Source organism: Lepidochelys olivacea (genome assembly GCF_965140295.1).
Source record: "Lepidochelys olivacea isolate rLepOli2 genome assembly, chromosome: 8".
Classification (NCBI taxonomy): Eukaryota; Metazoa; Chordata; order Testudines; family Cheloniidae; genus Lepidochelys; species Lepidochelys olivacea.
The window spans coordinates 60,904,592-61,048,770 of NC_140418.1; the positions used below are offsets into that span (position 1 = coordinate 60,904,592).

At 41.4% G+C, this 144,179-nt stretch overlaps 1 protein-coding gene and 1 long non-coding RNA gene across 2 annotated transcripts; one reads left to right on the forward strand and one right to left on the reverse strand.

Moving 5' to 3' along the window:
- Positions 1-10,370: 10,370 nt before the first annotated feature.
- LOC311525471 lies at positions 10,371-34,581 on the reverse strand. The gene is made up of 3 exons (XR_014712787.1): positions 34,489-34,581; positions 17,966-18,140; positions 10,371-10,494 (listed from the first exon to the last, which is right to left on the reverse strand). It is a non-coding gene; the product is annotated as an uncharacterized lncRNA (long non-coding RNA).
- A 669-nt stretch (positions 34,582-35,250) lies between these two features.
- Positions 35,251-79,498, forward strand: LOC311524945 (regulator of G-protein signaling 21-like; the record flags this gene model as incomplete). Its single annotated transcript, XM_084636620.1, has 4 exons — positions 35,251-35,439; positions 68,730-68,811; positions 70,990-71,156; positions 79,295-79,498. 4 exons carry the CDS (start codon positions 35,251-35,253, stop codon positions 79,496-79,498), a joined length of 642 nt encoding a protein of 213 aa, XP_084492746.1.
- Between the last annotated feature and the right edge of the window lie 64,681 nt (positions 79,499-144,179).

Genomic DNA, 144,179 nt, shown 5'->3' on the forward strand with positions numbered 1-144,179 from the left:
ATGACCTGGCAACAGCTGAGCTACATGTCACTGCCAGGTGAGATTCTCTGCGGTCCGAACTGTGTAGGAAATAGGTCCTGTTTGAGCAATGATCGTGGCAGGGACCCATTTAGCTCCAGAAGTATAATTCAGAGCCAAAACTGACTGTTGCAAGCTAAAGGTTTGGTCTTTTGCTCTGGGTGCACATCTGCTAACATTGCACAATTTGTCTGGGTTCAGAAGGTTTCAGCAGATCAAAGCAAGTGTGCAGCTGTCGTCCCGTCATTAGAAAGGCTGGGGATGCCTTGGTAGTAGCATGAGATGTGTTTCTGTAGGAAAGTAAAAAGGTGTCCAGATGCTTTTGAATGGAGTGTTGTCCCCTTGCTGATTTCAAAGCTTGTTTCATTGTCTGCACAAATCTTTTAGCTAATCCATTGGTGGATGGATGATATGGTGCTGAAGTGATGTGGTGTATCCCATTTGCCTTCATAAAATTTTGAAACTTCTGAGAGATGAACTGTGGTCTGTTGTTGCTCACAAATTGTTCTGGTAGACCAAAACAACTAAAGAATCCCTGTAGTTTTTGGATAGTACTCTCTGCAGTAGTGGACTGCATTATAGAGTCCACTACTGGCCATTTATAACAGGCATCTACCACCACCAAGAACATGCTTCCTTCAAGGGGGCCTGCAAAGTCAACATGACTATGTTGCCACGGGTTTTCAGGCCAGCCCACGGGTGTAGGGGCACCCACTGGGGTGCATTCCTGATACTCTGACATGACATACAAGCTCTTGCCTTCTCTTCAAGAGCACTGTTCAATCCCGGCCTCCAAAAATAGCTTTGTGCAATTTCCTTCATGCGCACTATTCCACAGTGACCAGAATGTAGCTATTCTAACATCTGTGATCTCAGTGGTGGTGGGATAATGACACGTCTCCCCCACAACAAAGAACCAGATTGGATCGATAACTCTGTCCTCCTAGACATGTAGGTAACCAGGTTGGGTGTGACCGGAGAGGTCTGTAGAGATTTTCCATGCATCACCAGGTCCATAACTTGGGACAATACTGGATCAACACGAGTTGCCTTCTTTATCTGAGTACCAGTGATGGGTGTATTCTCTACCTGTTCAAAGTAAAAGATTTCCTTTTGGACAGTATCTTGATGTTTGACTGGCAAAGGCAACCTTGAGAGACCATCTGCATTGCCGAGCAGAGTGGATTTCCAATATTTGATTTCATATGTGTGCGCTGAAAGTAACAATGCCCAACATTGCTGTCAAGGTTCCTTCCCCACTCTGAACTCTAGGGTACAGATGTGGGGACCTGCATGAAAACCTCCTAAGCTTACTTTTACCAGCTTAGCTTAAAACTTCCCCAAGGTACAAACTATTTTATCCTTTGCCCTTGGACTTCCACTGCCACCACCAAACTTTATCTGGGTTCCTGGGAAAACGTAGTTTGGACACGTCTTTCCCCCCAAAATCCTCCCAACCCTTGCACCCCACTTCCTGGGGAAGGTTTGGTAAAAATCCTCACCAATTTGCATAGGTGACCACAGACCCAAACCCTTGGATCTTAGAAAAATGAAAAAAACATTCAGTTTCCTTACAAGAAGACTTAATAGATGTAAAAAGGAATCACTTCTGTAAAATCAGGGTGGTAAATACCTTACAGGGTAATTAGATTCAAAACATAGAGAATCCCTCTAGGCAAAACCTTAAGTTACAAAAAAGACACACAGACAGGAATATTCATTCTATTCAGCACAGCTATTTTCTCAGCCATTTAAAGAAATCATAATCTAACACATCTCTAGCTAGATTACTTACTAAATTCTAAGACTCCTCATTGGTCATTTTGGTCAGGTGCCAGCGAGGTTACCTTTAGCTTCTTAACCCTTTACAGGTGAGAGGATTTTTCCTCTGGCCAGGAGGGATTTTAAAGGGGTTTACCCTTCTCTTTATATTTATGACAGTTGAATACGACTAGCAGCTAATGGGGGAATGCCTGTGTAGGGTCCAAAAATCGATGTCAGAGGTCGATGGTCTGTAAGAAGAGAAAACTTCTGCCCAAACAAGTACTGATGAAACTTCCAAATTCCAAAAACGATTCCCAATGCCTCATGTTCGATTTGGGCATAGTTAGTTTCTGCTTTGCTTAAAGTGCGTGAAGCAAAAGCAATAGGTCTCTCTTCTCCCAAAGGCATAATGTATGATGCGACTGCTCCTACTCCATAAGGGGAGGCATCGCAGGCCAATTGTAGGGGTAAGGATGGATCAAAGTGTGTTAGAACTTCAGAACTTAGCAATGCATCTTTAGCTTTGTTAAATGCAACATTACAGGCTTCAGTCCACTTCCAGGTCTTGTTCTGCTCAAGGAGTTTGTGAAGTCGTTTTAGCAGTGTTGCTAACTGTGAGATGAACTTTCCATAATAGTTCAATAGTCCTAGAAACGAGCGTAGCTGGCTAACATCTCAAGGCGGGGGAGCCTCCACAATAGCCTTAACTTTTGCCGGGGCCTTATGAAGACCCACAGCATCAATGACGTGTCCCAAATATTCAACAGAGGGCTGGAAGAATTCGCACTTGTCTTTGCGGACTCATAGGCCGTACTCTTCCAGTCTTTGTAGGGTTGCCTCTAAATTCTTTAGGTGATCCTCTTCATTCCTTCCAGTGACCAGAATGTAGTCCAGATAGCACTGAATTCCTGGCAAGCCACACAAGATCTGGTCTATAGCCCTCTGGAACAGGGCGGGAGCAGACGTTATTCCAAAGGGTAGGCGACAGTATCGATAAACCCCCTTATGAGTCACCATAGTCAACAACTCTTGGGACTTTTCATCAACATGCATCTGTAAATATGCTTGACTCAGATCAATCTTACTGAACTTTTGTCCCCCAGCCAGGCCTGCGAAAAGGTCATCAATGCGGGGAAGCGGGTATTGCTCTGCACACAACACCAGGTTGACAGTGACTTTAAAATCACCACAAATCCAGAGGGAGCCATCTTTCTTCACTATTGGAACGATAGGAGTGGCCTATGGGCTATGGGTAACTAGTATTAGGACTCCATTGGTGGCCAGGCGCTCCAGGTCCGCTTCAACTTTTGGCCTGTGTAGGGAGCCAGGGTGGCTTCCCTCCGAACCAGAGCATAAAGAGCCACCCTCTCAGCCTGAGTGGGCAGGGCCAGACCAAGATTACTCCAATCCCCAGAAGGGGAGGGGTGAAACAGGAAGTACAAAGGGCGGGGCCCTTTGCCCAGTGAGGGCAGCACTTGGGAGGGAGGGAGACACAGGCTGCTGGCTGTTGCCTCCAGACCCTGCTGCCGACCCAGGGGAGGCCCTGGGCCAGGAGAAACCTGACCTGGAGGAAGGACTGAGGCAACCAGGACTGCCAGCCACCGAGTACCCAGAGGATCTGGAGGGGCCAGGCTGTAGCCTGGGCCAGTGTGAGCCTGACACAGAGGGGGACCTGGAGCTGCCAGCAGCTGAATACCCGGACAAGCTGGAGGGACCGGAGAGGTCCGCTTGAGAGATCGGGTAGGAAGTAGCCCAGGGGCAGAACTGCACAGTGTGGTGGGTGTATTTGGTCAGCGTGGCGCGGATGGTTCCCCACTGACCCAGCAGTAGGACCCTCTTCTCCCACCACTGTCAGGGCCCTGGGCTGGAACACAGTGGAGTTGGGTGGGCCTGTGTTCCCCTACCCCAGCCAACCCTCCTTGGGTAGCAGAATCCTGAATGCTGCAGACCCGCCCCAGCGCTTCCCTGCCTGAGGGGCGCGCTGCAGACTCTGGCCAGCACAACTTCTCCGCTAATTCCCCAGTGACCGAAAGGTGTGACTAAGGCCTGCCAGTGGGACAGTAGCTCTCCATCACCCGCTAGAGGCTCGGTGGACTGACTGAAACCTGTCACAGCCAGATAGCATATGGCACAGTTTGAGCTTTCAGATATTTTGGTTGACTGTCAGGTTTAATGTTCAATGTCACAGTGATTCCCTTCATACTTCCCAGATCCTTTCCAAAAACAGCAGCATGTTTCCTTAGTATAGCGGTCAGACCGGTTTCTTCTTTAGTCATTCGGTGCACTTCTGCCCAGTTCTTCCCAAGCCAAGACCTACCCATTAAGGCTGGGTAACTACCTCTCATCACAAACAGTGGCAATTTAGCAACCTGTCCATTGAGCTCCACCTTAACATCAGTAGTGCCCAACATGGGCATAGCTTCTCCCGTATACGTCTTCAGAACCATTTTTGTTGCCTTAAGCGGAAGATGCTGTAGCTTTTCTTTATACACAGTGTTGGAGACCAGTGAGACGGCTGCACCAGTGTCCCGTTCTATGCGTATAGGTTTGCCGTCCAACAGTGGGGTTACCCAGTATTCACGTGAGCCCACTGCCAAAGACAAAACATGCACTGGTACTTCTTCTTGCGATGAGGTGTCACCTTGGTCATCCTGGGTCTGCTCTAGGGTATGCAGGTTCCCCTTTTCGGTTGGCTAGACCACAGGCCTCTTTTTCTTTTGTTTACAGGCACACTCGATGTGTCCCTTTTTGCCACAGTGTCGACACACCAGGTCCTTACACCAGCATTCTGATGCATGGTGACCTGGCTTACCACAGCACTAACATTCCTAACTCCCCACAGTTTTGTGGGTAGGTTCTTGTGACACTTTTTGCACCCTAGGGGATGCACTGATGTATTGTGCCTCCTTTGTAGCCAGTTCCATGGAGACCGCAATATCAACAGCCTTCTGTAAGGTAAGCTGAGCCTTTGTCAATAGGCGCTTCCATATAGTTTCACTGTACAGGCCACGCACTAACCTGTCACGCAGGGCATTATTTAGTATCTCCTTAAATTCACAGTGTTCTGCTAGCCTTTTTAAAGTTGCTACAAATTGTACAACTGTGTCATCTTCTTTTTGGTCTCTTTTGTGGAACCTGTATCTTTCAGCAACTACTAGTGGTTTGGGGGAAAAATGGGACCCCAGAATTTCCACAATGTCACTGTAAGATTTGGTCTTAGGCTTAACAGGGTGTAGTAAGCTGCATAACAGGGAGTAAGTTTTAGCCCCCACAACACTTAAGAATATTGGCACCTTCTTCTCTTCTGTAATGTCATTTGCAATAACAAAAAGCTCAAAATGCTCAGTGTACACATGCCATTGCACTATATTCTCCTCAAAAGGTTCCAGCAGCCCTGTAAGTGTAGCCATGGTTTTAGTTTCAGGTTTCACAGTCAGTGCCAACAAGCCAGTTCTCATCCCCTTCCAACAGCTAAAAGATTTTGGCAGTTTTTTTTTTCTTTTTCCTTGACTTCTACTTCCTTCGTCGCCACATTGTTGTATCCTTGGGGGCAGCAGTTTTAGGAAGAAATCACTTGAGACACAGAGAGCTGTGAGCCATGAAAGCAGCCATTTATTTTCACACACTGAACTAACCAAACCAGCCAAAACTGGCTGGGCTATTCCCTAATAATCTAACTCAGTTCCCATAGCAACAACAAGGTGCTATTACCTCAACAACGAAATACACAACACCTTCCAGGTTCCATGCAGGTTGGTTCCATGCAAGTTGCTGCATGCACAGTCCTTGCCGATGGTACCTCTGAGTCATAGATTCATAGATATTTAGGTCAGAAGGGACCATTATGATCATCTAGTCTGACCTCCTGCACAACGCAGGCCATAGAATTTCACCCACCACTCCTACAAAAAAAAAACACACCTATATCTGTGCTACTGAAGTCCTCAAATTGTAGTTTAAAGACTTCAAGGAACAGAGAATCCTCCAGCAAGTGACCCATGCCCCATGCTACAGAGAAAGGCGAAAAACCCCCAAGGCCTCTTCCAATCTGCCCTGGAGGAAAATTCCTTCCCGACCCCAAATATGGCGATCAGCTAAACACTGAGCCTATGGGCAAGATTCATCAGACAGATACTACAGAAAATTCTTTCCTGGGTAACTCGGATCTCACCCCATCTAATAGCCCATCACAGGCCATTGGGCCTATTTACCATGAATATTTACAAAAAGAAAAGGAGGACTTGCGGCACCTTAGAGACTAACCAATTTATTTGAGCATAAGCTTTCGTGAGCCACAGCTCAGTCTCTAAGGTGCCACAAGTACTCCTTTTCTTTTTGCGAATACAGACTAACACGGCTGTTACTCTGAAACATGAATATTTAATTACCAAAACCATGTTATCCCATCATACCATCTCCTCCATAAACTTATCGAGTTTAATCTTGAAGCCGGATAGATCTTTTGCCCCCACTGCTTCCCTTGGAAGGCTATTCCAAAACGTCACTCCTCTGATGGTTAAAAACCTTCGTCTAATTTCTAGTCTAAATTTCATAGTGGCCAGTTTATATCCATTTGTTCTTGTGTCCAATTTGGTACTGAGCTTAAATAATTCCTCTCCCTCTCTGGTATTTATCCCTCTGATATATTTATAGAGAGCAATCATATCTCCCCTCAACCTTCTTTTAGTTAGGCTAACAAGCCAAGCTCCTTGAGTCTCCTTTCATAAGACAAGTTTCCCATTCCTCGGATCATCCTAGTAGCCCTTCTCTGTACCTGTTCCAGTTTGAATTCATCCTTCTTAAACATGGGAGACCAGAACTGCACACAGTATTCCAGGTGAGGTCTCACCAGTGCCTTGTATAACGGTACTAAAACCTCCTTATCCCTACTGGAAATACCTCTCCTGATGCAACCCAAGATCACATTAGCTTTTTTCACAGCCATATCACATTGGAGACTCATAGTCATCCTATGATCAACCAATACTCCAAGGTCCTTTTCCTCCTCCGTTACTTCTAATTGATGCGTCCCCAGCTTATAACTAAAATTCTTGTTATTAATCCCTGAATGCATGACCTTACACTTCTCACTATTAAATTTCATCCTATTCTTATTACTCCAGTTTACAAGGTCATCCAAATCTTCCTGTATGATTTCCCAGTCTCTCTCTAAATTGGCAATACCTCCCAGCTTTGTACCATCCGCAAACTTTATTAGCACACTCCCACTTTTTGTGCCGAGGTCAGTAATAAAAAGATTAAATAAGATTGGTCCCAAAACCGATCCTTGAGGAACTCCACTGGTAACCTCCCTCCAGCCTGACAGTTCACCTTTCAGTAGGACCCGTTGTAATCTCCCCTTTAACCAATTCCTTATCCACCTTTCAATTTTCCTATTGATCCCCATCTTATCCAATTTAACTAATAATTACCCATGTGGCACGGTATCAAATGCCTTACTAAAATCTAGGTAAATTAGATCCACTGCATTTCCTTTGTCTAAAAAATCTGTTACTTTCTCAAAGAAGGAGATCAGGTTGGTTTGGCATGATTTACCTTTTGTAAAACCATGTTGTATTTTGTCCCATTTACCATTGACTTCAATGTCCTTAACTACCTTCTCCTTCAAAATTTTTTCCAAGACCTTGCATACTACAGATGTCAAACTAACAGGCCTATAATTACCCGGATCACTTTTTTTCCCTTTCTTAAAAATAGGAACTATGTTAGCAATTCTCCAATCATACGGTACAACCCCTGAGTTTACAGATTAATTAAAAATTCTTGCTAATGGGCTTGCAATTTCTTGTGCCAATTCCTTTAATTGTGTCCTTTGAGTCCTCTGAGTGCAACTTGTATAAACAGAGACATAAAACTTACACATTTTGGGTCAGCTGCTCAGCTGGGGCAAATATGTGCAGCTCCACTGTATTCAATGGAGTTACATTGACTTACACCAGCTGAAAATCAAGACCTTTATTATTGCTATTGTTATAAAAAATGAAAATAGTTTTTTTCGTTTTTTTCAAATATTGATGAAACAATATGACGTAATAAAAATAAACCAATCTCCCAACTGTGTCAACACATTGGAGAAATGCTTTTTCTTCCCAAGCAAAAGCCCAGCTTCCTCAAGTCAAAGTGCTCATAATCAGAAGTAGCAGTCATCAGACACCTTTTATTTCATTTCCAGTGTTAACAGTGGAGAGTTTGGCTTTTCCCCAGGAAGGCCTTCAGAACTCTCATGTTGTACCCTGGCAGCACTAGCCCCTGTTAGAAGTTTTATAATCTAAACAAACAAGATATTACTGGTACCTATTTATGTATGTATGTTTTTCAAAGATAATTATTCGGCATAACTGAGTCCACAGCCAACCAATGCCAGGGGAGCTACTGTAAGAGCAAAGTCAAGATAAACCCAGGGAAGGAAAGCAGAGTGTAAGAAGATAAAGTAGAATGACATCATTGTTTAGCACAGTCTTTACTTGAAGAGGATGCTTTTACACATAGAAACTGAAGCCAGGAGCCAGTGGCTTCAAAAATAAAATTACCTTTTGAGACTTTAAATAATAGATATAAAATAGGGGAGATCAAAGGAAGTTTTAGTGCCTTCGTTTAAAATAAACATAAAAAAGCTGCTAAGATTTTGTTTTTCTTGAATCATTCTTCAATACGGTTTATGTTTAAACGGACCACAGAGAAGGACAGTTCCAGCTTTGAGAAATAAACCCATAAATACAAATGCTACAACGTGTCAGGCATAAATAAGTAAGTCACAAACACGGCAGACCACAGCAACCGTCCAGAAAACTTCCTTCCAGTTCCCACATTAATAACAATTATACAGATCACAGAAATACTTACACATTGAGACTGGTCCAAAGCAATAGGAGCCATGAAAACACCCTACCTCTCTAGAGAACATATTCCAGCAATATAATGAACTCACTGTAAAAACACTGTTATGTTTCAGATCTACATCTATAAGAAAGAAAGAAAGAAAGAAAGAAAGAAAGAAAGAAAGAAAGAGCTCAGATGATAAGGATGAAAAACATACAATAGAGTTATACTTCATATGTTGAAGCACCAAAGTATCTAGAGTACCAAAACAATGCCTATGAATGGGGGAATCAGTTGGAATGTAAATGGCAGAAGGTATGCATATGGAATATTTCACCCTTAAACGTACTGCCTTTCATTGACTTAGTACACAATCTTAACCTGAATACTGTATTCAGCAGGTGAATTTAACTTAACAAATAAACAGCATATGCATTATTTTAAATTTACAAACTAAAATGCAGTTCTTCAAGTAAGGAAGGAGGGGAAAGACTAATAGTTTTTTTCCCAGCTCTAATTATGATGATCATATGGTCCTAAATTGAATCCATAGACTGAATATCAATGTACTTTGATAGAATTGAATGTGAAATAGATGCAATATGAATTCTTTCATTCAGAGGAGCTCATATATATTTAATCTCTGTCCTGTCTCAACACAATGTCTACAACCTGAATACTGGATGGCTTCGATTAAGTAGCTGAGTTTTCTTATCTTTTATTTTTTTGTTCTCTTCTTTGTAAAAAGCCAAAGATTCTTTTTAGTCCGCTATCATAACTGTACACTGTCATAACTCGACATATGAACTAACCCCTTCCCTCAATCCAGACTTACTGGAAGTCTGTGATACTTTTATAGTGTTCAGGAAGCCTTAATCTATCAGAGTAAAACCCTAACCTTGCAAAGATTTATGCACAGTGTTTAACTTTAAGCATGTGAGCAGACCCTCGATGAGGTCTATTCTCACGCTTAAAGTTAAGCATGTGCAAAAGTCTTTGAAGGATCAATGCTGTAGTGAGGTAGCAGCACTGTGCTTAGCAAAGCTATACAAATATTATAAAACTTTAATAGAATTTGCTCCACCATAGTTGCACAGCTTTTGAGTCTGCTTCCCGTGAACATTCAGGCAGTTGGGTCTCACTGCCACAAATGTTTGCACAGAGTAGTTTTCTAGGTTCCATGTCATCTGATCCATGCCTGATCAGATAACCACAGAACTGAAACAATATATCATGACCCAAAATCACTACTAACCAATGATAGTTTGAATATTGAGTATTGAATACTCAGAATTGTCCATGATCAGTCTACCCAATACATTTGGGGGGAAAAGAAATCATCGAATAATTTCAAATATATCTATGGGAATCACAATGTGCTTGTGGACATTCTAAAAGCAGAAAAAGAAGATAAATCCATTACATACATTATTTGCTCAATAGACCATGTAATCCAATTAGATGTTACACATACCCATTAGCTACCACTGAAATGTTAATTTTTCCATTACATTAACACCATTTTCCCAAAAATATCAAAAGATTAAGGTTAAAGGACTAGAGTTCCAAATAAGTTTTGCTTTAGAAATTCCAGCCATTTCACTGGATAACTATTCAGCCTACAAAATGAGCTAGTAGTCCAGTGCAGTTCTAAGTGGATATGTGGTATTAATTTCACACTCTCACCAGAATCTAAGGACTGAATTGGTAACCAGGCTTATTGTCTTACCTTCTGGAGGTGGCTACTTCTCCAGAATAAGCTACAAGAAGACTGGGGAGGCAATGAGCTTCTACTGACTCTGTCCATACTACATGGTCTTGTGGATTGAGGATGCCAGTCTCCAGAGCTCTCAAGAAAACACATTTCTCCACCTTTAAATTCACAAAGAAAACAGCTTTTAACCAAGAATTTCAACTCTAACACTTTTGAACTTGCCCTGTGGGCAGTAAAAGAGTTGCTAATATCAGAAATGTTTTGCTGGCTGTCTTATTAGCCAGCCTGAAAAATTCACACACTATCGATCCAACAAACCTCAGTCATTTCAGACTCAATATTGTAGCAGCATTGAGCAAAATTAAAACTTCTGCTGTAGCTTCTACTATAAACCAGGATGTTCAATGATATAACAACTTGCATTTGTAGGTAAATAATTAACTCAGAATAACAATTTTAAATTAATGTTTTTGGTTGGCAATTTAATTTTTTATTAGATTAGATTGTTTTGAATTAACCAACATATCTTGTGTGCAGAGTTGTTCTAGAAGAGCTCTGTGTAAGCTCCAAAGCCTGTCTCTCTCACCAACAGAAGTTAGTCCACTAAAAGATATTACCTCACTCACCTTGTCTCTCTTATGTATCTTAGGCATTTACTCATTTGCATTATTGGGAAATTATTTACAGCACCCATTTTCAAGCATTTAAAGAACCCCCCCCCCAAAAAAAAAACCCCAAAAATGTAATTTGTCCCTTCTTTTTGTGTTAGGGGACCTTTCCACAATAAAATATTTTAGCATGAAAATTCCATTAGTGCAACCACCAGTGTAGCTGTGTCAGAGCAAGCCTAAGGTGGACACAGTTCCATTGGTTTCCGGTGGCTTTCAACTCCATTGACACAGCACAGTGGTTCACACAGTAATAAAAATGCTGAAGTTGCCAGAGGCTTGTCTATGACAATGCTCCCAATGGCACTACCACTGATGTAGCTGAACTGGTGGTAGCACTGGTGAAAATATTTGCTGCACTTCCCCAGTGGATACAAGGCCGTGTATGCTACTTTGAGTAGGGAAAGGAATGCTATTTTAAGCCTCTTCCTACCTCAGTTTCTCAGATTTCCTTTAATACAACAGAGCAAGTTTTTCAATAGGCAAAGTTCCAATAGTTGTGAATATCATGGGAGAGTGGATTATTTTGCCAAATAAACGTCTTATAAAACAGCTCACTATTCTCTGAAATTTTGCAGCTATCTTAAACAATACTCCCTCAAATGGTTAGCAATATATAAAGAGGTCCTAATTCAACAAGGTACTTAAGCACAGACCTAACTTTAAGTTATAAGTAGTCCTAATGAAGCCATTAGGACTATGCATGAAAATAAAATTAAGCGTGTGCTTAAGTGCTTAGCTACATCTGGCCCTGACTGCAGGAAAATGGTCCACTGAGGAAATACCAGCCCTCTACTATGAACTTTGCTCATTTGGCAGTGGTAAAATTCTGTTGCTAGGATTTTTATTTTGTTGCTCAAAGCTAGTCTGCATTTGTTATGTTTACTGACTTAAACTCTGCTCTCTACTGTGCTAGGGTCTGAGCCATCTCTCAGTGAGAAGGATAATAGGGACAGAACACAAGTGATAAGAGAAACTATACAATAAAGAGTGTTTTTTTCCCTTCAAAAGCCTATTCTCCCTTCATTACACTCAAGAGAGTCCAAGGCAAGACACGTTAAAGAGGCATTATTTTCTTAGTCAATTCATCTGCCTTGTTCCTCTTTCACTTTTTGAAGCAGTCACAATAACAGTCATCAGAACATATCTCCCCTCATTCACTTCCAAAAAAATCAGTGAAATGACCTTGTTTTGATGTGACCTTTCACTTGAGCAGCCCAGTTGGCTCTTCCCACTTCTCAAATGCTAATCTCTCACATGCTCGCTGGTGCAAATTTTAAAATTTTCTGCAGGCTCACTCTTCAGTGTGAGCCTCCTGGGCATAATTCAGTCATCCAGAGCAGAGTGCCACAACAATGCGGATGGCAGAAAATATCTCAACTAAAGCTCCCGGGCCTCAAGAGACTTGTTTGTACATTTCACTAAGGCTCACTCTTAGAACAGACTCTGCAATTTTAACAACTGCTAAAATTGTATGCATCTCAGGGATCTTTTTATCTATGCAAACAAGGAGGCATCATTAAAAGAGTATGAAGTGTAAACAAAAAGATGTGCATGGGAAATTTCTGAACAAAGTTACAGGAGGTCTCCTGTTTTAAAGGAAACTTCATCTCTTTTCCTCAGCAGAATAGCCTGAGAGTAGAAAAGTACTTGTGATCATGAATGTGCTATACATAAAACTGCATCCTGCATTAGTATAGGTATTACCATTGCATTAACATTAATAAAATGTTTAAGAATTATAAAAAACTGTAGTGCTGTCCCTAAGGGTCAAATCCTGGGGTTCTGACTGTGGGCTCTAGAGGGCCTTTATGGAACAGCTCTGCCTCAAGGGTGCCATGGAACCAATCCATCCCAGTGAGAGCTACAGGAGTAATGGTATCTCTGGGAGGGGAGAATGGGTGGAGTGCAGCTGCTACACTTCCTTTGAAGATGGTACAGCACGTACCTCCCTCCTCTGCCCCAGTGTAGTGAGTTGTGCAAGTAAATCATGGCACACACACAGATACATGTTTAATGATGGTTATTTGCAAAGCTCCAGCAATTTGCTCCACATTCTGATGACTCAAGCACTCCACTAACTTCTAGCAGTGCTGGGTTTTTCAAATTACGGTACTCCAGTAGCCCTGAAGGGACACATCATTGCATTCCTCCCCTATTGCTTTTACAAACCCACCAGAGGCAAACAAACATAAACCAACATTGTTTTGTCGTCACAAAAAGCCCAGTAACTATTATAGTCATTTATAGACTTTCTCCTCTGGCTTTATCCTTACAATCGCCACATTCAACACAATGGAAGTCCTCTTATCTAAAATGCTTTTAAATAAATCTGTATTGTAAAAGTGTCTTAATGGCCTACTAAGTCTTGGATTCCGTTTACTATCAGAAGTCTTTTGGGATTCTCTGTGGCTTCATGCACCTTTTTTCTCCACAAACTCTCTTCCTGAGGTGATCTGCAACAAAAGGCAGGATGTATCTGTCTTCCTAGATCTGCCTTTTCTCTGTTTATTGTCAATGCACAGCCAACAAGTTTTATCTTTCCTTTGTGAATCTTTACCATGACAACTGCACTTGCACTCAGAAGTCCAGATTCCATGCTGCAGTGCATCACTGAGGTGAAGTGGCCTTAAAGCTGTCATAACTGGCAATGGAAAGATCTCCCCAGTGTAAGGCAATCCTGTGGTGGCATAGGAGCTCTAGCTTATGTTTTCCCTGATGCCGTCATTGGGGGTCAAGCCAGGAGCAAAGGGGCATGGGCTAGGGCTCCCTTATGCCCAACTTCCTTCAGACTCTGCTTATGTATGCTGGTGAAGCAGCTAGGCACACAGCCAAACCAGAAATGGGAGAATTCAAAAGTGAGCTCTATGCCTCCTTCACACGACTCTCCTGAGATGTGGTGTGCAGTTTTTGGTGTACTCCACTGTCTCTCCATGCTAACACCATCACAGAAGCATGGCTGGCTAACAACAGAGTAAGGCCCACACGATTTGTTTCTAAAAATTAACACTGAACAATTACATTTCTTATTCTGTATGGGAAAGAAAATATTAAAAGCTCCAGTGTGCCTCCAAGTTCAGAGCTCTCATTTACAGCATTAGGAGCTCTGCACAAAGAACAAAAACTTAATCTAGACTTAAGACTTTTCTTTTGATGACTAAACAAGTTCCTTCTCCCTAACTGATAGTATTACCGGTTTCCTATCTAGACTGTGCTTCAGCCAGCTCGCTCTCACCCATGTCCCTGTCTCAGTGAAGCACTGGTAAAGCAGAGCAACTGTGCTGCTCACATCCTATGAAAGAGAGAGACAAAGCTGATGTAGGTCACTGCAGTCCCAAACTTCTCATATGTTTTCTCAGAGGTGTCACATACTTGTTGAGCAGGACAGGAGCACACACACAAAATTGCCATCAGTTCAGCTGAACAATTTCCCTATATTGCCTTCTGGAACCTCATCAAGAGGAATTAAATCACTGAACAGGAAACCTATTCAGCCCTGAAAGCTTCTGTAGGCATGTTAACAGTGCACCTTGAGGCCAACTCTTTTAAATCTAACATATTCAGAATAGACACCTCTTATTTGCCCATTGAGAGAGAAGATCACTGACTCGGAAAATAAATCCATTCTCTTCACCATACCTGTGTCTCAAACCAGACTGAACAGGGTCAAGGAAGTCAAAAGGCTCCAGATTCCACCAGCCCTGCTTTACACGTGCCCTTACCACATAAGGAAGGTATAAGACCAAGTGGTAATTGGGGAGACTGTAAACATCAATTAATGATATTTTGTGCAGGGACTTAATCACCAGTTAAAGAAGCTGATCCCATTCCCACCAAAATGGAGGCATTAGTCCTAGATTCCTCCTGCTTACTTTCACCAGCTATGGTTGGCATAATGGAGCTCCTTCGGCACTCAGAGTCCTGGTAAGTGAAACTAGCTGTATATCATCCAGAAAAACAATGCATTTTTCCCTGTTGGTATGAATCTGTACCCATGCAAGCAGACAATCCATTATTAATGCAATCTGTTCTTATCTGAGGAAATATAAAATTCTCTACAGGCCAAAAGAGTTGATCATTTCTGAGAGGAAACATCCCCAATTCCCCAAGCTGCCCACCACCCAGAGCAATCCATTACTCCAGACTTCATGCATGCCAAGAGTTGAAGAATCCTTTCTTAGAATCCACCATACTTTTGTCATAGCCTGCAAGCACTCCCTGTGCTGCAGTCACTGAAAAACTCTGAGCTGAACAACAGCCAACAGCATTAACCTACTCCCCATATAACAGATCATCTGTAAAGCAATGTGACCTATAAAGACAGGGTAATGAAGGAGGATATGTAGGAGCCACTGCATCAATGTCTAAGGACAAATGATCGTCTTACTCTCCGACTAGACCATTAGTACGGTGCTTCAATGGCCACACAGAATTTTCTTTCAGATTTCTGTAACCCAGCAGGGTCCATCAGTCTTCTCAGAAAGATCTCAGCTGAAAGGCCATGAGCAAATAGATTCCTCCTCACTATCATCATAAATATTCCCCATCTATGCACATTTATTTTTCATTCACAGGTACTGTATTGAAAGGTGTTAATGGAGAGTGAAAAATAAATAGACTCCTCTTCCAAATGCTTTGGCTCACTTTAATGGTTGGATAAGACTGCTGCCAAAACTGAGCTGTATTATAAAATTGACAAAACATATTGACTCATTCCTGCACAGTTACTTTCCACTTTAAGAATATGCTCTGTTTCTTACAATCTACTTAAAGCAACTCTACTGTGCAATCAACATGTTACTACAATGAGGGTTTAATCTGATGTCAGTTTGAGTTACCTGGGCAGATCAAGGGCATTCATTATATGACCCTAAGTTTGTTCCTATTTCATAGAACAAAAGAGTAAACAACCATATAAAGTTGACTTCGCTGAGACACTGCTATTTTAGTCCCTGAGCTCTCCTGAATTCAGGGACTACTCCCTGGTGGCACCAAGAAGTGTTAGACAACCTGCATAGGAGACAAGGGAAAGTGGTGATGTTAGCCGGCCCCCTCTCCACAATGGCAAATAGAAATGTCTGGACATGCAGCGTGGGCAATACTGCACTCTCATATGGAGTAAAGCAGAATCCACCCCCCACAATCTTCGGAGGGATTGTTCCCTTCTCATAAGGTTTTTTGCCTGACTGCCTAAAAATAAATACTAATTGGGAATTGCTTGCATTGCACTACAAGGTATGTTCATGTTGCAAAGATGAAAAAGGACTTTACACCAAAGAAAATGCATATTCTGAAGTGCGCATATTATAATGGAACTTTTATATGATAAATATCCCAAGGGTTTTATTTTATAAGTAATCCTTAAATCCATGGGGCATGTGCATTTATAAAACAAAATTACATCAATAAAATTGCACATGCATGCATGTAACAGGTGAAGAATGAGATCAATTCAGTGTACATTTCAGGTTTTTCAGCTAAGTTTTAACCCTGTTAAAACTGTAATATTGCACAAGATCATATTATAATCAAGGAAACTCCCTGTCCTACCCTTTTCTAAATTAAGGTCTTCACAGAAAGTGAAACCATGGTGCTCAAATGCAGATTGAAATTAGGTCACTGAACTAAGGTGATTGGCTAATACCAGTTAGGTGCTCTATTGATTTTCCTGATAAAGACAATCCTGGCAAAAAACAGAACAAGTAAATTGTTTACATATTCCTATTCCCAACCTGTGCTGTATGAGAAGTCATCTGCAGGATACATTTAATGTAAAAGTTAATTGTAAGCATATATACATTTTGATATGTAAGCAGATATACATGGTTAAGAATTAATTATAAGCATATATACACATGGTAGTAGTTACAAGCTTTCTATAGTAACAATGAGACAAATCTTGAGGACTCTACTCCATTATTACTCAGTCCTCACCTCAGTGTACTCCTATTGGTATCAATGGCATTTGCCGACATAAGAAATGAGTGAAAACAAAAGGCCATATTATGATCCCCATACTCACACTAAGTAGCACCTTAGCAAGTAACAAGTAATCCCACTGAACTCAATGGGTTGATGCCAGCAGAAATTCTGGCCTCAGATGGTTGAGATGCTACCTACTTCCTCCTCAAAACAAACACAGGCAGAAACTAATCTTTGTATCAGGAAAAATTTCATTACATTATTCAAAAACCTTTCATAAAGAGATGAAATAGGAACTTTTGTTTTCTCTTTCGTTCTTCTATACCAATTCATGAGACACTAGTTTACTGTTTTTGTTATACGTGCAGAACATGCCGCTTATTTGCTCTTATTGATCAGCTTTCATTAAAAAAAAACCATTAAACCCATCCAAGTAACCATAATAAATTTTCTTGGACATTTAAAGCAGTTTACAACAAATACATTAAAGGAAGCTGGTCAGTGAAAATCCCAAATTATGTGTCCTGTCTAATTATTGATCTTTAGAACCCATTTAGAAGAGATCATTTAGAAATCTGTATTCTTAAAAGAAGAAAAACTCACCTCACATTATTACCTCTGTCTGATTTATAAAATGTTAATTAAGAGCCTAGAGAAACCGCAGTAGGAGTCAGAACTGCTGAGCATCTTTTCCTTCTAGGGTATGCTCAGAATAATGTGAATTAGGGCACTAGATACTGAAGTTAATAAATGAAACACAACACGTTGTGTCTACATTTTTGACTTGTGGTTTCATTTCAAAGACAAGTTATTTTCCCAAATCTGCACACAAAACCTGGTCCTGAGACAGTAGCTGTTGAAAATTATTTTCTTCTCCATTATTCAGTTCTTTCCCTCTCACATAGGACTGGGAGATTCTCATAACAATAGTTTACTTCTTTGTTAATTGCTATATTTCTGAATATTCATTAGCCGTATTTTAATAATTCATAAAAACCTGCAATTAGCATCAGTTTTATACTTATTCTGTTAGATTTACCTGTAAATTAGGCCTCCTGGAGTTGTTTGCCTTTGTATCTGTTATTAGTTTTCCAGAACATTTCTGTTTTCAAATGGTGATGAAAGACACCTCTCTAGGAAACAGCTACACACACTGCCAGTTGGGATTTTGGTCGCACTATAACTACTCCATCATGCTGCTAGTTTGGGTATCCCTGAGAAATAACATAAAAGTGAAGAGAGAAATTTCTATACAGTCATCAAAATCAGGGCTAATGCAACAGGGGAGCTACAGGGAAATCCAATTCCCCTTGTTACATTTAATTAATTCATTTAAATATTTCCTGTAAAAGAAACAGAGAAGTATAGTTACACTGCTTAAGTATTTTTAATTCAAACCATGATCTATATGCAGCATCTTAAGCTGACTCATTGGAAAGACAGGTTCTGAAAACTTATATGAACTGTGGAGACCCTAGCAATAACTATCTCCCTCCCAAAAGCTTATCACAGTCATATTAATTAACAGAAGTCAGCCAGTTTAGGACTGTGGCATGCAAGTGGACAGGAATATAGGAGCACAGGATTCAGGATATTGGCTCAGACTATTTCTCTATTAGTTGGTTATCCTCCCAACTTCTCAATACCCCCGACATATCCAGCTATCAGATGCTTCCAGGGAAGATGACAAAAATCTGCATTTATACCCCCAGAATGTTGTGTACTACTGTACATACTGGAGAAAAAAAATGTTTAGTCCTGATCCCTATGATATCAACGGCCTTATGCTTTGAAACATGAGCTTTGATTACCCAGTTATTTTCGTTTCCACAGATTTGGGAAATGTTTTTCATTTGCAACCCTCCTCCACTATTTTGCAACTACATTACTTTACGTGTGATCGTACATTTTTTATGTGTACCTTATTTTTTGCCCATTGAGTGTTGAACTCTTTTACAGAGAATATACTGAATTACTGGATTTGTTTCTCTGATCCCAATCTCTGACGACAGCTATAGAAATTGAAATGTTATAAAAGGTGTAAAGCTATTACTTTCCCACATCAGCTGAGATTTTCCTCTCAAAAGAGTTTCTACAGTTTTGAGCATCTAAGGCCATACTGTCTTCTCTACTGTCTGTGCAACATTTTAAGCCTTTCTTCGATCCCCGTGAAAGGACCTCCATAAGGGTTTCGCAAAGGGACAGTCGCTCTCCATGGCAGCATCCTACCACCAAACCATAAACACTTCAGTGGATAGGTTAATAATGTCCCTATCAGAATAATTCACCAGTATGACCTCACTGCCCTGTGAATCCAACCCCTAGAAATAAGTGACGGGTGGGAAAGCTCCTGGCCATATGACTTCGTAAGATCTGTATTCCCAAAGGGTCAGAAGGGGATGGAGGAATTGGACATTAGCTCAAGACATAGAGGCTTCTCCACAGACAGTTCAGGTTCCCGCTGCTCCTCTGAGACCTGTATAGACATCGAGGGGTGGCGTCAATATGTCTTGGGGAAACAAAGCACAGCCTTCAGTGGAAGAATGAAAAGAGAACTCAACACATGCAAACATACTGAGTTTCTTGCTCCTGTTGTGAAGGTAGATGGAACCTTTAATATTTCTGAATTCGTTAATCATGACAGCAGAGGTGCCAATTTACAGAGCTGATGGATTTTGAACTAGCATAAATTACTTTGGACCTGGTGGCTTCAGTACATTTATAAGTTTTAAGTCAGGGTGTTTTATGAAGTACTCTTTCAGTAAGAGATCTAAAATAGAAAACCTATTGTAGGTATCTTGATAACGTTTGATAATCTCTCACTTACTATCATATTCAATGACATAAGCTTCCACAAAAATCTTCAGAAAAGCTAATATGAAAACATTCTGTTTGATTTCATATTTTAATGGATGGTGTGTTGAATTATCCTTTATTCTAAGGGATCACTTTCTGATTACATGAAACACTTTAATGACACAACTAAATCTGTCAAATGTCTCCTCCTCCACTTTTTAGCTGAAGTAGGGCCAAGGCCAAATATCTTAAGAAGAAGAGAGCTGAGCAACTAATTCCCAACTAATAGCTTATTCAGCACATTTAGACTTTTTTCTTCTTTGTCATCTTGAAGAACATTTGGAATTTGAGTTGTGTTGCAAAATTGTGATTGGTAGAATAAGTCATATGATACTGTTTCTGTTTCCTGATTGTGGGTAACATCATGTCACCGATACACACGCTAACTACTACCTTCACTCCACACAAGAGTGTGCTGAGACTTCTCACAGAGGAACTTTGTAGTAGGGAGGGAAGGAAGGCATGAAGGCTTCACCTGGAGATGCCTACAAGAAGGGAATAGCGTATTGAGGTTCTCCCACCAGCAGGTTAGAAAAATGTAGACAAGCAATGAGTAAAGGATCCATACTGAGCTGAGTCTATGCAGCTCCAGATACAATTATTATCTTGTAAAACAGGGCAGACACTTAAGTGATAACCTAATAGAGAATTAACAAATACAGTGCCATACAGTAATTAGATAGTAAAATTTCAATAAACATCTTAATAATCATCTGGTATTTAAATACTATCAGCCACATTGTCAACCTTTTATTCCCCCTGGTAAGTGCTTACTTATGTGAGTAAAATTCTGACTTCACCCAGATAGGACAGGGGTTCACAATCTGGCCCTTTATGAATATTCAGCCAAACCTTTTATAAATGAAAGAAGGTACGTGTTTGTAAAGTACAAAATAATTCATAAATAATATTTGACAAATTCTTCTTGTAACACTAAATAATTTTTGTGATGGTGAAATGTGCTGGATTGACAGCAGTGGACAGTGAAGTCTACTGAATCAAAAAGCATCTTTAGTATGGATAGTATAAGCTTTTCCTATATCACCTTGCCAACACACTACACCCCTTCTCTGGGCAATACATTCTCTAAGCACCATCAGGTTTCGGTCACTCTGACTCTCTGGTTGCAAACAATGTCAAGTACAGTCATGACCACTGTAATGCCCACACATTTACTCAAATTTAACCTCCAACTAATAGATCATGTATCTGGTTATGTGGCTAGAACCCCTCAGCTCAATATGTTTAATACAGCTATATTTTATCCATTCATGGATGAAACTCTCTATTGCTGAGGGCCACATACTCCTTAAGCCTCACAAACGAAAGGCAAAATTAAAACTGATGGACTCCTTTGGCCATGCAGCAGATTCACTTACTACACTTCTGAAAAAAGAACAGGAGTACTTGTGGCACCTTAGAGACTAACAAATATATTAGAGCATAAGCTTTTGTGGGCTACAGCCCACTTCATCGGATGCATAGAATGGAACACATATATATAAAAGTCGGAAGTTGCTATACAAACTGTGAGAGGCTAATTAGTTAAGACGAGCTATTATCAGCAGGAGAGAGAGAGATTGCACGTGGTCAGCATCTTCCTTTCTACAACACTAAAGAGATTGATTATGAAGTTTTTAATTTGGGGAAAAGCATATATCTTCAAAAATTCTGGAAAGTTTAGATCAGTGAGATTCTTTTAGACCACAATAGTCACAAATTACTGGCAGTACCTTAATAAAATGACAGTGTTACAAATGCTTCCCAAAGGTGACATTTGAGGGGGTAGAGTATTTCTCTGGAGCAGAAGGCGGCTTTTCTAAGAGCCATATAACAAGATGAGCATTTGCTGCAGCCGGTTTGATTAGATAGCCTGTCACTGACATCTATTGGCAAAATTCAGAGTCAGGAATTTTAGGTCAGGTTAAAATGAGTTAAAATAGAGCCAAACTTTTAGGCCCAGATCCTCAGATGATGTAAATCAGCATAGCTCCATTTAGTCAATTTACTTCTGGTGAGCATCTGTCCCTCAGTCTCTTTATAAATATAAGTCATGGTCCTGCCAGTATTTACAGATTTAATGAGACTTCTTGCATGAGTCAAGTTCGAAATATGCATAATGTTGGGGTAACCTCAGAAACCTCTTCCACACAGTTCCCCAGTAACTCAGTTTGACTCCAGTCTTGTCACTCAGGTTCCTTTATTTGGCCTACAGCAAAATTATGCTGAGTTGATCAGTCCTCAAACATAGAGGGTGAGTACAAGATATCATAGAATATCAGGGTTGGAAGGGACCTCAGGAGGTCATCTAGTCCAACCCCCTGCTCAAAGCAGGACCAATCCCCAATTTTTGCCCCATCCCTAAATGGCGCCCTCAAAGATTGAGCTCACAACCCTGGGTTTAGCAGGCCAATGCTCAAATCACTGAGCTATCTCTCTCCCCGTACTACACACACCTAAAGTTACAGAGAAAACCCCTTTCTTTACATAAATTTACACATCACATTACATTCACTATACATTGCATCACATGTTTTGAGATTGGCTTGGTTACTTTGCAGGAACCAATCCCAGTACAGCATGCTCTGTCCATGCACCATCTCCATGTTCTACCTTACTCTTTACCTAAACATTCTGTTTTCAGCCTGCTGATCTAGTTACCTCCCTAATCCGGTCTTCCAGGAAATGAGGCCTCCCCCATATTTAATTACTCATGGCAAGGCAGGTCTACATTCCACTGCCTTTCTTTTTCATATATATATATATAATTGTTTTTATTTGCATTACATTTTTATTTTTGTGCTTTAAGTTTATTATTTAGCAACACATTTTTAAGATTATAGTAGTTGTACGTATTTGAACTATTATAATTACTAGGCTAAAGTATGAACTGAGGGGAGCAAGCTTACCTTCTATGCTATAGCCCACCAGATTGTGATTTTACATTATAAGCTTGCTTTGCCTTTAAAGCATTGTTTTTTATTTTAATTTTGCTTTTATTTGAATTACATTACAAAAACTGGTACAAAATATTTTTTTATTTATTACCATCAGGTGTTTAGGTATGAAACAGAACACAAGCCAATTAAAATAACATTTTCTGGGTTGGTACAAAAAGTCAGGTGGGGAAGATTAATGGAGCCGGTGGTGAAAGGGGGACAATCCCAAAGGCAAGGGAGGGAGACAATCACTAAGAGACAATAGGTTGCTTCTCCTCCTTAGGGTCTCAGCATTCCTCAGCTCCCAGGATTTAGCCTAACACAGGGGCCATGTGAATACCCTTTCAGCTCTGTTCCAGCATTCCACTCTATCCACCAAAACTAAGAATGGGAACCCAGTCTGACAGGTACTGCAGGTCTAGATGATCACCTGTTTAAAGGGTCAGGAAGGATCTTTTCCCCCCATGGGCCAATTGGTGAAGGATCAGGGAGGTTTTCTGACTTCCTTGAAACACCTTCAAGCCACAGTGGGTTAAGTAGGAACAAAATTAGTACCTAACTGAGGTACTGGGGTGTTGTTTATTCATCACAGCCACTTTCCAATGCAGTTAAGAGAATAAACTGAATGGTTCTCTCAAGTAAAAGACTGGAATTTTGGTGATGGGCCTTGGGCTTAAGTGATAGGGCGAGAGCTTGTGGCCTTCATGGACTGAGGTCAGACCTCGTGCCCCTCACAGGCTGAGGTCACCCTCCCCCTGCTGAACCCTCTTATCTCTCTCATGAGGAGAGAGTGTTAGGACTCAGAGAGCTAATTCCTGGGGGGCGGGGGAAAGCGGGGGGGAGGCTGAGGAGAGCCTACCCCATGTTATGGGTTATATGGTAAAGAGCCCTGTAACCCTGGTGTGAGTTCTGGGTTATATGGTAAGGAACCCTATCACCTCCACACTGGTTAATATTGTGCAGCTCTTTAGCTGTTGCTTTATTACTGAAGAAGGTATCTAGGGTCTTTTCCAACTATTCTGATTTTGAACACCCTTTTAGTCCCTATTTTTATTTATTAATTTATATTATTTTTTTTAAAAAAATGTTAACATTTTTAGAAGCACTGAGATACCGAAAGGGTTAACTAACAAAATTAAGTCTGCCAGGAAAACGCTGGCTGCTTCTGGATGGATTTTTAGCAGCCTCCAAGATTACTATACAATCAAACTACGCTTGAGTTGATCACAGTCAAACATAGGATCTGGGTACAGTGTATACCACACATCCAGAGTTATACAAAAAATCTCTTCCTTTTTATACATTTACACATCACATTACATTCACTACACATTGCATCTCATGTTCTGGGATTGGCTTGGTTCCCTTGCAGGAACCTATCTCTGTACAACGTGCACTGTCTACACACTGTCCATGCTATACTTTACTCATTGTCAAAACATTCTAGTTTTCAGCCTTTTGATCTAGTTACCCTCCCTAATCCTAAATCCAAAAAAAAAAAAAATGAAGCCTCCCCCATGTTTAACTACTCATGTCAAACCAGGCCTACATATAAGTGTGTGCAGGATTGTGCTCCCACTTCCAAGCTGCTCAGTTTAAACAACAGTGGAAATAAAAAGAAACAGACACAAATTTAAACAGCTTCTTTCATTCAAATATTAATCTAGTTTGTTATATGTGGAGCAGGATTGATTTGTTTTTAATTCCTGAAATTGTTGACAAGAAAAAACAAACAAAAATATTTGTCAACATTGAAGTGTTAAAATCCATTGCTGATATAATAACCTGATATACGGATTTGTGTACAGGCCCAAAGTCCAGAGTTTGGTCAAAAGGTCAGAGGCTTAGTAATAACTAAGAGAAAGCAGAATAACCAAAGATAACCTTGCTTTTGCTAATATATGCCTGGTCAGCAAAACGCCAGATGTTGCGGGCAATAATTGTATCTTATTCAAAGTTGCAAGTAGAAAAAAGAAGCCTTGTTTCTGTTGTGTTAGTTTCTTCTGTAGGGAAATGGTCTTCCCACACATCCAACCTTGAATTTATGAAAAGGTTGGAACATGTCAGTATAAGATATGGCTTCCTCCCACCTCCCTTTCCCAGGAATCAATGCCTGCCTTAAAACACAAATAAGCAACTTGAAAGACCATCTTTATTGCCATATACTTTCACTGTTTCTGTGCTTTTACCCCTAGATATGTATCTGTTGGACAATCCAAGGAGCTACTTCATTCCTATAGACCCCAAATTAAATCCAACATATATTCTTTACTAATACATTTATTAAAGTACTAATTAAATACTAAATGTTAATTTGTTAACATTGATACCATGGGCGGAGACATTATGTAACCTTTTGACCGTTGGCTACTGTGCTATCATGTCTTGCAGCTAGACCTATCTGGGGGTGTGGGACTGCCTACCCCGTCACTTTCCCCACCCATTGAAAATCCATATATTCCATTGTAATAAATTAATTGACAGTGTCTCTGAGCCTAATAAGTGAGGTGACACTCTGTCAGTGCTGTGCATAATAAACTCCTATGCTTGACCTCTACACGGTGTGGATTTATGTCCTTCAATTTGGGGGCTTGTCCAGGAGCCAAGCTTGTGAGCTGATTGAGGATCTGAGACTAAAATCCAAAAAGGAGGTGAGTATGTTTACTTTACCACCTCATTAGGCCAAGGATAGAAGTCTCTCATCCCCTTTCAGACACATCTTGTTTCCACTTTTAAATTTAAGTGTGAAGGAACCTAGACTCGTGTAGTCCAAGCAGAGGGGTTAAATAAGGGTACCCATTGGAAGGGAAGACGAGTGCAAGAGGGTCATGTACTGTTTAAATTAAGGGAGTGTTACAGGGGACTTGGATAAACCAACAGCAAGCAATTGGCCATGAGTTAAACCCAGGCCTGGCTGGGTACGCAAGCGGTAGGCAGTGCAAACTGGTGGTCCCATTTCCGCATTGCATGTAACATTGCAAGTCCTAGGGGAGTGCCCCCCCCAGGCATGTGACGTACGTGCTTTCGAATAGCACAAAGTCTCCAACCAATAAGGCAGGCAGCTGTGTGTAACGTAAGACCGTGCGGCAGTTAACAAGAAGGGGAAGACGTCCCCATCAAGGCTGTGGAACTTGAGACCATAGCATAAAAAGGGGGAAAGGTAAATCCCCATCAAGGCTGTGGAACCTGAGGCCTTGGCATAAAAGGGGGAAAGGTAAATCCCCATCAAGGCTGTAGAGATTGAGACTACAGCATTTAGAGGGGAAAACATAAGTTCCCAAAAACAAGGTCAGCAGCCGGGGCGAGTAAAAGCCCATGGCATCAATAGCAGAGGCGATAATCAGCCCATGAGAATATTTGGAATATAAACATGTCAAAACTCGACAGACAACAGCTAAAAAAACAAACTACTCTGCAGCCAGACCAGAGGCAAATCTGGTTACTTGGTAAAATAATCAGAAAAGTGACAAAATAGACAAGGCAGTAATAGTGTTATTAAATATACTCAGTGTAAAAGAAAGAGAAATTGCAACTTTAAAATCTGAGAATCAGGCTCTAAAGGATAAGAGCTTGTGCTTTAAACCATGTAATGGTCAAGAAATTGGAAAAGATCCCAGAACAAAAGAACTACATTCACCATACCCGGGACACACGCCCCGAGCAGGAGGGGGAGAGCCCACTCCTGGCATTTGTCAGCCAACTGCACCACTGGTTAACTATCTGAGGGAAAACTCAGCAGCACAAGGCAAAGTTGAGGAATCAGAACCCCCTCCATACATTTCTTCGTGTGAAAGGCCAAATTTGGGCACCCCCAGAGACAATAAAAGGGCATCACAAAGATTAATGGTCTCAGGGGAGCAAGTACAGCGTATGGCTCCAATCAAAACTCAGTTAAGGAGGTTCAGGAATGTTAATGAGGAGGGTGAACCAGTAAGGGGACTCAGGACAAAAACAACTGAAATCTACTGTCCCTTCACCCCCCAGGAAAAAAGGTGTTACTGTCTGATTTACCCGAACTCAAACAAGATAACAAGAACACTGAGTTCTGGAACAAGCTGGATGGCCTGGCTGAAATACACGGCCTCCATAGGAAGGATGTTCACATCCTGGTCAAGTGTAAATGCCCCAGGGATGTGTGAGACAACCTAGAAGATAAATGGAAGATGGGGCACGGGGCTGAAGATCATAACCCCAACCCTGCGGGAGGGGATCAAGCTGGAGAACCAGCAGGAATTCCAAACCCAGAGGCAGAGACTGTAACAGAATTCAGAACTGCACTATCTGCTGCTCTAGGAGCCCAGACCACCAACTGAGGGGGCTCTGCAATCAGTGGTTCAGCAGTAGGGGGAGTCTGCCATGTCTTATGCTGAAAAGAAATGGAATGCATTCCGAGCTTATTCAGGTCTGGAGAATATAACATCCTGAGACCATGATGTATTCCTCCAAATCCTAAAGGAAGGGCTGTCTGCAGACCACCAAGTGGTCTTGGCATTAGGCATCTCAGTGGGAGAGACATACTCAGCAGTAATGAAATGGGCCACAGAAGTAAAAAACAGAAAAAAGAGGAAGATAGCAGCAACCATCCCCTCTGAGGAAATTACAGCAGTTTATGCAATCAACACCACTACCTGCTTCACATGCAATAAGCTTGGAGATCTGGCATGAGTGTAAAAATAAAAATAAAATCAAAATATGCAGTAATTGTAAAAGGAGCAGCCACTTAAAGGAAGACTGCTTCTGCCCCAGGGTTGGTAAGGAGGGCCAGTGGCCAAACAAACAGAATAAACTTGATACAACCAGTACCCAAGAACAAGAAAAGAATAAACAAATCCAGGAGTTGCTCAAACTTCTGGCTAACAAATAGATATTAGCGGCCTCTGTGGCTGGAACCAAAGGCGGCTCCAGAATGTTTCTTAACGCATGAGTTGGGGGCCAACCATGCAACATGTTAATAGACACAGGAGCCTCGGTATTGATAACCAGCCAAGATCTCCCCCTCACCTGTTGAACCATATGGATTGAAGGAGTGAAAGGGGGAAGATTAAAAGCAATCCTTAGCCAGCCAGTAGAAATAGAATTCAAAGATATAGTCACAGCCCTGGTCTACACTAGGAGTTGAAGTAGAATTTAGCAGCGTTAAATTGATTTAACCCTGCACCTGTCCACACGACGAAGCCCTTTTTTTCAACTTAAAGGGCTCCTAAAATCGATTTCCTTACTCCACCCCTGACAAGGGGATTAGCGCTGAAAATCGGCCTTGCCAGGTTGAATTTGGGGTACTGTGGACGCAATTAGACGGTATTGGCCTCCAGGAGCTATCCCAGAGTGCTCTGTTGTGACCGCTCCAGACAGCGCTCTCAACTCAGATGCACTGGCCAGGTAGACAGGAAAAGGCCCGCAAACTTTTGTATTTCAATTTCCTGTTTGTCCAGCGTGGCAAGTTGCAGGTGAGTGCAGAGCTCATCAGCAGAGGCAACCATGATGGAGTCCCAGAATTGCAAAAGAGCTCCAGCATGGACCGAACGGGAGGTAAGGGATCTGATCGCTGTATGGGGAGTGGTATCCGTGCTATCAGAATTCCGTTCCAGTTTTTGAAATGCCAAAACATTTGTCAAAATCTCCCAGGGCATGAAGGACAGAGACCATAACAGGGACCCGAAGCAGTGCCGCATGAAACTTAAGGAGCTGAGGCAAGCCTATCAGAAAACCAGAGAGGCAAACAGCCACTCTGGGTCAGAGCCCCAAACATGCCGCTTCTATGATGAGCTGCATGCCATTTTAGGGGGTTCAGCCACCACTACCCCAACCGTGTTGTTTGACTCCTTCAATGGAGATGGAGGCAACACGGAAGCAGGTTTTGGGGACAAGGAAGATGATGATGATGAAGTTGTAGATAGCTCACAACAAGCAAGCGGAGAAACCAGTTTTCCCGACAGCCAGGAACTGTTTCTCACCCTGGACCTGCAGCCAGTACCCTCCAAACTCACCCAAGGCTGCCTCCTGGACCCGCCAGGTGGAGAAGGGACCTCTGGTGAGTGTATGGCTTAAAAGCAAGCATGCTTAATGATTAATTTGCCCAGACATTCGCGGCTCTCCTGGATGTACTCCCAAAGCCTTTGCAAAAGGTTTCTGGGGAGGGCAGCCTTATTCTGTCCACCATGGTAGGACACTTTACCACTCCAGGCCAGTAGCACGTACTCGGGAATCATTGTAGAACAAAGCATTGCAGTGTATGTTTGCTGGCGTTCATAGAATCATAGAATATCAGGGTTGGAAGGGACCTCAGGAGGTCATCTAGTCCAACCTCCTGCTCAAAGCAGGACAAACAACATCCATTCTTTATCTCTCTGTGTTATCCTCAGGAAAGTGATATCATTCATGGTCACATGGTTGAAATAGGGTGCTTTTCTTAAGGGGACATTCAGAGGTGCCCATTCCTGCTGCGCTGTTTACCTATGGCTGAACAGAAATGTTCCTCGCTGTTAGCCATTGCGGGGGGGAGAGAGGAGGGGCAAGCCACGCGGTGGGGGGAGGCAAAATGTGACCTTGGAACAAAAGCACATGTGCTAGGTATGTAACGTTAACAGCAAGGTTTACCGTGAAAGAGTGTACCCATTGTTCTATAAAATGTGTCTTTTTAAATACCACTGTCCCTTTTTTTTTCCCTCCACCAGCTGCATGTGTTTCAAGGATCACAGGATCTTCTCCTTCCCAGAGGCTAGTGAAGATTAGAAGGTAAAAAAAATGCACTCACGATGAAATGTTCTCTGAGCTCATGCTGTCCTCCCACACTGACAGAGCACAGACAAATGCGTGGAGGCAGACAATGTCAGAGTGCAGGAAAGCACAAAATGACCGTGAGGAGAGGTGGCGGGCTGAAAAGAGTAAGTGGTGGGCTGAAGAGAGGGCTGAAGCTGAAAGGTGACGGCAGCATGATGAGAGGAGGCAGGATTCAATGCTGAGGCTGCTGGAGGATCAAACTAATATGCTCCAGCGTATGGTTGAGCTGCAGGAAAGGCAGCAGGAGCACAGACCGCCGCTACAGCCCCTGTGTAACCAACCGCTCTCCTCCCCAAGTTCCATAGCCTCCTCACCCAGATGCCCAAGAACGCGGTGGGGGGGGGCCTCCGGCCACCCCACCCCATAGGATTGCCCACGCAACAGAAGGCTGGCATTCAATAAGTTTTAAAGTTTTAAACTTTTAAAGTGCTGTGTGGCCTAGTCCTTCCCTCCTTCACCACCCCTCCCAGTGCTTCTCTCCTCCACCACCCCTCCCGGGCTACCTTGGCAGTTATCCCCCTATTTGTGTGATGAATGAATAAAGAATGCACGAATGTGAAGCAACAATGACTTTATTGCCTCTGCAAGCAGTGACCGAAGGGAGGAGGGGAGGATGGTTAGCTCACAGGGAAGTAGAGTGAACCAAGGGGTGGGGAGTTTCATCAAGGAGAAACAAACAGAACTTTCACACGGTAGCCTGGCCAGTCATGAAACTGGTTTTCAAAGCTTCTCTGATGCGTACTGCACCCTCCTGTGCTCTTCTGACCACCCTGGTGTCTGCTGTGCGTAACCAGCAGCCAGGCGAACTTCCTCAACCTCCCACCCTGCCATAAACATCTCCCCCTTACTCTCACAGATATTGTGGAGCGCACAGCAAGCAGTAATAACAGTGGGAATATTGGTTTCGCTGAGGTCTAACCGAGTCAGTAAACTGCACCAGCGCGCTTTTAAACATCCAAATGCACATTCTACCACCATTCTGCACTTGCTCAGCCTGTAGTTGAACAGCTCCTGACTACTGTCCAGGCTGCCTGTGTATGGCTTCATGAGCCATGGCATTAAGGGGTAGGCTGGGTCCCCAAGGATACATATAGGCATTTCGACATCCCCAACAGTTATTTTCTGGTCTGGGAATAAAGTCCCTTCCTGCAGCTTTTGAAACAGACCAGAGTTCCTAAAGATGTGAGAGTCATGTACCTTTCCCGGCCATCCCACGTTGATGTTGGTGAAACGTCTCTTGTGATCCACCAGTGCTTGCAGCACTATTGAAAAGTACCCCTTGTGGTTTATGTATTCACCGGCTTGGTGCTCCGGTGCCAAGATAGGGATATGGGTTCCGTCTATGGCCCCACCACAGTTACGGAATCCCATTGCAGCAAAGCCATCCACTATGACCTGCACATTTCCCAGGGTCACTACCCTTGATATCAGCAGATCTTTGATTGCATTGGCTACTTGCATCACAGCAGCCCCCACAGTAGATTTGCCCACTCCAAATTGATTCCCAACTGACCGGTAGCTGTCTGGCATTGCAAGCTTCCTCAGGGCTATCACCACTCACTTCTCAACTGTGAGGGCTGCTCTCATCTTGGTATTCATGCACTTCAGAGCAGGGGAAAGCAAGTCACAAAGTTCCATGAAAGTGCCCTTATGCATGCGAAAGTTTCGCAGCCACTGGGAATCGTCCCAGACCTGCAACACTATGAGGTCCCACCAGTCTGTCCCACCAGTCTGTGCTTGTCTGCCGTTGCTCTGACAGAGGGAGAGGCGACTGAGGACGTGGCTTACAGGATTGGCTTATAGGGAATTAAAATCAACAAAGAGGGTGGCTTTACATCAAGGAGAAAATGTTGGATCATATTAAAGAAGTTCTGTATTAAAATCACAAATGAGTTTGATTCCCCAGAGTTTAAATTCCAGGGTATTACTAATTAAGAGGTCTCTTGGTTTTTGGTACTGTTTCTCTCCCTCTATGTGTGAAACTTGCAAGCTGCTAATTGTGTTAGTACATTCTAAGACAGGGTCTGTTCTCAAAGCAATTCAGAGAGAGAGAGAGACTCAAAGCAATACTCTAACAACAGAAACAGCACCCAGAGACTCCCCACCCTTTTGTTGTATTAACAATTGTGATTAAAATAGAGATAGAGGATGTATGTGGATGGATGCTTGGTGTGGATAATAACTGAATGATCAGGGAGGTGCCAGCCTAAGAATCCAGTGTCCATCGGCTGAAGAAGGCGTCAAGTGGAAATAACCAGAGGACCCCCCCCGGAGGGCAGACTGGAATCCACCCAACAGCCTCAAGGATGGGAGAACCAAAGAACAAGATAACATCTTGGAGCCGTCAGGAATGTGCTATCTGCTGATTGATTCAGCAACAGCATGAAGAAGCAATTCCCATAGACTGGCATAGGAAGAAATTCCTATAAAAATAGACTCTAAAAAGTGAGAACTTTGGGGTCTGATTCTGCAAACCAACTTCCAGGAGCATCAGATGAGCATCTGACAAGGCCCTGCTCCCTCCTCATGTCCAGGCCACCTGGCCAGTGGCTTGGCATGAGCAACTCTAAGGCTGGTAACTATGATAACAACCTTGCAGAACCTGTGTGTGTGGGTGTGTATGTGTGTGTGTGTGTTTGTATGAATGAATGTGTGAATAAATATGAGATTGAATGGAATGTTATAGCTATAACTAACTGCTTACTATGATTCTTTCTGTATTCACAATAAATGTGGTATTTTGCCTTTTTCCCTTTAATAAGATCCTGCTGGTTTTTATTTTATTGGTACAACAAAACAAAAACAACTGTCATACAGAATGGCCCCCTCAAGGATTGGACTCAAAACCCTGTGTTTTGCAGGCCAATGCTCAACCCACTAAGTTATCCCTCCCTCTAGTATTTCAGGTCGGATTGAATCTCCATTGAATTCAAGATGCCCCTGACAGATCTCACCAAAATGATTGTCGGACGTTAATTTCACGGAGGGAGGGAGTGGGGAGCAAATGAATACAAAACAAATCTGGTCTATTTCTTGTTTTGATCCACTCCATCTATCTTTTACATCTTTGGCTGCTGGCAGATGGTGCAGTAGGACTGCTAGCCAGCCACATCTCCTGGCTGCTTGGCAGAAGATGGTACAATAGGACTGCCTGCAGGACTAAAGAGAATGACCTGGTCAAGTCACTCCTAATTTAGTCCCTGCACCCATGTCTGCCCAGGTGCTCCTGACCGACCTTACCGAGGCAGCCAGGAGCACTTCGGACACGATGACGATGGTTTTCAGGCCTATTGCATCGTCTGCTGCCACAAGGCAATGGGTTGCTGCTATTGTGTAGCAATGCAGTACCGCATCTGCCAGCACCCAGGAGACATACAGTGACAGTGAGCTGAGTGGGCTCCATGATTGCCGTGATATGGCGTCTGCACAGGTAACTCAGGAAAAAAGGTGCGAAACAATTGTCTGCCGTTGCTTTCATGGAAAGAGGGTGGGAGGGAGGGCCTGATGACATGTACCCAGAACCACCCGCGACAATGTTTTTTGCCCCATCAGGCATTGGGATCTCAACCCAGAATTCCAATGGGCGGCGGAGACTGCGGAAACTGTGGGATAGCTACCCACAGTGCAACACTGTGGAAGTCGACGCTAGCCTCAGTACTGTGGAAGCACTCCGCCGAGTTAATGCACTCAGAGCATTTTGTGTGGGGACACACATAATCTACGATATAAAAATGATTTCTAAAAAAACGACTTCTATAAATTCGACCTAATTTCTTAGTGTAGACATACCCACAGTCAGTCAAATTTGGGTTTGCCCCGAGCAGAGAGACACAATTTGTGGCATAGATCTCCTTAAGGAGCTCGGGGGAGTAATCAACCCCAGAGCTACCTGCATTGAATGGACCGGGGGGGTCCAAACAGGAGAAATTATCTCAAAATATAGCCATGATTGCCAGTAGTAAAGCAATAATACCAGAGTGTGTGGGGGGGAAGTCCAGTAGAAACACTGTGTTCCCTTCACCCTGAAGTGAGGGCAACAGATAAACAAGATTGTGGGCTAGTAAACATGAAGCCCATATCTGTAGAAGAGTCAACTCATAAAGCCCACAGGCAGTACCCAATTAAACCAGAAGCCTTAGAGGCAGTTAAAATTATAGTCACTAATTTACAATCTAAAGTAGTAACTAAAAAAAACCAGCTCCATAACTAACTCCCCAATTTGGCCCGTCCGGAAGCCAGACAGGACATGGAGGTTAACTACAGACTACACTGACCTTAACCGGGTGACTCCAAAGGCACATCCTATTGTGGTAAGCCTCGCCACTCTCCTTAATTTGCTAAAACCAGGACACTCAGTATTCTCAGTCCTGGATATAGCTAATGGATTTTGGAGTATTCCCCTTGCAAAAGAAAGTCAGGAGAAATTTGCATTTACAGTGGGAGACCAGCAGTACACTTGGACCCGAGTACTCCAGGATTTCCATAATTCTCTCTCTATCTTCCACAGGGCAATGACAGGAGTAATAGCACAAGTGCCTTTGGAAGGGGATACTGTAATATTGCAGTATGTAGATGACTTGCTAATTGCCAGTTCCAATGAAAAGGACCCTTTAAAAACGTTAAACGGACTGTTTATATATCTTCGGGAAGCAGGATTTAAAGCTCAAGAAGAAGGCTCAATTGCAACAGCAGTAGGTTTTATATCTAGGGCATAACATATCACAGGGAGAGAAAGCACTCACAGTAGACAGATAGCAGGCGATTCTAGAGTTAAAGAATCCACGGACAGTTAAGGAAGTCCGGAAGCTGCTGGGACTCCTCAATTTCTGAACAACATATATTTTGGAGTACTTTGGAGTACTCAGAGATGGTAGAACCAATTCAAAGCCTCACTAGAGGAGGAAAGCCTGCAAATGAGTTAGTAATATGGGGCACAGAACAAGAGAAGGCATTTATAAAAATAGAATAGGCTTTAGCCTGGGTTTACCTGATATGGGAAAGCCGTTCCACCTTTACTGCAGCCATAGTGAAACTCAATACTCAGCTGTATTAACACAACTTCAGGGAGATAAGCAGCGTCCAGTAGCATACCTATCTACTTTAAGAGCCCCTGTATCCCAGGGACCACCGGAGTGCGGAGTGCGTAGCAGCTCTGGATTGCGCTGCGTGGGCGGTAAAAGCTTGTGAATCATACACCCTCACAGGGAAATTAGTGCTACATACACCCCGTACACTTATTGATCTCCTTAATACTGGGTGGCTAAGATCTGTAACAGATGCCCACAGGAGTCAGTGGGAATCAACATTGTGCTTGCAAAACCTCAACTTCTCTATAGTAAGGGACAAAGGAATAAATGTAGCTAAATGTCTAAACACAGAGGGAGAGGTACATGAATGTCTTATAGATAGGGAAGAGGAAGTGTTGGGGAGAGTTAAAGAAGAGCCATTAGAGAATTCAAATACAATTCTGTATGTCGATGGATCAAGAAAGTATAAAAATGGAGTGCCACACACCAAATGGGCAGCGGTACTCAGTGATGGGACAGTGATAGCGTCAGGTCAGATGGAAGGATCAAAGTCAGCACAAGAAGAGGCGCTAACAGCCCTCACTGAAGCTTTGAGAGTGGGGGAAGGAAAGAAGCTCACTGTATACACAGACAGCAGATATGCATTCAGAGTAGTACATGACTACATGGACATGTGATCACGCAGGGGTTTTATAACAACAACTGGCAAGCCAATTAATAATATGGAGGCCCTTCAAAGAGTAATAGAAGCTGCCAAACTACCATCAGAACTGGCAGTAGTAAAGATAAAAGCACATAATAAAATCTCAAGCGAGGAACAAAAAGGAAATTACTGGGTAGATAAACAGGCCAAAGAAATTGCACAAGCAAGTCCTATTAAGGTTTGTGCAGCTGTAGTGCCCGAAGAGGAAGTAAATAAAAAAAAAATATATGCAACCATATGCCCAGAAGAAAAAAGTAAATTGGAAGAACAAGGCTGTGTGTATAAAAATCACCTCTGGTATGAGCCGGGGGGGGCGGGGGGGGCGGAGAGATGGTAGCCCTGGAGTGCATACAGGCTCTGCTGCTCCATGCCATCCAGTCTCCAGCTCATCTGGGGTGGAGACAAATGAGAGCCGCCCTGAAACACTGGTGATGGCCCTCTATGAAAAAACTACTTTAAATCAGCATCTGTCAATACTAACAATGTTTCCACAAGTGTCTCCACAGGTAAACAAGAGAAGGTGAAGGAGGAAGGACTGAAGGGTAACCAGGACAACCAGAGCGACCATGGGGAGGCTCCTGCTGTCCCTGTGGTGCATGAGGAAGGACACAAGTAGTGTGCCATGTGTAGGGTAACACCCTTAGACGATGCTGTGGCCCTCTTCGAGAGACAGTGTCTGTGCTTAATGCAACCAGTGTCCGGATTACCTTTAAAGGGGGACAGCTGCGTACTACTAGTGAAGGGGACTACAAGGTCCTGGGCTACCCCTCATTTGAACACAATTACATGGCATATTGCCATGATGGCGTGGGAGGAAACACACAGACCTTGATACTAGAATTTGTGTGGGATTTTGTGGGAAAGAAACCAAACACTCATGAAAGATTATGTGCCAATTATACTGACATGGTACCAGTGGAGGTTAGGCCTGTTAATTCAGAATGGGGCTTACCACTTAAAGCACAGACGGAGGTATCCCCAAAGGTCTGGCATAAATTTGTTAAACAATGGCCCAAATTAGAATGCCTACAACTAATAACAATTAACCAAGTTATCAGAGACAGCATGGAACCACCTGACTGTGTGTCATGCCCTGTACAAATCCCTGTTCCAGAACCAGGATTGGTAATGATAGGACCAGCACTACTGGTCCTCACCTTGGTGGTATTCCACACTTACAGGGTTGACGTGCATATTCCATTAGAGGAAGTGAACAGGCAGTGTGCAAAGGTCAGGCCTTGAATGAGTAGAAATGTTACTAGCCTAACAAACCAAATTGGTGAATGCTTAACCAGACAGAAGAGGGGATTACTAGATACCCTTCCAGGATGGTTTGGTGCAGATAATTCTGTTGGCAACACCTATACTGAGAGGAGGGATCGACTTGAATCAAGGCTGGCAGACACTGTCATCTCTAGTGCCCGGGGAGGATTGGATACTAATAGGGCCAGCCGATTGATCCTAGATAGTTTGAAGAATCTGTCCATCTCTGTATCTACCTCATTCGATATAACAAAATACCTGGGTCAAGAAGTCACCAGCCTGCTAATAAATGGTACTAAAATGAAGGTACTAGAGGAGAGTTGCTGGAGAGCAGGACAAAGTTTGGCCATCACCACACAGGGAATTGTAACCGATCTCCATGACAGCCGGGTCCACCCAGCCCTTATGGAGGTAGTGGAACCTTATCTCCCCAGTACCCCTCCGTGGGCATGGGGAAACAGAATCAATGAGAGTCCAAAGACCAGTTTAGACAGGTCACAGTATACTCTTTAACCTTTTGGTACCTCTGGGCATCCCTCATTTACAGCGAGCCAGGATGGCGACCTCCCTGCCAGTACGGAGGTGGGGTCATGTTATTAAAATAGAAGGCATTGCATACTCTGAGGTCGCTGAGAGAGCACTGTATCCTAGTGAATGTTGCACCCACTCTGATAAGGAAATTCTGCGTACATGCCCGTACAATATTCTAATGAATCAGTCTAGGTTCAAAGTGGCCATCACTGAAAAACTGGTGCCCACGGAGCTGGTCCAGATGTACTGTACCTACTGGTGTGTGACTGCCCAGAACCACTCCATTGAGCTAAATTGAAAGCCCTGCCCCTCGAGGCATCCATCCATGTGCATGACGGTTCCCCAAAGGGTAACCCTGACTGTTGACGGGACGCAGCTCCACCGTACTCAGCCAATGGTGGGTAACCTTACATGGGCAATGCCATCTCCGGTGATAAGGTCCCCTGGGGATGGATCTGGGTGCTGTTTTGTCAAGTTATGTGGGGAGTGTCTATACTGACATTCCTGATGGTATTGGCGGTTTACCGGTGACTCCGAAATAGATTGGGTACATTAAAATTGGTATATTTGACCTGGCGGGTTAGGGAACCCTAGGGTCAAGAAGAGGGACTGAAGGGTTAAAATCCATTGCTGATGTAATAACCTGGTATAGGGATTTGTGTACAGGCCCAAAGTCCAGAGTTTGGTCAAGAGGTCAGAGGCCTAGCAATAACTAAGAGAAAACAGAATAACCAAAGATAACCTTGCTTTTGCTAAGATATGCCTGGTCAGCAAAACGCCGGATGTTGGGGGCAATAATTATGTCTTATTCAAAGTTGCAAATAGAACAAATTTCAGAGTAACAGCGGTGTTAGTCTGTATTCGCAAAAAGAAAAGGCGTACTTGTGGCACCTTAGAGACTAACCAATTTATTTGAGCATAAGCTTTCGTGAGCTACAGCTCACTTCATTGGATGCATCCGATGAAGTGAGCTGTAGCTCACGAAAGCTTATGCTCAAATAAATTGGTTAGTCTCTAAGGTGTCACAAGTACTCCTTTTCTTTTTGCAAATAGAACAAAGAAGCCCTGTTTCTGTTGTGTTAGTTTCTTCTGTAGGGAAATGGCCTTTCCACATATCCAACCTTGAATTTATGAAAAGGTTGGAACATGTCAGTATAAGATATGGCTTCCTCCCACCTCCCTTGCCCAGGAACCAATGCCTGCCTTAAAACACAAATAAGCAACTTGAAAGATAAACAGTGAAAGTACATGGCAATAAAGATTCTTTGCTTTTACTCCTAGATATGTATCTGTTGGACAATCCAAGGAGCTACTTCATTCCTATGGACCCCAAATTAAATCCAACATATATTTTATACTAATACATTTATTAAAGTACTAATTAAATACTAAATTTATTAACATTGAGACCATGGGTGGAGACATTATGTAACCTTTTGACTGTTGGCTACTGTGCTATCATGTCTTGCAGCTAGACCTATCTGGGGGTGTGGGACTGCTTACCCAGTCACTTTCCCCACCCATTGAAAATCCATATATTCCATTGTAATCAATTAATTGACAGTGTCTGAGCTTAATAAGCGAGGTGACACTCCGTCAGTGCTGTACGTAATAAACTCCTATGCTTGACCTCTACACGGTGTAGATTTATGTCCTTCAAACATTTTCCAAGCGGTTTTCCTGAAGAAAAAAAAATCATTTTTTCAAATTCCAATTTTCCATCAAAAAGTTTTAACTGAATATTTTCAATCAACCCTAGTCAGCTCTAAAATTTAGATGAATTAAAAAATTTATTTGTACTGAATCTTTGCAAGTATTTATTTTAGGGGGAAAAAACCCCCTAAAGCTGGAATTGTGCTGTTTTGTTGGTTAGTTTTTAAAAAAGCTTTTGTAATAGCTTTTTGAGGATTTGTCATTAAAACTTCTGGTCAAAGTCTTTGAATGACCATCTCACAAATACAGTAATCTGCTCTAAAATAAACACCTTATTTTATTTTGTTCTATATGATCAAGTCCTAAAATCCATGGCATCTGGGAAGAAATCTGCTCAGCTGGATATCCAAAAGGTTCAGCCCACAGTTTCATGAGCCCCTAGGTTTGTCAGCTATGAAACAGAGGTAAATAAATGTATTAAATTACATATTTAAAGTCCCATATAATGTTGTTTGTGTGTATGTGCGCACACACACACACACACACACACAATTGTCAGGCTTTGGACTCAACATTAAGCCTGAAAAACTATGTTTGTTTTGATTAAAATCTCTGTATTCGATGGGCAGCTAAATTATTTTATTAACCAACAGAGTGAATGTTTGAAGATTAATGGAACCTCATCCTGTGATAACCCAAGAACAAGACAGAGATCTCCATCTCCCATTAATAATGAAGGACTTTGATCATTTGAAATTTCCCAAAATCTTTACTGTGTACTGCCCATATATGCCCTTTCTCCAAGTGCTCATGGCTGGATCACCTCACACGCACATGGTAAATCCCACAGGGGGAGCTCAGTGGAGGAAAACTGTGTGGATGTTTTTACAGAGTCTTCCTACTGGATAAGAGTCGAATATAGGACACTCCCTGGAGAATAAGCCGTGGAAAATGTTCACAAACCCTGCAGATTCCTGAGGATAAGCAGGAAGTCAGGGCCATGTATGCAGAGACCCTGTACCACAAAGAGTAACTCCCTTTGTGCCAACTTAATAGGGATTCCCTGTAGCGAAGGGGGCACCAAATAACAGGTGTAACAGCCCCAGGCTGTAATAACTTTAGTTTGTGAGCAGTGCTGTGTTCAGGGTTTCAAGGGTGGACCAGACCCTCTCACTCCCCTTCACTGACTCCTCCTCCTGCAGGGATCTTCAGATCACCACAGAGGGTGATACAGAAGAAGGGTGGATCAATACCATACAAGTATCTGATTTCACACAGGAAGGAAGTGATGGGCACACAGAATGTCCCTCCTTTGCATGGATCTGGGGCAGGGGGAACATTCCCCCAAAATAAGGAGGGTAGCAAGTCTGCAGAAGCTGCATGGTAGGAGCATGTAGAGAAGCAAGTAGCCATGTGGGATGTTCCTACTCCCCCATGTCTTTGCATATCCACTTACCCTCCCTCAACAAAACCATCTCTACAGGAGAAGCAAGTGGGGCCAAAAGGAGATAGGGAAAATCCATGCTAAGTGGCAGTTCCCTTCTCTCAGCAGGTAAAGTCTATGCAAAACTAATGCTGCCTGAGGCACTTTGCATTTCATGGTTGAGACTTCTTAGCATCAAAAAACTCTTCCATTAACTCATTTCTCTCTTCATGGTTTTACACAGTAGAGTAGCTCTCATTGGCCTATATCTTATATTTCTGGAATTTTCATTTTCTTTCATTTGAGTACTAAATATGTACTTCCATTGTGTACAGAAATATAAAAGGAAAGGAAACCTTGACCAGCTAAGAATGTGTCTGTTAAACAGTTATACTATAGATTGATGTAAATAAATAAATAAACAAACTGAAATCTCCCCGGACCTCTTTCCTCCTCACCTCTCTATCAAGGTTTGTACCTTCATTATTCTCTCTGAGGCTTACAACCCAAGAATATTTTTTCCTCTTATGATTCAGCTTCCAATCCCAGGCTCTCCACACAATCTCCCTCTTTTCTATCCGTCCCAATTGCTAATAGTCTGGTCCATACCTTGATTGAACTTGCCCTAGCTAGTTATCTTCTCTTTTCAGATTATTTGCCTCTCATATCTCCAAACTAGCCAAATGCCTTAGCTAAAATAAAGAAATCACTCATCTCATGATGGTCTGTCTTGACTTCACTCTGAAAAAAGGTGTGTTCTTAACTCAAGTCAACTAACATGAGGCAAAATTCTAGGGAAGACAGGGCAGATTGTAGTTTTCACTTGAGTGAGCAGGTCAACATCAGAACACACCAAAGACAAAGCCTTTATGGTTTATTTTCCAAGATGTATGTAAAGGGACATGAGTAAGAACCCTCCCTCACCACACACACACGCTCTGCACAGACTATTGACTTCTCTTGTGGGCCCAGAACCAGGAGTTACATACTCAGTGCTCCTTGGCTCTGGAGCACTTGGATGGGGAGGGGCAAGGTGTGGGTAGAACCTTGGCTTTGCTCTCCCACGTATTAGCTACTACAGCCTGGCCTGTATAGCCCATCTACAAGGTACTACCCCTGAAGCAAGAGGGAAGCAGGGAAGGAATTGTGGCTCAGCAAGGTGTCTAGGGAACAATGCTTCCCACAGCTACTCCTGGGTTGATGTAGTTTTCATCTTGCTCAGAATTATCCCTAAATGCACATTCTGGCCCTAAATATTTGTATTGTGTTGAGGTTCTTGTGCAAATTGCATGTATTGTTAAATGACATCCTATATAAACAGTGTATATATCCTAGGCATGAGTTGTGTTGGCATTTTGATAGTTGAAAGTCAATGAGAATTCTGAATGACATGTTTTCTTGGGAAATTTTTCAAATTCTCTTTTAAAATGTGTTCAAAGTATTTTGAAATTGTTTATTTTATTTACACACAGAGAATGCTACTCAATATTCTTGAAATATTTTACTTGAAACCAGAGTTCTTTTCATTTGGCTTTCAAAACATTTTACCTGAAGGACATGCATTACTTGAGTGCAAAATAAGAGCTCATTTTCCTATGCAAAAGTACTTTGTGACATACTGAAGACAGGCAAATTATGCCTACAGAAAAAAAATAGTTTTCTAAGTTGACCTTGCTCTTCTCAATCTGTGCAGTGCAACCGCAATGTGGAGATTTGCATAGTGTTTTGACAAAAATGTATTTGAATGGCACACGTCAAGTGGCTCCACATTGCTAAGATGCTAACTGTGTCCTGAGCATCTAGTGCCTCTTTACATTTCAATGACATAACAAAGGCAGTGAAGGTCTCATGGTTCACTTGATCAATCTGGGCAAATAGAACATTTCCTTTAATGTGAATCATAGACAAAAACAAAAATCTAAACCCTGGGTATGGAATGGATTCAGCTCTGGTTACGTGTTACACTTGAACAGATGTTTATAAGAAGGCAAAGCTGACCTAGGCAAGAAGAGCATATTTGGACCCAAAACCAACAAAACAAAGTATACAGCAGCCTTGTAACCAGGTAAAGAATCAAAGCAAAGAGTAGAAAAGTGCAGATCCTTCTCCCACATCTGATCTAGGTGAGTATGAAGTATTTTTAGGCATGCAATATAAATACACTTGACTTAAAATGAAGATTTTTGAAAGTAGTCAAATATTATACAGTAGTTAAGTGGAGCAAGTTTAGAAAAGCTAAATATTTCTTAAAACATAAAGCACCATGTTTGCAGGAAATAATGCATTATCAGTTGATACACTAATATCACTTTTTCTTTCCTAAAGTTTTAGCTTGGGTTTTCCAAGGACATGAGACTCAAAGCAAAGAGATTCTCAAGCACACCTAGTAATGCTATAGACATTTCTCTAAGTCTTACTTCTCATGGATGAACGTCTTAAAATAGGATTGAGCTGGTAAATTATAGATGGACCTCGCCTGAAAACTACTCCACAGAACAGAGGTATTCAGAGCTGGGATTTGAATCCAACACATCTCTATTATAATATATTCATATTTTTAATTTACCTTCTCTCTCATCTGACAGGCTTCGGCGGGAGGTGGGAAAGTTAAATCCTGATTGATCAAGCTATTAGCAAAGATAGTCAATGAAACAACCAAATGCCCAAGCATCCCTAAAAATCTGACTGCCAGAAGCTGGGACTGGATGACAGGGAATGGATCACTCAATTGCCTTGCTCTGTTCATTCCCTATGTAGCATCTAGCATTGGCCACTGTTGGAAGACAGGCTACTGGTATGGATAGACAATTGGTCTGACCCCAGATGGCCATTATTATGTTCTTATGAACTATTTGTTCATAAATTTAACTTTATGTAGATACTATACATTATAAACAGGCATTATTCTCTTTCATTATTTTCATACTAGTCTACTAATAATAATTCATTAAACTCTGAATGGAGCAAATACATGACAAGGATTGTTAATGTTACTCTTCTAGGTTTTTGGATTCTAAAAGTAAATACATTTCATATTCCTGGTTACTTTTTCATAGGAGAAATTGATTAGAATTAACGTTGTCACTGTACACATAAGAGTTCTACTATAATAATGTAGCCATATTATCTACTATGATATTTGTGACAAACATGCGACATGCTCCACTGAGGAATCACAGGATCACCAAGAAAAGTGAAAATATTCCACTTTGCTGTTTAGCCTGAAATGCAATCAGATTTCTGCTCCTGAGTGTATTTCTAAAGCATAATCATTTATCAAATAAGTACATTTGATAAAATTATGGGAACTTCTGATGGCTGTTTGGCAGCCTATGTGAATTGAGACTAGGGTCCCAGTCTCAGTGGTGCTGGAACTGGGGGTGTTGCTGCACCCACTGGCTTGAATTAGTGACAACAAATACTACTCCTGGGGGAATTCTGCTCCACTGCACATGCACAGAATTTATGTCCCCCAGTAGATTTCTTTGTTTCCCCTCAGAAAAATGACTTTCTGACAGGGAAACAAAGGGAAGCCACAAAAGTAGTCATGCAACCCTCCCCATAAGTATGTTTCAGGTGCCCAGGACAGCCGGCAGAGAGGTAAATCACTATGGGACAGGGATGGGAGTGGGAAAGACATGAGTGGTGGCTCCTACCCTGCGCCGAGCTCACCTGCTAGTTCCGGCTGGGCTGGAGAGGACAGGACTTCCTCTTCCCCTGCATGGCATCCGGGGCCAGGTCAGAGCCACCCCCAGATTTATCTCCAGGCTGTAGGATGGTCTGCAAACTTCCCCACCCCAGCACTTCCTGTACCCATCGCTCCTCAGCTGCAGAGGGAGGGATCACTGTACAGGGAACTGCTCCCCCATCCATCCAACCCCTGTGCATCCAGAACCCCTCATACACAGACCTTCCCACTGAGCCTCATCCACCCCACACCCAGAAACCCCCACCCCAAGATCCCCACTCCCCCTGAACCTGGACCACCCCGACGAGTCACCCACACCTGGATCACCAACCTACCGAGCCCCAAACAGCCCCACCTGGATCCCAACCTCACTGATCACCCCCCCAGCATCTGTCTCCCCTTTCTGAGCCCCCCACAATCAGATCCCCATCCGCTGAACCCCAGCCACTTTCTCCTGGACCCACCCTGCAGCATCCCATTACCGTTGCACCCAGAACCCCACAACAAGCCCCTGGAAATCCAGATTCCCCCCGAACCCAGATCCCCCACTGAGCTGCCCACACCCAGATTGCTCCACACAGAACCCTCTCAATTGACACCTGGATCCCCCCACACTAAGCCCCTCCACTCTTGGATCCTGCCTTGCTGAGCCTGCCTGCCCATACCTGGTGCATATGGCACAGAGGGCAGGGCTCTAGGGTTTTTCTGGGGCAGGCCAGGTACTTACACTGTGTCAGGGTTGGGTGCAGCCTCACCCTACATCCATGCCCTGGGGCAGGATGGGGAGCTGCACAGTGATCTCCCACCTCTGTGCAGCCAGTGTGCTGTGCTCCCCAATCCATGCTGGAGCCTCCACATTTATTTGACAAATAAAATTTACAGAATTTTAACATATTGTATGCAGAATTTTAATTTTTTGGCTCCAAATTTTTAATTCTTTGGCGCAGAATGTCCTCAGGAGTAAAACACCCCCAGTATAAAAATTGTTCCAGCACCTCTGCCCAGTCCAGTTCCTGGTGGAGCTGCACCTACTGCCCTAAACCACCACCACAAATGGCACTGTTGCTGGCAATCAGAGCAGAGTCAAGGACTAATGGGCTATGGATTCTGAACTATCCTCTTCACACCAGAGATGTTCCTCCACAATCAGGGCTGAGGCACTTCGCACACTGGCAGATAAAATGGGGAGGCTTTCACTGTGCTGCCTCTGCTAGATCTGTGGGGTGAATAAAGTACTTTATTCTCTAGAGCAGTCAGGCACCACTCACCAGCACGAAATACACTATAAAATGTAATAGTAATCTGATTATATACAAAGTTGTTAAATAACTAGTTGTATGCTATACAATGTGTTCATGGTTATTAGCATCTCACCATGGCTGCTATGACGATTTGCTGTGCAATTAATTTCATTCACTGTGGAATAGCCTTAGTGATGCTTAAAAGGTTTAAAAACTATGGAAAAATCATGTGATGAGAAAGAAACAAATTTAACATTTCTAAGTGCATTTAATTCCAAAATATCTGAAAAAATCCATTGTAGGCATCTTAAATTATAAAGCCAGTATTTTAAATTGGAGTAGGTGATTTGGTGCATTTAAATCTTGCTCCAATCCCAATAGTTATTAAGACTGAGTTTGAGAATTTACATACTTTTAAAGACTATAAGTAATGCTTATCTCTCTACCATTATGGCTGTGAGATCTCTTTAGAAAAAAAGAAAGTTACAGTGCTTGTGTCCATTTTCTTTTAATTCTTCCAATTCTTTCAATTAAGTGTGTGTTCACATTTCTTTTTTTTTTTAAAAAAAAGATAGGGGAAATTCCTGCAAATTCTTCCTCATATGAATAGCCTCTTTGAAGTCAACTCTCATGAGCTAAAACTACTCATGTAAGCAAGCATTTGCAAGATTAAGCCTGCCATAGTCTGTTTGAAAATTAAACTCTCAGTTGTGCCTGCACTGGGATTGGGAAGAAGCACATTCAGTGATTGCCAAAGGTATTGTGCCTGCCAAAGACATAATACTTCTAGAAGCCTGGGGGGGGTGGGGAGCAAGGGGAAGGATACCCCTTGCTACAATTGAACCACAGGTATAATCAACCCTTCACCAATGCAGCCATCCGGTGTGACCTAAATCAGAGGCCTCCCCTCTCTGCCCACTCAAAATTTAGGCTGTATGTCTGCACCCTTGAATGGCACATTTTGGATCATAATAAATATCAAATGCATTAAATCTAAAAGATTACTATTAATGCCAAAATGTTTTCATTCCCCTTTATTTGAATTTCCATATGTTTCCCACTTTCAAATGATAATTCATAAAGAATGTTCAATCTGTTATATTGTTCTTTGAGATCAAATGTGTCTAGATTTTGTAACAAAATACGAGATTTTGTTCACTGTCCATCAGCTATTAAAACCAGGTATAATACATTGCATATCCTCAAAAATACCAAAAAAAAATTAATTTATGGTGTTAAGCCAGGAGAATAATAAAATCATAATGATTTGATACAGTGGCTGAAATTGCATCCAAATGGATGGAGAGGTATATGAAGCAAGACCACAGTTGGGCTGTAATTTACATAGTGTGACAAAGCTCTGTCTTTGTCTCCGTTCGTCCTGTGTTTCCTGACAGATTTTGCTAGCCTCGGAGGCTCACTTTGACTCTCCACATAGCCCTTCTCTCTCTCTAAAGGCAAGGGTCACAGTCTCTGTTGTCTCCCAGTCTCAGTGATTAATCGGGGAGAGGGGAAGCCCGGGCCAGCCCCCTACTCTGGGCTCCAGCTCAGGGACCCTAATAGTAGCAGCTGTGGTAGCTGACTTTTTGGAAATAGGACGTGTACAACTCCCTGGGCCACTTTCCCACAGCAGCCTTCACTCAATATTTCCTTCACTGTTACCTCAGGGCCTCCTTCCTTGCGCCTGATATGGATTTGTACTGCTTAGTTCCTCCAACAGCATGGCTTCCTCCTACAGCTCCTGACACATGCACCTCACTGACTAACTGGGAGGCTTTTAACTAGTTCCAGCCAGCCCTAGATTGGCTTCAGGTGTCCCAGTCAACCTAGCTATCTCCACTGCTTTCTAGAAGGATCTATTTGGCCCCAGGTTTCTTGATTAACCTGGAGCAACTGCCATTTGGTTACCATAGTACCAGGGATTTGTTTAGCCTGGGGCTAACATACCTGTTCCTCACTACTTTACTAGAGCCATCTGGCCTTGCCCTGTCACATATCCCCCACCCTCTGCTCAACACCATAAAGTTGGGCAACTGGGGACACCAGGCAGTGTGCTTGTGACAGACCATCAGCATTGCCATGGTGCCATCCAGCCCTGTGCCATATGCAGAACTGGAACGGTTGGAGGATAAGAATCACCTGGTGACCCTTGCATTCTTTTCTTTATTCTGCTGCATCCACTAGAGGGGTGCATGGTCCGTCACAAGAGTAAATCGCTGGCCTAAGAGGTAATAATGCAGTGTCTCCATGGCCCATTTGACAGCAAGGAACTCTCTTTCAACTACTGTGTACTTCTGTTTTCTTGGGAGCAGCCTTCTGCTTAGGTAGAGGATCGGATGTTCTTCTCCAACCATTTGCAAGAGAACCACCCCCAACCCCACCTCAGAAGCATTGGTTTGTCAAATAAATTCCTTGTTAAATTCCGGGGCTATGAGTATGGGGTCATTACAGAGGGCCATCTGAAGGTCTGTGAATGCCCTCTGCTGCGTCGGTCCACTTCACCATCTCTGGACCTCGAGCCTTCACCAGGTCAGTTAGGGGACTTTAAATTGTTTAAAGACAATAGAACTTCGGTAGTAGCCTACCACGCCTAGGAAAGCGCGGACCTGCTTCTTTCAGGTCGGCCAGGGCCAGTTTTGAATCATCTCTAGCTTATTTGTTTGGGGCTTCACTATGCCCTTGCCTACAATATATCCCAGGTACCTCGCCTCTGCTAGCCCTATGGCACATTTAGCAGGATTAGCTGTGAGGCTAGCCCGCCTTAAAGTACTCAGTACTGCCTCAACTTTCTCCAAGTGGGTTCCCCAGTCTGGCATATAGATGACATCTAGGTATGCGGCTGCATAACTAGTATGGGGGCGCAGCAGCTTATCCATGAGGTGCTGGAATGTGGCCGGGGCCCCATGTAGCCCAAAACGGAGGACAGTGTACTGGAATAGCCCATCCGGGGTGGAGAACACTGTCTTTTCTTTACCTTCTTTGGTCAGGGGAATCTGCCAATACCCTTTTGTCAGATCCAGTGTAGTCAAGAATCAGGCACTACCCAGTCAGTCAACCAGTTCGTCGGTCCCTGGTATGGAGTATGCGTCGAATTGGGATTCTTCATTCAGTTGGCGAAAGTCATTACAGAATCTCGTGGTACCATCAGGTTTAGGCACTAGAACGATTGGACTGGACCACTGACTAAGATTCTTCAATAATCCCTAATTCTAACATTCTCTTTACTTCGGCCTTGATTTCTTCTCTTTTGGCTGCTGGGATTCGTTAGGGTCTCAATGTTACCTTGTCTCCAGGGATCATGTGGATAAGGTGATAGATCTCAGTCGTCCACCCTCAGTCGTCCACCCTCTTTTTGTAGAGAACAAGTCTTGGTTGCGATTAACCATGGCGGCTACCTCGATCTTTTGGATCGGCTTCAAGTCGGGTGATATCCTCACTTGCTCGTGTATGTTATCCACCTGGGGAAGGTCTCCTGGGTGACTAAGCATGTCTCTCGATTGGGCCAAGGTTTTAGAAGATTAATGTGGTAAATTTGCTACAGTTTCCTGCGGCCTGGGTGCCGCACCTTATAGTTCACCTCTCCCACCGCTTCCATCGCTTCGTAGGGTCCCTGCCACTGGGCCAACAGTTAACTTTCTGCTTTGGGCACCAGGACCATTACTCAATCCCCTGGTTGGAACTGCTGAAGCTTTGCTTGGTGATTATAATGGGTTCGTTGGGTCTCCTGTGCTTTCTTCAAGTGTTCCCATACAATGGGAGTAACTCGAGCTGCAGTACATGCTCAACTATGTTCCTTCTGGGATTTGGCTCCTCTTCCCAGGCTTCTCTCGCTATATCCAATATGCCCCAGGGGAGGCGTCTGTACAGTAGTTTGAATGAAGAGAAACCAGTGGAGACTTATGGAACCTCCCGGATGACGAACATAAGGTAAGGCAATAGGGTATCCCAATCTTTCCCATCCCGGCTCACCACTTTCCTGATCATGGCCTTGAGGGTGCTATTGAACCTTCCACAAGGCCATCTGTTTGCGGGTGGTATACAGAGGTCTGTAGGGCTTATACGTGGAGCAACGAACAGAGATCTTTCATCAACTTGGACAAGAAAGGTGTCCCTTGATCAGTCAATATCTCTTTGGATAGCCCAATCCTGGAAAAGATCTGTACTAGCTCCTTAGCTATTGTCTTAGAAGCCATGTTGTGTAGGGGACGGCTTCCAGGTATCAGGTTGCATTGTCTAATACAACAAGCACATGTTGGTGTCCCCTATCTGTCTTTTCTAGGAACCAGATCCATGGCTATGTGTTCAAATGGTACCTCTATTATTGGAAGAGGTATCAAAGGGGCCCGCAAGTGTGGGCGAGGGCTATGTAGCTGACACTCTGGACAAAAGGTGCAGTATCGCCGGACATCTTTGTGTACTCCTGGCCAGAAGAACCGCCGCAGGATCCGTGCCTGGGTTTTCTCTACCCCTAGGTGTCCTCCAAATAGGTGACTGTGGATGAGGCTCAATATGGCTTTTTGATGTTTTTGTGGCACCACAAGTTGATGTCTCTCTTTCTCCTGCATGTGCACCACGCGGTACAGGAGAGCTTTCTTCACTATAAAGTAAGGTCCTGGACCCTCCCATCCATCTCAGCCACCTCTTTCCTGATGTTATCATATCTAGGGTCCTCCGCCTAGTCCTGCCTGAAAGTCTCTCTCCCAGGACTAACCTGCCCGAGCTCCAAGGAGCCGGCTTCTGCTTCTTCCAGTGGCTTGCCGCCGTCATGGCTGGGGCCAGCCTCCGGCTCACCTTCCGTGGTGGTGTTTTCTCTGATGGCTGCTCATGTCTGCCTGCCTACTAGGGCGGTCTTCTGGCCCTGGGTCAGGATCCGGGTTCCCAAAGCTTTCACAGCCTTCCTCTCTTTTTTTGTCTGGGTCTTTTGGGGGGCTGAGAACAGATCCTGAGAAATCTCAGCAAACATCGGGGGTTGACATTCCCACAGTGACAAGTCACTGCCATCAGGGTCCCCACCTCCCTCCAGCCGCTCCGGGGGAAGTAAATTATCAAACCCTGGATAGTCCCTCCCAATGACTACAGGATATGGGAGTTTAGGAACTATGCCCACTGTCACCTCAATGGGGTTCCCCTGAACCTCCATCTCCACCAGGATGGTGGGGTAATGGCTCACAGCCCCATGCACACACATCACTGCTACGTGTTATGCTTGTAGCAGCTGGCTACTTTTTACCAGCTTACCCAATATAAGGGTGATAGCACTCCCAGCATCCACAAGCTCTGTTGTCTCTGCTCCATTTATTCTCACCGACCTGGTGTAGTTATGCGGGGCTAATGCAATGCCCGCAAGGTGGATAAAGGAGCATGGGACTTCCCAATCCCCCAAGTTACATTGCATAGACTCCTTGGTACTGGGACACTGTGACACTATGTGTCCCACTCCCCACATGCATAAAACATCTATAATTGCTTCTAATCATTCCCCTATCACGGGGGTTAGCGGGTTTAGTCCCAGGGTTCCCCCCACTCAGGCCAATCCCTTCTTTCTGAGGTCCCTGCTGGTTTTCAGCCCCTCCTTTCTTCCACCTAGGACTCCCCAGGGGTTTGGCTGCCCAACCTTCCAGAGTTGGGGTTGGATGCTTGCTTCGAAAGGGGCCTCCCTTGGGTAATTGGGTCAATTTCCTGGCTGTCATGCATCTTTCTTCCAGGGTGATCATCTCGTCATAGGTGGATGGATCGTTCCGGCCTACCCATTTGCGGAGATCTGGTGGCAGTCCTCACATGTAGTGGTCCATGATCAGGGTCTCCAAAATCTCCTCTGGGCTGCACACCTTGGGCTATAACCACTTCCACTCAAGGTGGATGAGGTCAAATACCTGGGACCTCGGGGGTTTGTTCTTCTGATACTTCCATTCACTGAACCTCTGGGCTTGTACCACTGCTGTCACCCCGATCGTGCTAGGATCTCTGCCTTCAGCTGGGTATAGTCAGTGGGGTCCGTTGCAGGCAAGTCAAAGTAGGCCTTCTGGGCCTCTCTGCACAAAAAAGGGGCAAGAATGCTGGCCCACTGCTCCTGGGGCACGTCTCACGCTGAGCAGTCCTTTCAAATGAGAGGAGATATGTCTCTACATCATCTCCTGACATCATCTTTGGCAGACAACCAGTGGCCCTCAGCGTTCGTGTCCCATCAGACCCCCAGGCCTGGGTGGTGAGGATCTTCAGCTGGTCTACCACCTCTCACAAGAGGGCATGATCTTGGGTCACCTGGCCCATTAATAATTGATTGGTTTCCTGCTGTAGCTGCATAAACTCCTGTTGTGCCATTGCCTGTACTCAGGTGGCCTCCTGCTTGGCTGCAGTGGCTTGTATCAGAGGTCTTACCACCTCCTCCATTGTGGTACAAAGCAAACAAAACAAAAACAAATCCAAAACCCCAGTGCATTTTTTTTTAAAAAAAAAAAAACCTCTTTCTTCCGCCACACTGAATGATAATTCCACAACTGACACCAGTTGTGACAAAGTTCTGTCCTTGTCTCCGTGGGTCCTGCGTTTCCTGGTGGATTTTGCTAGCCTCAGAGGCACACTGATTCTCCATGTAGCCCTTCTCTCTCTAGAAGCAAGGGTCACAGTTTACTGAGCTATTTTCATCATAAGCCAGCAGGGAGGTGAGGAGAAGCAACCCTCCCTCGCACAGTCTCTGTTGTCTCACAGTCTCAGTGATTAATCAGGGAGGGGAGTGGGGGAGCCCAGGCCAGCCCCCTACTCCGGGCTCCAGCCCAGGGACCCTAATAGTAGCAGCTATGGTAACTGACTTTTTGGAAATAGGACGTGTACAATTCCCTGGGCCACTTCTCCACAGCAGCCCTCACTCAATATTTCCTTCACTGTTACTTCAGGGCCTCCTTCCTTGTGCCTCATATGGATTTGAACTGCTTAGTTCCTCCAACAGCATGGCTTCCTCCTACAGCTCCTGACACGTGTGCCTCACTGACTAACTGGGAGGCTTTTAACTAGTTCCAGCCAGCCCTTGATAGGTGTTCCAATCAACCTACCTGAAGCCAATCTTAATTTGCCCCAGGTGTCTTGATTAACCTGGAGCAACTGCCAGTTGGTTACCATGGTACCAGGTATTTGTTTAGCGGCTAACATACCTGTTCCTCACTACTTTACTATAGTCCTGTCACAATAGGTAAATTGAAATATGCAAATACATCGGAATTTCATAGTTTTTGCCTATTTCCACACAGGTTCTGTAAGGCACAATCTTGAAAATCAGTTCTTCCCATCAAACCAAAAAGTTTTAATTTCCTTTTGATTATTTTCTTTTTTTTTTCTCTTCTTTTTTTACCTTGTGCTATCAACATAATAATGACTCTTTAAATTCATTCTCCAAAATTTCTTCAAGTCCCAGAAATTGTAATAACCATTGCTACTCACAGCAGAAATGTAAAACAGATATTTTCAATAATAAAACCACTAATCAATGGTTTCAAGAGTGAGTATTGATTTTGGGTGCCTTTGTTTTTGGTGTTCAAATTGAGAGACCAAAAACAGGTTCAATTTTCATGAAGAGTACAGCCTCTACCTTCTGGAAATCAGGGCCCTTTAAGATGCTGGAGCTGGTCACCCAAAAACTAAATGGTCCAAGATCATTTATATTTTGGAAAATATTAGCCAGGGAATTCGATTTCTTAGAACTCACAGGATAAAATTTATTATTTTTATACATTTGGACAACTGCCTGTGTATGCATGAAAATATTTTAGTCCTCACTGTGTCACAGATTCCAGCACACAACAATTGTTTCACTGAAAGCACACACTGGAAGGATGTTATTTGTTAGTCACTATTCGCTATGCTCTTGTTTAAAATACTTCAGACATCCGACCAGGGAGCTCAAATAATATCATGTATTGTAGAGTAACCAACCACATAAGACTAAGCAAACAGTTTCAGTATGAGCAATTGGTGGATGATCTGCAGTCTGAACATTATTGATCCAAATTATTCAGCAATGAAATTCATAAATTTGAAGAAAATCAGGATCAGTTCACAAATACGATCAGTTCACACAAATCCAGAATTTTTAACAGATGTTATTTGTAAATAATAGGCTGGAGCAAGCTCTAACCACCACCACTGGAACATTTCTGTCACTTTCCTTTAGTCATAGATCTACAATAAAGGTATAGAAAATAATGAAACTGGGGAAAAAAACATAAAAGCAAAAGATTTACTGTAACAGATCTAACCATTGTCCAACTTGTGTGGCATCCTGCATACAGCAATGACCAATCCCTTATGGTTTATGGAAAGGTAAATGCAAAATAGGCCCTAAGTTAGCTAGTTTCTCACATTTCAAAAGGGTCGTTGAAGCTTGTGACTTTACGGAGAGACTGGGTGGCTAAAGTTATGCACTTAAATCCACAATGTGAACAGAGATGCTGACCACAGATCACTCTTAGGCATGGTGTGATCTCATCATCTCTGATAAAAAACAGGCCAACTTATATCTAAATACAATGGATCACATCCTCAGCTGATGCAAATCTTAGTTTGATTGAAGCCAATAGAGCTACATCAATTTATTCTAGCTGTGGATCTGGCCTAATGTTTTAGTTCTTGATTTGCAAAGTTAGTCCATCTTCTTCTGCTCCCCACTCCCAACCCTGACTAGATACACATTGACACAACAACACATACTCCAAGTACACATTAATAAGTATTGGCAGATTTAAAGCTTACTTTGAATCCTGAGAGCTTGATTAAAGACAGCAATTCTGCAAGCTTTTTCATACAAGCATAGAGAAACCTGTTCACCAGACCTTAAGTCTCTGGGGAACAAGATACAGGAGCTACTCTGGTTCAATTAATTTTACTTAAGATGACCTAATTTGGTGGACTGTGGATGCCCACTCACATTATTGACTTGATTTTACTTCTTAAAATATATGTTAAGGTTAGATTGATAATTAACAATGAGACAGCCTAGGTTCAGGTAGAACATATAACAATGCATACATAATTTTGATGTGGCACACAATTAAGGGAAATGACCATAGTTTTTAAAAATGGTGAAATATACCCATTTACTATCATCAATAACAGCAGTAGCATCATAGCGCCAAGGAGTGCCTGTCATGGATCAGGACCCCACTGTGGTAGGTGCTGTACAAACACAGAAAATGACAATTCCTGTCCCAAAAAACAATCTGGTCATATATGTTTCTGTTATCTTGCTGAGATATTCAAACTGAAGTGTATAAAAGGTGCCAGAAAACACTATTATGTTAGGAATTATATAGCTTGCTCAGATATAAAGAGCTATTCTTGATAAGTCAAATTCACCCACATTGGTCCTATGTACCAATTAAGACCTCAAAATAGGATTTATATGGTACACAGGACATGTGCAGGTCCTTTGAACTGGGATGAATTTCACCTCATCTGACTTACCCAGCAGCCATTTTTACTATTCCACCAGAATTATTTTTATTTATATAAATTCCCTGATTAATGAAGTCAACTATGACACCATTTTATTTCTCAAAAAAAATAAAATAATCTATTTGGAAGACTCCCTACATTAAATATACCTGCCATTGCATCTGGGCCACTAAATATCACTATTCATTAACATACAGCTCTGAATCAAACTTTTTCAGTTCACTGCTTGTGAGAAGGCATTCTTCAGGTGCTGTGCCATGCTACATGTAAATGCATTGAGAAAGTAATTTTTTAATGCTTGAGCAGTTCTGTCATCCTGCATGACTTCATTTCACATCTCATCTTGTATAATGTTCTAGCTTCTTCCTTTTCTCTCTTGCATTTAAAGACTTAAAAAACTTCTGCAGTTGTATTCAACATCTTTTGCTTTATTTCAAAGGTATAGGGGGAAATTTTCAAAGGTACAAAACACATGTAGCTGCACAACCCTAATTAGACATCAGTTGAAGATTGATGCCTAACTCCTTTTTGAAAATCTCCCCCGTGGTGTATATGTATTGCAAACATGTATGCACCTGAGATTGTTCACACACATTTAGCACTTCGAAAGCACACTCTGCCCTCCCTGAATTTAATAGCTTAATATCCAAACTATGACAAGCTAACCATTTAGCATCTTTTCATGAAAAATATATTGATTGTTGGAAAGCTAATTGGTCAAAAATAAATACATGTACAGCTTTGCAGAGTTTCCCGTTTGCAACCTGGAAAAGGCCATCCACGGATCACAAATCAGAAGATTAGAAAACCTTAAGTGGTCAACAAATGACAAAATCGATTGAAGGAGTTGTTACTGCCTGATTCAATGGAGTACTCTGACTTGATGACTTCCAGTCTTCTTTATAATGTTAAAGACAGTGAGCTATTCCAGCAGTAATTGACAAATTAAGAAAAACTCATTCTCACTCTGTGAGAAAATTAGATTTGTGACTATTTATAGGTGCCTAGCCAGAAACTGTACCCATAAATGCTGTTAAGGGTTATTTCCCCCCTCTCTCACCAGAGCCTCAACCTGGAACTAGAGTCACCCAGGATTTAAAGTAAATGAAATTTTGTAAGCCCTCCAATTGGGAATAGCTAAAGCTATTAGCACTGTCAGCATGTTCCTTGTACTTTAAATAAAAAAGGAAGGAAAGCTTTTGGTCCTCTGGGACTAGACATTGTAGCCCTTGGTTAATTACTGCCATATGGGGTGCCATTGATAAGGGGGGGAGATTAAACAGAATAAGCACTACAAAATGACATATCAGATCTTTTGTTCTTATTTGTTTTGCCCCTTCTAGAAATAGAAATATGTATTTTCCATAGAGCACTGTATGTCAGAAATATGCCAGTAATGTCAGGGAATGGACTACTTAGACTTAAAATCAAACTCTTCTCAGAGAAAGGTTCTTTTAGATTTAGTCTCACAATGATTTTTTTACTTAGCCATATTTTGTTTTATATCTGCCACTTCACAACACTGCTGTTGTGATGCTACTACTTCTGCCAGCTAACATAAAAAGGAAGCTTTAAAATCAATACAAGCAATTTTACAAAGTGTACTTTTCTTTCAAACAGCCTTCTGTTCCAGTCCATAATCTACTGTGTGCTCTGTTTGAAGATCCTGTAAAGAGGATGCCTGCTAGGTTTCCTTTCAGATTTCTTCCCTTACAATTCCAAAGCTACATTTCTGCCTTTACACAAAATTAATTCTGTCCTTTTCCTACAGAGTAGGGCTGAAGCTACTGTACTGAGAAGTTATTTACAATGTAAAACAGGAATCAGATAAGTAAAACATTAATTGTGACATGATTCTGAAACCCTGACAGTCACATTGAGCTTACTTACTCATTCACACAGTTAGTCCCACTGAACTCAATAGAGTTCAGACACACACACATCTGATAAAGGTTCAAACTCCAAGGTCCTGCATGGCAACCCAAGCTGTGTGATTAGTCCCACTCAAAGTTAACAGGTTGTTTGCCTACAGAAGTATTCTTTAATGTGAATAAGGATTGTACAACTGCTTTTTCCCACTCCGGTGCTCTGTTAGTGATATTTTTAGCAATTGTATCTTTAGGAAAGAAACACAGCATACTTAGTATAAAGAAAGAGAAAAATAAGTGTAAAGGAAAATAGTAATGCTTAGATGTAATAGAGATCATAATCATTTAGTTATGCACTATATGTATAAAATCATCTCATGCAGTGGCCCAGTACAAGGCCTATACATCATTTCATTACCCATTTACACACTAGTTGAGAATTTAAGTGGTACCCAGGCCTTATGTTAGCCATGTTGCCAGGGATGAACTTACCTATTAAGACTATATGAATGAAACCCTGAACTTTTGAAAATACCAATACAATAATTTCACGGCTGGGGTCTCTTCATTAACATCATCATTATAGAGAAAATGTGCTGACAATGTCCCTTGTGTTGACATACCTTTCTGACAAAGGAAGTGTTACTCTGCAGAAGAATGACTGAGATATGATGTGCTTAAAATGAAAACCCCTTTTGCAACAGTAAAACATTATGGGAAGCTGGGGTACTGTGCTCATTTTACTTTTTTTTTTCCGTAATAATTTCCAGGGTACTATCTGTGCATGCTGTAAGTATAGTAATAATCTACTCAGTATCCCCAGTGTGATTGGGTCTGTATAAACAAAAAGGAAAATACTGTCCCTCCCTAAAGAGATTACAGTCCATATCAAACTCTACACTTTGTGATATACCTGTTAAGGGTCCAGACTTGGGTCCCTGTCCTTCACATAAGAGCAAGGGATGAAAAGAGGGAGGAAATCTCGAGTGACAGTGTCATTTTTCTCCTATAAAACAGTTCACATTAAACTGATTACTACTTAGATTAAATCAACCTATCGCTAACAAAAATGTCATTCTAATAGATAATGAAACACTCCAGACTGTAGTCATTCACCTGCTGGGCAACACTTCCCTTCTCAGAAACTATTGGGAAGAATTCTTCTCTCTGATCCTTTTCTCCCAAGCACTTTTACTCCTACATTTACTGTTCATCTTTGTTTAGCTGGATAGTAGCTCTAGTTTCGCAACATCCTGTGTCAATGTCTCTTTGAGAATACCCTCAGCATGTTTATTGTATTCATTTTAATTTTTTTCAAAGATTAACAATTGTCATTAATTTTGTTATGTAATGTTGCAGCTGTTTGTTTAATTGTGGATCATTTACGTCATTTTTCAAAAATGATTTAAACAATCATTAAGGACTTACACATTTTTGCAGATGATTATTTATTTTATTAAATGTTATTTTCAAAATGTTGGGGGTAATAATGCACTTTGCCTTTTGATTTATTTTCCAGTAACTTACAATTTACAGGGGGCATCCCCAAGTTTTGTATAAGATCAGTAAGATTTCCTGTAAAGGTCTCTATCATGTTCTGTTAACATTTCCTGTAATTACTGAGCAAAGAGATAGTAAGAAACAGCTCTACACTGTGAGCAGAAATCACTGGGCCAAAATCAGTCTCCACTTCAGCTGAGTTTCATGGATGTAAATGAGGACAGAACCTGGGTTGAAATGATTTTTTGATCACAATGCTACACTTCTGGTATGAACGTTTCTGCTCAACAATTACATAAAAAATACATTGAACAAAATACAAACCTTTCTATTGCCTGTTTGACCTGATGAAAGCTTTTGACATAGTCAGCTGGCCTTGTATTGGGAAGGTCTTGGGTCCTGAGAAAATTTGGATGCCTGGATAAAATGGCCACCATTATCCAGCAGCTGCATAATGGCAGGATTGGAGAAGACTGTACAGAGGGATTATTCTCCAATTCTTTTGACAATCTGAATAGTGTTAAAGAGGAGTGCTCATCTCATCACTATTTCAAATTTTCATTAGTGTCAACAGAATTATCTTATTATGTGCTCTCCATGCAGACTATTATTACGTTTGAATGCACAAACAAAAGGAGACAGAACTCTTACTAGAGGGCTAGATCTTCATTCACCTATATGATAAGACTGTCTAGGTTAACTGGCCAGTGTTTAAGGGAAGACTTCGGTGGCATAGAGCTGACATAGTAGATCCTACACCACTTCTCGATCCTGGCCACCAGCACAGGATTTATGGATAGGGAAAAGGAGACATGGTCATGGAATCCCAATGAGTCACTGTATGCTACTGCCGTAACAATAACCAATGAATTTTACAGCAGCCCTTAGGCTGTTCTAATTTATGTTGGAGTCTGTCCCAGAGCCCAGACGGCTCCAAGATCAGACAGGAAAATCATCACACAGACCCTCCCTTTCCTCTCCCCCAACGCGCACACACAATCCAGCAGTTTCCTGACAAGCACCCCTCAGAAAGATCAGACAATTTGAGGGCTAGTGTGTGTGGAGGACTGTGCATTTGTATCTCACTCTGAAGAAGGCCTGCTCATTGTGAAATCTCATTCTATTTCCTCTGCAAACTTAGGTTTGAGAACTAGCATTTCAAACACTGCCATATAGCTCAGCCTGCACCTAAATGCACAGTGAGCAAACATTAGGATTAATGGCCTAGTGCTAAATGAAGCGACAACATTTACTTGCAGTTCACTGGAACTGTTCTCCCCTGTAATGTGCTCAATAAATGGCTTTTGTAAGTCATGCATATATAAAGCTAGCTCTCCATTTGATCATGTACATATTGTGTATGGAAGAAGCAGGACATTTATGCTGGCACAAAAATCTCACCCTATCACATTGTGCAGAAACGTGGATGTGCTGCCAGTTTAACTTAAAATGCTAAACAGCTTCCATGAGAGACATCTCCCATCATTCAAAGTAAAAAAGAAAGAACCAGTTAAAAGTACTAAAGCATATTGGTCTCCACAGAATGCAAGTAACATTTATGGAGAGCAACTTAGAGCTTGCCTACATTGCCCCGCAGTGCAGACTATAGGGGGATGAGCTGCAGCACAAGCTAAAGCACTGCCCTGTGATTTCCCCATCTTGACCCCATCTATGGAACAGGACTACATTAATGTGAACTAGGTACGCTTTTATTTTCCGCTAGCAGGGTCTACATAGGGCCGTCACAGTGCAACCCATTAGCATGTGCGCGCTGCAACTCACATGCCTTTTTCTGCAATGTGGGGCCATGTAGGCAAGCCCTTAGACTGTTAAAGTCCTAGAAATCCATGAAAATTGTATAATAAAGCAAATCAATGAAAAACAACATTAAACTAACACAGGAATTGCTCTGAAGGTATTCTGAAAGGGAAAGTGCACTTGCGTAGCATTGACACAGGATGTTGACAAACAAGAGCTACTAACCCAAGATGAACAGTAAATGGAATAAAAATGTTTGGGGATGTTCGGGGAAGGAAGCCATAAGTGTGATGATTGTGAAACAAAGTATCAATGACAACTGAAATAGTCACATCAAGTATATTGGGCCTGTTATGTACAGTTTTAGTACCAGTACAACTATGTCAATTAGGAGTGAGATTTTTCCCCCAACATAGTTATACTAGTACAACTCCCAGTATGGATGCAGTTATACCAATATAAATGTGCTTATACCACTATAGCTTATTCCCTTTCCCATATGGAAATAAACTATACCAGTGGTAGGCAACCTGCGGCACACAGGCCGCATGCAGCCCATCAGGGTAATCTGATTGGACACAGCCCATGTCCTTATTCTCTATGCACATTTCTATCACATCATTTAAGCCGGTATCATGCTTTTGACAACTAACACATGATTTTTAAAGGTTTAGGATTGGCAATACTGATAACTGTAATCAAAATTTGGCCCCTTGTCTCCCAGAAGTACTTGAAGAAAACATCACTGTGCTTGTGACAATGGAATAAGATATGGAGAAACTCCTGTACAAGCTTTGGAATATACTAATACTAACTTTCTGAGTTGCTATCGCTGCGCTGTTCACACCCAAGAACAGAGCTTCAAGGTGAGATTCCAAAATACTTATGTGTTTGTCTGTTTTTACTACAGCATTTTAAAAAATTTATTAAAAGTAAGCTTAATTTTTGAACTAAACATATAGGCCTTAGAAAGCAAAAGAAAATCCTTGTTTATCCATATCATTTGAATACTTTCCTAAATATTTTTGTGTTTTCCCTAACTACTGTCTAACTCTCATTTTCTTTATATATGTATATGTAAAGGTTCAGACTCACCCCTGCGACGCCTCCTGCTGGTAGTCGTTGGGAATTAGCTCCTCCAGCCACCGGAGCGCCCTCTGCAGGCTGGTGATCCGCCTTACCTCCAGCCCCTGTGTCCCTCCCAGGACCCAGTGCCCCTTTCTCTGGGGTGCTGCCCCCCTGGCAGTACCCCTACCCTCTCAGGTTCTGGGTCTCCCCACCCTCTAACTCCAGCTTGCCTAGTCTGGGCTACTGCCAGTCCCCACTTAGCCCCTTATATCGGGAGCAGACTGAAGTGTATACGCCACTCATCACAGGCAAGGGGGTTTTGGACCTGCTGCCTCCACCTACCGATGGGCTGCCCCTCTGCAACCCTACACCTATTTGGCCTGTAGTCAGGCCTGCAGCCTGAGGCTTTCCAGGCCGGAGCTCCCAGCTCCTCTGGCCCTTCCCCAGCCCTGCTCCAATCTAGGTGTCCTGCTCAGCACCTTGCAGCCAGGCCCTTCTCCCTCTACAGGCAGAGGGAGAGTGATGGTGCTCCTGGCTCACAGACTCTTATAGGGGCCAGCTGGGCCTGATTGAGCTGGCCACAGCTGCAGCTGCTCCCTTAATGGTCCTGGGCTTTTCACCACAGCCCCAGCCCTGTCAGGGCCGGAGCGGGTAACCACCCCGCTACAGTATAATTACACAAAGACATATTGCAATGATTTTTTTTCTATTATACCAATAGCCTGTGGGAACCAAGCTGCTTTTTTCAAACAAATGAAATATTTCAGAATACTCTTTAAGCTCACTAACAAGCCACTATTTATTTGGTCTTGGGCTGGTAAAATTGCAAAGAATTTCTAGACAATGTTGAATTTTTAGATTTTATAATTATTTTTAAAGATAAGATTTTGTTGGTGTGTGTGATACATTTGCATTTAACTTGCATTGCCATCAAAATGAGAAGAATCTACATTTTCTTATCAATGAAAATATCTAGTATCTTTGTGCTGAGGATCTTGTTAAGTATTGCTGAAGTACTTAATACAAATTCAGTTAGCTAAAGTAATTTTTAAAATTTTGAGATCTTAAATTTTCTTTAATAAACAGACATTAAGAACTAATAAGGTTTTCAAAATATTTAAGTAGTTCTAAGGGGAATACTGAATCAAACGTCTCAAAATACTAAACTAATCTCTCCCAGGGTAAGTTATTTAAGGCCATCCTACAGTTACCCTTTAAAAGCCAATACAAGAAAACTTGTCTGAATTGATTTTTCAGGATACCAGCAAATATTGGTTGCCTAGCAGAATCTGTCTTTGAATAAAGGTCAACCAAAATTGTACTGGAAACTGCATAATAGTACTTTGAAGTGGTCCCTAATGCAGGGAGTTACTTATTTAAGACAGTCCTTCGTGCAGGTCTCACTTACTTAAAAATTGCTCAAAACAATATTAATTCATTCATACAGCTCATATGCCCAAGAAAACCAATCGCTGAGCATTCAGCTGGGCAGAATGAGTAGGGGACGACACAGCAGGAGAGATGAGGAGAGGAGATGAGAGGAGAAGGAAACCAGTCTGCAGACCAACATGTTCAGAGGAGTAGGGGACAGAGAGACTGGCAGGAGGACAGAGGAACGTACAGGAGAAGGAGGAGAATCAGGCAGTATGAAGCACATGCAGGGAAGCTCGGGGATAAAGAACAGAGGGAAAGGAGAGAGAACACGAAAAGCAGAAGGAGACAGTGCAATTAGTTTTCCCAGAAAGAAAATACACTTATAGCACCATTGAAAATACATTAAGAGTTTATGTCGAAAAGAGATGTACTCTGAATGCATTGCTGTAGCTGCCACTGGGATGTTGCATGATCACATTACTAGTAGTAGAAGTAGTAGCAGTAGTAGGACTAAATACTTATATTATTATAGTACGCAAAGGCCCAGGGCATCATTGTTCAGGATGCTGTACAAACACACAAAAGGAACAATCCTGTCTTGGAGGGCTTATAATGAATTTGGAAAAAAATTGGCACAGCTTTGTTAGTTGCATGCAGTATAGGGTTTGTTTTTTGTTTTTGTTTTGTTTATTGGTAGGTAGGAAGGAAGTAGGAAAAGGAAAGAGGAGCAAGAGAAACAGGCACAACTTGCCACCTTTCTCTTCATGATCGGTAGGCTGATAACAACACGGGTTCAAGACCAGGAAGTGACCCACAAGATGATGTCTCTGTGAAGATGTTGCTCAGAGTATAAAGAAAGTTTGAGAGATGTTTCCATCTAAACCATGTTTAATTAAATAGCTATTTCTTGCACTGGGGGGATTAAATTAGGCTGGCCATGATCAAAAACAAGCCATGATTGTGAAACAGAAATAATTTGAAAGAAAGTGGTAAAAACAGAATGTCAATTTGCAACCCGCTGTTTGGTTATTTGCATACTAATTGTAATGTTCCTGCTGTCACATTACCTTTAACTTGAAGATCAGTCAGAAAGAAAAAATCTGCATTACCTGTGACAGTCAGACAGTGGAATGAAAAATGCCAGTGAAGTGAGTTGTTGTTTATGGCTATTTTTATCTGAGAAGATGTATGGAATGGGACAGCTGACATCTGATTAGCCTGGACAGTTTTTATTTCCTTCCTCATTTATAATTAATATGCTGATTTTGGTCCTTGGGGCAAATTCTGCTCACAATACTCATGAGAGTAATCCAACTGAAGTCAGTAAGATCACTCTGAGTGAAGCAAACAACACTACTCTCAGGAGGAAAGCATGCAGGATTAGGGCCATTCTTTCTGATTTTCCCCGGTCTGTCATTCTGCTTCCCCATGAGATTTGAAAGCAGTTATATATTCACTGAACTTCCCAGGTATTTGTTATATATTTGATTAAAGTTGTTACATTTACTGATCCAATTTCTCTGCTGGCATAACTCTGCCAAAGGGAGAGAGTTGGTGAGCAGGAGCAGAGAGGTGACAGGCTCACAGATTGTCAGACAATTGACAATGTCACAATTTCATATAATATATTTTATGGTTTTGATTTGCGTTTTAATATATATTGACTATATTTAGATTCCGTTTATACATATGCAATTTTATTAATTTTGTGTGTATTATTTTGCAGTTATGATGCAAGTAAATTGACAGCTACTTCAATATAATGCTTGCGATTTTATAGCATCAATGCACTAACCTTATAGAAACTCCTCTGAAAACAATGGCACTTACATTATAACATATTAATGCTCCCATGTTGCATCTTGATAAGTATGCAATTAATGAATACTATTATTGTCTGTAATATACTTTCATAACTCTGTGTGGATTAGAACTCACAAACTCCCCTGTGCAGCTCAGTACTAGCTGTGAGAACCTAGATCTCAGGGAATATTTAAGAATATCATATATATTTATAGTAATCATGACTGAGTAAAAAATTTTAAAAAGCCCCTCAATATACTATTCAGAATGAAGAGTTTGACCAGTTTTAGCCATTACCAGCTGTTTAGTCTCTGGAAACACATCTTTTTAAGTCAATATCTATAGTATATATAGGAGCATCATGATAGGAGCATAAGTCCCTGCTAGGATCAACGACTGACATAAAGAATGTTCCTTAGACGATTTCAGAACAGATTTGTCAGTCAGTCAAGAGCACCATAAACTTCACATTAAAGGTTACTATAAAATGTCCAATCAACCCTGAAAGAATCTGCCCTCGCATTTCTACTCCTCAGAAAGAAGCAGCATAGAATTCTTGATTGGGTGTTATGCACCTGCAGAGGAAAGAGATTCCTCCCCATTAAGAATTATGAATAGCCTCCATACCTGATAGACACAGAAGGCCGGCAGTGCTTTGGTGAGACAACAATCACCAAGTCTAATTTTAGCTGGACTGAGCACCTGTCCTCATTAGGGGCCATAGCTTCGTGGTCTAAGCATGAGATAGGAAATAACTGGACTTGCATATTTGGAACCTAGCAGGGTCAATTTAGACCCTTCATTGTTCTGAATAAAATGAGTGATTTCCTTACCCAATTTACTCTGTGGGAGTCTTTTGGATGAAGACATTGTTACCAATAATCTCCTCCAACTCACATCTCCTCCTTGGTCTTTTGATTTCCCACCTAGGGTAAGTCTTCACTGCATAGTTAACCCAGGTTCCTACCAGGTTTAGCCCAAACTTCCTTACCATCTACACAGAAGAACCTCTGACCAGGGTTTGGAGGTGCTTAAGCCCAGGCTAGCTTACCTAGAACCTGAGCCCCGGCTATACCTCAGGATGGAAACTGCCCACTTTGCAGTAAGGACATAGGCTAAATCACTCAAGTGCTGATAGTCATACAATCCCCGTCCCACAGTTCTCTGGAAGGACATTTTGTGTCTCCCACAACCGATATAACTGACTGGGAAACAATACGAGAGTATCACAGCACAAAGAACTGTGAGATATGTCCCCTGACACACACAGGCAAGTGCAGAAACAGTGAGGATATAGTAACACTGAGAGTTTGCTATAGAGGTACTCACACGCAGCCTACACTAACCTGGGTGCTCAGAACTGGGTGCTAATCTCGGTATTACCAACTTCAAGAGATCAAAAATCCTGAGTCAGTTGCCCAAAAAATCTTGAGATTTTTTTCTAAAGATTATATTATGGTTTAGATTTTTAAAATATTTTTAACACACCTCCCCTCCTCCCAGCCCATACCCTGTGTATGTGTGACAGATAGTATTCCCCATTATCCCAGCTATACCGGGTACAGTGAATTTGGCCCCTACTGCATGAGCTTGTCACATCTGCCCATCCCCTGCACAGCAATTACTTCTGCCCCCAACCTCCAAGACAATCCTCCCCCCAGGCCCCTCCCCCCATCAATTTACCCCCACTCCTCCCGGGGTTTCTCACACACACACACACACACCCAGGCTTGAGGGAGTTGCAGCAGGGTCCCTTCCACCCATTCCAGGTGTCAACACGGGATGAGTGTGGGGTGGACTCACTCTGCAATTCCTTCCCCAGACCTCCCTCCATCCTGGGGGCAGGAGCCATCCCCACTTTAGCCACTTGAAGGGTTGGGAGGTATAACCTTCCCAGGGTTGGGGGAGGAGCAGAGGTGCTGTGCCATCCTTATTGGTCCCAGGAGGGAGTGGGGATTAAATAGCAGAGCTACCCAGAGCTACTGGGTTCTTTAGCTCCCTGCTTCACCCTCCCCTCTGTGAGAATGGCTTTGGGTTGCCCAGGGGAGGGGGGAAAAAGAAAGGAGGTCTTCCTATAGCAGCTCTGACTGGTTGCTCAGCCCAAGGAGGTGGGCAAATGGGACATGCAGTGAATCAGATGGGGGTTTTCAGAGAGTTAGCAACTTTGAAGTCATGCAGGTTAACTGTGCATTGAAGATATACCCCTTCTGTTTGCCAGCGGTAGCCTAGAATCAACACAAATCAGTGGGATAAAACACCTCTGTCCAGACTGAGCCAGAGAAGGGTATAGGTTCAAGAAACTCATCACCCTTCAGCACCTTTTCTTAGAGGTGAGGAGGTTTTCTTTTCTCCTGTGGACATGAGAGTGAAGTTACCCAAAGACCAATAATATTAACTAAATTTGTAAATAATTTTTACAAAAAAAGAGATAAAATGGAATTAAAACAAGCTGTTTGCTTAACATATCTTGATTTACCCTTCTGATAAGCTAAACCAAATATGGCCATCTCAGCTTAGCTAAGAGGTAAAAGAAATATTTTATATGACTAAAGAGCAAGTTTCTGCTCTGACATCTCTTTGTCAGTGAGATCCTGCTGTTGTGCCCAGAGGGAGGTGAGTGACTCCCCACCTCACTCAGCCAGTTTATTAAACCCCAGATCTTGGTCAGCTTGTAGGTCCAACAAGACCACCTTGATCCAGAGCAGCTACCTCGGCTTTGCAAACCAGTAACCTACACAAACAAGAGAGTTTGGACTCTCTGCTTTCTCTAGGAACCACTGACAATACCAAAACCCTTTAACAATGTCAAATAATTGCTTTTGAAAGGCTTAAGAAACTAGCTTACATACTTCAGACACCAGATTGCACGTCTGCCCCAGACAGTTTCTGCATTGTCCTTTCAAATAGGCAGATTGGCATTTTGCTCAGTACAACACACCTCTCCCACTAATTTTTGGTTATGAACTATGAATTAGGGTATGAGGCCTAGATCCTCTCTCACGATCGTTAAAAATTGAGCCTTTACAAATGTCATGGAAATTTTAGTAAGAGTTTTCTCTGGTGTATGTAACCAAACTCTCCCTCATGCCAATGTGATTCTGTGTGCTGGTGGTTTCTCTTTATCTGAGGAGTTGTCTACTTCTTCAGTTCACTAAGATTTTTATCTTGAATTTATTAACTCAGAACAATTCACATTTGAAAAGGCTCTTACTGACACTCCCCAACTCTTTGTTTGTTGTCATTTACCTAGGCTGATCCCTTGGGCAGGTCACAAACATTTGCCATTTGCAATCAATTAACTAATAGAAAAATATTCTGAGGCTATGTCTACACTTAAAATGCTACAGAGGCACTGCTGTAGGGCTTCACTGTAGACACTCACTACAGTGACAGGAGGGGTTCTCCCATTGCTGTAGTTAATCCACTTCTCCGAGAGGCAATAGCTAGGTTGATGGAAGAATTCTTCTGTTTACCTAGTGCTGTCTAGCAAGTGGATCGGGTCAGCATAGCTATGTCTCTCAGACGTGTATATTTTCACACCTCTGAGAGATGTAGCTATGTCGATGTAAATTTTCAGTGTAGATCAAGCCTAATTTACACATATCCTCATCTTCACTGCACACAGCGTGGTCTTCATGAGGGGGGAAAATGCTATTTTAGACAAGGCAAATTGTAGTTTTAATATTTTAGCTGATTGAAGAAAACCCTAAAGTGTTAAATATACAATTTGCCTTGTCTATGCTAAGATTATAACATTTTAGTTAACAATAAACCTTTTTTTTCTAGTGTAGACATGGCCTCAGTGTAGACTTGGCCATACATGTGAGTGGCACAGTCATTCCACTCTGTATATCAATATGTAAGGCACATCTTGATGAAATCCTAAAATATAGTGATAGGTGGCTTAAAATTATCTAACTAGACAGATTGTGCTATAAATATTGCTGTCCAGTAAAATCTTCAGAAACTGATCATTTAAAAAAAATGGAGCCAGCCTAATAAATAGAACATATAAACAAACAACCACTTGACCGCTCTGCATCAGATACCCCCTAGGGTGTAAGACTTACATAATAATGGGTTTTATTCATTGGAGGGACAATGGATAACAGTTCAGGTGTTCAGCAAGTCTGTTTTAGACCATATTCCACATGCACCAAGTCCGGAAGGAAGGAAGGAGCACTTAAAATTATTATTAACTAGTTTGGAAAAGATCTTATTCTGCCCTGACAGGTTCCTAGATTTAGATACATCAGCCCAGAATTGAAATTTTATTAAGTAATTGTATTCTTGTGCTTTCTTAGAAATGGGAGAGGGGGAGCCTCCAACGCCAGTGGGAAACAAAAAAGACAGATTATTACAGCTTTAACAAATACTTAATCAAAACCTTGTTAAGAAGCAAAACTGTGAACGGATCCAGATATTTATACTAGTAAGAAACTGAGAAATAGTCCATTTATCACACCATTGCTAGTGTGATAACCTTTTAGATAATTTTAGTTATTGCAAGCAAAAAGTGTCATATAAATTAATGGTTAATCCATTCAAAGTTGAGAAGAAATCCAGCACTCCACTACAGAACAGTGACTAATATATCTCCTGCACCTTTATTATAGTTCAGCCAATTGCAAACATTATTACTACTGTCTCCTAGATTAATAATCAAGTTGCCAGTGTCAAATTACATTCTACTTTGCAGTACTCTATGGTTATCTGTACACTAAAAAAAGTCAGGCTTTCTTTTAACCTTTTACTGTTTGATATATGGTGCAATGCTGTAAGTTACTCATCTTGCTTCGTTAATGAGGTGATGATGACATGTTCCAAGCAACAGAAAAACTAACATAGACTGCATAGGCAAAAGATCACAATGCTATTTTCAAGGGTAGATGTTGTTTCCACAGGTCAACCCCTAAGGAAACAATGGCATGGTCTGAGACTGTGGATACACTACTGGAAAATAAAGGTAAGAAGTACTGTAAAAACATATCTACTGACTGTTTATCGGAGGTCATGGAGAGCTTTGGCACCAACTTCAGTGGGAGCAGATTCCAGCCCAGAGATGTTATAATTAAATGGCAGTTTGATCTAAATATGACACCTACGGTTAGTTTTAAAAATTACTAGCTACATTTTAAAAAAATACACAAATTAGAACCTCACTGAAGAATCTGGACCTATTAAGATTATTTCAATGGTGTTGCACGGGCAGAATGGAGGGCAGAATTTGGCCAACTCTTACTTGGGGATGTTTTCCACTCTCCTTGCCCATCCTCCATTGCAGTTGAACTGATTTTACTCAAACCTCCCTTCCAACCATCCTGCCCGCCCCCTACTCCCCAGTTCATCTTCATGCAGAGATAGAACAAAAACAAAACATTCAGCCAAAAGGTGAAAATTTAGGGAAGTTATCAGTGACTAAAAGCAAGAGGATAGCCTGGAAACAGTTAACTATAGGGGTTGTGCTGTCATTCCTGCAACATTTCACCCTTACATTGGCCTACGTTGTTCCTGGGTTGTGTGGTTTTTCATGGGGCTCCTTTGTTTGGTGGCTTCTTTGTATGGCCAGTGGAAGAGGTTTTTTTTTTTGGTTTGTTTGTGGTTTTTGGCCTTAGTTCCTCAGGATTTAATGAATGCCTGTCTCAAGTGGTACATGCTGTGTCAAGCAGCAGCTTTCCAATTGGTCTCTGCAATTCAGATCATACACCACTCCTAACTTATCAGTCATTGTTTCTGGCCATCCTCTGCCGTGGCCCAGGACCTGATTTAGTCCAGATAACGAGAGGTGCTATGTGCTATCTATACAGAATAAAAGACAGCGCTTGCCCCAAAGAGCTGCCCTTTTTGTACCATCTTGGCTCTTCCACTAGTTGTGACCTAGCAGAAGGTTTTATTTTGCTCTCACTGAAGTTAATTGTAAAAGTCACATTGACCTCAGTGGGAGCAGGATCAGTCTAGAGTTCTGTAACAAGGAAACTACTGACAGACAAAATTCCCATCATCATTCCCATCTCGGTGTCAATTTCAATACAAATCCTGTACAGCTTTCAAGAACATAATGAAATTCTCTGCGTTTAAAGTACAGTTGCCAGATGGAGTTTTCAACTGAAAGGCATAAAGTCTTAAAACTTGAATTTAAATTGCATTCTTAAATATTCCCTTTTCATTTACATGGACTTTAAATAAAATTACAGTTTCACTCTCCCCAAATAAGTTTTCAGTTTCCACAGACTGTCTCAGGATCAGTCTGAAATGGATTTCCTGAATGGGAGAAAATTCTTTTCAAATGACAAGATATGGAATACAGGATTATTACTTCTTATCTGTATTACCTTGTAGTACCTACAGGTCCCAACCAAGATTAAAACTCCACTACAGTTGGCACTTGAGAAACACACAGAAAGAGAGACTCCAAACCCTGGAGTTCTTATCATCTAAATAGAGAAGATTAACTGGATTTCCTGGATATCCCCGGTCTACTAATGGGGAACTGAGGCAAAGAGAGATTAAGCGAGTTCACAAGGCCACACTGGAATTCTGTGGTGGAGCCAGGAACTGAATGGGCATCTCCCAGGTCCCAATATACTGCTTAAATCTCAAAACCTTTTCTGATGGTGTATAATTTTCATATGAACTACAGGTAATACTGTAAATAGTGGAAAGTTAAGATTTTTCATGAATTAGTCCATCTTTCTAATACAAGTAAATATCTTCCCATTAAAATTACTTTTCACATGTCAAATTCTGCAGTTCTGAGTTGGAAAAAACTCTCATTGATTACTTTGAATTTTGAAGGGGGAAGCAAACAGAAACCAACTATCTTTCTTCAATGAGAGTTTGTCTGAGTGATCAATCCCCAAATGTTGACATTTGGTTATGTTGATATAGCTAAATCCTGTGGTCCTTTCTCAGACAAGATTCCCATTAAATTCGAAGTTCCAAAATCAGCTTTCTGTTATACTCATACAATTACACTGAAATGGAAGCAGTTTTGTTTGAGTCTAACAAAAGGCTGAATTTGTCCCAGGGGTTTGTAGACTGAATAAGGACAGAAGGATTCAATTTTTGGACCCTAACATGATTTACCCTCTGGACTGCTACATAGATTATATAGGTCTTCTAATTTATTTTTCTATTTCTGCAGATGGCTTGGCTGCCTTTAGAACATTCCTGAAGTCCGAGTTCAGTGAGGAGAACATTGACTTCTGGATGGCCTGTGAGGACTTCAAGAAAACTAAGTCTTCTGCTAAAATTGCCTCAAAAGCCCGAAAGATTTATTCAGAATTTATCCAGGCTGATGCTCCAAGGGAGGTAAAACAGTCATTTTTACTTTCCTCAGATAGTTTCCAGGGATAGTCCTCAAGCTGCAAAGCTCAGATCCAGAATGTAATGATATTCAAGATCACAGTGTGTCTACAACAGGATGCATTTATGAAAGACAAGTAACTACAACTACAGACAACCAAACAGGCTTCCAAACAGCTTGAGTTCCAGCTTTGCTTTTCTCATTTACGAGAGAATACACCCTTCTTAGAACTCTTAAAAGCACACAGAGACATCTAGTGTCTGAATATACACTTCAGGTAAACATTACACAGGATTTGGGTTCAGTGCTACCTCTTAATGCATGCACTCTCATTTTGATGCATGGAGAAGTATGCATTATTGCAAACTCAATTTTATCATGACTCTAGCAATTTTGGGGCTTTTTTTACCTCTCATATGAGGGTAGCCTTTCATCATGTTAACTCGTGATTTTTCCCTTACTCGGAATAACTGTCCCATTACTCTCAAGGGGGTTGAAAAGAGTATGATGGCAATTTCCCTACAGTCTATCTGCTTGCTGAAGTGAGGCTGCCTGTAATAAATGTGGCTGCCACCTCCCACAGGCAAAATGGCTCCCACCCTAGACAAGAGAGTTAGGAAATGGACTGTGAGGAGCATCAGAGACCCTATAAAAGGTTCATGTGCAGAATGTGGGAGGAGCAGGACACTGGCAGGTGGGGTGGGGGAGAAGCAGACTTCCTCTGCAATTCTAATGAAGGGTAAAGGGAGGCTGAAGAAGGTGGAGTGATAGTGATGGGGTAGTAGAGAGATTAGATGGCAGCTCCCTCATGTTAGGGGTGGAGGAGGGCAAGAAGAGCCCTCTCTGAGTAATCAGGGGAAGGAAACATTTTTGCATGTATATCTGAGGCTGAATTTTGACCCTTAAAAGCTCTCACACACTTTGGGAGCAGGTGGCATCCCCCTAAAGCTTCAAAAACCCATAAGGCACATAAAAACCCTCACAAATGTCTTAGTTTACATTAGCATCTCATGATTATTTAGCCAATCTCATGATTTTTGAAAGGTTGGGGTTGGCAATAGTGGCTGTGCATTTACTTTTCTTTGCTTTTCATTGACAATATGCTTTTTATGGTACGATAAACTACATTCCTTCCACAAAGTAAATTAAAGTGCGCTACTGGCTACTATTTGTTCATTTCCTTTAACAGAGATTTTTGATGTTATGAATATTGAAACAGTCCCTTTGAAATATTCCTTCCACAATGTTCAATTTGATCACGAAAGAAAATGTTTTGTGTGAATGAAGAAATATGTGAATTAATTACCTTATGATGTGTGCTCCCTCCGTGGCCTTTGCACTGATCCTTCTGCTTTTGATAGTGACAGTGTTTTGAATGTCCTGATGTCTTATGACTGATCAAAGCTCTTTTATATTATTATTATTACAAACAATATTACAAAAATGATAGGCCAAATCCTATAATTTTTGTCTTGCTGAAGTCAATGAGAGTTGCAGGGACTCAATACCTCTGAATTTGGAGCATGAAAACCATGAGTGAAATTATCTAGCTGAAACTGCAGATGATAGCAAAAAGGATATTATTATAATAAAATGCTAGTAGCGCCAAGTAGGAGTAACTAAATGACAGGGCCTCTAATTTAGTACTTATCTGCTCATGAATCCCCCTTTTTAAAAATTATTTTATGACATGTCCTTTCTTCTGCATGAGATAAAGTAACACTCAGACTTTACTTTTTTTAAAAGCAAAACAAAACATTAAAATGTCCTTTAAGACTACATTATATATAAGGTCCTTCATTTTCAGTTTTTACCCATTTTTCCCAAAAAATTCCTGAGTTTAAAAAAAATTATTTGACTTTTACTAATTTTCACCCAAATTTTGGACATGCTAGAAGTCCCTGGACCCAACTCCTCAATCAGGAAGGAGACATGGTGGATTGGTCCCTCCATGCAGAGTCCCTGCCAGATGGCATGGTGTGCCGTTGCAAAGACGGATATTCTGGTTGGTTGCGCTGCTCTGAAGTTAGTAAGCAAAATTAGCAGAGAGCTGGGTCCTGGCAGCAAAGACCACCTGACCTGACCTTTGCAGCAACAGGTCCACAAGGAACAGAAGGCTTCCTTAACTGCTAAACTGTGGTGAGTAACAGGCACCTCTTCCTTGGTGCCCCCTGTGAGTACTGAGCACCCCTTCAACACCCTCTCTCCTCTGGTTGCTGCCCCTTGTGAGTACCAGATACCCTCCTCCCCTTTGAGGCACTTCTCTCCTCTCACCCACTATCCCCAGGCACCCCACCACCTTATGCTCCCTTCCTGCTCCGGGCACCCCACAGTCCCTGCCAACTGCCTCTCCTGAGAACCTCGCACACTGTTCTCCTCCAGACATTCCCCAACCACCTGCCTGCTGCCTCCCATGAATACAGGGCACCTACCCTCACTGAGCAGCCCCTGCTTGCTGCCCCCCTTGAGTGCCAGATGTAACAGAATGCTAAACTGTATTATATTGTTCACTAGGAGGTGTCATGTGTAACATACTTTCATTAAGCTCACAACAGCCATCCTTCCTAGCAGTGCAACAGAGTATCTTTTAGTGAACACATCTCTGGTGTGGCTCTCTAAGAAGGAAACTCTGTACCCAGTCCATATCTGGTGCAAGAGTCTGACATTCTAGTAGCAGCCCTGCAGCCTACTCAGTACAAGAAGCACATGACATTATGTCAGAAGTAAAGGTAGTCTAACTGGTGCCAGAGGAGAGTACAAATAGAAGAAAATTAGCAACAAGGTTGCAAACAGAAAGAACAAAGCAACAAATATTGCGGGATCAATCTAATCAACAAGCCACTTCTCAGTGCCCCTGAGAAATTCCGTTTTCAAGGAACTTTAGAATGGACAGACTGGAAGCAGTACTTTGAAATATTTTGAACTGCTACAAAACTCCACCGGAAACTGGAGATATTCAGGTATCTTCTTTAATTTATGCTATGGGGAAGCAGTCAAAGCATATCTTTAAATCTTTTGCCTTTACTGAAGATTGTCACAAAGATTATTATGAAAGGCTTCTGTATGTTTTTGATTTCATACTTTACACCTCAGAGAAATGTGGCTTATGAAAGAGCATGTTTTCATCAGAGAATTCAAGAACCAGGAGAAAATGTTGACTCTTTTATAAGAGTTCTGCATACTTTGGCTGAAAACTCTGATTTTGGGACTGCAAAACATGAAAACATCAGAGACAGACTAATCATTGAACCTAGAGATAAAAGCATTTCACAGGAACTACAATTAAAGACAGATTTAAATCTACAAACTGCTACCCCCTTAGCAAAACAGTCTGAACTAGTCAAACAGCAGAAGAAGAGGCAGGAGCAACTTGAAAAACCTGAAACTAGCTTAGAAGCTATAAACAGACACACCATGAGAGCTAAAAATCATTAATACAGAAGCCCTGAGGCTATGAGGGAGTCCCAGGCTACCAAGAATTTCAGACTAAATGCAGAGGATTTGGAAAAATTCATAGCTTAAGATGCATGTCATGCTAAACATGAAATATGTAATAAATGCACAAAATATGGACATTTTGCAGCTGTTTGCCATACCAAGGCAGTCAGGGAGTTGACTAATATTTCAGACAATCAAGAGCCATTGTTTCTGGGATCTATCACATGTGGTGACACATAGCCTGCCTGGAAAGTGAAACTGAATATTCATGGAAAGGTTATTAACTTTTAAATGACTAAGTATTAGATGTAACCATCCTCTCAAAAGGGACTTACAATCACCTATAATCTCTCCCAGAGCTGAAATTACCTGATATCTCCTTGACTAGCTCCGGAGCTAATCTGAACTGTATGTGCCAGTTTACCACAGAAACAATTTACGAAGACAAAAGTTTTGCATTCAGAATGTACATGATCAAAGGATCAAAGATCAACAATCTAACCAGACACATCATGGCAGGCCTAGTGAAAAAGGTGTGAGAACTCAAAATATTTGGAGATATTGGGCTTTTAAAAGGAGATCCAGTACAAATAACCTTAAAAGACAATGCTGAACCATATAATGTGCATAGACCTTGCAGGATTCATATCCCATTGTTTCATAACGTAGAAACTAGATTAAAGAGAATGGAGCAGATAGGCATTATTGAGAAAATCTGAACGAACACCATGTGCTCCAGTAATCCTGTTTATAAAGAAAAATGGAAAAATACAAATCTGTATGGATCTTAAAGATTTAATTAAACAGCTGTGAGAGAAAAACAGATCCTCCCACAATGGATGACTTCCTCCCCAAAGCAAAGGAGCCACAGTATTCTCCAAACTGGATGCCTCAAACAGAGTCTGGCTACTTCCTTTAGCCAAAGAGTTCTAAACTGGCTACATTCATCATACCCTTTGGGAGATTTTGCTTTTGAAGATTAGCTTTTGGGATTACCAGTGCACCTGAAATTTTCCAAAGAAAGATGGCAGAACTGTTAAGAAACACAAATGAAGTTGTAGTTTTCATGGATGATATTTTAATATATGGGTCCTTTGATGGAAGAACACAACAAAACCCTTAGTAAAGTTCTAAGCCTAATCAGTCAGTCTGGACTGAAGCTAAACAAAGAAAAAATCATTTTCCAAATATCTCAAATTGAGTTTTTAGGACAGACAATGAACCAAGATGGAATCAGTCGTAGCTCTGAGAAAGTAAAAGCTATTTGAGAATTGAATGCACCAACAAATGTACCTGAACTGAGACGTATACTGAGGATGGTAAATTATTTTGGTCGATACCTACATGACCTTTCTATAGTGACAAAACCACCGAATGAACCTTTAAAATCCACATCTTTGCTATGGGGGTCAAATCAAGAAATTGCCTTCAGAAAGGTAAAAGAAATTACCTCAACAGCTCCAGTACTCAAGTACTGTGATGTGACCAAACCCACAATGGTCAGTCCAGATGCAAGCAGCTATGGGGCAGGTGGTGTATCATTGCAACAACATGGATCTGAATGGAAGCCAGTTGCATTTTGCTCTCACACACTCATAGAAGCAGAAAAACTATATGCACAGATTGAAAAGGAGTGTCTGGCAAGCCTAGGATATGTGAGAATTTTTACAAATAGCTGTATGGACTGGATTCTTTTACACTGATAACAGACTATAAGCCACTTGTAACTCCCATCAATGGAAAAGACTGGGATCAAGCACCACTGTGATGCCAGCATCTATCAATAACGTTAATGTGATTTAACCCAATTGCTACTTGTGTTCCTGGCAAAAATCAGGTAGTAGCAGACACACAGTTCCAGAGCCCAGCATCACCTGTGATCTTGAAGATGATGTAAGGGCACACATGGATGCTATGGATAAGAGAGTCTCAGTATCAGAAAAGAGACTACACCAGGTACAAAAAAACAATCTTGGCAGACATGCAGCTTCAAGACATTCTAAGTTACATTAGCTACTTGGGCCAGCTGGCCTTAAACAGCATGAAGGAAGTGAGAGGAGCCTAGTTTGCAGTACATGGACAATTAAGTGAGCCAGATGGACTAATGATTAAAGGTGATTACACTGTAGTTCCAAACAAAATGAGAGGTGAAATTCTAAACCTCATCCATGAACAACATCAAGGATTAACTAAATACCATGAACAGGTCAACCAGGCAGTGTGGTGGCCGGGCATCAGCAAAGACAAAGAATAAAGTGTCTACATGTGAAAGTTGCAGAACTAATAGACCAAAACAACATAAAGAAGCTTTAATAAACCCTCCTCTACCACAGACAGACCTGGAAGAGACTAGCTGCAGATTTGTGTGATTTCAGAGGACATCATTACCTGGTTGTAGTGGACTATTTTTCCAAGTATATAAAAATAATGTATTGAAAAGACATAACATATCACAGTGTTATTGAGAAACTGAAGTGCACTTTTGCTCATTTCAGTATTCCAGAACAACTAGTGATGGACAACGGACAGCAATTCATACAGCAGAATTCAAATAATTCTGAATGAAATATGATTTTGATTGTATTACTAGCAACCTACAAGTGAATGGAGATGCTGAGACAGCTGTACAGACAGCCAAGAAAATCCTGAAACAGGAAGATCCATTCCTCGCTCTTCTGAGCTGTAGATCAACACCAACAGCAGCTATTGGATATAGTCCAGCACAACTCCTGGTGGAAAGACAACTCAGAACTACTGTTCCAACTTTGGAAGAGAGTCTATCTCCAAAGTAGCCGGACAGAAAGAGAGAAGCCAAATCAGATAAAAAGACAAAAAAGAGCTTCCAAACAAATTTCATAACAGATGTCTCTCAGAACTACCAGATCTAGAACCTGGCATCCGTGTTTGTGTCAAAGTGGATGGAGAAAAAGGATAGACAATTCCAGCTGTCACAAAGAAAAAGAATTAATTACCTAAACCATATATGATTGAGACAGACAGTGGAGAGTTCAACAGAAACTCTCAACATCTACAGTTTGTTCCTCATTAAAAAATAATCAGAACAAGCAAATTCTACAGATGGCAGACACGGAACATAGCCAGTTATTGAAACTAATGGACAGCCGGGGACAATGTTGAAATATGTTTGAGTTTTATAATTAGAAAACCAGTATGATTCAGAGATACTTAACAGACTGATCTACTGAACTCTAAAGATAACATGATTATGTAAAATGGTAGAAATATAAAAAACTTAAAGGGGAGATGTAATAGAATGTTAGATGGTATTGTACTGTTTACAAGGAGTACATGACACCAGGCACACTTCGTCCCCACTCCCTGCCCACTGCATCCTATGAGTTTTGGCCTCCATGATTTCAACACAGCCCTAGCTAGGTGATACCACCCAGACAGGAGTCCCAGAACACAGAGCCCAATGCACTTCCCCTACTGGACAGAGACCCTGGCACTCTTCTGACTCCCAAGCCCTGTGGCCCATCTCTGTGACAGGAGAGATGATTATTTGGGGATGCGGGTTCTGGTCAAGTAATATTGCTGGTCTATTCTCTCCAGTGGCTGTCAGGTGACAGTGACCCATTCTGAGTGCTGGAGGAGTGTAAGTCACCAACAGTTAACTGTTTTAAAAATAAAAGTTCTATTCCTGTAATGGAAAATTAGAAATAATAGTTTCATAAATATTTGGAGAAAAATACCTGCCTGATGATAAAAGTATCAATAAATCTTCACACTGATAAATCCAAGGAATGCACCAAATTGTGATAAAATACATGCTTTCATAAACAGAAAAACAGTTTATCAATCCAGATTCAGAAGCAGATAAATTATTCAGCTATTGTGTGTAGTTCAACTACAGTTTGGTCCCTGGCCTATCAAGCATTCAGCAGATAATAAAATCAATCCATTTTATTGGTCTAATTTTACATTTCTGTGGGTGTAATGGTGCATTAACTATGGACTAGACAGTGACTTGGTCTATGTGCCCACACAGAATGAGCACCCCCTCATATACTACACAACTCTGAGCAGACCATTTGTATCTTGGTCCAGGTACACGGGTGTAAATGTTGCTGAACACTGCATTACACCCTTCCCAGAGGCAATCCTGTGTGTTCATCCTGCTCTCATGGACCACAGTTTTATTATTATTGTTAATAATTAGCCAATTAAAGAACAAGTAGGGAGTCTATTTTCACCTCAAAAGACTCTTATTACTTCCTTTATGATTAATAAGTTACACATCTGTGATTCATGGGGAGAACAGAACTCCCTTTAGTTAATAGTTAACATTCAGATAGCCCTAGAATGGCTGGAGAATTAAGGTATCTTGGTTGATTGAGTTGTGTGTGTTATAGAACATTTTTTGCAAAGGGCAGGTCTCTGAAAGGAAATGCAAATGCTTTCCTTTTGGTATTATAAAGAGCTAGAATTTCTTGCCTTGATCTACACTTAGATAATCAAAAGCATTTTTAACTTCTTTCTGTAGTGATAGGATCTCTTTAAGCCCAGGGAGCCAAAATAAACTAATATTCAATAGACTAGAAAATAAAGGCACTAACTACATGCTAGTTTGCATCAGAGAGCATATTCTGAGAAAAAATTCAAATAGTATTTGCACCACTCACGAATACAAACTTCAATTCTCCAGTAAAATTTAAACTAATTTTATGACACCTTACTTCCACAGATTAATATTGACTTCGCTACCAGAGACCACATTTCACAGAATATCTCAGAACCAACCCTGAAATGTTTTGATGATGCTCAGAGACTGATCTATAGTCTCATGGCCAAGGACTCTTTCCCTAGGTTTCTAAGGTCAGAAGTTTATAAGGAACTGGTAAATAAGCAACAGAATGGAAACCAGAAAAGATGGCTCTCATTTTTGTGAATAAGGTAAATATCAAAGACACAAGGATTATGAATCTTCTCAATTGCAACTAAGTATAGCATAATACATTGTTAAAGTGGTTATGCACACTACATATAAGAATTCCCATTTGCTTTTGAAATACAAAATGCACTATACTAAAATGTACAACAATATTACTACTAACAGAGTTGGCTGGGAATTTTTCAATGAAATGTTTTGCAGCAAAAATGCTGATTCATCAAAACAGAAACTTTCCATGGGAAAGTTTCTCAACTCATTTTTTTTTTAAAAGGTACAAAATTGTTAGTTTGAAATGACTTTTCATTTTGAATTTTAAGCTTAGTAGGGCACAAATAGAAAAATGGTTGAAATCAAAACAAACCAAATATTTCTGGTCAGTTTTGATTGACCCTAACCAAAATTTGGGGGGATATTTGGATCAGGAAAATTTTCAATATTTTGACTTTTTATCTCAATTGGAGACAGGAAAATATTTTCAAATCTCAAAAATTTTTGCAGGATTGAAATATGTTTCCTGGATAGCTCTAATTTATGATTTTACTCCAAAAAGTTTAAAAATCTAGTATTTAATATTTAAGTTCGTTGAGCCCTCTCAATTCACCAACATTCTGTATGAGGCAGCACCCAAACCTGAAGAGGACTACTTGCACAACACTGGGAGCAACCTGGATAGAAATTGGCTGGGGAAGAGGTACAGATAGAACTGTATAAAAACATCCAACATATTATAGATCATTAAGAGCCTGTATAAATCACGATTTTATGGACTGCACAGAAATTGTAAAATTAGCTCAATACTGCAATTTTTCCAAGGCGTAAGCACCCATCCCTGCTTCCACCTCCCTGATGAGGCCACAGGGGCTCATGGGGTAGTTAGCAGAGTAGTTCCAGAAGGAAGATGGGCAGGGGATAGGCCAGATGTATCCCGGGAGTGGGGTGTGCACAGACAATCCTATCCTGATGTGCTCCATGCTCAGCTCCAGTCCAGGCCCCCACTGCTGCTTTCAGTCCAGCTGGCAGGAAGAAGGGGGTGGTGCTGACAATGCAGTGACTAGGAACCCTAGCCCACCCCACAGCAGCCCGCACAGGCCTGGGGCAGACACCAGAGCGCTGGCTGGCAAGGAGCTGAGACCAGGATCCACCCCCGTGCTGTGACCAGCATAGTAGCCAGACTTGCTACTGTTTGAAACAGGAGCAGGTGTGTGAGGGGGCCCTGCCCTACTGGTGTATGGATACTGGTCTCAACTCCTTGATAGCTGGTGGGCCTGTGGGGGCTGCTGTGAGGCAGGGCAAGCCAGGTTTCCGAATCACCAGGCTGTCATCATCGGTTCTCTCTTCCCACCAGCTGGACGGGAAGCAGCAATGGTGGCTTGGGCTGGAGCTAAGCATGGAGTGTGTCAGACCCAAATTCCTGTCCCAGGTCAGACCAGTCAGAGCCACATGGTTCATCTGCACACTGAGTTGCCTCTCGCTGCTCATTCAGGTGGTGTTTGTCATCCTGGCCATTAGTGTCTCAAACCCCAGCCCACCCTCCTTCCTTCCCTCCTGGGACAGGACTGGCCACCACTTCCCCATCCCCCCCCCAGGATGGGACCAGACTGCCCAAGGGCAGCTGTGGCCTTCCTGCTGTTGGGAAAATTGAAGCAGTTTGGAGGGAGGGGGACTCAGCAGCCCTGCAAACCCTGTGAAATACAAACATTTACCGATAAGGCTGCCATGAATTTAAAAATAAAAATCAGCAATTTTCTCAGGACCTTATCTATAATTAGTGATCCAGATCCTCAGTCCTGTTAAGTCTGCTTTGTGCCACTCATTTTGTAAAGTCAAAAATAGTCATGCAACATGTTTAAACAAAAATCATTATATGTGTTTCAAAATACAGAATGTCACTAAAGTGTATATGTAAAACAATGTGAATCCTTGTGATAGGTTATCCAAATTATTTCCAGAACAGGATACATGATTGTTTGCCTTTCAATAGCATACTCTGATATTATCATTACTGGCAACAATTCTCCTATCAGCTCCCTCTTACTGAATGCATCCACACATTCACCCACATGATCTTCAATGCTAAAATGAGGTCACGTGCTACTGGAGGAAGGGAAGGCAGTGACATTACAATTATAACAGCAATGTTATAAAGGCTGAACCCTGAGCCTATCCCAAGTAGTGAGACTGCAAGCTGGCAGGTGCTTAAGTAGCAGAAAAGCTGCAGAGAGGATGCAGAACCATTCTGCACTCGACTAGGCTTCATGATCCTCTACACGACCCCTATCCTTGGTGGAGGGGGGTGAAATATTTGTGTAGCAAAGGACTCACAAGGTTTTCCCCTGCTACAGTCTATCTATGTCTAATCCACACACCCGAATGGTGCGCACCCTTTATGTGGCCCACATCCCTGCTCCTTTCATACTGAGGTCATCAGTTCTGCTACAAGGACACCTTCTATGATGTATTCCTAAATTAGCATTAACTCTGTTAACCCAATAAAACAATGGTCAGGACTGTTTTAGAGTCCTGAGTTTTAGAGTCAGAGTACACACCGGACACTGTTATACCAATGAGATTATTATTAAAATAGGGACATACCAGTTGAATGTTGGGTAGTTATTTCAGCTCTTATGTTCCCTTCCCACAAAAACGAAACAGTCAAAAAGCATCACAGCTTTTGAATTACAGAGCTTCCTACCGCCATTAGGAGAATTTGTCTACCACCATCACACTGCGAGAACCCATAGAAATGCAGACAGCAGAAGCTAGTGATTCCACAAGAAATCATTACCTCAGCCCCAAAGATAAACATTAAGTGCACAGAAGGTCTGTGATATGGCATAACATATACCAAATAACTTAATGGTCAACCTTGAAAGTACATGAGATAAGTGCACTACAAAATTATGTTTGAATCAGAATATTCTCTGCATTCTGTCTGGTATAAAAAACTACAATTAACTGTTCTGTAATGATTATTACTTGGGCATCATCAATCCAGCTGGGATTTCTGTCACACATTATTGCTGTTTATAGTACAGATTTGACAAACTACACATCAATACTAGAATAATATATGAGCAAACATACCTGAATGTTTCCAAGCAGAGCAGATGGTGAAAAAGTGCTTAAACAGAACATAGAGAAGGTTGCATGAATTTTGTGCGGAAGTATGTACTGTAATGGATTTTATTTCCTGGGGGTCTTTTTGCAAGAGGTAAAAATGAGATTGAATGCACTCACAGCAAACATGTTCACTGATAGTTTAGCAAGTCTGTTGTTTTAGCACCTGTATATTTAATGTCCTGCACTGTATCTAGATTAAAATAATCTGCATCTGCCTACCAGGAACAGTCCTCTTGCTATTCCCATTTTTTCTTCTGGTAATGATTGTTTAATTAAACGTGCTTGTAGTTTTCACATTTTAAAAAAGAGGCAATTTCAATCATTTATATACGTTACATATAAGAATGTTTTGATGTTGTTGAATTAATATCACCAAATCCTTTATGAACTCTTTTCTCTCATCTTTTTATTGTTTTGTACATTTAGAAAAGAAGTTTATAAATGGTGGATAATATATATTGTAAATGATAATGAGTTACGGATAATATTTAATCAATAGCTGCTTTCTAACAAGCTTATATTAAGAACAAATGAAAGTTTCATTATATGCTTGTCTAATGTTCTCTGTATTTATTTCATTTTAATTTTTCACTGAAAGATCTCACTACTTAATTAATTGTTTGGGGTGGGGAAAGGAAATAATTGTGTGTGCAGTTTCTATTAATTATTAATTTCTCTTCTCCTTTCCAAACATGTCATGTGCACCGTGCACCTATAATCATGCACTCAAAAGTCACCCTGACAATTTTCACTAATTCTTGTGATAATGCGGAGAATGCAGACATGGAAAAAAGTATAGTTCTATTTCATCACAAAAATGGGTTTTTAAAATGTAACAATTTAAATATGGATTTTTACCATTGAGCATATATGGGCTGGATTCTCCAGTGTATAATTTTCATTCTCTCAGTGAAAAGGGTAGGAGGAAGCGTGTGAGGGCAAGTTTGGAGGTAATGCACAGTAGAGGCAAGGACATAGAAGGGAAAGCTTCATTACACTTGATCCCATACCAACATAAAACCCATTATGGCCTGATCCGGGGTGGTGAAAGTTGGAGCAGAACAACAAGGGACCTAACATCCATTGGGACCAAACAACCAGGGAGCAGAGAGTCAGAGCTGGTTCCTAACAGCAACCACGGCCCACTACATCCTAGCACAGCTTGGATGTAATGGAGAATGTGGACAATACATGTTCATAGGAGCACAGAGATAAGGTAGGTGAGACAACATGTATTGGACCAACTTCTGTTGGTGGAAAGTACAAGCTTTAGAACTACACAGAGTTCTTCTTCAGATCTGGGGAGGAAGCAGAGCACAGACAGATTTAGGAAATTGTCAAAAATGCCTGCTCCTCCTGCTATGTACCTTTAGGTCATTATTTAACGAGGCACCTAGGCATCTGCTTAACCTTAAATATCTGAGTAGCCCCCATTAACTTCAAAAGTTGGTGGAGCAGGGTTTGTTTGGGTAACAACAAGCAGCTTCAAAAAGAAGAGGTAGACAGTTAGCCAGAATTTGGGTACATGTTTGCTCAGGTTTGCTTGGTCATCAGCTAATCCATATTTTCCTCTTTGTAGTTTGAAATATTCAAGACACAGAGACAAATCCTGTTGGCCTTCTTCAGACAAGTAATGCAACTGTCATCAACAGGGCTATTTATGTTGTTTAGATCAGCTGGGTTAGTCCCATAATGTTTTCATCCACAATATCTGAAAATACATTAAGCCACACAGGGATATACATAGGCTGTTGGTACAATCCTCAGGTGACTACAGATATACACTGATGCAATTTATTACTATTATTGTATAACTAACTCATTTTTTTCTGGGGGTGTTGAAGAGATATACAAAGTGTTTTTCCACTATGAAAAACAGTTCATAGTTGACGAGACAAGGGTAAAGTTTTAAATACCATTTGTTTTGAACATATTTAGTCTTACATGATTTTCAATGCTTGTTTATTTTATTTGAGGTTACATAAACTATTTCAATTCCTACTTCTTTCCCCTGCCAACCACCATCTCCTCTGGTGCACCATCAACAAGTCTGTGGCCCATAGAGCCATTTTCTATTTATAAAACTAAATTAGGGATCCCATTTAGTTTTAACAATAGGAAGAGACACTGAAGTAGCCTGGAGCTGACCCTTTTCAGAAAGAGTAGCCTGGGTTGGGGGAGAAGGTACAATTTAAAACTGACTTCCCTGCTGTTCTTCCCTCTACCCTATTGCCCCCATCTATTCTCCTCCTTTGCCTTATCCCCCCTTCTTTCACAGTGAAGTTTAACTGAAAAGCTACTTGGCCACTGATGTTGGGGTTCAAGGAGGAAGTGGTGGTTTCTCTTTGAAGTCCCATACCTAGTGCTCCTTCTGCAATGATACTCCTAAAAGAAACTGTAGCTTCCCCCTATAGCTCAACACTGATGTGGAGCAGTCTCCAAGGCATTCTCTATACCAAGGATTTGCCCTGATAGCAGCCATTGGGAGCCAGCAATCAGCATAACTGCACTGAAACATCAAAGCTGCTATTTGTTGTTGTTGGGGACACTGGGCACTACACTAGGTAACTCGGGAGGGTAGAAGACCACGAGTGTCGAGGAAGCCCTCCTGCTCTAGGCCCGGATAAACCAAGGCCCCTTTGGTCCTTGAACCATCTGTGATCCTGCATAACTCTGAGGAAGCTAGCATACAAACAGACAGGTTTGCACACGGCTCGCCAGCCAAGGCCAGCTTTGGCCTGGGAAACAGACAGATAAGGCAGAAATGTTTAGCAAAAACCAATAACAAATAGGACCAAATAAGGCAAGGCTCGGGCAATGCTACTGAGGAAAAACACAACTGGCTGCTTTAGTTGATTGGCTACGGTATTGTATGAGACAACAGGTAATTGGTTGCATAAGCTTGTGTAGTGAAATACGCAAAGGTATAAAATGTATACTGGAATCTGCTGCACTGCTGCAGGATTTGAGACAGCTCAGTCTCCCTGCACCCTATTTGGAGCTCCAAATAAATCTCTCTGCTTCTCCACCCCGTTGTGGTCTTTGGCACGATGCACACCGGGCAACGAACCCAGCTGTTGCTTGCCTTGGGCACTCTGTGCTGGCAACACTGTAGTGGGCTTATCCAGGGGACAGTTACATGATTTTTTATTCTGGCTCTGATCCTGAAACTCATTACTCAGAAGGTAGAACTTCCACTGTCTTGAGTAGGAGTTTTATCTAAGTATATGATTGCAGGATCAACTCCCCATTCTTATCAGGAAGAGTGGGAAATTGAGAGATTTTGCTGTATGATGTCAGGGGCTTCAAGACAGAAAGAGAAGACAAGAGAAGGATGTACAAGACTGGGGTTTAAAATGTGGCACAATACAAAATTAGTACATAATAGGCTTGTGATTGAATTATAATTGCTACAATATAGTGAGAACTTTTTCAATGGAAATCCACAACCAACACACATACAATGAATATAAGGTATCATCAAAGGATTAGATCATTCTTAGACCTTCATTTTAAATTACTAAATTTACACAAGAAAGAATCAGTAATGGGTCTAACTGAATTCAGATACATTCATAATGTTTTACCTGAAATATAGAACGATTAAAATGTGAATGGTGATTACTGAGCTCACATGTAGTATAATACTACTAATTCGTCTATAATCCCTTAATTAAAAATATATTCCACTGATGGCCTGTGTTATGAATTCGGTGTTAAACAGGCCTTGCAACAATTTTACAAATTAATCCTTTTCAAGTCCATCATATGGGGTGGAAACCTGCATGTTTAAATAAATGAATCATTACACATTCATGTGTAACCAATAATAACTGGGTCTCACAATTAATTCATTGTAAAAACACTCAAAGCAATATCTGGTTATATAATATGCAATTAAACTCAAGTATCTAACACATATTAAAGCACTTCCAAGTTCTGAAAATTCTCATATGTAAATAACGTATGCATCATTAAAGATAGGACTCCTAGAGGCAACGGAACGTCTGGCAGAATATTATCAGACCTTACTCCTAATTTATGACGAAAGTGTTTGAAAATGCCTAAGCATGAAATCTGCATTAATTTACAGACTTTATTTTGCTGTCAACAGATAAAACTTTAGGAGTATAGTCCTACCATCCTATTCAGGCAAAACACCCATTGACTTAAAAATGTTCCTAAAACATTTTTATGTTGTTTTATGTGCAATTTGCAAAGCAAATCATTTATAATAATAATCAGTAGATTGCTACTTATACAGACAGTTTTCAGATAAGAGGCAAAATCAAAGGGAGTTTTATTTAATTGAGGACTGCATAATTTGGCCAAAGTCGAATATATTTCTGCCCTGGATATAGTGGGACACATAATGAAAGAATAAACTAAAACTGAAAGAAATGCATCTATAGTCCCAGATATTCTTTAAGATATAAAACTTCAGCTTTATACTTTTACAACATCAACTCATCAACAAAATTCATAAAAAGCACAAACAAGTCAAATAAGTTCCTCGCTCATTAAGATATGATAAATAAGTTGGCATAGCAAAAGTCTGTAGAGGAAGGGATAGGACCTGGACTGCAAATCAGGAGATTTGGGTTTAATCCATGGCTTTGCCACAGACTTCATGTGACCTTGGACAGTTGCTTAATCTCTCTATGCCTTGTTTCCCTATCTATAAAATGGGATGATTACTTCCTTACTTCACAGAGATTCTCTAAACAGAGATTCATATTTGTGAAGGTCATATAGGCAGGTTGCAGAAGACTACTTAGCTATGGTATCCCTGTTCCACTATTTAGATTAAACATCCTCATTGTCAAGGACAGTGAAGGTTTGAAATCCTGACTGTAAACTCTTTGGGGAAAGGATCAAATCTACTTACACGTTTGTACATCATCTAGTCCAATGGAAAGTCCGCATTTTGGAAACATGGCAATAGCTACTGCACCCCAATCCATGTCCATTTTCTATTGCAGAAATAAGGACATTTTTCTCCATGCTCATCATGATGTTAAAAATCACATTTGCATATACACACAGAGAGCTTTGGGAGAGTCTCATAAAATCTTGTTTCAAAATGTGCCAACATCAGAGCAAAAAACCACAGAACACTGAATGATCTGCACCCTGCTTCTTTGTTTCCCCCAGACCTAGATATTTTCTACCAGTGGCACTTCCTGAAACCTTCAATTCAATAATGTGACTGATTCAGGAAACATTCTCTCAGGAATCAGATGCTTGCAGCCACTTCAGCTTCTCAAACTCTCTCTCAAAGGAGCTCTTACAGCCCAAATAAGACTAACAGCAAGATTGGTGGGATTGAAAATACCAAATGAATGTTTTCCTTCTCTAATTCCAAGCAGACAGCTACTGGAATTTCTGGATACCTAGTGGTTTAAACTTGTTTAATAAACTGCATCATGTAATGAATTTTCTTCCTTGTCCACCCATATATACAGAGGCTTATATTCTCTGCTGAATATATTTGTTGCCATTTTAATTAATGTGGATTTTCAATTAGTATTTCCCTGTTCATGTCAGTATGATCCTTACATAAGCTAATGCTTTGATTATTTGATTAGAGAAAACGTTTTGAGTGAAACTAACTAATGAAAAGGTCTGCAAAAGATTTAAGAATAACTCAAATTAATGCGAACAATACTGGTATGGGCGTCAAGGGAACCAAATAATCAGCTGTAAACATGTAAGGTAAATCCCAATAAAGACAGCACACATAGTTCATTATGACAGGTTTCAGAGTAGCAGCTGTGTTAGTCTGTATTCGCAAAAAGAAAAGGCGTACTTGTGGCACCTTAGAGACTAACCAATTTATTTGAGCATAAGCTTTCGTGAGCTACAGCTCACTTCATCGGATGCATACTGTGGAAAATACAGAAGATGTTTTTATACACACAGACCATGAAAAAATGGGTGTTTATCACTACAAAAGGTTTTCTCTCCCCTCACCCCACTCTCCTGCTGGTAATAGCTTATCTAAAGTGATCACTCTCCTTACAATGTGTATGATAATCAAGGTGGGCCATTTCCAGCACAAATCTAGATTTTCTCCCCCCCCACACACCCCAACCCACTCTCCTGTTGGTAATAGCTTATCTAAAGTGATCAATTTGATTATCATACACATTGTAAGGAGAGTGATCACTTTAGATAAGCTATTACCAGCAGGAGAGTGGGGTGGGGGGGAGAGAAAACCTTTTGTAGTGATAAATACCCATTTTTTCATGGTCTGTGTGTATAAAAACATCTTCTGTATTTTCCACAGTATGCATCCAATGAAGTGAGCTGTAGCTCACGAAAGCTTATGCTCAAATAAATTGGATAGTTCATTATGACTCAGTTATATTCCATGTCTGTCGATATGCTCTATCTAACACACTTCTACAGGAATCTCCAAATTGTAAGTTGTTTTTTGTATACATTAGTAGACCTCATCCGATGCCTACTGAAGTCATTGGAAAAGCTGACATTAACTTACACAAGCCCTAGATCAGGCTGTAGGTGCATCATGTATAGTCCAATGTCTTTCAGAACAATTAAATAAAATTATTATTATAATAATTTGCCTGCCTGCATTTTTAAAATTAATTACTTCCTATGACTCCTAGTCAACAGGATACTATTTCTCTGACCTGAGGGGAAAAAAAACACTTCTTTACATTGCTCAGGTTTAGTCATTTGCATTTAAAATGAATAATGCTGAATCTTTCCTCCCACTCTAGGCCTGTTTGCATTTAGCTTTGCATGCAAGTTATATTTAGTTCTGTGAATAATTTCCACATTTTGCATGACAGTGCTAGAAACAAGCAAGCTACATTGTTTATAAAATGAAAAAAATCCCCAGGGAAAATTTTTTTGCTAATGCACGGATTACTGCTTTTAGCAACACCAGTATCTTCATCCCCTTCTAGAAACACAGGATCATAAAGAGGCTGCAATAGCTACTTTCTATTAAATCATTTCAAACAATTGGACCAAGGGTTATGCACAGTGTTGCCAATTCCAGCAATCTGATCATGAATCTCAACAGATTTGGTGTTTTTATTGTCTCAACACCTCAGCGTCCAGAAGCAACAGACTGCATGAAAATCTGACCTTTTTATTTTTTTTATTAAAGTGTCTAGCCCTGATAGTTGGAAAGAAAGACCTGAAAACATTTACTCCCAAATATGGAATTTCCACCTAAAATTACTCGTTTGAACTGCACTATGGGCAACATTTAACCATGGTCCACCACCAAACTTAAGTTCCATTATCCTATAACCATTCAGGGAGGGGTAGAAATGGGAACTTTATGTCACTGGAGTGGAGAAATTTCCAACCACCTAGTTGGGAACACAGGATTTGCTTTTAATCCTAGAAGGCTTTGAAATACTGGACATTAAAATCACAGATTTATTCATGGAACAACATGGGTCAAATTTTTAGAGGGTGATAATATATTACCATTTTCTTTTCCAAAGCCAAGAATCTCAATCTTGCTACCAAACTGGCCTACCTTTTCCAGAGGGTTATGAAAAATAGTAATAACAAAACTTAGTTTTCTAGAAAAAAATTCTGTAAAAGACATGCTATATTCAGATTATATGATGGTATAGCATGCTATAAAAGTTGTGAAGCTAATTTCAGATGACCTGCCTAACTCATAAATGGTTTCACCACTCAAGAGTAATGCGAGCATCCCAAACAAATGCTGATTAAACCTTCATAACACCAAACTATCATTCCATATATGTGCACACCGTTTTCTTTAATTCATAGGGCATCTCCATAGGAACCATCCAGAATGACAGAGACATGTACACAATTGGAATTCAAGAGAAAAACTAAAATACTCAAAATAACTTTGTTTGCTCCACATTTTATGAACTTGTAGATATTATCTGAATGTAACAGGTAATCAAGATCAACAATTCAATATTTAAAAATACATGAAGTCTATTAAAAACAAACAAGACAAAAGTAAAACTTGATAGCTGAAAATATCACTTTTTAAATGGGTCTATGACATTGCTTCTTTTCTGCTTGTTTTAAGTTATACCATTGTTATAACTATTTTTATAATAGCAACTCTGGAACAGTGGTTCTCAAACTGTAACTCAAAGAGCACTTGCTAGCCACAAAGTGCTGGGTCTTCCTTATTTCCCATTACCAAATTGTACTAACAGCAGTGCTTAGTGTGTGCGGGGGGGGGGGGGCTGTGTCACTCACAGACCCCCCACACTCCCACAAGATATTTATGAAGCTTGAGGACGATCGCTGTGGAGAGTAGAGCTTCTGCCAGAGGGCATGGGCCCATTGGCAGCCATTCCCTATTCACTGCCTTGTCTGCCCGTCTGTTGCACCCAGAGGTGGCCTGTGTCCCTGGAGGAAGGGAGTGAAGGGGGGTGGGAGGAGAACGTGCAACGGAGCCTAGAAGCTGTGGAGGGAATGGGGTAAGCTGCAAGGGATATTGACCCTGCTCCACCAGCTGCCCAGCACCATGTAGGGACAAGCTTGCTGCCATGCCAGCACAGAGGAATGGGATAGAATGGGGAGCAGCAGCAGAGGTGGGGAACACTTGGGTGGGTAGGAGGGTAGAGGCACCACCCCCGGCAAAGGCCCCAAGGATTCAAAGAGAACCCCGGATTCCCAATGTCACCGCACCCTCATTCCCAAAGAGACTCTCAAGATCACTGACTGTCGCTTTACCCAGCCACAAAGTTCCCATCTCCAATGACTGTCATTTTACCCCTAACCCCAAGAGAGGCCCCAAGCCTGACCAAATCTCACTTCACAGCCATCAACCCCAGAGAGCCCCATCCTCACTGAATCTCCCTGAACCCCCAGCCCTGTATCTCCAGATAAACCCTTTAAACTGTAGAAAGCCTAAATCCCAGAGATCCCACAAAATGCAGTGCATCTCACCCTATGCCCAGACCCTTAACACTAGAGATTCCAAACCCCAGTGAATCTCACTGAACCACAGTGCCCAGAAAGACCTGACACCACACTGAATGTCCTTGCACTCCCAAACACACCCAAAAGACCAAACAGCCCATTGAAACTCATTGCACGCCCAGGCCGCTGTCCCCAGAGACCCCCCAACTGCACCAAATGTCACTGCACAGAAACCACTGCACCAAATGTCAACCACAGAAACACCCCCCACGCACCATTGAATCTCACTGTACCCCAACCCCCTAGCCCCAGAGAGATCCATGCAAATCTTAGAAGCCCCAATCCTAACTGAATTTCATTGGACCCTCATTCCCAGAGAGATCCCAATCCCAAATGTACCTCTAACCCTGTACCCCCATAGAGATCCTCCAAACCTCACAGAATCTCACTGCACTCCCCATAGCCCTTTCTCCCAAACTCACAGGATGTATTTTAATATTTGCATGAGACCTGTTGCCTGATTTAAAAAAAAAACCAGCATAAATATAAATAGCTTTTTGAGCTAAAAATACATATATTACATAAATGCATTAAAAGAAATTTTGCACTGTGTGTATCAAGTGCATAAACATTTACTTGGACTGTGATTATGAAAGACCTCCCACTTTTTTCAGACCACTTCAAGCACTGATTATAAGAGTTGTTTTTCCACGTAAGCAATTGCTGTAGTTAGTATAGGGTGTCATACAATCTTGAATGGGATGTGAGATTGGCTGTGGGGCTCTCTGTTAAGGCATGGTCCGTGCTATGAAAAGTTCCAAAAGCCCCCGTTTCACATATAATTTCTTAACCACAAGGAGCCCAATCCTGCATTTCTGCACACTTTAGCTTTCATTCTTTCAGTGGAAGATCTGAGTGCATACTGGATGCAGAATTGTATCCTATGGGTGAAATTCTGGCTGCATCGAAGCCAAAGACAAAACTCCCATTGACTTTAATGGGACCAGAATGTCATACAATGTATCATTCATTTTACTTAAACAGGTTAAGATAGGGGAGGTGATAAACTTTCACTAATAATTAAGACTGATCACAAAAATTTCCATCAAAAATATTTTTCAAAAGAAAATTGCATTTGACTTCAACTAAACAAACTATTTTTTCCCACAAAAAGGTGATTACTTTCCCCAGAACATTTTGAGTTTTCATCAAAAACATTTTAGCAGAAAAGGGTCTTTTCTCCCCTAGAAAAAGTCAACATTTTCTACAAAAACATTTTTCAACCAGTTCTCTAATAATCCATCTTGAAGAAATGTGAATGTACCACAAAAAAATTGTAGTCACAAGAAAGCTTATTCCTTATGTAAGATACCAAGGCAAGCTACTATGAATAGTTGAGCTAATTTGCTATTTAAAACATTACATTTCGTACAGAAGGTGTATCGTCAAATGCAGAATGACTAGACTGACATCAGGAAATCTCTGAAATGTTTGATTTTGTAAAATGATACTACTTAAACTGGAGGATGACAGAAGCAATTACACTGATTGATACAAGGATTTTAATGCTTTTAGTGCTAAGATTTTTCAAAATTCTATGCTCTCTTTGTGTATGTAGGCTTTTATATTGCACTCATCACTGTAAAATAACTTTTCTTTCTGCAAGCGCATTGAAAATCTGTGCAGCATTATAACTTGCCTTGAAGTATTGTCAGCTATTATATTATCTGTACACTTTAAAATGTTTGAATTTAATTTTTAGAACGCATGGACTGGACTTTGATCTAACTACAATCATTTTGCCTCTTAGAATGAGATAAAATGGCAACTATGAAACACCTTGTATTTACTGAATTTCTTAACATAGCTGAACCCTTTAATGGAAAAAACCCGAAGTATGTATGTTGTTATTAAACAACATAATAGAGGTTCTTGTGGCGTGATCTATTTATCTCTTCATTTTCAAGGATAAGCACAACATTTTTGGACTAGGCAAACTCATTAATCCTGGGACCTTTTATATTCCCATATATATTTTACCTTTCAGAGTGAATAAATATCACCTGTACTGTGTTCTGATGGAGGAGTCAGCATAAACTCTTGGCTCAAACTCAGCATTTTCTGCTCTTTGTGTTTCTTTTCAATTAGCTCTTACCCTAGAGTTTAAGTACAGCTCTGTTCATTCTGTGCAGCGATGTTTAAGACCCAAATCTGGAGTACTCCATTAGCTTTGCTAATTTAAACTACATTTTAGCCTAAATTCTGGAACTACTGAGTATTTGAAAAACAAATGGATGCTTTCTGGTTGCAATCACTTCTTGGATGTGGTAACCCTTCAAGATAGGTCTGTCAATTTAAAAAAAAAAAAAAGATTAATTAAAGCAGAAAAAAATAGCCATCAATATGTTTGGGGCCGTCCCCCCACAAACTATTAGGAAACGGATTCTAACATAAAATAAATAAAGGAAATTCACGCTGAGGGTAACACCATTATTACAGATCATATTGGTGGAATTTTAAGAAGTGCTCAGCATTGGCCTAATGCTGTTTCCATTGAAATCAATGGTAAAATGCCTTTTGACATCAATGGGAGCAAAGTTAGGCCAATGCACAGCGGTTTTTGAAAATCTCTCACGGGTCCACTAATGGACTAAGCAGTAGAACAGAGTAAAGGACAGATTTTCCAAAGAGCTCAGCACCCACCTCAATAGGGATTGCTGGGTTTGGAGTACCGTTGTAAATCTGGGTACTTCATTAAGGTGCCTAAATAGGCGATGGACTCTGAAAATCTGGCCCCAGATAGGGGTACTGAGCGCTTTTGAAGATCAAGCACTCAGACTTTTATATCCATTTCGCTATTTTATTCTCTAAGATGAATATCCACATTTGGAAAATATTACATTAATTCCCCATGTACATCAGGTTCCTCTGCTTTACACACACAGTCCTCTCTAAAATCTACAATGGTTGCTTCCTTCACACCATCATACCTAATGTTCAGGCTTCGTGGACATTTCTAGATCATGTTTGTTTGTTTGTTTTTTTAAAGGAATGATTGAAGTTGTGCTAGATATTTATATTCTTCTCTTGGACTGCTTATAAAAGGACTTCTTTTGTCTGAAAATATAGCTGTAATAAAATAATGTGTATCATGTTACTAATAACTCTCTTTATTGATTGCTTTGACCTCTTTCTCCTCCTGCATATTTTATTTATACGCATTCAGGAGTACACAGAGAAAAACATACAAATATAAAAGGAAACATAATAAATAGGAATGAAGGCTTCAGAAAGTTGCCCTTTCCACACACATATCCAAAGACAGAAATTAGCCATGTTGATTAATTTGAATGAAAAAGTCTTTTTAGGGTGGCATGTTCTCTCACATTCATACTCCAATCATTTAGTTCCAGATTCTACTGTTTTCCATAAAACTGGCACATAAGAGAAAATGTTAGACTTGCTGCAGGATCAGAGAAGGATAAGATACCAAACTGCCCTTTTTGAAAGTAAAAACCGTAATAAACGTAACACACACAAACACGCGCAAGAGAAACTGAACTTTATTACCTAGCCCCAATCACCTGACACAGATTATGTTACAAAAGATTAATGCTCTATCGTGTTGCAAGGGTCAGCATTCAGAGACTCCAGTGGCTATTGTTATGCTTGTGTGCTAATCCACAGCAACACAAATTGTATTTAATTAGTCTGGAAGTCAGAAACCATGTTGGTGTCTAGTAACCTCAGTGAAGTTTCTCCTTTGTGTTCATTATAACCAACCCGTCTCTCCTTCACCATGAGGATCACTATGCTCACTTCAAATTCTGCCCAGCGCAGGCTGAAAGACTATTAATCCCAAAGCTAAAATAATACACATTGCATTCATGCTGCAACTAACATAGCCAGCCCTTGGAATGCTGCAAGCCTCCATTCCCGCTCAATCCCCAATATGTGATGACAATTAAAAAAGAGTTAAGGGGACTGTGTGCGCAAATGCGTCTAAGTATTCCATTCACAATAAGGCGAGAGAAAAATGTTGGATGGGTGGGGGGGGAGGGGAGGGAATGTTTCCCAATCCTCCCACATGCACCTACACAAAAATAAAAATTTTCTCATCATCATTTTATTGATGATCTTGAATGAGGTGGAGATTTTGTTGTTGTTGCTCATGATCTTTTGCAGCAATTTCGTGAAATTTTGCCATCATTCAAAATGGTCACCATCTCCCATTAAAGAGTGAAGTAAGGCTATCCTCAGCTAAGGGGGCTGCCATTTTCTTCCACCCTTTAATGTGGGAGTAATGTTTCTCCTATTAAAGAAGGCCACCATCTCCCATTGTTTCCAAAGTGAGTGAAGCCCAACCGTTCTCAGGGAAAATGGCTCTGTGGTTTGGAAATGGGACTGGAAACTCTGAAAGGACAAGAAAATGTTGCTTGGGTGCAGGTTGGAGACTGAGGGGAGATACCAGGGGAACCTGGAATGCAGGAGGGAGTCTGCATGAACAGGTGAATGTGGGGTGTAAGAAAGACCGAAGGGATGCATTAGCAAGGCTGAGGGGCAAAAAAAGAGGGGGAAATGAGGGGAAAGGGGCAGAGAAAATGTAGTGAAAAAGACTACAAGAAGCACAAATTAATGTGGACTTGCAAGTGGGAAGCATAAAACTGAGATGAAGGGGGCATGAGAGTCAGGAAACTTAATTGTACAGTGAGGTAGCTAAGAAGAGAATGAGGTAAGAAAACAGAGAGGATGGACAGAATGGCAGCTTCCAGTTCAATGATTAGGAGAGGTTAAACAAATTCTCCTCCAGCAGGCTGCAGAGAGGCCACATTTTTTATGAACGCATTTAACACTGATTTTTTTTTAACGTGAAATACTCCAGTGATGTCGCCCCTCCCCCTTTTATCCACAGTCTCACACTATTAGTTGCTTTTCCTAAAGCCCCAGCTGCTGGAATCAGGAAATCGCATATGGATATTTGCTTTCATTTAAAAAATAAAGTTTCTAGCCTTCATAATTGCAAAGCAAAGCTTGAACTCGTGAAACAAGTGGACCTTAAAGGCTCAGAAACCAGAAAAGAAATATCAACCCTCAAAACTTGTTATTTTTAATCTCATAATTTTAAAGCCAATTTCATGGTTTTTTGAGGTCTGAGTCATGACTTTTGGACATTTGGGGTTGGCAATACTGTTAATCACACATAAATTGGGGGTTGGTAGCTTCCTACTAAAGGCTAAATATCAGAAGGCAAGTAAAAAATAATGCAATTCGTTTTTGTTTTTTTCCCCAATGTTGTTCCAAGTCTCATATGAATTTGAATAACTGGGGTTGGCAATGTTGGGGTAGAGGTACGCAAGGCAAGCACATCACAGAGGATTTTTGTCCTAACATCTGCCCTGGTGTAGGAAAAAAAAGTGGATGAAGCAGTCACCCCAGACAGCATCAGTCCCTTACACTGGTCCTGCAGCAAGATAAAAGTGGATGAGGCCAGCATTTCAAGGACTATGAGGTGAGGTGACTGAAGAAGGCACCTCACAGCAGCTTTGACCCTGCAGCAAGTTAGATTAGATGAAGCCGGCACATCATAGGCAGAGGGTATGTCTGCATAGCCTACATCTTTGAAACTGGGCTGATGGACTCAGGGTTGCAGGGCTCACACTAGTGTTCTAAAAATAGCTGTGTAAATAGCTCTTTGAAGTTGCAGCTCAGGCTAGGGCTTGGACTCTGACATCCACCTCCTTCCTAGCTTCAGTTTAGTATGTACGTTACTGAATTTTAAAGCTATAACTGCACCAATTACAATCTTTAAAATTCAGTATTCTTTTCTGAAAATGCATACCAATTTCAATAAATTGGCAAAAGTAGAGGTTCCTCATGAAGAAAGACAATGTGATGAAGTGAGGAAAATGGGCAAGGGGGAAGATATGAAAATGGTGGATAGCCAATGCTTCCAGGGTAATGATGTTTACAACGGAAAATCAAAAGGTATAATTTGGTTAACAGGGAGGCTGTGATAACATAGAGGGTGCCATATTTCATGGGCAGCACCATTACTGTGGCACAGAGTGCAGCAATGCCCCTCTGCCATGTTCATTGGCCAAACCGGACAGTCTCTACGCAAAAAAATAAATGGACACAAATCTGACATCAGGAATCATACCATTCAAAAACCAGTAGGAGAACACTTCAATTTCCCTGGTCACTCAATAACAGACCTAAAAGTGGCAATTCTTCAACAAAAAAACCTTCAAAAACAGACTCCAACGTGAAACTGCAGAACTGGAATTAACTTGCAAATTGGACACCATCAGATTAGGCCTGAATAAAGACTGGGAGTGGTTGGGTCATTACAAAACCTGAGCCTAATTTCCCCAATACTAATTTCCCCCTGCTGTTACTCACACCTTCTTGTCAACTGTCTGAAATGGGCCACTCTCATTACCACTTCAAAAATTATTTTTCCTCCCTTGGGATCCTGCTGTTGATTGATTTGTCTCATTAGACTGACCTCACACTGGTAAGGCAACTCACATCTTTTCATGTATTTATACTTGCTCCTGTATTTTCCACTCCATGCATCTGATGAAGTGGGTTCTATCCCATGAAAGCTTATGCCCAAACAAATTTGTTAGTCTCTAAGGTGCCACAAGGACTCCTCGTTGTTTTTGCTGATACAGACTAACACAGCTACCACTCTGAAACCTGTCAAAATGCAGAAGAACCCTCATCCAAATATAAGGAGGCCACCAACAGCATGAACTCCATTAAGAGACCATTTGGGCAGAGGACTATGCGTTCCGGTCTCCCAAACTCCGGAACACAGGCTGTAGGAGGCTCGCCAGCCAGAAGACAACAAAGAAGTAAAACGAGAGAGATGGAGAGGCTGAGGAAGGGTTAGGGAAAAGTTATGGAGGGGCACAGAGAGAAAGGATGCCAATACATTTAGGGTTAGGCACGTTCACTAAAGAAACTAAGCTTATTATTTCAATCTTCATCATGCTGTAGATAAAGAAATTTTCTTCATGTTAAGAGCCCACTCTGAACCTGAATATCATTCCCGCTAAGAAAACAATTTTAAATGTTTGTAGCAAATGCTATGCCCTTTTCTGTATGGTCCTAAAATCATCTTCTAGGCTTGTAACCAGAAGTGCCATCTGGTCACCACACTGGAGGCCATGACATGCGCTGAAAACAAGAAAGCACCTCTGATTGCATCAGCTCTGAATGCTAGAGCCATTAAGATTTCCTTTAACACTGAACCTAACTTCAATGATTTCTTAGCCTTTTTTGGCAGTCTGGCTGCCAAATTGTCAGTCCAGGTTAGTACTGCTCTTGCCAAACACCTTCCTCTGAGGGCTTCTAGTGCGGTGAAGCAGCAGCCTCAGAAACATTCAGCTCAGTGATACTGCCATTGAGTGGTCATTGGTTTCTTTGAGGAGAAAGTCCCCTTCCAGTGGGATAGCAGAATCTGACTAGTGATGAAACTGCCCTGTCCACTTTGAGAAGAGACACAAAATCTTCTTTGCTATGGTGTATGTTGCAGAATTTTTTGGAACATCCAGTCAATCTCTTAGACTTTGCTGGTGTTTCCCATTTGGTCTTAATTATTTTTTCCAGAGACACAACGGCAATGTGATGAGGAAGATGAAGAACCAGCAGACACAATTCTATTCCTTTTATTATGCTTTTTCTTTCCATCTATGAAAACCTTGTGAGCAGAGCCTTTAGGTCTGGCACCCTCTGGTGAGAAGTCAGATGAACGTCTTCTGAGGATAGCATAGGCCAGTCTTTTTTCTACATTTCCAAGGTAATTTCTTGAACCCTTTTTAAAATTTTACTCCTATGGGGAGATTGAGTCAGATGACAAGTCCTACGAATCTCTTCTGCTAACAGACATCCCTTTATCTTTGCTGCTTTGAGAATGGATAGAAAGCCTCTGAGCTGCTGCATGTAACTCCCAAGACGGTAGCCTCCAAGGTAAAGGTGGTTTTCACACCAAATCCAAGAGCTTCCTAGCTCAAGAGGGACTTTATTCCTGAGGGGAGATTCCCTTCTTCTCCCCTCCATGCAGAATTCCTGACTTCCTCTGGGGCTCAGAGAAACAAGATTGAATTGCCCAATATGAGGGAAAGAAGGAGGGAGGGGGAAAATGATGAGACCTGAGTTGCATGAGGGCACACACCCAAAACGGTCTCACTGGCTGCTCTTTGCTATGCTTTTGGTGGATTTAGCCAGTGCCATTTATGGCTTCCCCATGCCAAGCCACTGCCCCTTGATGTAACCACCTCTGGCTGCTGAAGGGCTCCCTTCATTTTCCTGCCATTCTTCAGGACATTCGCAGCCTGTCAGATTGCCCATTGGTGGAGAACTCCTGGGAAACCAGCTCCTGGCCAAAGTGAAACCCTTCCAATCCAGTGGTAGTGGCAGCTGGAGTGTATAGGGCACAAACCTCTCCTTCTGCACCCTCTGGATGGGAGGGCCAGGCCAGATTCCCAGGGTCTGTGGCAATGTCAGCACCACCTGACCCATCTTGCAGGGATACAAAGTTGGGGGGGTGGGGCGGGCACAGTGGCAATTCCAGGCAGGAGACAAACTGCTTCTTCAGGGTTAGGTTATTTATTTAGAATCCTCTCTCTTGCAGCAGGTGCTGGATTCCACCACGCTGCCTGCAGCACAGAACAAACCTGAGAGGGTCACTGGAAGGTGAGCCCTGAGAGAGAATTTGCCATTTCTTCTACTATCCTGCCCACAATAATCCAGGCGGTAGCCATTTATTCTTTGAAATACCAGTGCAAGCAATACTTCCACAATAGACATGCATTTCATGAAGACTCAAGCATAGGCAAAGGGACCTATATTGTACTGATGCTCATCAGTTCCAATGCAGAATTTAAGGAATTTCTTGTGTGAATCTCGAATAGGAAAAGAATATTATTTAGCTAGTGACCTAGATGCATATTATCTCTTATTGGTTAAAAGTTAGTTATCTAATATAGGCTGAAATCACCTGTTCTGGGGAAGCCCATTTTGTCTCTTTGACAGATCATGTGAAAATTAAGATGCAGATAACTAACAGAATCTTCTAATGATTGACATAGAAGTGTGATATTTACAAGTCAAGTTTTTTTTTCCATTCTAAATTGGTTGCTAATAACCACAGTCCATCCATCATCCCAGGACATAGTAAGCTTTAGAGATGTTCATGCCTATATCTGTACTACAGTTTGCTAATAAAATAAGAATGGAAATATATATCAAGCAACCTGTGCCTGATTGACTGAGATTTGTACCACAAGATTTATTTATGCTTATCCAACCTATCCAGGTTGCTTCCCAACAGGTTTAAATATAATTCCACTATTCTCTCAGATTCTGACTATTGTCATGTTAAACCTGGAGTCAGTGACATGAACTGATCCAAATTGTCTGTGTGTAAGAAGCCACACACTGATGGAATGCAGATAGTCTTGTTGAAAATCTGAGATGCCAGAAATACAGTTAGGTGTATGACTTAAACTTTCACTTTTTAATCAGGTGGAGGTGATGTAAACTTAGGTAATAACCATTCTACCTATGAATTATCAAAAAGCCTGAGGGTACGTTGTGGTTTCATGCTCCTCAGTAAGACTAGATGTCTGAAAATGTCATATTCTTGCCTGGGGACTCTTAAGTGCATCAGTTCAAATTGTAACCCTTTGTCTAGTGAAATGAATTTGTTCTCTTGAAAGCTGAGGACATCAATCATGAATATCTCAAAAATGGCAAGTAAATATTAAAGCCTCTATTCTCCTTTTTTCCACTTCGCTGATATGTTTCTAAAGGGTGGAAGAAAGTTGCTGAGCAACAGAACCCTCTCTGGCCAAATCCACAAGCATAACCATGCCTATGTCCATAACCATAAGCTGAGGATAGATAACTTCCCTTCTGTTTCACCTAGAAGAGAAAAGTTTCCTTGTAAGACTTTATGGAAATTGTCTGCTTTTATACTTTGCTACCTGTAAATACAAGGTTCCATGCCTATATCAAGGGCAATTCTTCTATGGAAGGGGAATAATGTTTCATATAAGGGGTCTTAAGCGTGATACCATCTACAAAGAGGCCTATATCTCTGACATCATTAGTCATCTTGAGAAAGAGGCCATGGAGCTGATCTTGAATGACTTCATGTCCAAAAAGAAAATTGATTTCAAAGCTAAACTAAGCTAAGCTATGGGGTTTAGTTCATTGGCAAGCTCCCAAAAACTTACCCTACATAGCTGGATTTGTAAAGCACACAACAGCAAACCAATTCAAACAAATATTCAGAAGGTACAGAGAAGATATTCAGTGGAAGCATTTTTCCTTTATATAATTTAAATAAGAAAACTAATTTATTAAGCAAAATGTTATGGGTATAGAGGAATTTATTTTAGCCCAACTTCCCCGGTTGGGAACTTAATCAGCAGGTTGAATAAGTGGAAATACTAGATACTCAGGAGGAAATTTTCAATGGTATAAATAGGTATTAGGCAGCCAACTTCCACTGACTTTCAATAAGATTTGGATGTCTGTACTACCCTTTGTGCCTTTCAGAATCTCCCCTCGCCCAGCGTAAGAGCAAGCCAGCTCAGATTCTCTTACCATGCCTACTTTATTTACCTAAAGAATACTGCTTATTTTAAAAGATATGACCAGGTTTCTAGGATGGAAAGAGTGTGAAAACTGGGGGGAGGGGGAAGGAGGAGAGCAGCACTGGACACACAAACACACCTGCCTTCATTTCACCAGTTTTTGAAATGTCAAATCATAATTCTTACATAGTAAAAGTACCACGATTGAGCCTTTCCCAACCATATGGAGAATTGAAGCCAATTAATATTAACCACAAAATTGTTAAATATTGATCTAACTCAGATTGCAGCATTACTTCCCACCTCTCCAAAACTAAATATATTATTACTAGGGCTGTCAATTAATTGCAGTTAACTCATGCCATTAATGCAAAAAAATTAATCGTGATTAAAAAAATTAGTTGTGATTAATCACAGTTTTAATTGCACTGTTAAACAATAAACTACCAATTGACCTTTCAGGTGAAGAGAACAAGAAGCAGGCAGCATTATCTTCTGCAAATGTAAACAAACTTGTTTGTCTGAGCGATTGTTTTTGAATGCAGTTATTTTTTGTACATAATTCTACATTTGTAAGTTCAACTTTCACGATAAAGAGATTGCACTACAGTACTTGTATTAGGTGAATTAAAAATACTATTTCTTTTGTTTTTTACAGTGCAAATATTTGTAATTGAAAATAAATATAAAGTGAGCACTGTACATTTTGTATTCTGTGTTATAATTAAAATATATTTGAAAAATGTAGAAAACATCCAAAAATATTTAAATAAATGGCATTCTATTGTTGTTTAACAGTGTGATTAATCGTGATTAATTTTTTTTTAATCGCGCTATTAATTTTTAATCACTTGACAGCCCTAATTATTACAATCATAATAATGATCAGACTTTTAGTCACCCTAAAACTCAACAATTGAAATTAATTATTTTAGTAGAACCTACTGAAATATGCCTAGAGCAAAAGGGTTATTTAACTCTATCTTTATTATTTGTAAGGAATTCTCAAATTCTAAGCTATGAAAAATAAATCGAACTTTTCTCTTCCAGCCTTAGCATAACTCCCCTTTAGCTTTGCTCCTTTGCTTGCTTATTCTGTGACCCAGAGCCCAGTGTGAAAAATAAATGCTGTTTAACACAAACAAATAATTTAAAATTAAAAACTTGAAGTGGACTCCCTGCTCTTTTCTTCCTTGGTTTATGGAGACAGGGGAAAGCAGTTAGAATATAATTTTCAAAAGCATCTATACATTATAGGAACCTAAAGTTTGGTCTACATTTTAAACTTATATCAGCAAAAACCACACCCTGGACTGACAAAGGTATGCTGCCCAAACCCCCACTGCAGACACAGCTACGCCAACAGAAGAGTGCTTCTGTAGGCATAGGTATTGGGAAATGTTGTGCCTGCATATATATACTAGGGACTGTGTTTACAAAGCTATGTTTACACTATGGACCCAAAATCTCATTTTCAAAAAGAACCAGATTTTACAAAGGCATTTAGGCACCTATAGGTAGTTGACTTACCAAAGCATCTATTCTGCATCTTTATTCTTTGACTTTAAATGAGACGTAGGCCTGGTCTACACTTAAAACCTAGGTCAACCTAGCTACGTCCCTCAGGGCTGTGAAAAATTTGTGCACTGAGCACTGTAGTTAGGTGAACCTAACCCCTGGTGTAGATGCAGCTCGGTTGATCGAAGCATTCTTCTGTCAGCCTAGTTACCATCTCCCAGAGAGGTGGGTTACCCATAGACAGAAAAACCCTGCCATCAATGAAGCGTCTACACTATGCCACTACAGCAGCTGTAGTGTCAACATATCCTTAAACTCCTAAGTGCTTAGCTCAGTTTTGAAAATGGGATTTAGGCTAAGCCACGTAAATGCTTTTATAAATTTCCCCCATAAATCCTAAATTAGACTTGTGGTGTTATTCTGTTAACCCATCCCATCATCTCTCAAACACACACTTTCCCTTTCAGCCTCACATTTGTTTTCTGAATAAAAAATCCTATTAAATGGATCTGGAAAAACGGTTTTGTGATAGATCCCTGAATTAGGTTAAGTTTGTTCTAAACTACAGATTCTTTCAGAAACTCCTGGTTCACTAAAAAATTTACAGATTATTCAAATGAACTCATAACCAGCACCTCCCATTCTTTTCTGCTTAATTTTGGGTGCCTAAATGGGAGGTGAATGCTTTTGAAATTCTGGACTTAGAGTTTCAAGTAAATCTGAGCAGAATTTTGGATGCTAGGAGGGATTTCTTCTTTCAGGTAGAAAACAGGTCAGATCTGCTGACTTTGCATGGTTTCAGACCCATGCCAGCCAAAGCCACTTTTCATCATTTCATTTGGAATTTTGAGCTCTTGAAATAAACTTGCTGGGTGTGAGCTCATGTGAGTTGAAACCAAAAATAGTCAACAGTGTCTCCTGCTAACTGAAATTGCTGAGTTTCACACACAGCCATATGTTTAAAGTCATTTTAGATCCTCCAGATCAGCATTTACCCCCTTCCCTCTATTTTGACTCATGAATGAGCCTTCTTTTAAAAGAAGCCACTTAGATCCTAACCCTGTACTTGGGTGGAATTCACCCCTGTGCAAAAGGCCAGCAACAAGGACTATTCACCACTTAAACCCTATATTTGCTCTCAGATATGTGTACTGTATCCCACAGATCTTACTGAAGTCAATAGGAGCCTCAAAATATGCATCTCAGAACAGAATTTGTCCTTTAGTAGGGAGGTGTGAGGCCCTCTTCTCAAATCTTCTCAATCTTCTCAAATTCTTTTGATCTTGCAATCTTAATCCACATTCAAAATATACCATTTATGTCAAGTAGGAATTCCATGAGCATATAAAGCTGCAGGAGCAGAGGTCTACCTTTTGTCCAGAAAGAGCCATTCAGCATCACAGTTTTGCAGTTTTATTGTTCATTTTTCCTTTGTCTAGTTTCCATATCCCTTTTACCTATGCTTTTCTCCACTCGCGTCTACACACTAATAATGTGGTTTACCCTCAATTTATGCTACTTCTTTAAAAATGTGTAAAAATTGCATCCCATGCAGCCACACATTTTCTATCTGTTCAAATAGAAGAAAAAAAAACTATCAATGTATGTCCTTGAGTTATTATTTTTCTTACTCATACAGTCATGAAGTGTTCCTCTTTATCTCTATACTGAGCACTTTATTTTTATGGTATCTGTATCTATTTGTGCACATTAGTATTACCGAGTTTTATTGTGAAGTCATAGTCTGCACTCTAATTAATTTCTGATATACATGTTAATCTTTGTGCTAAACCCACAATTCCCACTTTAGCAGAGGCTTTTGTTAAAGGCCTCGGCCTGCTGCTACGTTCCCTGTTACGTAATGATAGCTGTTTGGTTACTTGTCTTTTTATAAACAGTAAATTTTCTGGTCCTAGGGTCATCCTGAAAGTGCAATACTTTTCAGTTCTCAATCTCAGCAAAGTACTGAGGTATTTCAGCTCCTGTATCTAGAGAGAGAAAAATAAATCCACAATATCTGCTATGAGATCATGGTGATTATTTCTCTCATTATCAAAAGATCATGTCTCTAATTTTGTGGGGTAATATACAAAGCTATTTCCAGATGACACTATTTCCTCTGTACTCATTGGTAAGGTCCCTTGAGGGCGTGCATAAAGCCCAAAAGCAGTTTAATTCACAAGTCTGCTGTGCTGGAAGACAAGAGAACCGGAGCGCCTATGCTAGCGAATTTTGTAGTCTCAGGCCACATGGAAGTGTCTGTTGCTCACTGTAAAGGATGGAATATGGAGAAGCTGATAGTGTGAGCAGATTCAATGCACTGTGCAGATCCACATAGCCACAAACACACAGGAAATAAGCTGCATCCTTCCCTATATTCAGCAGAAGCTAACCATAACCGGGCTGTGTGGATATTTATTTTCATTCAGCACTTAACAGGGGAAATACTAAACCACTATGAGAAAAGCCGTTCTTGTGGTTTCTCTAGCTCAACTGGAAACAAGAATTACTCAGACATGTTGCAGAAAACCCTATTCTCACAAGTTTTTAAGCCCAGTTTTGCCATGTTAGTAGATATGGATCATTCAAATGAGGTTTCAGTAAGTATATCAACTTTTGACGTTTGTCGGAACCAAACTGAGCCTCCAGAACTTTCGATGTTCACCCATCACTAAAAGAACTTTGCCCCCTATCCTGGGTCAGAAAAGGAAACAGGTTTTAGGTCAGATCCTCAGCTAGTGAAATAAATGTGGCTCCATATAAATCAATGGAGCTACACCAGTATATACCAGCTAAGGAACTGATTCATGGTGTTTCAAAATTCCAGCAGTCCTGAAGGAAGGGAATGTGCATCAGGGAAAGATATTTTTTATTGTTATTTTTTATTTTTACAGTAGCTCAGTGTCGTTCAGTATAATTTAGTTTAGAAGGCAAAAAAAAAAAATTACACAATAGGTCACATTTCAAGGCTCCAAGACTATATATCACATGTATACGGTGATACCAGACAGGAGGAACTAGTTTATTGCTTTTCATATAAAACTGATAGAACACCACTTAGCTCTTGTAGTGGACAGGGACTGGGACTCAAAAGCTCTGGATTCGATTCCCAACTCTGCTACTAGTTTCTTGGGTGACCTTGGGCTAGTCTCCCATTGACTTCAGCAGGCTTTGCATCAGGCCCTTGTAGAGGATTTTTCACGTAATAAAATATTTCCCCTGTGTGTGGATAGATAGTAGGTACTCATATTTGAATGCAGTAATGAACTTGTATTTGATTACATTTACAGTCCAACATAAATTCTAGCACTTCACTTCTCAGTAAAACGCCTCCTTTATAAAGCGTTCGGAGATCTATTGATGAAAAGTTCTACATAAGAGCTAGGTATTATTATTACATCCAAACACCCGCTTTTGCTCTTCCCATTGCTTACTGAAGCTCACATATTGGTATGGAAACTTCTGTATTCCTAGTTTATAAAAGAAAAATGACACTTAGGTGCAAACAAGATTCTAAGTTACGTAGACAAGAAAACAGCTAACTTTCCTATTGTATTACTTCAGGCTACAGCACTCAGTTTACAATAATACAATCTTAAAAGTTCTGTTTGTAATGTTTATCAGCTTCCTTAATGCCTTCCAACTATCTGCTTACAAATTCATTGGTACCTTAGGATGTCTGTTTTGTTTTTTCAGATAAGCTTATAATAAAAAATGTTAAACTTAACAATGTTTTCCCCGCTGGCCTAGCTCTTTATAAACGCTCAAGTGTGCAGTGCTCTGAAGAATGCAGAATGCCATTGCAGCCTTTAGTCTCTAATTATTTTCATGCCTATCATTCCTGTTTTCTACATCAAATATAAAGAGTGAAATTACAAATAATGATGCATAGTTTCTCTTATTTTTAAAGTCACAAGACTATTCCATGTGAACTCTTTGACTATGTAGCTGAAGAACATGCACATCATTTATGAGGAAACTTCATCCACTCATCTCAGAGAGGAACACAGTTTCTTACTGTAAACACTACTTTTCTGGCTTATTAAGTTAGTCCATAGACTTAAAAAAAAAAAAAAAAAGAAAAGCTAGTTCCAGGAGTGCAGCTAATTCAGAGCTTTCCAGAATGTTATTTTATTAAGTTGCACCTGGGACTGATAGCTAAGGACATAGATAGCAAATGGTCTTACTCCCATACTTCAGTATAGAAGTACAGATCTTCAGTTGTTAATGGCTGTAGTACAACTGAAATAGATGGAGCTGCATCCATTGACACCAGATGAGGATTTGTCCCAGATCCTGTAACTCAGAAATGGATGAATTAGTTTGGAGGGGGGCAAAAGATATTCCCATCACCTCCACACACAGCTAAACCCTTCAACTGTTTTCAGATATTCTTGGCCCAGTCCCAGCGGGGAAAAGATGCATGTGAAGTTCTATTCATGTCAGCTCAGTTAAGTACTACAAATTACAATGCCTGGGATGGTGCCCAAACTCTACTGAAGTCAGTGAAAAGTCTCCCATTGACTTCAGAAGGCTTTGCATCCGGCCGTTGTAGAGGATCTTTCAAGTAGTAAAATATTTCCTCTGTATGTGGGTAGATATTAGGTACTCATGTTTAAAAGCAGTAACAAACATGTATTGGATTAAATGTAGTGGTTAACATAATTTTAACACAAAAACATGTAGAATCTAACACAGTTAGCAGCCCACTGAACTACCTGGATTTTGGACAATGGTCTCATTGCTGTTACTTCAAACTATCTTGTTGCCACTCCAAATAAGTTGGTTTAGCTCAACAAGTACCCTGACAACACAGGGTTGTCACTTGAAAACCTTGAAAAACACTTGAATACCTTGTTTTTCCCAACCCTGTTGGTAGGTACCCATATTTCCCACTGCTGAAAAGAAATCTGTCTAGAAGACCACTTTGCTTATTTACCTCAGTGGTAAGAATCCAGCACTCATTTAAGAATAGAAAGGAGATTTTTCTCCACTTCTAAGTGTCACCACTAGATTGAGCCAAACTCCGAACAAAAATCATGACAGTGGGCTGCAGATTCAGTTTATTGTATGTAGTAGGCACTAACAATGCAGAACCAGCTGCGCCTGCAGAAAAGCCAGAAAAGCTACATCTTAGGTTACTGGATCTATGACAAGCTTCCCTGCCCTTCTTGGAGAGAGAGGAAGTTAGGGTTATTGGGACCATAGAGCAGTCCTAGTAATGGGAGGAGAGTAAATGCAAAAGCTTTTTGTGATGGTGACACCTACTAGGTGACTAGGAACTGGACTAACGATTGCATGTCTGTCACCTAACAGTCTGGCTTCCGCAGCCACCACGGATTTGTGCCTCCTTTGACCTGTCAGTGTATAGATGGAAGATGCTCTCTCCCGTTGCCAATTCTCTCAGCCACCCAGTTCCCAGCAAGCTAAACACATTATTATTTGTCACCAATAAACTTATGGAAATTGAATAAATTAAATACAAGCCAGGATGGCTGGAAGAAGAAAAAAATAATCTCAAAATTACAGGATAGCCCATTTTAGTTGGTGGAGTACTTATTTTCAAATAATGTTTTCTTCATGATTCATAAGAAAATCAACAGAGATAGAGAACCTCATTTACTGGAGAATTTGGTAAACAACAGCCGCAGTTACATAGCCATTCATAGGAGTAAAACAAACAGAACACATAGTCAGATTACCCTCTAAACTTCATGATGCACATAATTCACAATTGTTGCTAGCCTAAGATGCAGCAAAATTCTTAAACGTATACTTTTAAGCCTAGAGAATCAATTTATAGTGGGCTATATATTTCTGTACCAATGTATTTCTATGACTAAACCATTTATAATTTGATGGAATTACCTAAAACATTGGTCTTGTTTGGTGTGACTTTTCCTTTACCAGTGAAATATACAGATGGTAAGCAGCTGAACCGATTTACAATAGCTGGCTTACAATATTTGGAAAGAAAGGTGAAATTACCCCTTCACAAAAAAATGAAATCAGCGCTGAAGGGAAAAATAACCTTGTAAACTTTATTACACATATATTTTAGTTTAATTCCTAATGTTTATAGTACGATAGCTATAAAACACTACCAGTTAAGGTAGCACAGAAAACTGTTTTGCTGATATTGAATTTTGAAAGAGTTAGAGTTTCTGGTTTGATATATTCAAACCATTCATTTTAGAAAACTTATTAAGCAATATGATATATCAAATGCCTCTCTCAAGACAAATATTCTTCATTAGTTTCATGAGAAGTTACAGAAGCCCTTAATTTCTTGTCACTCCCTAAATAAGCCAGTGGGTCAAATTCTGCCTTAATAAGCTATGGTTTCAATGGGAACCTCACGTACGCACTAGCAGAGAAATTTGGGCCAGATTTAACAAATCCACACACTCCTAGCCTCCAAAGCACAACACAATTATGTAAATGTAAGCCTTAAAACGAGGTTCCACAAGGACATCGGAGTCCATCTATGTGGAGCTCACTGCAGGATCAGGGCCTACAGTAGCATTCATCATATCCTGGTAATCACCACATTGGAGATAAATAAATCAATAAATCACAGATCTAGGAAATTCTGACATCTTACCAAATTACTAACACAGAACTTATTGTGCTGTGTAACTTAAGTGCTACACTTTTTGATGTAAAGCAAGCCCAACCTAGCCCATAGTTAGTGATAAATTTGATTTTAGTAAAACATCTGGAACAGAGTTTCACCCAAACTGACTTTCAAAATTAGAAATGATTTGAATAGGAATATCCTGTGGATTGAAAACTGGCAGATGGTCATATAAAAAAGCATAATGATAAAAGGAAATGGATAAGCATGAGAAGAAGCATGTAACAGCTACTGTGGTGATCAGCATAAGATTCTGTCTTACAAAACATCTTCATTAACGATATGGAAGTCAGGGTAAACAGCATGTAAATGAAATCTGCTGATAATAAATTGGGAAGTGCGGTGAACTCCAATGAGGACAGAAAAATAATACCTGGAGAGAACAGAAACGTGCAGAAATAGCATATGAGATTCAGCTTGGCAAACTGCAAGCAATTACATTTGGAGGAATATAATATAAAACAGATATTAATTGGAACGGAAACACCTAGAAATCAATATTGCTGAAAGAGAACTCGGTACTGAGAACTAAAAATGCTGTCTATCCTCCAGCCCCTGGATGCCTTACATGTAAAGAATAATCATATTGTTTCCATCAAAATGCCCTCCTTTCAGCTAAAAAGCAAGCAACAAAGCCACCCAGGTCCTCAACAAAAAATCCAGCACCTACTAAACCAGACCAAAAATATTTCAAGTTCTGAACAATCATGCTGAGATTAATCCCAGGAATTGAAGACAAAATCAGATTACCCAAGTGCAGAATAAAATGTGACCTCTCAGATATTTGAGTCCCAGACTAATTAGGACTTCTATAGACTAAAAGGAACTCAAATGTGAAATTGCAGAACTACTAACTGTAGTTTGTAACCTATCATTTAAATCAGCTTCTGTACCATATGACTGGAGGATAGCTAAAGTTATGCCTATTTTAAAAAGGGCTCCAGAGGTGATCCCAGCAATTATAGGCCAGTTAGCCTGACTTCAGTACTGGGCAAACTTGTTGAAACTATAGTAAAGAACAAAATTGTCAGACACATAGATGAACATAATTTGTTGGGGAAGAGTCAACATAGTTTTTGTAAAGGGAATCATGCTTCACCAATCTACTAGAATTCTTTGATAAGGTCAACAAGCATGTGGACAAGGGGAATCCAGTGGATATAGTGTACTTAGATTTTCAGAAAGCCTTTGACAAGGTCCCTCATCACAGACTCTTACACAGAGTAAGCTGTCATGGGATAAGAGGGAAGGTCCTCTCATGGACTGGCAACTGGTTAAAAGATAGGAAACAAAGGGTAGAATAAATGCTCAGTTTTCAGAATGGAGAGCAGTAAATAGTGGTGTCCCACAGGGGTCTGTACTGGGACTAGTCCTATTCAACATAGTCATAAATGATCTGGAAAAAGGGGGTAAACAGTGAGGTGGCAAAATTTGCAGATGATACAAAACTACTCAAGATAGATAAGTCCCAAGCAGACTGCAAAGAGCTACAAAAGGATTTCACAAAACTGGGTGACTGGGCAACAAAATGGCAGATGAAATTCAATGTTGAAAAATGCAAAGCAATGCACATTGGAAAACATAATCCCAAATATACATATAAAATGATGGGGTCTAAATTAGCTGTTACCACTCAAGAAACAGATCTTGGAGTCATTGTGGATAGGTCTCTGAAAACATCCACTCGATGTGCAGCGGCAGTCAAAAAAGCAAACAGAATGTTGGGAATCATTAAGAAAGGGATAGATAATAAGACAGAAAATATCATATTACCTGTATAAAAATCCATGGTACGCCCACATCGTGAATACTGCGTTCAGATGTGGCTGCCCCAACTCAAAAAAGACATGCTGGACTTGGAAAAGGTTCAGAAAAGGGCAACAAAAATGATTGGGATATGGAATGACTTCCGCATGAGGAGCAATTAATAAGACTGGGACTGTTCAGCTTGGAAAAGAGAGGACCAAGGGGGGATATGATAAAGGTCTATAAGTTCATGACTGGTGTGGAGAAAGTAAATAAGGAAGTATTATGTACATCTTCTCATAACACAAAAACTAGGGGTCACCAAATGAAATTAATAGGCAGCAGGTTTAAAGCAAACAAAAGGAAGTATTTTTTCACACAATGCACAGTCAACCTGTAGAACTCTTTGCCAGAGGATGTTGTGATGGCCAAGACTATAACAACATTCAAAAAAGAACTAGGTACGTTCATGGAGGATGGGTTCATCAATGGCTATTAGTCAAGATTGGCAGGGATGGTATCCCTAGACTCTGTTTGCCAGAAGCTGGGAATGGGTGACGGGGGATGGATCACTTGAAGATTACCTGTTCTGTTCATTCCCTCTGGGGCACTTGGCATTGGCCACTGTCAGAAGACAGGATTCTGGGATAGATGGACCTTTGGTCTGACCCGGTATGACCATTCTTATGGCTCTACCTACCTGAGACTTTAACTTGCCCTCAGAAGTGACCAGAGCATCTAGCCCGAGTGTTACCAACTCAGGGTATTTCACAACCTCTCTCTACAAGGTTTTCATGGAAGATAATCTGGAATATTGCATTGGAATATGGAGCATCTCATCATCAGAAAGGCATTGACAATCAGGCAGACATTCAGAGAACAGCTACAAAAAATGATTAGGGCAATGGAGGGACTGATTTATGAGGAGAGATTAAAAGGATTAAATATGTCTACAGTAACTTTGCCATGATAAAGAGATGTGGAAACTAATTATACAATTATCTGAAGTATGAAAGCATCAAGTATGGAGAGGAATTATTTAGTGAGTTGCAATGGAGAGTATAAACAATGAAATCCATATGCAAAATTTAGGCTGATAATCATGAAAACTTTTCTGACTGGGAGATCTATTAGCCTTTGGAATACTTTCCCCAAGGAAAATTATAGAATTCCCATCATTTGGGATCTCTGGAACAAGAAGTAGAAAAAACATGCTATAGGGTATAACCCTCTACTAGAATGGGGAATGGACTATAGTAACTAATAAATCTCTTTTGTCTTTAAATTTCTCTTGGCCTGATCCTGAACCCATGAGTGCAGAGGCGCTAAAGATGAGCAAGAAGCTTGTAGTTATTGCCCAGAAGGGAGAAACTCACAGTTTTCCTCCTCTACAGGCCCCTGAATATCCTGTGCAATAAGAATAGAAGAAATGCAGAGCATTGGAGTGAACAAGTTACTTAACAATTAAGGGGGCACGGTCACTCTTATAGAAGAATCCTACATACCCACTATAGTATTCACAATGAACTGACAAAAACATTTTCCTCTCATGATTTATCAGTAATTCAATAGACATTAAGAGAATTCTCCTTCTTTAGGCCCTGATTCAGCAAAGCCTTTAAACACCTGCTTGGCTTTAAGCACCTAAATAATGTTATCTTTTGTCATTGTAGCACCTGAGCACGCTGAAGTCAATGGGACTAACCAAATGAAGTCAATGGTAATTAAAGTTCAGCACATCCTTAAGTATTTTGTTGAATCACAACCTTAATGCTGGCTATTGCAGTGGCTATTCCAGAATATGATGGACAGTATCACTTGCTACAATATTCTATGGGAGTGATACAAAACACTGAATTTTAAGTAATATTTCCAGAGTGTTAAAAGTTATTGGCTTTACATTATTTTAATGTTAGGGTGTTCCTTGTATCCACGGCCATTTCATATTACTACAATTTTCAGAGCTTGATTGTTATTATTTGGTATTTGTAATCTTTCAAAAAGCTGTGGTACCACCTTGTGGTAGCTTTTCAGATGACAGTAACCATGATATCTAAAAAAGAAAAGGAGTACTTGTGGCACCTTAGAGACTAACCAATTTAGTTGAGCATAAGCTTTCATGAGCTACAGCTCACTTCATCGGATGCATCCAATGAAGTGAGCTGTAGCTCATGAAAGCTTATGCTCAACTAAATTGGTTAGTCTCTAAGGTGCCACTGGTACTCCTTTTCTTTTTGTGAATACAGACTAACACGGCTGCTACTCTGAAACATGATGTCTAAGACTGCGTGAATTAAACTTTAAAAAATGGTATTAAAACAACTAAAGGTTGTTGTGATCAGAGTTTTGAGCTGGCTTGTGAATGGGCTAGTTTTCTCTCTATGGAAAAATGTTTTTCTGTTTTTTGAATTATTAAAGGCAAGTCAAACAAAATGGGAATTGGGTCCCTAACTCCCTTAAGCTTCTCTGAAAAGAAAAGAATCACACCAGTGTGTAATTTATGCATGTGAGAAATCCAAATGAGTTGGGACTATTCGGCAAAGAGTTGCTTGTGCCCAAATGTTAGAAGGATCAGGCCTTGCTGACCAGATAGAAGAGAGAGAAAAATCTGATTAGTAAAATATTCACATCCAACTGAGGCTGGCTACCAGTTCACTCACTTAAGAAGCTTTCCTTTATGCAAGGGGGATTGATCAATAAACATTCAAACAGATAAGACAACAGGGAAAGCAGTTCTGCTCTCACTTTCTCTAGGAGCACCATACCGAAATGGATTCTAGAACAACCACAAAAAAGTTTTTAATAATGCAATAGACTCGCCCTCTCAGCGGGAATGTTTCTCCTCCAAATGCCCTCACTTTCAATAGCTGTTTAAGAGAGTAATCCCACCACAACATTCCAAATGTTTCAACTTGTCATATTTTCACATTCCTTTATCGACCACATTTGCAGTTTACCTCAGTCCACCTAATAGGAGCTGCTTGATATTTTTTTCTTTTTCCATTTCAAATTTTTAGCAAACACATTCTAAATGTTTGCACAGGGATCGTTTTACAGCTATTAAAATGTTATCTAGGGACATGCACTTAACATATTGGGGGGTTGTTGTAAATTGTGTTAGCTTTATTTAGTTAGAGCTATTGATTCTGGGACTGTTAGGATTCTCATACAGTTAATCTTCCAGGGCATATACACAGAAACGCTTTACATTTAAAAAAATGCTTTTTCTTTTACATGGAATATTCGCTATATTTCCAATTTTGCCACATTCATTTATGCTGAATAGTACCTGGGGTCCAAGTAGTATCATTAAAATCAACAGGACTGCTTGTAGATAAAGTGCAACACTACATATACAACCATTAGAGCAAATGGACTTGTAGTAATTTATAGCTGATATATTATTAGTGAGGACTGAATTTCCAAGGTTGAGCGGTTCTATTCAAATAAGCATCTACATTTATACAAGCTTGAGTCATGCACGCACTCAGTAATGCATAATTTTGGAAAGCTATTACTAGGCTTCACTGAGGACTCTATATTCAAATAATGGAACACAGAAAGTCTATTATAGGCTACTAATCAGTGGAATTCTTAAAGGGACAATATGTTCCAGGTCAGCGTGGTTAATATAAGGTGAATTTTAATCCTCCCAAGGGTGCAGTTCAAACAAAGATGTTTTAATCTACTGGGTGGCCAAGGGGCTAGCACAAATTATGCAACCCTTAAACTCACAAAATAGGGTTAAGTGATACATACGCCTTTTGCTGGTCCTCTGCACAAGAGTGAATTTCATCCAGTAGAAAAAGCCATATCATTAGCTAGAATATATGCAATAAAATACTTGCTTTCTAGATACAGTGTATTTTGGAAATGTTAATAGGATTAAATGTGCATAGGGATGCAATACCGATTGTTCTGTGTCATAACCATTCAATTGTGAGATGGGTGATATCCCTATTCAACAATTTTCCTTTGTCATATTATTTAATTATGACCTCCTGTTAATTGAAAACAATATAATGGAATGAGAGGGCACTGAGAATTCAGTTAAGTACAAAAAGATTGTATCCCATTTTCACTTAGATAATATAGAATTAATTCAAGAAAAGGACTCAGATATTGAAGTCAATGGGGCTACTCACATTTCAGGTTAAGCATGTGTATAAGTGTTGACAGGACTGGATCCCAAAAGGTGCATGAACTATCCTATTTTCCTGCAGTACAGACTCTAAAAATCCTTTCCCCCCCTGGAACCTCAGATAAATTCTAGGGAGAACAAACAAAAAGTAACAACTTTTGAAACTTCTAAGTTCATATTTTTAGCAAATATGATTCTCAACCACTTCATTGGGAACAAGAATAGACTCCATGAATGAATGAAGAAGAAGGTAATGTATTATAGATCTAGGGCAACATTTTCAAAGTATCAGAGTGACTTAGGAGCCATTAGTCCCATTTTCAAAAGTGAGTTAGGAACCTAAGTCCCATTTAAAACCATTAATAAGTCACTAGGGGCACTAATTAAGTTACTGAATACATTGTCTTATACATTTTTCTACCCTCAGCATCAGCTAAGGTTGATCATAACTGTCCCCCCCCCCTTTTTTTTAAGAGAGAATTTCCTTTCTAGTGGGTAAGGCATAGAACTGGGAGTCAGAAGTCTTGGATTCTAGTCCCAGCTCTGGTACTAATTTGCTGCAAAACTTGTTTAAGTCAACTAATCAATCTGTGCCTCAGTTTAAACATCTAAAATCTGAAATCTAGTCATCTTTGTAAAAAGAAAAGGAGTACTTGTGGCACTTTAGAGACTAACAAATGCTCAAATAAATTGGTTAGTCTCTAAGGTGCCACAAGTACTCCTTTTCTTTTTGCGAATACAGACTAACATGGCCGCAACTCTGAAACCTGTCATCTTTGTAAAGAATTTAGGGCCAGATTAGGAATTTTTGAAAATCCCACTATGTGACTATCTGCATCTTTAGGCTCTAAATATATTTCAAAATCTGGCCTTTTGAGATCAATGGATACAAAAAGTGCTAATGTATTGTCCCCTGGGGATACTAGATCACCATTCTACCATCAAACATTTAAGCAGAGAGACTGAGATCTGTGAATTGGCCCCGTAATTTTTATCAATATATATAAATAAATTTAAAATTTCTGAGTTTGGGCTGCCTGCCTTCAGGATGTTAACACACTCATTGATATGGAGGTTTCTCAAGTCCAGTGAATGTTCCAAACATTATATTTAAGGAAACTTTATATTTGTGAAAACTTTGATCCCTCATGCCAATCTCCACCTTAAAAAGCAAGATGTTCTAAACTGGTAGTGACATCTTTTGAAGGGGTGTAGTATATGTGAAAATATATCTATTTCTGTTACAGAAGCCAGATTAAGTGTTTCATGTTCACAAAAGAAAGCATAACCATCTGAAGATTTTTGCATCTAAAATCAGTGGAGTTACTCCAGAATAAAAGTGAAGTAACTAGTTGAGGGGGAGAGACACAGGCAATGACTATGATTGGAACGATGACTTTAGCAAAAGGCAAATGTGCAATACTAGAACTAAAGAAAATGGAGATTTTGTTTCAGACAAAGTGTGCAAGCTGTGGCAGACAAAGCTGTTTGATCTTCATTTAGCAGAGGCCTATATGCATAGAAAAAGGTGAAGATTAGACATTCTTACAAGAGCTTAATTGTTAACTCAAATCTTGCAGGACATGTGCAGGACCAAAGGCCATGACATGAAAGTCTAGAAGCAGGCAGCTTTTCCTGTTTCCCTACAGAGCTCTGTTTTGTAACCTTCGCCTCCTTAGATTTACCCTTTAAACTAGGACAGAGAGACTTTACAAATGCAGGCACAGGACATAGCAGCACACAGAATGGAAGTAGTTGGACCATAGTCCCTTCAAACAAAAGGCTCTAATCTATTCTCCACTGGATCCTAGGGGGCAATGGCACTTACAATCGCAAAGTGGCCCTCTTTGACCTAAACAGTGATCTTGGAGTTTTAGGGAAAGAGCTACATTTATTCCATGTTTTGGTCAGAATTTATACAGTATAGCAGAGACCCTTGGAGTAGATCATTTCCTTTACTGAGCATTCACCACATTCTCCAAAGAATGAAGCACAAAGGGGAAATATCTTCTTTGCTTGTTATATGTTATGGGGGGACATTATGGGGACTCAGGACCCTGACTCCTCTGCTAAGGACTATCACTTCCTTATCTGCTTTAAGAATAAGATTACCACTATTCTAGATTCTGAGTCTGATTCAACCTATAGGAAGCAAATGGCAGCAATTTCAACCATGCAGGTTGAACCCTAAGCTCTTGGACGTTTGAATCTTTTTTTAAAACACACACAGGTAAGTAGCCAGAAGTGGTCAGAGATGAATCGGAGCAGTTAATCATGTCTGGGATTGGGACATTGTTGCCAGGTGCCTCTGGGTGACAGATGGTGGAGGAAGTTGGCTGGACAATGGAGCTAGAATCTGGTCTTGTGTCAAAGTGAAAACTCCACAGACAGCCTAAGCAACAGCTGGGGGGCTGTACTGAAAGAACACAAGTGACCTAACTTTCAGAAATAAGGGTTGTGTGCTGTTGGTGGACTAGGAGTGACCAGAAATGAGCATGAAGGATTTGACATCCTAGCAGCCACACAGAAGCGGGATGGATCTCCTCTGGTCAGAATCCTATGACTCGGCAGCCCCTACCTTTGTCCACGTCCACTGCAAGCCTGGGACTGTAAGACACCCCTCATCTCTCTCATGTGACCCAGCCAATCAATCAATCTCATGACAACCAAGAATTATCCTCTCCTCATCTTCTCAGCAACCATTCCTAGTCTGCACCATGAGGTGCAGAATCCCTTGCGGCTTTAGGGATTCATGCATGCATGCCTGGGAATGGGTCACCAGAGGCTGAAACTCCTACATCTGCAGCCCAGGTCTGTTTCCAAAGTGCCAGTAAGGATGGTGGAAAGGAGAGAAGAGCAGGAAAGAGGTGAAGATGTGTAAGAAAGGGAGCTGCCATTAAATCTGAGAGTCAGTGGCCTAAATTTATCCTCATAGAGTGGCTGAGAGCAATTGTCTACTGTGACCCAGATGCAGTAAACTGAGGCTAAGATTCAGTTCCAGGTCTAACAGAGGAGAGCACTTTGGGTACCAAAATGGACAATTGGCCCTGGTTAACCCTTTAGTCAGATCCCAAACCAAAGAGTCCCTTCCATTTGTAAAAAAGGGTAACCTACAGTTATGTTCACCTAACACTTCCCATTACAAGTCCCTGATATCTGTTCCTTATAACTTCACCAAACTTTAAGCATTCAGACTGACATTTTCCATGCTGGGTGTCGGTCTCAGACTGACTTTTTCTTATTTTATTTTGTTTTTTGTTTTTTTAAGTTTCAACTAAAACTTTTCAGCTATTTTCAAGAACAAAATCAGGGGAAAATACACTGTTCTGCCCATGCTAAGAAACTTCTTACAACCATTTTATTGAGAAACTCTAGTCCCTCCATGTTTTGACTTGAAGTTTGACAGGACAGTCACTCCTGGTGTCAAAGATGTGTCCTTTGCCATTCCCATGAAAATCTGCCCAAATGTAGCATAGCTATGAGTCTCTGAAAACTCTCCATTTGCACCAACTCAGTATAGACTTGTTAGAGTATGACTGTTAAATTCACCAAAGATTCCATCTTGACTGAGCTCGGTCCAAGCCATGGATACTGGGGCTTAGCAGTACTTTCCCTGCAATTTCTCCTCCTGGCTGCCAAGGGCAAGTGTGGGACTGAGCACAAAAAACGAGAGGGAAGAGTTTCCTGTGCTCTCAGTGTGTCTGACACTGGTGCCTGCAGAATGGAGGACACAGAGGAAGCAGCCTGAATTAGAATCATAGAATGTTAGGGTTGGAAGGGACCTCTGGAGGTCATCTAGTCCAACCCCCTGCAGGGCCAATCCCCAATTTTTGCCCCAGAACCCTATAAATGGCCCCCTCAAGGATTGAACTCACAATCCACAGTTTAGCAGGCCAAAGCTCAAACCACTGAGCTATCCCTCCTTTGAATGCGGACGGGTGAGAAACAGGGGTGGTGAGTTATATGAGCCTGCGGTGCCTGGGCTCCAGCAAATTTAGGGCCCAGGGGCCCAGTTCCACCAGTGTTCGGAGCTGGGTCTCTCCCCCGGCCCCACCTGCCGCCCCTGCGTGCCTCCCCCAAGCATCCCTGCCTGCCCTGGGCGGCTCCTGCGGCTCTGCGCTGCGATCCCTCGCCAGCTGCTGCCGGCTACAAGAGGACCGGCGCCGGGAGCAGGCTGAGGTGGCTGTTGCACCTGCAGAGGGAGGAGGCACATGGCGGTCCGTCTCCCCCCACGCCCCCCCCCCAGCAGGCGACTCCGAGTCGACTCCGACAGGGTGGGGGGGTTATCCTGGCTGGGATTCCTGAGCAGCAGCCTGTGGGGGCTTGGGTGAGTGTCGTGATGGGGGGGTCGGGGGAGGGGACCCCTTCCCCCTCTCCCCCAGAGCTCACTGTTATTGGTGGGGAGAGGGATTGGGGAGAGTCCTCCTCTCTGGCCTCCCACCCCAGCCCCAGGGCAGTCTGCTTGCTGCACCCCAAACTCCTCATTCCTGGCCCATTCCCATGCCCCCCACCCCCTCCTGCACCCCAACCCTCTGTCCCAGCCCAGAGCCTGCACCCAGCACCCAACCCCCCTCCCAGAACCCACACCCAACACCCCGCACTCCCTCCTGCGCCCCAACCCCGTCCAAACCCAGAGCCTGCACCCAGTACCCAAACTGCCTCCCAGAGCTCACACCCCCTCCTGCACCCAAACTCCCCCTCAAAGCCCACACACCCTCCTGCATGCAAACTCCCTGCCCCAGCCCAGAGCCTGCACCCCTCCCGCACCCAAACTTCCTCCCAGAGCCTGCACCCCTCCCGCATCCAAACTTCCTCCCAGAGCCTGCACCCCAAACCCCACTCCTGCACCCAAACTCCTTCCCAGCGCCCTAGGTAAGTGGGGGGGGGGTGTGGAGGCTGGACTTGGACCCGTTCTGGGCACCACCAAAAATTAAACAAACTTGCCACCCCTGGTGAGAAATGGTGGCATCAGAGAGAGAACAGGAGCCAGAGCATGAGAAGATTAGAGGGTGAGGGGCTGCGGTATATCAGTACTCATCTGGAGGAAGGAGAAGCCATGGAGCAAGGGCACAGGAACAGGACATGGGACCAAAGGATCTATAACCACTAGACACCTACCAGAACCATGAGTCCCGATTCGCCACATTCCTCTGCTGTCAGGAAATAGCTGTGAAACTCAGTGGCAAAGTGTGCATCTCATCCCTTTTAGTGGTTGAGCCATATAGAGGATAACAGCCTACTACTGCTACCAGCCACTTTGTTAGTTCAAACTATAAAGGTTAGTGCTGTGGATCTAAAGGTGTGAACCCTGCTGTTGACCTAAGTTACAGTCCAATATGGTCACACATGATAAAAATTCTGTGTTCTCAGGTTTGTTTTTTTTTAAAAAAGGAATTACATTAAAAAACTCCATTAAAAGAAGTGAGATTACAAAATCAAACACTCAGAAATTAGGAAATGCCTGAATTATGGTTGCTGTATAAAAAGCTGTCATTATTTTATAAGGTGCAACCACTTTTAAAAAAGACAAGTAAACTGGCTCTGTGAAGGGAATAGAGTTTTACGTGAATAATTTTTCTCATGCAAGGAAGCACTCCCCAGCATGAGTAAGGGTAGCACAATCTAGTCTTTAGTAAGAGAAAATCCTCCGTTATCTGGATTTGGCACTCTTCATTTGATCAAAATCAAAGTATTTCTATCTGATTTACCCTACACTGCATTTTTAGATTTTACAATATTTTAAAACAAAATTTAGTTAGAGCGCCTGATATATTTGCATTACTATTAACATACAAAAGAATCTGCATTTTGTTATCAACAAAAATATAATCTCCTTGCTGAGGACATTAAATATTACATCATGACGTGTGTAGTTCTCTTTTAAAAGAAGTGATAAGAAAATGTTTCTCTCTCCCTTTAACACTCTTTTCCCTTAATAAGACATTTGCTTCTTCTTATGATCTTTTACCCCTAGATTGCTTTCAAATATAATCTTAATGTTCTAGAGGTAATCGGGTTTGTGTATTCATTCACCAGACTTCTAGTTGGAGGTACGGCACATTCAGAAGACTAGCAAGCTAAGGGTGGAGTGCTAGTGCTAAGTATCCAAAGAACACAATGAACTCAGATCCACTGCTCCTAAGGTGGGCTACAGAACCACTTATAAAGGAGCAACCTGTGAACTTTACCACTCTTGGCGATCAGACAACTCCAAGAAGGGGCTACATATTGATACAAGTCTGATCAGTGAGCGGACAGTTCCAGGTTAGAAAATTTAAGAGCTCTGTAGTTGTTTTTTTGTTGTTGTTGTTTTTGGTTTTACTATGTGCTCTTACCAATCTCAATATTGTTTAATGAACAGGGCAGGGTCAAATGTGAAATAAATGGCTCTCTGCACCAGGAAGAATTTCACCCAATGTGAAAACATAAAGCATTAAAAGCATTCTCTGTTCAACATAATATACTTATTTGGGGATTGTTAAGAGTTAGATGTCCATAGAAGTGCAATACCAATTGTTCTGTGGTGTAGTCATTCAGTTGTGAGATGAGTGATATCCCTATTCAATTAGTTTCCATTGTTGGGTTTATTTAATTAATTATGACCACCAAATAACTCTCCAAATTCAGAAGTTCCAAAATTGTCTTAATGCAAATCAGATCCTTCTGCCTCTCCCTGGGGCTGTTCCCCATCCTGTATTTGAGGTTCAGCCTGTAGCCCCCTGGTAGGAGAACCCAGTCCCATCATTAACTCTGGGTTCTGTCCCAGGGCCCTGTACTGCACAGCTAGGTCATCTTCTTTACTCTTATTACAGTTTTCCCTTTACCACTTCTGGCCTCACATCTTTACTTCCCCTTCCAGGTGTCCCAGTCTCTTCCCCGTTTGATCAGGATTACTCCCCGGACTCCCTGCCTGGAGAGCTTTCCTCACTCCTTCTGCTTTGTTATAATTAAGGCTACGATTTAGTCACAGGTATTTTTAATAAAAGTCATGGACAGGCCATGGGCAATAAATAAAACTTCATGGCCGGTGACCTGTCTATGAAATATTAAAAATACCTGTGATTATTATCGGGGGGGGGCAGACTACTGGGGCCAGTGCTGGGGAGGCATCTGGGGGAGTGCTGCTGGGGGCAGTGCCCAGGGCCAGTGGGCAGTGCCCAGGGCCCAGCAGCACCAGCTGCCTGGGCCACCAGACCATGGCTGCTCCGACCAGCTAGGCGATGACTGCTGCCTGGGGCCACTGGAGCAGGGGCTGCTCCAGACAAATGGCTGGGGACCGCTGCCCAGGGCTGCCGGAGCAGTGTCTGGTGTGGCTGTCCCCCGGGCTGCTCCAGCAGTGGCAGGTGTGGCTATCCCAGAGGCCACCTGTGCAGCTGGCCCTGTAGCCAGCTACTTGGGTAGCCCTGGGGACAGCCACACTGGCCCCTGCAGAAGTCACCGAGGTCATGGAAAGTCACGGAATCCATGACTTCTGAGTCCTCCGTGACAGACACAGAACACTATTCATGGATCCCTCCCTCTCTGGGCAGCTTCCTTTCTGATTCTGACTCAGGGCCCCCACAGGAACATACTTGCTCCCTACAATATCTTCCCTCTCACTCTTTCCCCAGTTGAGCCCTATCAGTACTTAAACCTGGCTCCTTTTACACAGGAATCACCTAATTCCTCACAATCAGTGTTGGCTTAGCCCCAGGTTCCCCAGCCCAGACAAGCCACCCTGTTACACTCTCAAAGGGAGAAGGTGTGCTTGATGTCACTTATCTTACACAGACCCTTCCCTCCTTGAATAGTGACATTATGCCCCCTTTCAAGCAACACACCCTCCTCTACTTCAGGCTCACACTGCAGCAGTTGTGCCTCTTTCCAACACTGAGACCAATGATAATGTCAGACAGGGTCAACCAGGCCCCAGCACTTGGCAACCAGTACAACCTATTCCATCACAGAGGAGCACACTGTGAAACCCATCTTGTCACTTCTCAGAGGAGAAACATCTCAAGGAAAGGACAGCACCAACCTAGGAAGCCTGATATATATGCCTAATCTGCTGCTTAAAATCACCTTTCCATACACCAGAAGCAAATGCAATGAGGAAAGGGAAAAGGCCATTAGGATTTAAGCTGAGACTGATTAATGCAAGATCTGTGGTCAATAAACAGCAAACAGTACATGATCTCATGTGCTATGAAGCCCCTAATATAGCCTGCATCAATTAGATCTGGCTGGATGACAGTTTTAATAGAATTTATTTGACCAAACCTACTAAAAACTCATTTCCTGCTTTACCTCCTTGGGATTTTGACAGGTCATCTATGTTCCAAGCCACACAGCTTGTCCCATCTTGGACATGGCGTTTGGATTAGATTTCAATATGGAAGATAAGACAATCAAACCATTGTCTTGGACAGAGCATCACCACATTTGTCAAGGCTGATTCCCCACTTTGGCACTTTGAGTGCAGAAGATGTGGGCCCGCAAGGATTCTAAAAATTAATACTGGCCACTCCAGGCTGGTATTAAACTCCCAAGTTTATAGCTTCTCTGACCTTGGATGGGTAGATGTTGCCACCACGCAAAGGCAAAAAAAATCCCTTTGAGCCCAGGAAGGTGCACTTGGGAATTCCTCCCTGTGGGGTACCCTCAAGCCCTTTCATCCCCGCCCCCCACAGGAAGAGCTGAGAAAGAAAAACAAAGGAAATCAGCTGTTGCCACCAGCTAATTAAACAACATATGCACAAACCTCTTACGACACAAAAATCCAATCCTGTTCTTAAAAAAAGATAAATTTTATTAAAAAACAAAAAGAAAGAAAATACATCTGGAACGTAGACTATTGCTATATTTAAAAAAGAGCAAATATAATAATTAAGCATCAAGAATGGTTTTCTTGAGGTCCAGCTTACAGGTTACAAGCAAAACAATAGCACCTGGGGTTAGCACAGAGGAGTCCACAAGCCATAAAGAAATAAAAGAGATAAATGTAATCGCATCTTCCTAGACATTCCCTGATCTACTTACAGATCTGGGGTTTCAGGTAAGTAGTTTTCAGGTACTATTTGATGATTTTTCATTCCTGGTTTAAAGCTTCTTACAGCATTGCTGCTCTGTCTCCCCTCTCTCCGGAGAACAGACAGACAGACAGACCAAGGAAAAGTTTTTTCCCAATTTTAAAAAGTTCTAGCCCTCCCATTGGCTCTTTTGGTCAGGTGCACACTCTCTTCCTTTTACCTATGGGCTTTTTTAACTCTTTGCAGGTGAGGCAAGTAGAAAACAGCTACTAACAAGGATTTTGTAGCTAACTGGCTGGCTGGGTGTCCACAAAAGGGAGCTACTCCCCCACCACCTTTCACTTATCACAACATTCAAGTAGTAGTCAGGGATTTCCCAGCTACCAGAAAGCTCAAAAGTCACAAGATCATGGTCCACACACACACATGCTCATGTAACCAGAGAAATTCCAAACCATGCTAAAGGACAGCATCACTCCACTTAGGTTAAGGAGTTGAGGACCTGGTGAACTATCATCATCATACTCTATCTACAGCCACTGACATTCTGACCTCCAAATGGCCCCTCCTACCTCACTGACCCACTGAACACATCTGGTTCTCAGACAGTGTACACCAGATGAAGAGAGAGGGATGCAAACTTGAGCGTCGGTATAAGAACACTAGGCTGAAACCTACAGACTTTCTCCAAGACTTTGCGGAGTCAGATTACAAGCCAAAAGAATTTTCCTCCCTACCTCCTTAGAAATTGCCAAATCACACCCTAACAAGCTACTCAGGTTGGCAGAACCCAGCACCAGGCTCTGTGAAGAATTATCCTATTGTGCTGAACAGACCACCTACATTTAAGAAGACTTATCAGACTGCATGGATCTGATGTCCCTATGCTGGCCAGAAAGCAGCATACCTTCATTCCTTGAGTACAGCCCATTTACAGCTCGTAAGTACTCGAGTAAAGCTGAGCAATTCAAGTGGGCATGAACCCCAAAGGGCTGGTTCGAGACAGGACAGTCTGCCATAGGAGAGGCAGGTGTTATTATTAGAGAGACAGGGCGCCATGCACACAAGCACAAGGAAAGAGCCAAAGGCAACAGAGGCTGTGTCTCTATAATTTTTTTCAGGAAATCTACTGTCATTCCCTAACACTGGGTGGCACTCCACTCGTGATGGCAATGGTGGGGATGAAAATAATAGAGAGGGCAGGGAGCATTCGGGAATGGGATTATGAAAGGAGAAGAGACATGTCTGATTTGGAGATGGAGTAAAAGAGAAGAAGAGGAAAGAAAGGGGTTGTTTCCAAAGGAGGAAGTCCCTGAAGTTAGAAAAATGGCTAGGTAATCATAGACTGAAATGTATCCCCTACAGAGACACAAATGTGGCACAACCCTGAGCAGCTGACAAAAGCTATTTTGCCATGGTATCTGTGGCACAATTGATTGAAATCTCTTGTGCAATGCATTGGCTTTACCACAGATGCTGAAAACAGGAAGGCAAATTCATTTAAAGCTGCCTTAGCAGTAACATGCAACATATTTTTTTATCGTATCCACTCTGCTTTCCCATGCTGCCTAAAACACCAGTGCAATACACATGATGCATTTTTCTTCCAAGAGCTCTCCTCAAAAAGTAAGTGCTCTAATTTGGGCCACAATACACCACAGCCTTACAACATATCAAAGAGGTTGAATCCCTGTTTTACAAAACTCAACTTAATTATAGCTGGAGACCTGAGAGGCGTCTCCATAATCAAACAGCAGGGAAAACTACTGGCTACAGTGGTAAATATGTTAAAAGGAGTCATAAATCAGACTAAGCAAACTTAAATAAGAAAAATTTTCCATGCGAAAGCAATCAGGTAAAGGAACTATGTATTAGTTCCTTATATGTATTAGTAGGGTGAACCTCAAAATATTTGGGTTTGGTTCAGATAACCTCATCAGTTGTCATGAACTTTTTTGTCCTCGCTCTCTTATGTCTTTCTCTTGCTGCCCAAGTTCTTGCACAGAGGCTTGTCCCAGTTGTCTGCCTCTCAGCAACACTATAGGGGGATGGGGACACTTTGCAGGCCTCTTTCCAACATGCAGAATTTTGTTCAGAGAGGCTCTTCCACCAGGTCCATGGCCAGACTAACAAAAGTGGGGCACTGGCAATCAAGTGGAATACTAGGGCCAGTATAAATATCAGCTAATCTCTCCTGCTGATACTATTTCTCTACAATCCTCTCGTTGGTTCTCACATTCTTTGTCCTTTGTCTCCAACCCATAACTACCATGATCCTATGATTTCTTGCTATGTAGGATGCCTGCAGATGTAGCCCCCACATCAACAAGCCATTTCTTTATGTCTGGGGAGGCAGAAGGATCTACTGCATGTTTCTCTTAATGCTACTTTTACTTATCAGTTCTCCAGGTGATTTCCTTGTCTGGTCACAGGGTCAGTACTAAGAAGTTAAGCCTCTAATTTAACTTAGTGAGTTTAGTTTTCTTCCTCCACCACAAACAAGATTCCATATAGGGGACGAGGTATAGATTCTTCCAGCAGAACATGACCTATTGTGTCCTATTTCTCAAGAAGAGTTGGGGAGGCCAAGGGTACAAAGGCTGCAGGCATAGGCGCCGACTCTGTGGGTGCTCTGGGGCTAGAGAACCCACAGAGAAAAATTAGTGCTCTGCACCCACCTGTAGCCAAGCTCCCCTCACCCCCTGCCCCACCTCCTCCCCTGAGCTTGCAGCGTCCCCACTCCTCCTCCTACCTCCCAGCACTTCTGGCCCAGCCGCCATCAAACAGCTGTTTGGCAGCATTAGCACACTCCGGGAGGGAGGGGGAGGAGTGGAGGAAGAGTCGGGGCTGGGGCGGGGACTTGGGGAAGGAGTTAGAATGGGGGAAAGGATGGAGCTGGGGTCGAAGTGGGGGTCGAGCACCCAGGGGAAAGAGGGGAAGGGAGGCCCTTGCCCACAGGAACTGTATTCCAGGATACTGCCCCTACACACATGCACATTTGTTCAACCCCTCCCCATGACATATCCACTCCACATGGTGATGTCAAGATAGTGCTGTCATCACAAAGGTCTACATTCCCTCCTTCTCTGATGATGATTTTAGCAACACCACATTAGAAAGTCTTTTGTTCTTACCACTCAATAATGATTTCATCATAGTTAACACACTAATGTAGTGGTTTTGTGTCTCATTTTTCTGAATTAAATATTCTCAAACTTACATCTCATAACTATATGTTCTGTAATTAATCTATGTTACATAATAAATGTGGGGTTCACCATATAAATAGGCAACCCATAACGTGGTGCATAAATGACCCCGATCTGGTAATGAATTGTACGTGTTAATAGATGTGAGAATAAGGTAAACATAAATATTTTTAAAGCTAAACCAAAAAGCATGCATTTTGTAGTATATGCTAAAAGGCCACAGAGGGAGAGGGAGGGGGAACACATTCCCAAGGGAACTGACCTGAGAGGGAAGAACCCTGTTGCTTGAATTCTGTCCTTAGAAACAGACACAAAAGCAGCCCATTTTATTTTAACTTAGAATATATATTTTGAGGGGATATAGTCTGAGAAGCCCTCTAAACTTTAATAATAGGGAACAGCGAACTTCAGATAAACTTCATGGGCTGTTCAACCCCAAAGAAATTTCATCCGTTGCAGGCAATCCTACGCTGTCTTCTTAATACCCACCAGCAGAGGTCACACTTACTCCTCAAGGTCATTGATACATGCTTTCAGCCCCACACTGAAAAAAATGATAGTGTCTCACTCTCTGACATGACACTGTGATCTTCACTCCCCAGCTGCTAACTCTATCCACGAGAATAGCTGCCTTCCCTCCCTCCATCCTAAAGGGATAGAACTTCTTTTGGACAAAGAGTTTCATGATCAAATCCCAACCAAGGGTCACTTGCCTGTTGCAGACTAGGTTCAGCTTAGTTGAACAAATCGTTTGTCGAGCTGTAAATGTAACTGGAAGCTCACTACACTTTCAAAGTGTATGTATTCCCTAACTTATAAGTGAAAGTTATGTGGGGGTGAGGAAGGATGAACTGGAATTATTCATTAGGTACAGTTTGAACGCAGCTATTCAGACAATTCAGTGCCTGAATACTCGCTGAAGTGACAGCAACAAGGAGGTTTGTGGCAGCTTTCATGTCTCAATTTGAACAGACAGCTTTCTATACTCTCACCACTAGAGGGTATATTTGTATCACTGAAAATCAGATATCCAGCCAGACCATATTTGGATAAAACGTTGGATTCCTATTCATGGCCGGTAATGTCTGAATGAATCTCAGGCTGTCTCTACACTACAGCAGGATCGACGCAACTGTGATCGATGCACCAGGGGACGATTTAGAGGGTCTCATGAAGACCTGCTAAATCGACAGCAGAGCACTCTCCGGTCGACTCTGGTATTCCACCGGGAACGAGGGGAGTAAGATAAGTCAACGGGAGAATGTTTTCCCTCAACCCAGCTCGGTGCAGACACCGCAGTAAGTCAACCTAAGCTACATTGATTCCAGCTACATTATTCATGTAGCTGGAGTAGTGTAACTTAGATAGATTTACCGTGGTAGTGTAGACATAGCCTCAGATGATCAGCTCAGTCCTGCAGTCTGTACTCAGGCAAAACTCCCACTGAAGTCCGTGGAACTTTTGCTTGAGTAAGAACTGTAGGAATGGGTGAAATATACTTGTCTCTAGGAGAAATAGTTCAAAACAAATTTCTTATGATGGTGCCGAGTGAAAACAAAGAGCTGGAGAGGAAACTTGTATGTACAGCTCTATAGAAGTGTAAAATCACACACAGCTCTAATAAGGCGGTAAATTGTAGGATGTACAATCCCTAAGAATTTGAATAACAAATATATGACCCATAAAAGCACTTGCAAAATGAAAACACAAAGAGAAAACACATTGTTTGAAAATGGCAATTTAAGTGCATGTTTATTATCTCTTTATGGGAGCTCTGGTCTTCTTTAATTTAATGTTTTATCTTTGAAGACGTTTGCCTTATTCAAACTTCATCTCACGTTCTATTTGGCCTCTCACTACATGGGTCAGTAAAAGGTAAAAAGGTGTTCACTTGCAGTAGAAATTACTGATGGATGAGCCAGTTTGGATAAATTAATACATCAACCTTTGCCTAATTTCATGATCAACCCTGAACCAAAACATTTTGAGGGTCTGAAATATTCAGCTAAGGTTTCTTGCACACTCTTACATCTGGTTTCCACCGGAGCCTGGAAACTGAAGCACCATTACCATGAAAGCAACAATATTTTCTTGTATTTATGTTGGATTGGAAATGGACATGCCAAAATAGCAGGTATTTGGGTAAATGCAACAAGAAGGCAGATTAATATTGAGTGATATAGAATAAAAACCACATATGAATGCTCCTGGACCACCTCAAGTGCTCCCTAGCTTAGTGTCAGTTCTTCCCACCAGTGTACCCATCTGTATTTTCTTCCACATCAGTTCCTCCAAGGAGTCTCCAAAGCCTCAGTCCCAGGGAAAAGATGGAGATGGAAGATAGCACAATGGCAGTGAGGGGGCATTGAAGAAGGAGCATAAGCCCCTTTTCTATAGAATTCTAAGCTTGTAGGGAACCGTGATGGGACTTTTATTTGCTTTTAACTATTTCTTCAGTTTTAAAAGCTGCTCTTTAAAGGTCATCATCATTATGTTACCAGTAGGTGAGTCACTGTCCATTATTATGGCATACTTAATTTTACACTAAGCAGGTGCTGGTACCCAGTGTACCGCTGACATTCACCTCCTGAATTATCTGCTACATATTTTACAGGGCAATGTTGACAGTAGCCTCTAAAATGTTTTTTAAATACTCATTATTCATGGTGTGTAGCCAGACAGCCAGCCCCCCCCCACCCCAGACCAGCATTGCTGGAAACACAGGAGGAAGCCGGAACAGGGCACTTAACATATATTCCAGCACAGCCTATGAAGCTGTGAAAAGCACAGGTGTGCTGCTACAATGTGCCTCTGGGAGCAGATACAACGATTAAGCTCACAGCAGGCAGAGGCCCTGTGACAGACATGGCTCTTAGCCCCTACTAAATAGCGTGATGCACACACCCCAACATCCTAGGTGGGAAAATATTTACCCTGATAAAAGAAATGTCCAGTAGTTGAAACTTATTGTTTCTCTCCTTTGCAAGTGTAAACTACTCTTGCGAAAGCTGGCGTCACCCCGACAGACCAGCCTCAATTTGGCATAAGAAAGGAGAAAGAGAATAAAGGAGTACAGAGGTATAAGTAGGGGACCTACAGCACCATGATTTTTGAGTGCTTTTCACTATCTATCTGCTGGTCAGATAAGTGACAGCCTCCCAAGGCTTCTGCAGCTAAGAGGGTCCCTAAGCCTTGTCCCTTATTCGTCTTTCCGCGGAATTGAGCGACCGATCCTGCCTTGGCACCGCTGGAATCGAGAGATGCAAGGAGGGTAAGAAGCACCTATCTTTAGTGTACACATATTTTGAAATAGAGCTCTATACTTTGTTTTCTTTCTTTGGGATTGTGGCTTCAGTTTTGTAACTTGTTTGTGTGTGTAACATCTCTACATTTAAATAAGTAGGCACTAGCAATTTTGTAACCACATGATGAGAATCTAGCTTAATAAATTTTGGTAACCATTTATGCATAAGCCTGACTTGTTTTCTCTGGTTTACTGTAAAGCAGCCAACACAATTAAAGAACCTCAGCCGTTTTGGCTCTAAAGCCTGGCCATTAGGTGAGAGTACTAAGAGCCTAGCGTTGAGTTGTGCCGCCTCCACGGGGCAAACTCTTGGGGCACCTGTCAGTCAATCCTGGCTGCCCGCTGCGAAGGAGCTCTGAGCTCTAGCAGTTAAAGTCACGGGTGTGGAGAGGCTCTTAGTGCTGCCATTGGGGCACCTATCAGTCAGTATTGACTGCCCGCTGCGAAGGAGCTCTGAGCTCTAGCAGTTAAAGTCACGGGTGGTTAGGACCTTGGGGCATCCGTCAGCCTAGCCCGGGCTGCCCGCCGCGAAGGGACAGTGCGTCCTAGCGGTTAAAGTCACGGATGGTATAAACGGGCATAGCTGGCACCTCACCAAACATCCTTGGCCGTCGGCTAACATGGTGTCAATATATAGTGGTTTGATATTCACAGTCACTTGAATAAGTTATATTTTCTCTTATGGATACACAAGTTATATTGGCCTACTTAAAGTAACTCATTATCATACATATATGGACGCTTAGTCTTAATATGGTATGCTCTTATTTATCATTTTGATCCATGAACCGGTAGTATACTATGCTATGTGTCATGTCCTTAGGAGAGAGGCCCAGTTCAGCAAAGCACTTCAGCTTATGCTTAACTTTAAACAGGCAAACAGCTTAAGTGCTTTGCTGAAAAGAGGTCTGAGAAAGAGCAGGAATTTGAGGTTGAAAAAAGGTTGCTAGACCATCCCCAGAAAATTACAACCTGTTAAGGCCCAACTGAAATTTGGATTTCTTCTCAGCCTATAATAGAAGCCAGTTAATTTATTGGCTCTGAAACAGGAAGTCTTCAAAAAAGAAGGTAGGTCAAAGCTCCCTCTTCCTTCCTTTATTCAGTTTCTCCTGGATATAAGGACAATAACTGGATAGATTACTTAATAAAGCTTCTGGGGCAGCAGTATATTTCACACACAAAAATAATCTTAAAAGAACTTCAAGTCGCAAAGTCAAGCACTCAAAGGTTACGTAATGCTAGAATTAAGGTTGCCGTGCAATGTTAATTCATCCCCTTTGCACATATGCATTATGATATAGTCTTTAATTATGTGATCACATCCTTTTTTCCACAAGATGCCTGGTTTATTCAGTGCACTGGCTAGACCTGCTCTGGGGATGAATCAGAATTATCTTGTGAAGGAGACTGTTGTCTGTAGGGGCTTGTCTTCATTACCGGGAGATCGACGCTGCTGCAATCGATACAGCAGGTGTCGATTTAGCGGGTCTAGTGAAGACCCGCTAAATCGATGGCAGAGTGCTCTCCAGTCGACTCCGCTACTCCAGGTCCTTGAGAAGATTAAGGTAAATTGACCAGAAAGCGTCTCCCATCAACACAGCGCAGTGAAGACACCATGGTAAGTCGACATATGCTGCGTCGACTCCAGCTACATTATTCACGTAGCTGGAGTAAAGTAACTTAGGTCCACTTACCCTGGTAGCGTAGACAACTATTAGGAACTTCGCTTCTTGTATTGCAGAAACTGGAAAGTGTGTAGTGAATGAGACAGGGACTGCAGGAAAAGAAAGAAATGTCTCATGGTTAAGGAAGTTGAATGCTGTCCTGGAGAACTGTTTTCTATCCCTGCCTCTGCCACAGAGTTGTCTGATGCTGAGCAGGTCACATACACCACATTTTTTGTACAAGTGGTTGCCAATTGTGTGTTCCTTATTTTCAGGACTCAGGACATGTGATCCTGGGAGCTGATTTGCAGAAGTGCTGAGCATTCTCACATGCAATGGCAGTCAAGGGGAGCTGTGCTTTGAGTGTATGAAGTGCTATCTAATGCTAATTACTCTGAAAAATTAGGTTTTAGGCATCTCAAATTGTGCACTCAAAATTAGTGGATACTTTTGACCTTAATTTTTCTGTTTCAATTCCCAGTCAGTAAAACGGAGTGTCGTAAAGATAAATTTAATTGATAGCTGTGAAGCACTGAGATATTATAGTGATAAGCACCATAGAAAAGCCCATAAGCAAATTAATAAATTTGTCTTCAGAGCACGGTTTAAACAGCGTGCAATCAATAAGACATGGGACCACACCTTGAACAAACAAAAATACTGAATAATTGATCAATGAGTGAGCACCATCCATCCTGTGCACTGAATGAGACAGGAGTCCTGTGGGGGGAGGGAAGGGGGGCGAAATATGTAATTAAAGACCATATCATAATGCATAACCACAAGGGGGTCAAATTAAGATTTCATGGGCAATGTTCATTCTGACATTTCCTCGCTGTTGAGGGCAGTCTTAATAATGGTATTTTAACATGGGGGTGGTGGGGGAGAGGGAAGAGGGGGATTGTGTGTCATTTCCTAGGTTTTAAAAAAAAAAAGCAAAATGAAAAAAATTAAATGGCAGTTTGATATCATATTGACACCCACATGCGTCATCAATAGATTTGGACCTTTTAAATCCACAGCAGAGATCTGCATCACTTGAGTTAGGATGAAACATTTTTTTAAATGATCAATTTGGGGTTCATTTTTCTTCTGAGCCCCAGGAACCAACAGACTTCTTGCTCTCAGCCTGCTTCAAATCCCACTGCCAAATGGAAATCAGCTGCCAATTTTCAGATGGAACTTTCATTGGTGAGTGAGTTTGCAAAAGTTTTGGGGTAAGATGTTGTCAAGGTTCCTTCCCCACTCTGAACTCTAGGGTACAGATGTGGGGACCTGCATGAAAGACCCCCTAAGATTATTCTTACCAGCTTAGATTAAACGCTGCCACCACCAAAGTGTTACACAAAGAACAGGGGAAGTGCCCACTTGGAAACGTCTCCCCCCAAAAAATATCCCCCCAAGCACTACACCCCCTTTCCTGGGGAAGGCTTGATAAAAGTCCCTGGAAAAATCATGGAGCAGATCCTCAAGGAATCAATTCTGAAGCACTTGGAGAGGAAAGTGATCAGGACCAGTCAGCATGGATTCACCAAGGGCAAGTCATGCCTGACTAATCTAATTGCCTTCTATGATGAGTTAACTGGCTCTGTGGATGAAGGGAAAGCGGTGGACGTGTTGTTCCTTGACTTTAGCAAAGCTTTTGAAACGGTCTCCCACAGTATTCTTGCCAGCAAGTTAAAGAAGTATGGGCTGGATGAATGGACTATAAGGTGGATAGAAAGTTGGCTAGATTGTCGGGCTCAACGGGTAGTGATCAATGGCTTCATGTCTAGTTGGCAGCTGGTATCAAGTGGAGTGCCTCAAGGGTCGGTCCTCAGGCCAGTTTTGTTCAATATCTTCATAAATGATCTGGAGGATGGTGTGGATTGCACTCTCAGCAAGTTTGCAGATGACACTAAACTGGGAGGAGAGGTAGATAAGCTGGAGGGTAAGGATAGGATACAGAGGGACCTAGACAAATTGGAGGATTGGGCCAAAAGAAATCTAATGAGGTTCAACAAGGACAAGTGCAGAGTCCTGCACTTAGGAAGGAAGAATCCCATGCACCGCTACAGACTAGGGACCAAATGGCTAAGCAGCAGTTCTGCAGAAAAGGACCTAGGGGTTACAGTGGACGAGAAGCTGGATATGAGTCAACAGTGTGCCCTTGTTGCCAAGAAGGCCAATGGCATTTTGGGATGTATAGGTAGGGGCATTGCCAGCAGATCGAGGGACGTGATCTTTCCCCTCTATTCGACATTGGTGAGGCCTCATCTGGAGTACTGTGTCCAGTTTTGGGTCCCACACTACAAGAAGGATGTGAATAAATTGGAGAGAGTCCAGCGGAGGGCAACAAAAATTATTAGGGGACTGGAACACATGACTTATGAGGATAGGCTGAGGGAACTGGGATTGTTTAGTCTGCGGAAGAGAATAATGAGGGGGGATTTGATAGCTGCTTTCAACTACCTGAAAGGAGGTTCCAAAGAGGATGGATCTAGACCATTCTCAGTGGTAGCTGATGACAGAACAAGGAGTAATGGTCTCAAGTTGCAGTGGGGGAGGTTTAGGTTGGATATTAGGAAAAACTTTTTCACTAGGAGGATGGTGAAACACTGGAATGCGTTACCTAGGGAGGTGGTAGAATCTCCTTCCTTAGATATTTTTAAGGTCAGGCTTGACAAAGCCCTGGCTGGAATGATTTAGTTGGGGATTGGTCCTGCTTTGAGCAGGGGGCTGGACTAGATGACCTCCTGAGGTCCCTTCCAACCCTGATATTCTATGATTCTATTCTATGATTCTATGATAAAATCCTTACCAATTTGCATAGGTGAACACAGACCCAAACCCTTGGATCTTAAGAACAATGAAAACGCAATCAGGTTCTTAAAAGAGAATTTTAATTAAAGAAAAAGTAAAAGAATCACCTCTGTAAAATCAGGATGGTAAATACCTTACAGGGTAATCAGATTCAAAACATAGAGAATCCCTCTAGGCAAAACCTTAAGTTAGAAAAAGACACAAGCACAACTTATTTTATCAGCCATTTAAACAAAACAGAATCTAAGGCATATCTAACTAGATTGCTTACTAACTCTTTACAGGACTTCTGACCTGCATTCCTGCTCTGGTCCCAGCAAAAGCCTCACACAGACAGAGAGAGCCTTTTGTTCCCCACCCCGCCCCCCCCAGCTTTGAAAGTATCTCGTCTCCTCATTGGTCATTTTGGTCAGGTGCCAGCGAGGTTATCTTTGCTTCTTAACCCTTTACAGGTGAAAGGCTTTTTCCTCTGGCCAAGAGGGATTTGAAGGTGCTTACCCTTCCCTTTATATTTATGACAGATGTCAAGCTCTGCTACAGCCCATATATGTTTTGTGTTTGCAGACAGAGACCATACAAGTCCCAGTGGTGGCTAGGAGAATTTCCCTGGCACAGACATTGCATAAGGTAGTTTTGGCATGCCCTTCACAGACCCCCGCAAGCCCTTGCATAGAGGTCACAATGGGGTTGGGGCTGAGAGCTGGAGGGAGCATGTTAGAGGCGGCACAGGCCTTATGGACAGCACAGTCACCCTGGAATAGGCTGCCATGACTTAGAGCAGCTCCATGGGTAATCCAAAATCATGCTAGGGGCCATTTTAGCCCTTGGAGCAGCCCAGAATTGGGTGAACACAAAAACAACTTAGCCCTTCCTCCCCTAGGGCTGCAAGTTCGGAGTTGCATCTTCCACTGTGAAGTTGTTGGTTTTTGTGTTTGTTTTTTAATGAAAAAGGGCTTTTCTTGTTTGTTATTTTCAATGTATCTGAATTCCCTGCTTCCCCCCTGACCCCAATCTCCTCACTTCCTTGCCCAGCAATGAATTTGCAGATGTGTAGCCTCACATCCCTCTAACTATATATATGCCCTGACAGTTGCTAGTGCCTCTTCCTTTTTCTGCCCATCTTCCTCCCACCCCCCATTCTCATCTGTTGTTTTTTTAATTTAAAGTTGACTGGTATCTTGAGATACCCGTTCCTCTCACCTCCCACTTACACTGCATGCTAAATACTGCTCAGTCTAGCTATGAGGTTGTGCGTCAGTTTGCTGTTTGGCCTTTTGTGACTAGACTGAGTACTAGGGGAGCAGGAAATAGATGTGTGGACCATCACATTGTTTGAGTCTGCATGCCTGCTATACACGTATGATACTCCCACAGGTGTCTGTAGTAAAGGCTACCACAGAAGCAGAGAGGGAAGGTGACAGCTTTCAAAGGAAATGTATACTGCTTTACACAAAGCCACACAGCTCCTTTGAAAGCTGCCAGGTGGGTAGGTGTAGATTCATGCAGCTTTTCCCTGTATCTACTGCTCCCCTCTCTTGTCCTCCTCCCTCCACCCAAACAAATCCAGTGCATCTTCCACTCCCCCACACCCAAGGAAGTACACTTCCTTAGTTAGGACACATTGAGTTACATAGTACAAACCTGGGTCTGAAGCTCTTTACTAAGCCTTCATAATTAGAGCTGGTCAGGAACTAGTTCCGAATAATATAAGTTGTTCATTTAATCCTTTATGAGTAGTGAATCATTCATGAAGTGAACGTGATTTCTGCAACAAAAAAATATTTTTTTAAGCAGAAGTATGTGCTGAATAGTTTTAACAAGTAACTTACAGTGTGTTGGTGGGTTTTTTTGCATAACTGTTAAGTGTTTCAGTGCCATTATTTCATGAGTTGTCTGATTGACTACTTAAGACAGACATAGCTCTTTCTGCTCCCTTCTTGAACATTTTTTAAACGGAGTGAGAAATTTGTAGCTGCCTGGTAATAATTTATTCATACTGTATGTTGGCCTGGTTATAGAAATGCTTACTGTATGAAAATGTTGGGTTAACTCAATAGACGGCTTTCTGACCCAAAGATGGCTCCAGATAGATACCTCTCCAGTGACACTGAAGAGTTAAGGGACAATGCCACCAGGCACAAGATCCAACTGTGGGTGTTTGAATCAGTTAGGCCTACATAAGTTATCAGGGGGTAGTAAGACTTCTGATAAGATAAACAGGCACGTAGACTGGTGGTTGTTTTTAAATCCTTTTTTAAAAGCTTTATTTATACTGCTCAAAAAACAATATTTTTGTTAAAGAAAGCAGCTTGATCACTTTACACCATTGGCCACAGATGCCCAAAAGGGAAGAACTGAAGTTGCCTGAATGCATTTGGACCTGCAGGTAATAAGGGTTGATAACATAAGGTACTGTAGCCCAGGTCCTGCTCTAAAAGTGGGAGAATTGCAAAATTCCACCCCCAAGGTGGACATCAAGCTCTTACCCAAAACCTGAGAGAGGGATGCATTCAGAGACACCAAAAAGGGGACAGAAGTGCAGCTAGTCCCAATATCATAAAAGAGGAATAATGAATGACAGATAAATTCATTATAAAATTGGTGACACACTGGGGATTCTTTAATATTTTCAGACACAAGGTAGTCATCTGAATACTCACATATAGTATACAGATCATAAACTCAGCATTTTTATTCAGAAAAAGAAAGGGGAAAGGGGTTGTTTTTTAATTTGACCAGCTGGTCTGATGAGAATTACTGCATATATTTTTGTTGGTGTTATCTGGGTTTAGAACCAATGAGATTCCATGCTATTGTCATCTCCCCCTTGAAATGAACTTTCATCATCTATCGTCTCACCCATTGCAGGGTGACAAAAGTCTGAAAAGATCAGGATTCCCTAACCAAAAAAAAAGAAAAAAAGAAAAGACAAAGGAAACTTGACTAAAGCATTTGTATTTTGAAAGGTGTAATGAAGAAAGCACTTTCCTGTTTACCTTGTCATATAACAGTGGTCTCTTGATGAAAGTATAGGACTGTAAATTTTGAACCAATAAAAATACTTCTTCATACCACATATGCTTACTCTGTAAACTTGCCACAAGAGATCATACTGAAAAATATTGTGAACAGATTTTAAAAATGAATTAGACCCACTGACCATTAAAACAGTGCTCAAGGTTAAGCTATGATAGGGATAATTAAACAATGTTTCCTACATAGACTGACTCCTGCTGAGGTCAACAAGGGATCCACCTCCTGCTCTTCCTCTACTGAACTATGCATTATGAATGGTTTACAAAAAAAAATTTTTTTTGAAGAATCGGGTATTGATAACTGGACAGAGACAGGACACCAGTCCTCATGGGTCATCATCAGATGGCAAATGCTATGTCCTATGGAATTATGAACCTAACCCAGACTTTCTTGTACTGTTCACATAGGGAGGTGTTATTGCCACTGTATAAGAGTGAGACCATTACTGGAATAGTACATTTGAAAAAGGATGTTGACAAATTGGAAAGCGTTTAGAAAAAAGTGCTGCAAGAATCATTTGAGGCATGGAAAACCTGCCTTACACCATGAGAGACTAATGAAGCTTAACATGTCTTTCTAAAAGATGCTTTAGCTCAGCCAGAAATGATGGGTTTGATGCAGCTTTCACTTAGTGAAATGCTATAGTCTGTGTTATGCAGGAGGTCAGACAGCATGATAATGGTCCCTTCTGGCCTTAAAATCTCTGACTCAATGATACTAGCATGTTTTTTGAATGTTTGCAAACATCCTCAGGGTTTTATTAATCCTTTCCTCTCTGTTATGCACTCTAAAACTATTATACAGCCCAATGCCTTTATTCACACGAATAGTCCCACTGAAGTCAGAGGAACTACTCATGTGATTATAACTACTCACATGCATAAGTATTTATAGAATTGGGCCCAATTCATAAGCGTAGCTTGGCTTCTATATTTGGGGGGGCAGCTCCAGCCAGGCCAATGGAGCCACGCAAGGAGGGCAAATTCCACACCTGCCCAAGGCTTGCAGTTTGAAGGGGCAAAGCCCCTCATAATCTGCCCCAAACCACGCCTGTGGCCCCATGTCTGTTTCTCCAGCGACAAATCAGGGATTTTTAAAATTTCAGTTGAGCATATTAAATCACCAGCAACAATGTGCTGGAGATGAGAAAACACAGAGCACCAGGTGTTTTGAACTTTTATTCTGCAATATACCCTTGTTGCTATCAACAAGTATAAGCAACATTAAGCTTCTGGCAGTCATACTATTTCATTGTCAACAAGGTTTGTGTGAACTTGAAAAGCATACCAATTGATTAATGTTCTTACTGAAGGACCATTCCTGGAACTGTTACATTCTCCAAGCCCCCACTGAAGTCAATGAAAGGTTTGAGTGTGCAATCATTTCAGCAGGCTAATTAAGACGTATTAAAACAAATTAGTTTACCCTCTAGAAAGATCATAACCTCTTTGAAACACTGATTATTTGGGGAGCGGAACAGAGAGATGGATATTATTTTATTCTAAATCACTGAAAATGGTGGGCCAGATTCTCAGCTGGTATGAATGAGCATTTTTCTATTTATGCAATTATTTCTTTTAACTACCTTTTTTATAGATTCTCCACACACACACACACACACACACACACACACACACACACACACACACACACAATCTTTTAGTAGATTAGCCTCTGGCTGGGCTTTTCACATTAAACTTCAACTCATTTCCTGCAGTTCTGTGTGATTAAGCATAATTTGTAACTGTAGTTTTTACATACAAGTCAGTTAGTATTTACCATCTAATGAACTCTGTGGCATGGGGGAAAAAAAGATAATTTTAGTATTTTCAACCATGATATTGCCCGAGATTTTGCTATGGTTAAACCTAATCCTGAAGTGTTGGCCTACAATGTCATCGGGTGCTTGATACAGAGTACAGAATAAGAGTTGTAAGGTGTACCACCACCCCTCTTTTTTTATATGTAATATCCATCTATGGAAGTCTGGACTTCATCAGCAGGATATACAAATGAAAAAGTACAAAAAAGGTTGTGGCATCCTCTATTTTACATGGATGAGATACACACATGCCTGACCTTAACCCAGATTTGGGGCATATATGTCTCTGTAATCAGGTTTATTGTAAAAAGGTGCTGAATACAGTCTTAAACTGACAGTGTCCTTTTAGCATATTATGAAGATCAGACAATTAAATTAAACTGACCCAGCAAGTTATGCTTGATTTTATGCACAGCCTCACTATCTTGTTTTTATGCATTGAAACAATGCTGCTGGATCTGGGTTTACAACTAAAAAGGCAGGTATACATTTTTTAAATGCTACTAAAAATATTAAATTCTATTAATATTAAGTTTTGTAAAACCTAATACAGAGAGAGAGAGAGAGACTCCTAATCCTAAAATGACTACATTAACCCGTTTGTTACTGCAGATCTTTATACATAAATGCACATGTTCTAAGAATTCATTTGATTGGGCAACTTGAAAATGCCACAGGGAAAATGCCCTCAGGATTAACATAAATTAAAGTTGTTAAAGTAATTCCCTGAATAGTAATTGTACGATCAATAAAAATGTGTACATATTGAAATTAAACTCACTATTATGCTAAGATATTCAGCATAAACTGCAATCAAAAGCACTATAAGAAAAAAACAAAAAAGACTTATGCTTCATAAAAAAACAACATGCAATATTATTAAAACTATTAGAACAGAAAGGACTTAGTAACTTTCTGTTAAAAATATTTATGCAAGGGGACACATGGTGGATGTGTCCGGATATGGGTCTGTCTGGGCAAGAACATGTGGTAATGTGGGACATGCATCTTGAACATAGTTTTTCAGACAGTTTGTCCATAACTTCCTTTTGTAGGTTTCGTCTTTTCTATACAGTGGTTCTCAGTGGAAGTCTCTGTTTCCATCTTCAGAGATAGACTAATCAGTCAGAACTTATTACTCAGTTCAGATATCATTTGTGATATCATGTTGAGATAAGAAAAGCTTTATAGGCAGAACAGCTCTATTAGATCATCAGCTTTAATCTGGGGCAAAGTAAGATTAGGTATACGCATTAGTGGCAGGGTGTCTTTATGTTCACCTTTTAAATAAAATGAAAAATTCAAATGAACAAGGACTGTAACGAGTACATCACCACCACGTGAGGTAGCACTGCACATTGTCCAAAGGGAAGCTAAGTAACTGAGGGTAGGTCAACATAGCAAAAAACAAACACAAAAGCGCAGCAGGGAGTCTCAGAGCCCAGGTAACTGACAGCCTCAGAAGGCTCATGTTGTGGGGCTAAAAATAGCAGTGTAGACATTCCCGCTAAGGCTGGAGTACAAGCTCGGAGACCCATGGCTCCAGCCCAAGTGGAAATGTCTACACTGGGGCTATGTCTAGATTGCTATTAAACACTCACAGCTGTCCCATGTCAGTTGACTTGGGCTCATGAGGCTTGGGCTGCGGGGCTGTAAAATTGGGGTGAATATATATGGGCTCAGTCTCGAGCCTGAGCTCTGGGACCCCACAAGGGGAGAGTGTCCCAGAGCCTGGGCTCCAGCCTGAGTCCAAACATCTACATAGCAATTTTACAGCTCTGCAGCCCAGGCCCCGCTAGCTCGAGTCAGCTGCCACAAGCCAGCCGTGGGTGTTTAATTGCAGAGTAGGCATAGCCACTTACTTTTAGTCTCATAGCACAAGCCCCTGGTACCCGAGGCAACTGACCCAGGCTCTGAGACTCACTGCTGTGTGAGGTGTTTTTCTGTGTAGACTTAAGAAGAAGAAGAAAATCAGCTTCTATCTTTTAGTCATCTAAAGAGTAATTACAATAGATAGAAGAAATTTAAAGACGATTGAGTGTCTGATATTTTTCTAGATACCACAATGTAGTGACCTATTATTCTCTGTGATGCAAGTCATCTATCTTATCTAATTCTGCAAAAAATCTGTATTGGTTAGTTGTTCACCCTCTAAATTAAATGCATGGAAAGATCCAGTAGACATTAAACCAAATATTTTTGAGAGATTTGCAAAACTCAGCAGTTTCACTTCACAGTGATTTCTGCAAACGTTTGCTTCAGTTTTGATCCACATAGGTTTGTACTTAACAGATTCTGAGGTTGGTTTTGAGTCTGGGGACTGGACAAATTCAGCATAAAGCAAAACTCAGCTAAAACCTCCACTTTCACCTCAGGTTCATGTCAAGGCCATGAGAAACGACACATTTCACAAAATCTAAATGAAACCAGGAAATCAGCACAAGTTTGCTCAAAACTGGACATCAGTTCACTGTAAATGTTCTTAACCCTCAGCTGATTTAATTTTCCAATGTCTAGGGAACACCTGGGTTTCCTTAGCAACTAGGCAGGAGCAAATAATTTCTATACTTTATTGTTTAGGTTGATGCAGGTGCCTTCTGCATCCCTCCCTTCCTCAAGTTCCTTTTCAGGATTACTGGGCAATGGTTCTATTTAGAATTCTCCTCCCTCTTCACCTCTGAGATAGCAGATGGGACAAGAGGTCACTGAGGCCATTTCTACACTACTACAAAGTTATGTCAATCTAAATTCCATCGGCATACAGCCACTACAGTTAGTGGGTGTGAAGAGAGAGACCGTGAAGGCCGCAATGGCAGCAGCTGCCGATACAACACACAGAGGTACCATTGTCAGCGTATTCATGATGGGAATTGAAATTTAAGATGCTGAACTCGCTCCCCAAAAGTTGTAAGCACTACATTCTCACTTCTGCTTGGGATTGATTGAGCATGGCACCAGTCACGACACCAGCCATAGGGATTATGGCCCTCCAGGGGTTGGGGAAATTAGGAGGGAATAGCTCAGTTTCATGATTCTAGTTGTATAGGGCAATGGAACTGAATACTGGCACTGTTTTCCACAGGTGGTGGCAATTTTAGTTGTGCTCACTTGTGAGGGTAACAGATGAATAGAGAGCACGGCTTCTGTTGGCATCCTG